The sequence below is a fragment of the Excalfactoria chinensis genome, chromosome 2 (assembly GCF_039878825.1).
Source record: "Excalfactoria chinensis isolate bCotChi1 chromosome 2, bCotChi1.hap2, whole genome shotgun sequence".
Classification (NCBI taxonomy): Eukaryota; Metazoa; Chordata; class Aves; order Galliformes; family Phasianidae; genus Excalfactoria; species Excalfactoria chinensis.
In genome coordinates, this window is record NC_092826.1 from 104,635,383 (window position 1) to 104,779,561 (window position 144,179).

The window sequence follows — 144,179 nt, forward strand, 5'->3', positions numbered from 1 at the left end:
CTCCGGATGTATCTACCTATAATTCCCATCAAATCACTTAAAGTCATTGTTTCTCATTCACAGGGTGGATAATACTGACATCTTTCACTGCTGTTTGGTTGTTATAAAAAAAAAAAACATTTCAATAAAACATCAAATTTATGTGCATACGTTAGGAAATCTTTTGTCTATTGGATGTATATACTAAGAATCATAGCATGACACAGTGAGCATTATGTTTTGTTCCTTGTATAAGCAGAACCTTGTCAATAATTTTTGGCAGGCTGTTGAATAAATACAGTGTGAGGATCTGAACAGGAGGATTTCAAAGAGATGTGGCCATGCACACTCTTCCAGAAGCAACATAAAACATGAAAGCATCTTTTGAGTGTAGTGTCAATAGGCATACTTTTTTATCATTTCTAATTCTGTGTGTCTCATATCTCAGAGCACAAACAGCAAAATGTAGAACAAAAGGAGTAGGAAAGACAAAAAAAAATAGTCATAAGTTCAAGAATTTCTGAACAACAAAGAACCAGTTTAGGCTATTTTGGTTTTAAAGCTTAATCCTGATTCAAATATCCATCTCCATCCTGGCTTTCCATGTTCTGCTTTATGTTCATTTTACTCCCTCCCCTTACAGAGGTGACACCTCCCGTGTTCTTATAGAATCATAGAATCATAGAATCATAGAATTACCCAGGTTGGAAAAGACCTTGAAGATCATCAAGTCCAATTGCAGCCTAACCAGTACCCCATCTCTAAAAAAACCTCTGCTAAATCATATCCCTGAGTACCACATCCAAACGGCTCTTGAACACATGCAGGGATGGCGATTCAACCACCTCCCTGGGGAGCCTATTCCAGTACCTAACTACCCAACATATATATATATCTTCTCTATAGAGAAGTGGACAGACCAGTTGATAATGCTGCACTGAAAAATAAACCAAGAGAACTAGTGGCTTCCACCCACACATGGGAATAAGCTTAGTGACAGCATAATTTTGGCCCCGTTGTAAAAATGAAAACACATAAGTCATCAGTAAACTCATAACTCTGCATTTTTGAACTGTGCTCATAGCGTAGTTGTAGTGTTTCTTGGGAGACAAGTTAATAACTCAGAGCAAATGATCTACTTATTCTCTTCTGCCCCGTTGAGTAGTCCATGTGTCTTTGCTTTACATAGCATACACATACATTTCAGCTTATTGCCTAGATCACATCTTGGGAGATCATGACATCCTATGGCATTTATTATTATGACAGGTTGTGCCTAAGTAACAGACATGTCACTGGTATTTGAACTGCTTACAGTGCTGGCTCTTTTTCACTTGTGTTTTATACACGTACTTTTCTGTTTAGTGTGGTTGAATTTTAGTTTAATTTTTTTGTGCAATTCATGCTTGCTTGAGAGGTAACTACTTCAAACTAATATTTTGAGTTCTGTTTTCTTCCAGGTCCGTGTCAAAACTTTGCTCCGTGACATTAGCTTCCATCTTCTGCTAAAGCATATTTTACCCTTAAAATTTTGCTTGAAATTCATCCAGACTCGAGAGCTACTGAAACAGCTGTGGGATTCACTATACTTCACTAGCATTTAGGGGATATTTATAGCAGAGTGAATTGCCTGCAGAAGAGTAGACATTTAGAAGATTGATAGAATTAAAACTGAGAAAGAATTATAGTGATTATTGTTTCTGACCTCCTATATTAAATAGAGTATACAATTTCACCTAGTAATTTCTCCATTAATCTTAACACTTCCATTTGATCTATAGCCAGTCTCTTATGCAACCACGAAGTCTTGAATTAAAGACCACAAGAGATGGAAAACACTGCCACAAAAAAGTCTAATCAGAAACATTTTTCATCAAACATAATTAAGGCTTACTAAATTACTTTGCAACCTTTATTTCCCCTTATCTTCCAGTGTTCATTAGCATGTCATGTTACACGAGTACTGTTTGGGAAAGTAACATATTAACTATGCTCTAAAGGAATAAATTACTTGTTTTGGCTGTAAGTTAATCATGGCAAGTATCTCTATTTGAGATAATGATAAGGTCTGGCCAAATCCTAAGGTACCTGTGTGCTCCAGCCAATTATATGCTACCAGTCTGTCTTTAATTTTGGTCCTCAACTTATACTGACTCTTTAAATACTGTTGAACTAATGAATTATGCTTAGACTGACTCCAGAAGTTCTTGCCTAAACAAAGTGGCATCGGAGCCTTAGCAATATGTGAATCCTGTTATCTCTTTCATACTTTATCCTGGTTTCAGTAATGGTTGGTATAAGACCTCAGAATCACAGAATGAAAGAATGATTGAGGTGGGCAGGGCTCTCTGAGTCCACATGGCCCAACCCCAGTGCTAGCAGGGACACACAGAGCAGGGTGCCCAGGAAACTTTTGAGGACCTCCACGGAGGGAGATTCCATAACTCAAATACTCCAGCAAGGGTAGAAACTGTGTTTAAAAGACAACATCACTGCATGACAGCAGGGAAAATTGCTCTGCATGCCCAGAGAGCAGTTGATTTTTGTTCTAAATAATTGAAGTTTGTCTTCTGAAAGAACTTTTATCCTGGCTATTGTAAAGGCACATGAAGCTCATATAAATATCTAATCTATTTTTAAATCTTAAGTTCTTAACTTCAGCCAACGAATTCCACAAGTTAATTATATATTATTTGAAACAAATCTTAGTTTTATTACAGCATGAAGAAAAAAACAAACAAACAAACAAAAACAATAAAACCAATAATTTCAGCTCTTCTGAATCCTGGAATCAGACAAGGGAAGATTTACAGTTACGTATAAAAAGTCTTTCAGAAGTAGGGATATATTGTGTGAGGCACTGCCTGAGCTTACATCTTCCTGTACCAAAGTGATAACAATCTAAGGATAAGCAGGATATGAGAGGGGAAGAGATAGGTATGTATACAGACACATATTTGAATTAATCACAAAAATCAGTAACCTTTTCTTTCTTTTTATTTTCTTCGACTGTTGTTGCTGTTTGTTTTCTAAATGCTCCCCATCTGCCCCCATTCTTTCTCAGCTCGGCCATTAAGTATTTCTTGATTTACTTTGGTTGTCATGGTAGCAGTGAGTCTTAAGCAGGGGTTTGGTGAGAGTAGAGGTACCCTGAAAAATATCTCACAGAGAGCATCCTGGCTGTAACGTGCACACCACATTTTGAGACTAAGAATAAGAACAGACAAAATCCTACCAGAGAGGCTGAAACCCTTTGATAATTCTGGAAAAACACACCCTCCCCACTCCTGTTCCCAACCCCTCCCACTTCCCCCTCTGCCACGCACACACAGCTTGCCTTTGGGATTTTTCCATTCATTGGCCACCGCTCAATGCACCAGATTTAGCAGCTTAGCTATGGACAGGAGAAATGATTTGTAGTCATCCATCACCTAGTCACATACTTATGCACTGTAACTAGGATACTTTTGAGTCTGATCTATAAAGGCTATGCTGTGCTAAAAATGAACGTTAATTTTCTGTTTAATAATCCTAGTTCTGCTTCTAAACCACAACTTAACTTTTACTTTCAACCTCTAACACTTAATTTCCTCAATAGATTCTCACAAGGGAATTTGATCTTTGAGAAATAAAACAAAATATTTCCTGCTATTTTACCACAATACCTTACCTTTTTCTTTCTACCAGTTCCTTGTAAAACATTACATAGGAAACCTCTGGGAAATACAAGTGAGCTAATGGTGCTTATCTGGAAATTTTCTCTGAAAACTTTCCAAAATTTTGTCCAGTCTTCTGTGTTATTATAGAATATTTGATCTCCCCCTCTGGTAACCCAATATCTTAAAGCCTGAGGACAGAGAAAGGATGAAATCACAGTGGAAAAAAGATGAGGGAGAAACTTCCAGCACTGCTTGAGATTGCTGCATCATGAATTAGGACCTTGGAGGTCACTGGGGAAGTAAGAGAAAAAGACGGGGGGGAGATGGGGAAAGCAAGGAGCCTGCAAAGCATCTGAAGATCCACCTCACTTGATTAAAAAGGAAACAACCAACAGAAGGAAGAGTTAAGATAATTTTAAAGCAGGTGAGGATTAGGGCAAAATGGGAGTAATAGTCCTCAATGGGAAAAAATAAATAAATAAATAAATAAATAATAAATCTTGAGGAAAAAGAAAAATAATATATACAAAAAAGCTGAGTTGTAACACGGTCACTTGACTGGCAACTAAATAGTTGTCAGCAGCAACTGGAGATTGCATACCTATTTCAAGTACCAGAGAGAAAGAGCACAAGGAAAAAGGTGGAGGTAAAAGAAAGAAAAATGTATGGAGTGTCAGCGTAATGTGAATAGTTTCAATGCGTAATATTTTTAAAAAATCTGATAAAAATCTGGTTGCTGAAATTCACACTGTCTGTTGCATCCTTGTAGAAATGAAAATACTATTCATTTGCATCACAAACTGGCCCTTGAAATGTGCAAGGGCTTCTCTGAAAGTAATGTCTCCTGTTTTATAATGTTGGCTTGTGACATTAGAGGCATCAAGCTGACACAGAGATTGAACCTTCCCACCAATATTCCGCTATATGTTGTTGCTGTGTGACGGATGGCAGCAGAGGGGAAGTCTGATAAAATGGCATCTGACATGGAAGTGTGTATGAAACAAACAAAGGTGAGTAACCGAATTCCTCCATGTGGAAAAAATGGCACCCACTGTCATTCATTGGCTCTTGCAGAACATTTTTGGAGACCAAACCGTGGATTTCAGAACAGTGAGGTGGTGGGAGGTGCATTTCAGCAGAGGTGATAGTGACGTGAAAGATAAGCCATGTTTCAGATGTCCATGAACATTTTTACAAGTACAGCATTTAGGGTCCTGTTCATCACTAGTAAAAAATGCACAGGTAATGGTGGTGACTATGCTGAAAAATGGTGTTTTGTAGTTGAGAACTTGCCCTATCAAGTAGTGCTCTTTGTATCTGTTGTAGTTTCCATGGAAATAAATAGCAGGCATTACAATCAGAGCAACCCATATATACTTTCAGTGTTCAGCTGCCTTAGCACCAATGGATTTCCACCTACACTGATCAAGAGGAAATCTGTCCCTCACCCATCCTCTGTAAAGCTGGAAAAACATATAGTTAAAATAATAATTTGATTGGGTTGGGTTACAGACCGCTGTGGATAAAAAACTAAATAAAACTCTATGTTTTTAATTTTCCGTTAATCAGAGAAGGAAAACAGGAAAATGGCACAAAGATCAGTATCACAGGGGCCGGTCTTCTGTCCTTCAGGTAAAAGTCCAGTTGAAATGAAGTTAATGAAATAACTTACCCCCCTTACTGACCTTATGTCCCATTCCATCCAGAAATGAAGTTGCAATGCCTGTAAATCTACGATGTGGTATCAGGAAAATATTCATGACAGCATTTAGAAGAACCCCGGGTAAATTTTATACTTTGACAACAGGCCACAAGGGAGCTATTCCATCTGCAGTCAGAAGGCCCTCAAATCACACCACGTGTATCCTTGTTAAAAGGAAGAAAATACTTCTATCTGAAATACCAGTTCCTTCACATAAAAAAGCAGAGTGGAAGTACCAAAACATCTTAGTGTGAGTGTTCTTTAAAATTCTGCATGTGACAACAACTGTTCAACTGAATATACTGCTTTTTTTTTCTTTCTTTTTTTTTTCTTTTTTAACAAATATCTCCAAAAAGAGATTATTAAAGGATTTCAATAAATAGTCCTAAGCTTTGAGCACTGACTACAGTGCTTTTATGCTTCTTAGTGTCTTTGTTGCAATTATTTCTTCTCTTTGCCTGTATTTAGCCAAATCTGCCTACTCTTTCTTAGAGGACAAGGGCATTGTCACTGGAGATCTCCTGAATGCTTATTTACAGATCAGCTCCCTGAACTACAGATGTCCTAGAAAACAAGTGTCTCTGTAGAGCTGAAAGTGCTGTTTTTGACCCAGCAAACCCTAAACAGACTGAGACCTTCCCACCTGAGGTATTGCTGTCTCTGTCTCACACAGTGTAAGGTGAGATCATAATTGCGCGCTGACCGCTTTGACTGAGAATCCATCTGTACAGCAATAATTTTTTCCCCCAGAATGGTGTGAAGTATCTTGGGTTTATTGTATTATTACACTCACTTGCTTCAGTTGGCTTCTGGCAAGCACTGAAGAGCACAAGATCAGTATCTGGGATTTCTCGGGTACTACATAATGAATTTTTAACACACAAATATTATTATTTTATTGGTCATATAAGAAAGGAAATGTAATTGTGGTTTTACAAGTAATTGTGTATACAAAAGCAGAAGGGAGGGAATATTTCTTGCACATACAGACCAGAAAAAAATTCATCTTACAGTTAAACCCAGGCATGCAAACAGCAATTAAAAACAAAAGTCAGACACTACACACAAATGAAATTAGGATGGGATGTATGGAAAAGCAAAGGTGTTATCTCACCTCTCAGTATATAGTGCTGCCCAAAGTGTCACTGTCAAGGAGGCTAATTTAGAAAGGCAATGCTTTGAATGTTGCTAGATCATCTTATGCAAGTTTACTGAAGCCACTGAAGATGCAAACCCAACCAAGATTTGTAAGCCCACATGAACCATCCACGTGAAATCAATGATAAGTTCAGGATGCACTATAAATATTAAAGCACCGGTAAAGCATCAGGAAGTTCAGTAGTGTGGACAGGCAAATAAGGTAAATACTAACAAAAAGTAGACTAAAAAATATAGTACTGGGGGCTAGGTATCTTATTTTGAAAGATAACATTACCAGTTTTAACACAGAGAACTAAGTCTAGAAAAGAGAAAAACTGCAGTTTTTTTACTTCTTATATGGACATGAATCTCAGCTTTGCCAAAGTAATAAGACGTGCATTCTCTTAAGAAATGTAATTGTGCATCGTACAGGGCAGTTGGAAATGCATATAGAATTCTGCTGAATATAATAAAAGCCTAGATACATTGCTTGTGGTCCGCATTGATGGAAAAGAGGCCTTTGGTAGTCTGTTTCTTGGGAAAAGCAACTGAATTTGAATTCCTCCAACATTTTAACCTGATGACTTATGAAAGATTTGGAAAAATACACTGATTTCTTTATACAAAACAGATGCAGCTTAGACTTAAATAGTGTGTAAAACAAAACAAATCCAAACTATAGCAAATGCAATTGTATCTACCAGACAAGCATGCTATCATTTAGGTATATAGCAAAAAAAACCCACACCCCAGAATTTGCACATTAAGTGGTATCAAGTAAAACTTCAAAACCAGCCCTGCCCTCCAGAAAGATTTCAAATTGATAACTTAAAAACAAACAAACAAACAAAAACAATAATTGAAAGTGAGGTCTCAGACGAATGTGAAAAGACAGAAAAGTTAGATGAAAGTGCAGTCAATTTAAGTATACCAAAATGCTTCCTATGGGAATTTCAGCAGTGTTGAAGATGTCATAATGTGAGAAATCGTGTGATCAACTAATGAACAAGTAATGCATTTTTCATTTATATAGATTTATGTTGGTATTATACGTTGTAAAACACCACTGCTCTTCCCTTTGCAGTCTTGGTTTGGATTCTCCCCCATGAAATGGCACATCAGAGATGGTTGGAAGTATTCAGCCAAAAAAGGAACATGGTTTTTGTGAGCAATGCTTTGGGTTTTCTGACCTACTACAATGAATATTCATGGTAGATGAAACATTTCCAAAATCATTTCCTGAAAAGAGAGGCTATTGGCCAATGTTGTGATGGACTTCTTTATATATATATACATATATTTGGAGCTGGTCAGCTGAATTTTAACAGTATCCAAGGGTGGAGGTTCTTTGACCTCAAAACTTCAAGCATTCATGGCTCTGTAGATAGCCCAGCAGACTGACACCTGCACCCAGTTCCAGTGCCCTTCATAAGCTCCTTGTTCCAAGTCTCTCACGTGACACCAGATGATTCCATTTCTCCATTTGTAAAACTTGAATTACTATCCAAATCTATTGCATAATGCACTCTGAGATGTAGCTTGTATTGTTGCATTACAAACACTATTTGAACAGCAGTGTATTTAAAGACAACACTGTTCCAGAATACACATTTTTTACGTCTCCGGCTTCCCCCATGGGAGGAATGAAGGCAAAGAGGGAAAGCTACATTTTACACAAACCTGTAGAATATTTAGAGCAGTTTCAGTGGCGTTTGCTAGTGTAGGCCTCAGCTAATGGCTCTTTCAATAGCTGGCTCCTTCTTCACAGCTGGTACTGCTGATTTAGAGTATTCAGGCTGAATAGTTCTCACTTCATACTGACTTGCTTTTTTTGTTAAGTTCTTGGTGCTTCATTTACAGTATGCATTAATTCTGCTCATATTATTCTCATATTTTATATTAAGATCATCCTTTGTTTATTTGTTTGCTTGCATTTTCCCCTGTGGTACACTGTAGGTATTGTTTGTCTGCCCAGAATGACAAAAAGGATTATTCTCATGAGGAGCAGAAAGGACTCAATCTCCTACCAGTCTGAATGACTTACGCCTAGAAGTTCACAAGATAATTCCTGCTGTTGATGATAGAGCCACTTGCTAGTAATTTTAATTCTGGTCTGACAAATATATACAGAATATAATGGAGAATTAGGTGTATTCTTCCTCCTAACAACACTATTTAGCCTCTGCAAGCAAAAATCCCTAAGTTTTCTTTCTGCAACTTTTGCTTCTGCTTGGATTTTTAAGACACTTCCTTGAATTTCTGTCTCGTATTGGTTCCTTTCCAGACGCATTTGAATCAACGTGAATTTTCAACATGATGAGATGGGATTTAGACAGCATAGCGCTGAATATAAGTAAATTGAGTTTAGTTTGCCTGTCACAAATGTACCTCATTTTAAAGAACAGCACCTCATGGGACAAGTTGCTCATCACCAAATAGTATCTAATTGTGATCTGGGAAATCACAGAGCCATTAGATCAGAATCACATTTGAAGTCATGTGACCATCCCTGTGTGTGGTTTTTATTTTCTCAGATACCATAAACCCAGTGGGGTCAGGGCAACTTGAATAATGACATTCCAAATTAACATCTAAAATTAAGGATTTCTCCCCAAAATGAGGCAGAAGAATGAAACAGCATTCAAAAACGCCAGGAGTGGGACACAAGACTGCTCTGTAGCCATCTCTTCCCCAGAGATCTCGGAGAAACCCAGTGCACCTTCACTTTCTGACCTTTGACGTGCCAGTGATAAACCGCCTTTATCTCAGTGCCGTGAGGCTTAGCACTGGGCCTCAAAACACTGTGATGGCCTTTTATTTGTAAGGACTGTGAGACTGCATGGCTGCACGTGAATGATTTATTAACGTTGTTATTACCCTGAATGCCGCCCCCGGATATTACTTTGGCATTGCGCAGGCTCTGACATCTCATCAGAAACACCATAAATGAAGTGAGGCCACAGTGATGGCTATGGCTGGCTCTGCACTCACGGCTCGTAAAGCAGCCACAGCCCCAAGGGGTGACAGAGGAGGCACTGCCACCTGCCTGCATACCGCCCATAGCCCAGGGAGCGGAGTCCCGACAGGAACGCGCTGTTACTGCTGATGGGCCGTGTGGTGCTCGGGCCAAGCGGGCCGCTCGCACCTAGGCTCGGCGGGGCTTTCCTGACCCGCACACGGCGAGGTACTTTCCGAGCCGCTTAACCTTTGCGTTACTCCCACTTCGTCCCATGGGGCGGAAACTCCGAACAGAACTAGGGGAGGACGAGAGGAGCGACTAAGGGGAGGCCGAGGGGCCGTTCCCGAGCCGGGGGGTGAGGGCTACCCGCCGCAAGCGCCCCCTCTCCCGGCCTGCGCCCGCCTCCCCGCGGCGGAGGCTCGACTACGACCGACGGAGCCGCGGCCGAACAAAGCGGCGCGGCCACAGTGACTTCAGCGCTCCGCCTCCGCCCGCCCCCACTCCGAACCTGCCCCGCTGCCGTCTCCTAGCAACGGGGGGACCCGCGCGCCCGACGCGCACCGACGGCGCCCCGAGCTGCGGCAGGGCGGCACCGCGCCCGCTGCTCCCCCGCCCCGCGGCGGGTGCTGACGGCGGCTCCGGACGGGGCTGGGGACGGCGGCGGGCGGCGGCCACCTGGCGGGGGGTGCGCGGCGGGGGCGGGCGGGGGGCGGGCGTTTCCTTGAGGGAGGTGCGGGGCGGGCGGTCGCGCTCCCGCCGCTCGGCCCCGCGCGGTGCCCGGTGCCTCCTCCTCGCGGCCGGACGGAGCGGGCGACCGGGAGCCCCTTGCGCGCCGGGCTGGAGGCAGATGGAAGCGGCCGCTCTCCGCGTACGCCCGGGGCCCTTCCGCCGCCGCAGCCGCTGGGAGGGAGCCGCCCTCGGCGGGGTGCGGGGGCGCGGCGGGCGCTGCCCCTGAGATGCGGCGCTCCGCGCCCGCCCCGCCGCCTCCCCGCGCCCTACCTGTGCCGGGCCCGCCGCCGCCCCTCCCCCGGCCCCGCCGCTGCCGCCGCCGCCGCCCCCGCGGGGGCCGGGACTGAGCGCGCCGCGCCGCCGAGCCGCGGCCCCGAGGAGAGGGCGAGGGAGCGGCAGCGGGATCGGCGCCGCATGATGTGGGTGCCGCTGCTGGCGTGCCTCACCGCGGGGATCGTCTCCGTGCCCAAGTGCCAGCGCGGCCCCGGGGCCCTCCTCGGGGCGGTCCGGCTGCTAGCGGCCGTGCCCGGACTCTGCCAGCGCCGTAAGTTGCCGAGCTGTTCGCCGTGCCCTGCCCGAGCGGGACGGCCGCTGTGGGGCAAAGGGGATGGCCGGGAGGCTACGGGCAGGTGGTGCGGTGGGTACCTAACGGTGGGGTGTGGGAGGGCCGGATCGGAGCGGTCGCTGCTCGCGTCCGGTTCTACGGGAGCTACTGGCACGGCCCGGCTGCGGGGAGCCGGGAGGCGGAGGGGCTGCCCCGGGGCGGGTAGGTGGTACGGTAAGCGCTCGGTTTGACAGCGCGGACTGAAACATGGGCATGAAGTTCAGGGATACTATTTTCCTCTACCTGCTCCAATCGGGGCGCGCTGACAGTTCGCTGGCACCAGCGGTGCTGCGGGCCGTGGAGCTCAGGTAAGAGTGGGGGACGCTTCGAGTTGCGGGCGAGCTTCTCAAAGCTCTGCCGTCAGATTAGGCCGAGGATTCTGTGCAGACGCACCTCCTGTGTCAGACAGCTCTCAGGTTAGTCCCGTGTTTCTCCAAGGATCCGGCTCCACCAGCAGGGACCAAGAGGCAGATCAAGTTGACAGCCACCTTCCCTTTCTTTTCTTTCCCTTTGTGGAGTAAATGCATATTCCGTGCTTAAGCCTGGAATTAATTTGAAATATTAACTTGTAACCTTTAAAAATAAGATTTGTAATGGGAACAATGCATTAGTCTTAAGTTCCTCCCTACATATGTGACAAATTCATGCCTAATTCAGTGGGATTTGCCCAGTGCTTTTAAAAACAATGGAATAATTTGTTAAGTTTTACAGAATAATTTATTTTGCTCTTTTGGCTTCATAGTTTGAGCTCAAAACCAAAATAAATGTCAATAGGAAAAATAAAATGTAATATTATTAAATGTCTTATGAAACATGACAGCTTTATCCAGCATTCCAGATTCTTTTCTGTGCAGTGTAATTGAGTTTGAAGACTAATTGAAACTTTATGGAGAGCTCTGTGCCTTAGTGCAGTGGTCTGCTTGCTTCTGGGTGCACAGTAATGCAAATAAGGTTGAGAACAGCACCGCATAGATGAGGACTGTGTGGGGGGCTTTTGCTCCACAAGATGCTTGCTTCCTATGTTGTGTTTGACAGTGAAAATGCACATGGGTGGTAAGTTGTGGGATACTTGTTTATTGTGACAACAGCTACCATGTCCGGCAGTCTGCAGCTCTGATAGATCTTGCTCTCTTCCCCTGTATTTGAAACTTCTGCTAATCTGTGAAAGCTGAAAGTTGCACTGAATTCTTCCTTTCATGCTTAATCACTTTATGGTCTAACCAAGAAGAGCATTTTGTTTTTCCTCGAGTGAACACATAAATGGTAGAGGTTTGGAGGCTTGCTGCTATTTTTTAATTTACTGCCCTGTCCATTTTGCTTTTGGCTGCGTTAGCTCTCTGCACCAGCACAGCACCACCTGAATTCCTTGAACTTCTGCAGGCTGCTGTTAGTGAAGCGCTGGGCAGCAGCTCCATGTACAGCTATTTGGCAGCGCAGCTTTGTTGAAGCAGCCACTACTCCATGCTTCTGCCTTGACAGCACTGGGCATGGAGAAGAGCATCACACTGTTCCCATGCCATCAGAGAGTTCAGATTATTTATGTGCACATTTGGCAGAATTTCTTGCACCGAATCTCCAGTTCTAAAAGGAACTGGAATGAATATGAAACATTCATGGGACTGAAATGTATTCATTCTTGTTGAAGCGTTTCTTAGTCTTCTAATTGAAAAATGTACAGTTTTTTGCTACCTGAAGTGCTTGCTCTGCAAAGTACAGTTTGAGATGTGAGTTCCTGCTTGGGTGTAAGTAAAGACAGAGTGTGGCCCCCAGTTTGCTGCTAAGAGGAGTGCAGAAGGAAATCTCCCAACACTATAAATTGCAAGTCCCAAATTAAAGGTTCTGTAAGCTCAGATAAAAGGTTAGTGTTGTTCCCTTCCACAAAGAGTCCCTTGTTCACTAAGTCTTACCGAAGGGAATTTACAGTTCACTAAGCCAACTAAAACAAGTACCTGACATAAGAGTGGAACTAATTCAAAACTAAATTTGTGTTATAGTGATTTACGCAGATCTCGTATTTATGATGGAGCACTAAAAACTGACGAAATCCTGAAGAACTAAACCAGCAAAGTGAATAGAAGCTGAATTCTACAGTGAGAGCACGTGTGTGCATTGTGTTAATCGGTTGTATAACTACTCCACTTACGTGCAGACAGAGTCTGCTCACTTGGCTCTTTCGGAAGCTAACTTCATGCAAGTCTTGCATCTGCTGTATTACCATATGGAGTGCATAGGGCTAAAATGCTGTAGAATGACTGATTAGTCCAGGTTAACAGAGGACATTGGTTAAAATCCAAGCATAATCTTTTTTTAAAAAAAAAAAAAAAAAAAAAAAAAAAAAAAAAAGGCAGTTTTTACATACATTAAAACTTGAATACTAAGATGTTTGGTGCTTTCAAAACTATCTGGGTTAATTATTCCTCCATGGAACTCAAGTAAGCAGAGTTTACATGTGATGTGCACTCTGAGGTTGGATGGCATGGTGATCTTTATCCCCGATTAAAGAACTGAAGAACAGTCACATGACAATTCTTTTGCACAGTCATGGTTGACAAATCTCATGACATTTTGAAAGTTGGAATTTTCAGTCTTCTTTATAGTATCTTTTGGAAAGACCAGATGGGGTTTTGGGGGAAGCAGAAGATCTGTGATGATAGCAGGGACAACTGTTAATTGATTTATCCAAATAGGATGACATCTGTTGCCAAACATAATCCACTGCTGTTCTCTTATCTGCTTCTTTGGTAGTTTGCCAGCCTTGACACATCAGATTCTCATGTGTGCTCCTTTTAGATATAAAGTTTCATTAATCGTTACTGTGTCACTTCTCAATGGAGTAGAAAAAGCCATTCAAACCACACATGAAAGAACTGTTTCTGAGGAGGTGGTTAGGAAATGTCTCCCCCCAACCTCTCCCTCCCCAATCAAACAAACAAACAATCTGAAATAAATTATATGACTTGGTAGCTTTAACCATGTGTCTGTATGTTGATTTCTATTTAGGGGCCCAGTGAAAGCTTTATTATATGGGGTATTCAGCATTGTGACAGTTCTGCTTTTTCTAAGTCTTAAAGCAATCCAAGGAGAAGAGAAAACCCATTTTAAATTTCCTGAGCCTATGTGGGTGATCTGCTCCCTAAGGTTATAAGATCATTTTTGTCAGTAGATTGCACTTCTGATAAACAGTAAGGAGGAGGTTTACTTACCTGCATGTTGCCTAAGGAATATATTATGCCAACAGTATGCATAAATTTACTTTGTAGTTTGCACAGTTCTCACCACTTGTTGCAAATTCATACATTTCTTTGTTTTTTGTTTTGTTTTGTTTTTTAATGAAGTAGTTATTTTATGGTTTTTTGCCAGTTGAATGAAATGGTGGTTGCACATGTACCATTTACAGTGTTTCTGTGCTACAGATGCTTGAGATGGTGTGCTTATGGGAAAAGAAAGGAGATGGACAATTTACTAACTTTACTAGAGGAGCAATAAGTATACTTTTGGTGTACCAGGCAGGTAGGGTTATTATGTAATTCTGGACACATTATTGCTGAAGAAAGTAGGGAAGGCAGCTTGAAGACTGCATGCAGCAGGAATACTGCTCATAGCAATTTGAAGAGGTGGTAGCTTCTTTTGTCCTTGAGCTTTCAAGGGCTGGAGCTGCAATAATGCCAGAGCAGATAGGAATTATGCTTCATTAATGAAGAGGCTTGGATGAGTAAATTTGATTTGCCATTAAAGTACAATTGAAGTTTGATTTAACTCTGCAGAACATCAGTAGGATGTTAGAATGTGAGCTTTATGTAAACCTAAGGAAATCTTCATCCAATACATCCTCTTCTATTTATATGTTCAACGTACATAAACAGGACATAAAAACATAATGCTTCACCATATGCTTCACTCACTGCAAGTAGGTATTCTTCAAGTTCCTGGAAAAAACTTAGTCATAAAATAAGAACATCAAGGAACTTTTCATGTGAATGACTCCTGAAGACAAAGCCACATAAATTCTAGGTGTTAGTGTAGACCAACAGAGAGTTACCAAGCGAAGATAGCTTCAAATCTGGGAAAGAAAACAAACAAACAAACAAACAAACAAACAAAATAAAAAAAATAATAAAAAAAAAAAACAACAATGAGATGTACATGTTAACTGGGTCTTGAATCATAGAATCATGGAATCACAGTGTTGGAAAGGACCTACAAGATCATCTAGTCCAACCGTCTTTCCTCTACTGTGCCTACAGAAAGCCACTAAACCATATCTACTAGCTCCTTATCCAGACACTTCTTGAATGCTCCCAGGGATGGTGACTCCACCACCTCCCTGGGCAGGCCATTCCGGTGCCTGACCACTCTTTAAGAGAAAGTTCCTTCTTATGTCCAGTCTAAACCTTATCTGATACAACTTGAAGTCGTTTCCTTGTGTCCTGTTTGTTGCCTGGGAGAAGAGGCCAAGTTCCTTCTCATCACAACCTCCCTTCAGAAAGTTGTAGAGTGCAATGAGGTCTCCTCTGAGCCTCCTCCAGGCTAAAAAATCCCAGCTCCCTGAGCCATTTCTTGTAAGACTTGTGCTCCAGACCCCTCACAAGTTTCGTTGCCCTTCTCTGGACACGTTCCAGTGCTTCAGTGTCTTTCTTGGAGTTGGGATGATTTAGTATTGCTAATCTACGGTAGTAGTTGTAAGATACTATATTTTAAAATAGCATAAATTACACTGAGTTCTTAGTAGAAGCTAAAGATTTTGTGTCTTTGCAACAGATCCACAGTAAGAAACGCTTTGTTGAACAAATAAAATATTTGTTGTATGCATGAGCTGTTTTTTTTTAATGACCAATATGCATCTAAAAAAACCTATAGCAAAAACAAGGGTTTTTTCATTGTTGGGGTAGGTGTATCTCATTGATTTAATGAGCTCTGTCAGGAAAGACAAACAGGGTGTCTTTGTTTTCAGTGTGCTCAGTGCTCTTAAAATACATTAATAACACTGAAATTGTTATATTTTCAAGAATTATATATGTGAACTCTACTTCCTATGTAGTTGGTAGTACAGACATTTTGGTATAGTTTCTCAAGTTGAATGTACTGAAAACAAAATTTTAGAGAACATCAATTCCTTTCTGTTAATACCCTTTTAAGTCAAATTCTTAAGGCCTCCGTGTTTATAATTATGTCCATCTTTCCAAGGAAATCTGGTTTAAAACTCCATAACTAATTACTGTTATCTAACCTGTGGAAAAGATGTAATACTTCTTTTTGATCTACTTAAATAGGCATAATTTTTGATGGACAAAATAGGAGATGGTTTGTTATTCTTCTCTAGGTACTCAAACTTCATTAAGGAATTTTATATATATATGTGTGTGTGTGTGTGACTTACATAAATGGACTTAGGCTATTTAGTTTTTGAGAAGGAAATAGGGCTATAATGAATTCTGTTCACTGTAATGGAATCTTTCTTCAAGATGAAGAGTCAACCTTTTGCCAAGCCATTCAGGATTCCCTCTTGTTCTGGTGGCAAAACAAAAATAACCCTTTTGTAAAATGGGTTTCAAGTTTATATGAATTTACAGCACTAGAAATCTGCTAAAAAGGCAATTTCTCACTGACTCTATTTTCCTAAGCTCAGAAGTTTGCAAAGTTCATAACTGACTCTTTTTCCTCATATGTTCCAATGCTCCCATGACTTCAGTGTCATATGCCTGCAGTAATTTCAGCCTGCTATTAACTTTGATGACAGTAATGAGTTTGAAGTATTTGTAATTACCAAAAGAAGTGAAGAGATGCATTTGAATTGTAATTATTGGAAGAGGAAAATTCTGTAGCTTCAGGCAGGTGGAATAATGCTCCGGGGTTCTGGACTTTTATTTTTCCTAAGGGCTCTTCTCTGCCCAGTGACTTGGATGTGTTACTGAGTTCCAGTCTTAAGATCTTTAGTATTTTTGGTATTTTGCTGCTGTTGTAGCTGTGTTATGAATAGAGCTGCATGATGTATGGTGGCATCTCAGAAGTCATCCAAATCTGATTAAACCAGCGACTCCTCTCTCCAAAACAAATTCTCTTCCTTCTCAGTGTTCAAGTGAGCGGGGCATAGTGAATTCCTCTTGCTGTACTGTAATTAAGAATATGATTTATGTCCACTTCATCTCCGCAGGGTGACAGGTTAGTTCTGTGCTGAAGACAACTTGTTTGAGATGGGAGGCTTCTTGCTGGACATCTGGAAGTTAAATGCAGCAAGATTCCCGTATCCTTGTACAAACAGGACTCCCAGGAAATAAACTTGAGACAACTTTCATTCTGGCATGAATGGTGTAAAATGATCTAAATAAAACTAATGACATAAGCAAGCAAGCTCTTCCAATCTAAGCAAAACTTTGAATTTTGCATTTTGCTGTCAAAGCTGTTGTGGTGTGAGTTCAGAGCATGAAATAAATAACTACCTGTTTGAAATCTCAAGGCTGCATGGTTGAAGGCTGTCCCTTACAGAGCATTTAAACTGCACCTGCAAGGTATTCGCATATGTGAGTACTTACATGCAGAACCACAAGCAGAAGCTTGCAATCAAAGACTGTATTTGCACCAGTAGTTAACAGTTAGTATGCAAGTCTGCACATTTTACAGCCTGCAGTCGTGTTTTATGTAGTCTTTACCCACAAATTATAAAAACCTAACAGGCTTATTATGTAAACCTAAAATGGAGGTTGGGCACTGCTTGTTCCTAGACAGATATGATTGCTATTTTTTTTTTCCTCTCTTTTTTTTTTTTTCTTTTTTTCTTAATGTTTGTGAACATGTGTGTCTTCTGTTACAGAATGTTAGTTTCTTATTATTCATTTAAAAGGTTTTTGTGTCCTCCAGTTTTTATGTTTATATGTGGAAAAACACTGCAGTTTAACTTGTCTTTGAAGGACTCATGCTTCAGCTGTTTCTCATCAAACTGTATCTTGAGTGTCTTGTGCTGTGTTATCACAGTTATTTGAAATAAGACAACGGTTTTTGCATTCAAAGAGAATAAAAGTAACAAAAATAATTTAAAAGAAAATCCCAGAAAGTTTTTACCACGTTCCATTGTTCTCATATCCAATGACTACATATGAAGATTCAAAACTATTGAAAAGCAAATTACTGAAACAACAAAAAGAGCTAACACATTATATTCCAGAAAGCAATAACATTTTTAACTACCCCTGCTGAATATATCTTCCTCCAGAAGTTGGGATCCTCGAGAAGATGGACATCCTACACTATGAGTCCATAAGATAGGTGGTTACCCTCTTTAATCCCAGTCTTTAATTTCATATTATTGAAGTTTTCTAATTGTGAGTGTAATCTGTCTAATTCATGCTCGGTGTTTTCTTTTAACCTTGGCTTGTCTTCTGTTTATACTAATACACGCAGTTATTTGGTTTTATATGTAAGCGCATAGTGAATTGAGGCTTTTGTTTTGTTTTAGGACAAACTTCTATAAAGCATAATTTGGCTATCATTTTGTTCTCAGCATTGAGGGTCCCGTTCCTGTAGATATTCAGCTTTGAGGGTTACAGCCTAGTATGAAATAAACTTGTCCCATTCCATAATGTATACACATAACAAGTCAGTAGAGTGAGTTATTTGCATTGCTGTGGACTAAGAACAGTGGATCAGATGGTCCATGGTGACACTCCTTGTGAAGAAATTGCTCTGAGCTATTCTGTGTTGCTGATGTGCTGCTTGCCAGTCATGCTTGCTAATACAGAAGCAATTCCAAGCTTTGTAAGAGCAGCATGGCTGTGTCCAAGCTGGCCAACTCCTAGGGAGATCCTAGCATCTGGAAATGACGAGAGTATAATGATTCCCATGTCCACGTTCTGTCCTTGAAAACAGGGGAATTAAAGCAGCTCCACACATCCTGAAGTTCCCTTTTAAGCAAAGGATTTAATTAAAAAAAAAAAAAAAAAAAAAAAAAAAAAAAAAAAAAAAAGAATTAAACCTTTTGCTTCCATATGCTTTATATTTTTACTGGTGCAATACTGTGCAAACAGGGCTATCAAACCTGTGCCATAAAAGCTAATGGCTGTTGGAAACAAGTCCCTTCTAATGGTATAATCAGAGTAAATTGTACTGTGTGTTTTTACTTGCCAGAGACAGAAGAGATTGGCTTAAGAAGCTAAACAGTCTTTGACTCATTGTTTGCAGACCTGGGTTGCATCAACAACATTTAACCATCTCCTATAAAAGCAGGAAGTTTCATGGAAAGGAGAGGCTGAAAGTAGACTTGGACAAGAAACACAAATTGTGTGTTATGAAAAATTTCAAGGTTACAGTCCTTGTTTTCATTCTGTATTGTGGCTTGGGAACAAAGTACTCAATAGAAGTCTCCCACATTCAAGGTCATGTTTGAGGCTGCAATTTGATGCTGTGTTTGTGTACCCCAACTGCTAGACCAGCAGCTATTTTTGTAGTACCTTTTCTGAAATACTATGTGCAGCTTTCAGACAAAAAGAAGAAATTCTTGATGAGAACTATGCATTTCTCTCAAAAACTAGAGTCTATATGAATCTGTATGAAGTTTCTGTTTTCAAAGTTTCTTTTTGAATGTTGTGCAATATTCACATCATCAAATCTCCCAGAGAGATGAGGCTAAGGAAGCTGTATATAGATGTAGGGAGGTGTCAGAAGTATCTCCTTGAAACCTTGCCTCATTCCCTAATTATGGAAGTGTGCACACCCCATACATACATGCTGGAAAACTCCATCACATGTGCCATCATGCAACATTCAGCACCAGCACATCCAGCTTCAAGATTACACATCCTAGCCTTTGCCACAATGTCCTTTTCTGTCAGAGTTTTCCTAACACTGTGTAGTTTAGGGTCTTCCTTTTCCTCATCTCCCTTTGCCTTATTTATCTGATACCCAGCATCAATTCTCCCAAGTTCAGAGCTTACACAGTGTGAATAAATGGAAGGTCTTGGCTTTATCTCTGCACAGTTTACACAGGTATGAACTGTAGTGTACTAAGGCAGACTGCTGCATTACTTGACATTCTGATGGCCCTTTAAGTCATAGTTGTGACTATGGTTTTGTTTTTGTTTTTGATTTTGCTTTTGTTTTTGTTTTTGCTTAATGACTAGTAGAAAAACAATGTCAAAGATGGCATGTTTTTTGTTTTTTTGTTTGATTGATTGATTGATTGATTGATTGTTTAATGGGAAGGTGTTTTTATTCACTTGCCATGGTAACAGAAGTATATTTCCTGGTCTTGGGACTTAACAGATGGGGGCTGACTTGTTCTCTTAAGGTAACCAGCAAAAGGCCAAGAGGGAATGACCTCAAGTTGCACCAAGGGAGGTTCATATTGGATATGAGGAAAAATTTCTCCTCCAAGAGTGGTGGTGCACTGGAACAGGCTGCCCAGGGAGGTGGTGGAATCACCATCCCTGGAGGTGTTCGTGAAACATGTACATGTACTAAGAAACATGGTTTAGTGATGGTAGGTTGGACTAAGTGATCCTGGAGGTCTTTTCCAACCTAATGATTCTGTGATTCTATGGTTCCATGAACAGTACCAGTCATGTTTTCAACCTTTCTTTTTCTCACCTCATCTTTCTTAGAAAATGCACATCTCACATACCCAGGTTTTGTATCTGGGCTCCTTTTGCTGCTTCTCTTGCTGGTGAAATGTTTTCAAATCTCTACAGCTTAGTCCTTTTTTAAACAAAACAGGAGAGTAGAAAGCAGAAAAGTTGTCTGGTAATTTCATTCAAGTAATCTTAGGAATTTATTCTGAATCATAATAGATTACAATTTTCAAAGTGAAATATTTTTTGGATGAGGGAGAGGACCTCCTGTTCAGAGGAATACCTTGTTACCCTCTTGGGAAAACATGGTGAAAAAGCATGCCTTTGAAGCATGGCATTATACACCAGGGGCAAAGAGACTGCTTATTGCTTGCTTGGAAAAAGGGAGAATGAAGCCCTAATTCCAGGATTAGGTTTTAGGATTGGTGGTTAAAGCATAGCCTCTCATTTTTTCCTTGTAATCTGAGTAAGAAAGTGTCAGACACAATAATCCTGGAAAAAATTCCCACTAACATTCTAACATTTTTACAATGCTTTTCATTGTATCTGTGCGTTCAGCCAAAGTGCATGGAGAAGCTGCACGTTAGCTGGGGCAGCTCTGGGCCTTGCAGCTCCCAAGGAAGGGCAGAAAGGTGGAGGTGGTTACAGTGTGCTGTGTGAGCTGCAGCATCCCTTAGAAACAAGGCTCCATGCTTGTTGCTGAAGTCATGTTATCAGAAGAGATGGGCAGGCAGGCCCATCTGCTGACATAGAACAAGTCTGGATGCATATTTTAAGGGGAAAAAATGTACAGATGAGATAATATTGTATCTTACCTTAAGTGGTGCTCAGCAGTCTGAGAACAATGATGAGGGAGTATAAACTGCTAATTATGTTTTGGCTTTCTGTTTTAAGAAAGCAAAGAGCGTGCATTCCATAAACATCATAAACGTGCAACTACAGCAAAGTCAGTACAAATCTCAATTCCTGGATGTACATGAACAACATGCTGACTGTTGGAAAACCTGTTTAGCATTCACTCCAACCCTAGAACACATTATTATTATTATTATTCCTACTCTCATACAAACATTCTGATCATGATAAAGTTATTTTCATAATACGAAGGCAGAATGTGATTATAACGTATACGATCCTTGTCTAATCTTGATCCCTCTTGTTGCTGAAGTTTAGGCTTGTCCTACCTTTTCTAAGTAGCTGGAGCACAGTTGAATGATGTAAGGGAGGCTAGAAAAGAGCAGGTTAACCTCCAGCACTCATTTTTTATTATATGCATATGCCTGTGCAGTTCCTAGCACAAAGGTTGGCCCTTGTTGAAAATAGCTTTTGGCATACATCAGTTCTAGTGAAGCCAGTAGAAACTTGCCCTTAGCTTTGGCTGAACAGTAACTCAGTCTTGTCTGGACTCTGTTTTTGGTGAAGTGGCAGGAAAAATCTCAGTTCTTTGTTGAGCCAACTCATATAAAAATGTTTCTTGCTCTAGCATGTGATTTTTAAAATAAACTGAGAAGTTTATACTGAATCAGTGAAGGTTTTAGAGTACATTTATAACCCAATAATAAATATTTGGTGAATGAAAGCATTTCTGTAGATGTTACTGCTATAAAGGATGCATACTTGGGAACTACAGTAGTGATGTAGCCAGAATGTGTCTGAGGCACTAATAAACCTTTTTCAAGTTTCTCTTTATTCCAAAAAAATCATTTTTTGGAGCCAATGGCACCAAGCCTGTCAGTTGCCAGTGCATGACTTCATGTTGCAAAAATGGAGCTCTGAGTCTGGAGAGTTATCTGCAGAGAAATTTGCATCCAACAGTACTGTGTACCTCATTTGGTAAAGCATTTCATCTTCCTTGATCAACCTGAAAACCCCCACTGGATTTTGAGATCTTTTCTTCTCTCTTAGCAGTTTAGAATGACAGAAAGGAATCCATATCTTTTAACAGATAGGATGTATTTATAAACTGAATCAGACTTTGGTAGATTCAGTGTCTAGCTCATACAGATAAAGGTTCAGCACCAAACCACACTGAAAAAAAAAATCTGTGACAATTCTATTTCAGTCTGTTTTTTTAATGGAAATACTATAGCTGTTCCAGTCATAGACACTTCTTAGTGTGTGCGCATTACAGTAAGACATGAATGTCTTGCTACATCATCATTTTCAGAAGTGTGAAAATTTGTGAGAGTACACTGTCTGTGTTATGCAAATGGAATTATATGTTTTCAGATCAGAAATTGTTATAGGGGTTGAATTAAGTCAAACTCACTGTTTGGTTTACTTCGGTTTACTGGTTGTGATAACCAGAGGCTGATTTCTCTTATCTTTTTAGCTAGATACAGAGATTTCTCACTTTGTTTTTGTCAACAGTTTATTAGAATAGTTCTTTCTCCTAGGGTGGCTGTTGCTAGGTTGGTATCCTCAAAGTTCATGGCATCATCTCCCCATTCTGCCCCATCCTGCTCTTTAGCCACCACTGTGCTGAAAATCAGCAGTTCCTGTCTTTTCTTGTGACTTCTACTGAAGCCATCTTTCTCTTTCACTTGGCATTCAGCTGAAGATGGAAGTGATGCTTCTGACCCAAGAACAATTACATTCCTTTTAGTTGTACTCCTTTAGCAACTCTTCACCTGGCCTTTGTCCTTAGTTGTGGCTAGGAGCAGGTCAGTGTTAAGCTCCACAGCTCTGTGAATGTCTGCACTGACCCCCATGTTACCATCTTCTTACACATGCAAAGAAGTTTTCTTGCATCAGTGTTGAAAGAGCTTTCTTGCTTACCCCATCCAAATCAAACTTGCTGAGTTTGTTTTTACAACAAAGCTTTTGGATTTTGTCTTGCCTTTTTCTCTCTCCTTAGCATCCCCTCCTGCATTTATCCCTGCCAACCTCTTTTTAAATATTATTTTTGTTTTCCAGTGCCTTCCCAGGCTCCTTTTCAGTTTTGGTTGTTTGTTTTTTGTTTTTTTTTTGTTTGTTTGTTTATTTGTTTTGGTTTGTTGTTGTTGTTTTTTTAATCACATCTGTAATTATTTTTCTTCCTTTCATATGCATTTCTTGCACTGAATACATGGCATAAATTGTAAACAGCCGTTTATATGAAATATCAGTCTGACCTTTGAAATCAATGGAATTGTTCCAAGCCTGTTATCAGTGTAATGCTGCAATTGTGCTTTATTAAGTTTTTCTGTCTTGATAATACTTACAGTGGTGCATATGTTGCTGATGGCAGTAATGTGCAAGCTATGATTAGTTCCTTGAATCATGTGTTATTCAGAGGGCCAGCTCAGTAGGAAATCTCATCTTTGGATCCATAGCTGAAATTGGTTAAAGAAAGATCTAAAAAAGAAGGAATTTTAGTAAATGTGTTCCTAATGCTGCCTTTCATTGTGAAAAGTTTCTCTCACTGGTCTAAAAAGAGAGATGATTTGCATTGTGGCAGGTTGGAAAGAAGTAACCTGAGAGACAGCACTTGGTCACAACTTTGGATGACAAGTTTTTTTCCAACTGCTTTGATGTGGTGATATGCCTTTTATCATTGTGGATCACTCAAAAGATGTAGACTTTCCAGTATGTACTAGTTCATTTTGTTTCCAGTGTGTTGTATACCCATATGGTAATCCACGCTGAATGTGCCCCTGAGCAGTGGAGTGGCACCATACTGCTGTGCTCTGACAGGTCATATCCTGTACTTCCTTGTGACTGCTGTCAGGCCAATTCTGTCCCACACAAGAGAAAAGAACATCTCTTCTCTGTTATGGCTGCTAGAGTTTCATAGCAGAGACACAGAAATACTAGTAGTATAAGCAGTGACCTGTAAAGCACAGGTCATAAAGAGGGTATGAAGGACTTCGCCCATAGACCTGCTGTAGGCACAGCTATTTGCTGTTGTCAGTGCGGAATTATGTCTTCAGTCTGTGACATGCTGCATTGGATAAGTTTGTGTCGGCTTCTGCAAAGAAAAAAAGAAGAAATCTACCTCTTCTGGGAAGCTATTCATTCCAGAAAATGTAGGGGGGGAAATATAATGGAAGGTGAGAAAATATTTTGTGTTCTGTGAAGAGTGAATAATGAATAACTCAGACAAGTGCAAATAACTTAAAATGAAAATGTCGACAAAGAGATAAGCTACCTGGTTAACACATTTCATTGGGCAGTAAATCAGCAAAGTATGTGCTAGAGATAGATTTTCACTTCAAAATTATTTTATGTCAGGATTTTAAAAATTTGGCCTCGAGAATAAATTTTATACTATGCGTACATACAGTTCTAAACTGTAGATACCAAAAATGCTGTAAGTATTCCCTCAGCGGGCTGCTTTTGTTCTGTTTTACTTCTGTTTGGATACAGTGTCATCATCCTTAATCTGGTGAAGTGATTTTTGAAATCTTAGTTTGAAATTAGGTATTTTACAATTCGCCCATACCTTCATAAATCATTAAATGTTTGGTTTTATATTTCATTGCAGCGGAAAACAGATGTGCCACTTCAAATGCAGTAACATGTACAAAGTGTCTTGCTCTGGGTCCAGAGTGTGGATGGTGTGCTCAGGAGGTATGGCATTTTGATTACTTATTTTTTACTTTAAATTCTAGCTGCTCATGATCTTTATAAAGATAAAAGACTTCTAAACTGTGAAAATTATAGTGAGAAATAGCAGGAAAATCTTTAAATGTCCTCTGGACACAGCACCTGAGAAATATACATGAAATATATTTAATTTCCAGAGGAGAAAATATAATCTTTTATTTAGAAAATTGCAGTAATTTTAAATAAAGTGAGAACTTTTTAACATGTTTCATCTGCTTTGTAGACAGATTTGAGAGTTCAGCAGTTTTTTACATCAAAATTAAAATTACTCATCAATAATTTATATTAAGTTGTTATATATCAGAGCAAGTCTATACATATTTATCTATTGCATTTAGCAAGAGGTTTTACTAACAGTAAAGTTAGCATCAGCTTCACCACATTTTATGTCCCCTGTCGCAAATGGAAAAAATGATGCTTTTCTATTTTGACATCTGAAACTGTTGGTTCTGCTACTCGTCATAGGAGGTGAATCTCAAATAAGAAGAATTAAGCTGAAATTGGTATTGCTTTGACAACTATGAGAATGTGTTTTGTTGGTTTTTTTTTTCTGTTTTTGTTTGAGGAAAAAAGAAATATTTATGTGATTTCAAGTGACAGTGGACTATTTAAGCAGTTCAGAGGAGCGAGGTTTTTAAGAATGTTGCTGAGTACTGCAGGGTAATATGCTCTTCAAGGTCATATGCAAATCATTTCTTGTAGCTTTCAGGTTAGCAGAGAAGGTAATTAAAATCCTAAGGAGTGCATGGAAGAGATAAAGAGTGTAAAGCACTAGAATACCTTTATTCTTACTGTCTTAGATTGGTTAACTTACTATGAAAGAAGGGTAAATAATGCAGGGATGAATAGAGGCAGGGAGAACTTGTTGTCCGTGAGTTCTAGGGCATATGTACATGGCACAATGGCTTACAGTGTGGAGTGGTCCCTTATTTTCACATGATGTCATTACTTACAAGAAGGCACAATTTTATCCTGCAAGGTCTGTATTTATCATGGAGTAGTGTCTTAGCCTTCTAGTGCTATGGAGCTGTAGAAGCTTTCTTTAAAACAGATGCTGAGAACTGACTGGGTTTGACTTCTGCTCTGCTTCTTGTGCCTCACTTCTCACATCAATCCTAAGAGCTTTCATGGTAGGCAGGGGTTTCTCAAACCTCTTTACATTGTGCTTTGACAGTCATAGAGTCATAGAATCATAGAATTACTCAGGTTGGAAAAGACTTCAAAGATCATCAAGTCCAACCACAGCATAGCCATAGTACCCTACCTCTAATAACCCTCTTCTAAATCATATCTCTGAGTACCACATCTAAATGGCTCTTAAACATCCAAGGATGGTGACTCAGCCACCTCCCTGGGGAGACTATCACAGTGTTTGACTACCCTTTCTGTAAAGAAGTGTTTCCTAACGTCCAACCTAAACTTACCTTGGTGCAACTGGAAGCCATTTGCCCTTGTCCTGTCACCTGTCATCAGTGAGAAGAGACCTGCCCTGCTCTCACTGTAAACATATTTCAGATACTGGAAGAGAGCAATAAGGTCTTCCCTCAGCATCCTTTTCCCCAAACTAAACAGCCCCAGCTCCTTCAGCCTCTACTCATAGGGTTGATTTTCCAAGCCCTTCACCAAGCCTCATTGCCCTGCTCCAGTACCTCCACGTCCTTTTTGTACTGAGGTGCCCAAAAATGAGCACAGTACTCAAGGTGAGGCCTCACCAATGCTGAGTACAGGGGCAGGATGACTTCCCTAGTCCTGCTCACCACACCATTCCTGATACAAGCCAAGATGCCACTGGCCTTCTTGGCCACCTGGGCACCCTGCTGCCTCATATTCAGCCAACTGTCTATCAGCACACCAAGGTCCCTTTCCATCAGGCAGCTTTCCAGACACATCTTCCCAAGCCTGTAGGGCTGCCTGGGGTTGTTGTGACCTAACTGCAGGACCCAACAGTTGGCCCTATTGAAACTCATGCCGTCAGTTCACCTATGCATTGTCCATGTTTCTGGAATGGCAAAACCCATATTAATTCAGATGGAAATTTTTCAAAGTAATGTTACAGGAGCAGATTTCAATGCAGCTGTTTCATCTGCCTGTACTATAATAATAAAAGCAGCCATAAAGAACACTTGAGATGCTTTGATTTTATGTCCTCACACAGTGAACTTCAGAAAATGCTATATATCTGTTCATTTTCATTGGTAACAATGAGAGTGAATAAGTTCTTTGGGTATTTAAAAATCTACCTTTTGAAATTTGTGTAAATTTCAGACCTAAGAGGGTAGCCTCTGTTGTCTATGATAAAGAAGGTTGTGAAAAAAACAGTATCAGAGGTACGCGACAAAAAACAGTAGGAACTTAGAAAATGAGATACATGACTTACAAGTCTCATTCTTCAGAGGCTTTCTCCGGTCTTTTCAGTGACAATTTATTCTCTATTACAGAGTGGGATGTATGCATTTTTTGATTGTTTATTTTTCCCATCTGCCTCTGAAGTATCAGAGATTGTCCATTGTTTGGTCTCCAGCTGTGGCTGCAATGGATTAATGGCTTCAAATAACACAAAGGATCTTGTCAAGCCTTTTTTATTCCTTGCATGATCAGGATCATGCTAATCACCAGATTTGTGGTCAGGAAGGAATTTTGCACTGGTTCATGTTGGCACAATCTTGGCAGCTTTGTCCTTTTACTGCTTCTGAGATCATCCTACTACTAACCATTTTTCTGTTGTTACAGAGACTTTTTTCTTATTTGTGGCATCTTAAACTCTCCAGTCCCATTGTACATAAATTCCTCTTTCTAGGGATTGAAATGATATAGTCCAGCTGGTCTTCGACTTTTGTGTAGGCTATAGGGTAAAGCCTAAAATTCTGCAATTGTCAAATTCAGGTTAGAGACATGTAAAGCTTTTACTTTTAAATACTAGCCTAGGATTACTCTGACAGTAAATATGTTTAGAAATCATGCAAATGACATTTTCTTGGTGAAACTAATTCATAGCATAGCACAGAACTTTTTTACTGACACTGACAGTACATAGTTTCCTTTTCCTCCAAAGTCATCATGTTCTGTTTGTGCAAGATCCTCTTTCTCACACAAAAGTTTTGTTCTTTATAGAAACATAGTCATTGCAGCAATTAGGTTAACATCTAATTTAAATATTTTGGCATTACACTTATTAAAAACATATGGCTTCCATGAACTACTTTTATTCATGCAATTATAGTAGCATGTTTTATTGTTTCAAAGGCTATTAGTTTGTTTTTCTCTTTCGTTTGAAGACACTACAGTTGGGGTTTTTTCAGCTCAAATTGTTTTGTACTTTTTATTTCTCATAAAATAGGATTTCATGGCTGACTCAACACAGAAGGGACGCTGTGACACTGTTTTCAACTTATTGAAAAGAGGCTGCCAGTCGGATTTTGTAGAAAGTCCCACAGTTCATGTTACAATACCCAGAGACCAAGAAACAAATACACAAGTGATTCCAGGAAGAGTTTCGGTCCAACTGCGTCCAGGTTGTTTGTTTGTTGTTTTTTTTTAGCATTCTGTCTTTGTAATGATAAAACTGGAAAAGCAATGTCACCACTTCTTCCGCTTTCACCAGTCTCCATTCAAAGAAATGACTGATGGTCTGCTTTGCACTTAGTCATGGTATTGGGATCTGAGCTAGCCCTAGAAATGTCTGCAATCACATTTATTTCTGAAGGCTTTGACACAACTGGATTAAAAATAAAACCCTGGTCTAGTGGTTGGTGACCCTGCCCATGGCAGGGGGGTTGAAACTGGATGATCATTTTGGTCCTTTTCATCCCAGGCCATTCTATGATTCAATGATTCTGTGATGATTAGTGAACCATTTAGCCAGTAGTGAAACAAAACCTAGGGTTCCATATGCTATGCTGAAGCTTCTGCTTGAAGGAGACTGAAGAATGAAATTCATAGAACTACAGAAGAACTTTTGATATGTAGACATTCTGCCTGCATTTAATTCCCAGGGAAATTCAATGATATACAGTGACAGTGGGACAGACATAAATATTTTACAGTAATCAAACCAAAGATGGTTTTGTTTTGATTCTATTTTTTCATCAGTATTTACAAGAATCCCAACTATATGAATATGATGTTTCCTGGATACATTAGCATACTTCGGAGAGTCAGCCCTGAAGTGACTAGCCACAATTTATATGCAAATCTGTGTCCTTTTTCAGTTGTAACTGCTATTTGCTATAATGGGAGAAGTCAGATGTTCAGGGAATGTTCTTGAGAGAGGAAGAAAAGCAAGATGTTTTCTAAGAAGAGTTCACTTACGGCTTAGTTTTGAACTATGCTTCAAGGTTTCATTTACTCTTGGGAGGTTTTTTTGTTTGCTTGTTTTTATGTTTGCTGACACAAACAACTTTGTGCTGAGGTTGCTGCAAAGATAATACATTCTTAAGAGTGTATGTTGAAAAGTAGTGTGTTAATTTATTTATTTCCTTTGAATCAGGAAGTGAGGCAAGTTTTATCTTAAAAGTTCGTCCTCTGGAGAAGTACCCTGTGGATCTTTACTATTTAGTTGATGTGTCAGCTTCTATGCACAACAACATAGAGAAACTAAATTCCGTTGGATTTGCTTTATCTAAGAAGATGGAGAATATTTCTCTTGATTTTCGACTTGGGTTTGGATCCTATGTGGATAAAACTGTGTCACCCTATATTAGCATTCATCCAGGTAGAATCCATAACCAGTGCAGGTATGTAATCTTTTGATATTTACTATAGAACTGAGAACTGATTTAATGACACAAATATTCATTATGTGTATGCATTTTAAAAGCTCTCCAGAATCTGGTTCATTATAATATGAGTCTCCAGCAAAGTTCCTAATAATGTACTGAAAATTATTATTCAATGTTAACTTCTGAAATATCTGGTGTATCATTTTTAAAACATTTGTTGCTGTACAAGAAAAATGTGCAATGTTTTCCTTATAAAAACAAGCTTTCTTAGTCTGTCTGAATATGTTTTTCATTTAATTTTATAGCATATATTCTCAGTGAGTTTGGATATATGTTGCATAGATTCATTACAAAGAATTATACCTTCTGACCCAAGACTTCTCTTCTGATGTATGATCTTGCATTCATGAGCTTTTTCTTTCAAAAGTCTACATTTGTTGATGTGATTCACTTCCTTTCATTTATTGAACAAAAGGAATCATTTTATTCAATTCCACCATTGTTTTATGAAGTAGCTCCCATTTTAAATGACAAAGGTGTTCTGGCTTGAATTTCATTTTTCATGTGTTTTATTCCTTGCATTCAACACATAGGTAAAGTGAAGAGTCACTTTGGAAATGGTCCAAGAGGACAAGATTATTCACATTAGATTAAAAACTCTGTTATGCATAATATTTGGTAAAGTACATATTAACATATTTGTTTTTATTTCATACAGTGATTATAATTTAGATTGTATGCCACCTCATGGTTATATTCACGTGCTATCCCTGACTGACAACATAGCGGAATTCAGAAATGCAGTGAATAAACAAAAAATTTCTGGGAATATTGATACACCTGAAGGGGGTTTTGATGCAATGCTCCAAGCAGCTGTGTGCCAGGTAAGGAATGCATCAACAAAAGACCAAATGGTACTTCAGACATGAATATACATGTTACAACTGTGCTCAGTGTTACTGAATTCAAATTGTCAATTATAGGCCAGAAACTAGAAGGAATTCTTTCTCCTGTTTCATTATTTCCTTTTAAGCTATGCATTTTGGCTTCAGATGAAACTGAGAAAGGAATTAGGAAACAGAATGGATAATGAAATCAACTGCTTCTTGCTTGAACAGACATGTGAATTACTTTCAGTCAATTACAAAATCAGTGTCAAAAATCACTGACGGCCTCCTAGCGCTCCCTATGAAAGACATACCATTTGGCATTTCTGCTACTTAAGAGTGTACTTGAAAACTGAAGAATCACTTCCATATAGAAAGAGACGGAAAAAAATTGCATCAGTAGTTTCCAAGCTGTAAGACTATTAAATAACAGTGATTTGTTTGTTCTTAAAGGCTTTTTTTGCATGCTATTTTCCTTGAAGTAGTGCAGTGAAGATTTTGAAAGTTTACCGATTCTTGGGTTTACTAATGCTCTGTAGGATACGTGATAGTTCTGCTCCCAGCCAAACCACAGGCTTCTAGTGCAATTCTTGTTTCTTGGGATGATGTCAATGTAACTCTTTTATCTTGACCATTTTCACATTCTCTTTTGGAGGATTAGAAGGAGTCAAGATCAAAAAGGAACCCAAGCTATGATAAAAGTGAATTCTGTGGTTCCATTTTTATTTTCAGTTTTTGATGAGCTGTATCACAGGTATTCTCAAACTCTGTGATCACAGCTGTTAGAAAAAAATATTCAGAAGCTTTGAAAAAGTTCCTTAAATTGCAGTGATTCTCACTGGGTACATTCCACACTTATGACTTGTGAGTTTTAGAATCAGCTGTACTTCCTAAAGCAATAGAATGAAATAGAATGACAGCATGGACTAAGGAGCACCTCTCTTATGAAGAAAGGTTGAGGGAACTGGACTTGTTCAGCTTGGAGAAGAAAAGGCTTTGAGAAGACCTCATTGCCTTCCAGTACTTGAAGGGAGCATGGAGAGGGAATGGCTGTTTGCATGGGTTGATAGTGATAAGACAAGGGGGAATGGTTTTAAACTAAAACAGGAGAGATTTAGGTTAGATATTAGAAGGAAGTTCTTCACTGAGAGGGCGGTGACGCACTGGCACAGGTTGCCCAGGAAGGTTATGGATGCCCCATCTCTGGATGCGTTCAAGGCAAGCCTGGATGTGACTCTGGGCAGCCTGATTCAGTGTTTGGTGACCCTGTGCATGTCAGGGGGATTGAAATTAGATGATTTTTGAGGTCCTTTTCAACCCTGGCTATTCTGTGATTCCGTGATTCTGTAGAGTTTGCAGATGTCACCAAGTTGGTAGGGAGTGTCAGTTTGTCTTTAGAGGGATCTGAACAGGCTCGATCACTGGGCTGAGGCCAATAGGAGGAAATTCACACAAGACCAAGTACCAGGCCCTGCACTTTGACCACAATAACCCCAGGCAACACTACAGGCTTGGGGCAGAGTGGCTGGGAGACCATGCAGAGGAAAAGGACTCAAAAGTGTTAGTCAATGCTAGACTGAACATGAGCCAGCAGTGTGCCCAGGTGGCCAAGAACGCCAATGGTATTCTGGCTTGTATAAGAAACAGTGTTGCCAGCAGCACCAGGGAGGTGATTGTCCTACTGCATTCAGCTCTGGTGAGGCTGCACGCACTTAGCACAAAGAAGGCACTGAGGTCCAGGAGTGTGTCCTAAGAAGGGCAAGGAGGCTGTAAAGGGTCTGGAGCTCAAGTCTCATGGAGTGGCTGAGGGAACTATTATTGTTTAGTCTGAAGGAGAAGAGACCTCTTTCTTATGCTCAATTTTGTTTCCTTTTCAGAGCCACATTGGATGGCGCAAAGAAGCCAAGCGACTGCTTCTTGTAATGACAGACCAAACTTCCCATCTAGCCCTAGATAGTAAATTAGCAGGGATCGTGATTCCCCATGATGGAAACTGCCATTTGAAAGATAATGTGTACGTCAAAGCTACGAGTATGGTAAGGTATATGTCATACATTCTGCCTTCAGGGAAGTGGTGTAAATGAGGTTTTTAGGTCGATGTCAGAGCACTGCTTTTAATTCAATCGTTAAAATAATATTTTCCCAGGTAGGCACGTTGTGTAATAAAGAATCAGTTGCATGGAAATATTGACAGCCTTTTCATCTGAGATAAAGTGTTTTGTAGTCGAAATCAACAGTACCGAACACAGGAGAATATATTAGTGTTTTTTAATGTGTTTTTTACTGTCATCTCACAAGAATGGAAATATTCTGTATAAAACATAAGTAGGAGGCTGTGATATTTTGCAGAAGATCATAACGTGTCAGAATCATAATGTGCTCATGAGACAAAGGTATTGATCATGCTTTATGGTGAGAAGATACATAGTTGCATTGTTTGAAGAGACTTTATAACTGAAGATGTGTAACAGTGATGAGCTATTCCAACCTTGATGGTCTAGGAAATACTTAGGTACCACAAAGCTTTGCTGTGTTAATGCAGCAGTAAATATATTTGAATCTCACAGCATAAAACAAATGTGTTGAAATACATTACCTGTGTTAAAAGTTGCTTCAAATCAACTGTAACAAAATAATAAGCCTTTAGTAGGTACTTTTAACTTTAAAAAGGATTTCTTCAAGTATGTACCAAAAAGTTGTGAGTGATTAAGAAAGAATTGTTTTCATGAGATTTACACTATTGAACTTGATATTTCCTTGAATGAACATAATTCATTCATTTTAAGAAATGTGAATCATTACCAAATTACTGTGTAATCACCAGAAAATAGAAATATGGACTGTGGTGTCATTACAGCACACAGTGTTTTCATAGCTTTTTCCATGGCACTCAGTTGAAGTATCTAGCCCTTGTTCAGGCCAGGCTGTTCAGGAAATCACTAAGAGCTGCGTGCAGGCTGGCCCTGAACTGGATCTCAGCACAGATGCTTACTGGGACGGAGAAGCAAAAAAAGATTACAGTGAAACACAGGAGATTTCCAGTAATAGGGGAGTGTTCAGAACCTTACCAAGTGGAGGAGGCAGCTGAGGATATGATGATGGGAAGGTCATCTGGATTTCTGATTATACGATGCTCTTACAGTAACTCACTCCTTCTGTCACCTTTTGGATAATCCCTCACTGATGTCAGGATTATTTATTTCCCTCTAACTAGTCTGTTCATTTTCAGTATTTCTAGTGTCCCTAGGAAAAAAAACAATGCCTTCCTTTGTTCTGCAAAAGCAAAGAATCCAGAAACTCCTTTCCCAAAGCAGAGCATACTTATGGGTTATGATGTCCCTATCTCTACTTTTTTTCCACTGCTTTACTGAACAATTGGTGTAGATACAAATCTGTCTCTATCTATTGACAGTTTCAGAAAACAACAACAACAACAAAAAAGCTGTCCAACTTGAAAAATTAACTTCTATCTGAAAAACCTCACCAATATAAAATGCAGGCAAAAATCTCTTTACAGACTAAATTAATCTCCAGAGGCTGATTGATGGCTGACTAAAGATTTTAATTTTTTTAAAATTCTGGGATGAAGAATCATTTTATTATCCCATTTACAGTAAGAAATCTCCATTATTTTTGCTTTTGAGGCTTTTGTGAGATTATGTAGTCTTTCAGGCTGTCCAAATGAGACGACCTTGAAGGATACTGAGATCAGCACATTTTGGCCCATGTGTTGTCTTTATTCAGCCACTGGCTAAGTTTTGCATGCCTGCATCTAAAATTTAGTAATGGAACAGGTGCCGAGTGGAAATCTTTCTCAGTATCAGACATTTTCTGGAGCAGATTTGACAAAATAGCACAGTAATGTTTAGAAGAGTAAGTGTACTGGGTTCCTATTTTTTTTTCTTCTCAGTAGCATATAGTCTGTGATTATTTCAGATATATTCTCATTAGGAAAAAAGAAAATCTATGCAACTAATATTTAAATGAGATGTGAAAATCTACCACTTCTTTTTTTAAAAGGCTGCAAAGAAGAAACATAGTTTTCTTTTTTTTTTTTTTTCTTTTCCTTCTCAGTTCAATTTTGACGTGCTATGTTAAATTAAACAGCCATCTGTGATAATATTGTGCTCCTACTTTCATTCCTAGCGCCAGATAGTCTAGGGAAGATTGAATTCTGGCATAGTTTGATTTTTCACTTGTTCCAGTTAAGAGGACCTTTCCTTATTTATTTGTATAGGACTAATCTTTAAATCAGAAATGTTTCCAGTTATTCACTTTTCTTCTCGCTTCTTTCTGACTTTTGTTAAGTAGTCATGCACAGATCAGCAAAAAGCATTAGGCAAGAAAGATATCCTGGTCCTTTTTATTAGATCCGTGCTCAGTTCACTCCCTTTCTGAAATACTTAATGTCTGTTTTAGTTATCTTCTAAGTTTAACACAGTAGGTTAAAATAATGAAATGAATGATGTAATTGGAACAAGAAAGAAGATCTAAAATGGGAATATACTCTCCTAAACAGTAGTGGGAGTAGATAAGATAAAAATACTTACAGTACACAGAGGTTTTTACCACAAGCAGAATGAGACTCCTCAAGTGACCAGCAGTCCCTTAAGTCATCTCTTTATGTACTTAAAATAAATAATAAAAAAAAGATACTGTGATTCTTTTGGGGCTTTAAAATATTGTACCCATTCTAATACAATGGAGTTTTGTCTTTCTAATCTGTAGTGAGACTTGAATGCCTTATTAACCAAAATAGGCATCATAATAAGTTAGAACTGGCAAGAAGATGCAGGTTCAGTTTTTCTTGTAAGCAGACTATGTAATTTGGGATCTGGTCCCTACAACTCTTGCATGTCTATGTATGTCATCTTTACTTTGGTAAGCTCCATCTGAATAAAACTTTTCTTTCATTGAAACCCACTTCAGCTACTACCAATCCTGAACTTTTGCCATTAGTTGCAGAGATGTTGAAGGTTCGATTATTCCAAACTATTATTCCTAACTATTCCAAATACTGGAATTTGGACGTGCCTGGTGTCATGGTGAGCAGGAAGAGACTGACTTGTTTGTGCACCCTCTGATGATGCCTCACCACTGTCCTGCATTTGGAGTGCAGGGGGTATTTATACAACACCTAGTTTCACTGGCCCGTGTCCTGGGAGCACTTGCCTCATGTGTGATCTGCTATTTGCATGTGGCAAATAGCTTGTGCAGGCTGAAGAGGCCCTATCACTGTGGTCTGTGGTCATGGAGAAGGGAGGAGGCCTTAATACAGTGTTGTGAAAGAGGTAACAAGACCTCTGCTGCTGCACCTCAGTCTTAAGTAAGGAAGGTATACTCTCTGGACCCTTGTGTATGGCATACTTGGAAGCTGGAGCTGTAAGAAGGTCGATTTATTGCTGTGTTACCCAACCTTACTTAATCACTTACCTTAAATAATATAATCTCTTATCAAAGGATAAATGAATGGAGATTCTGTCTAAGATCAAACTGCAGCAAGGAACTCCTTTGTTCTTTCTGTCCAAGGCTATTTATAATAGTGCAATGTGGTGGAAAATGGATTTTACCCCCTTACATAACTTTGTTTCTGCTGTCCCGGCTTTCAAATTACTGTTAGGATAGCATTTGACTTGCAGGCTGCTTTGAATAACAAGTGGCACTCCAAGGAGTAATGAATTGTGCAAGAAAACTGTGAGAGCATGTTTGTGTAGGAGAAAGGAAGAAAGAAAATGTGGGACAGATGATGAAAAATGGCAGGAAGAGAAAGACCGCAGAACTATGTGGGATAAAGCAGTTGTCTTGATATGTGTATAGGTGTCCTGATGAAATCTCTGGAAAGACACGAGCCCCAGTCACTTCACTATGTTTTGTCATTAATTTTAGATGTCGAATTTACTTCCTAGGAAGTATTCCCAGACTTACAGTAAATCAGCAGTGACTTTCAGATTCCGTTTGTTTTGGAGTACTGGAATTGAAAGGAATCCCATACAGCCCAGATTTACAAGCCTACTGAGATCACAAAAACTTTATTCTTCTCAATATCTTGGATAAAGAGATAGCAAACATACCTCTTGTTCCCAAGTCTGTTTCAGATCTTGCAGCAAGAAGCACAGGAGGGCAGGTCACAGCACAGGACTTGTCCTCATAGGTACTTCACCAAGAAGAGTAATGTCCCCAGTGTGGAGAGAAATGAAACTCATGCTATCTTCCTCAAGAAGAAGCAGGGTTCAGAAACTGTAGCAGGCCACTGCAGTGACAACTGGAGACATTGCTCCTTAGCCAGGTCTTGGAGAAAGCTGTCAGCTGAAAGATATGTATAAGGTATTGACACTGCTAGAACTCAAACTCAAAGGCCAAAATACCTTTCTGAGAAACAGATTTAGAATGATAGAGTTGCTTAGTTTAGAAAAGACCTTAAAGATCATGAAGTCCAATGACAGCCTAACCATACTACCCTAACTCTAACAACCCTCTACTAAATCATGTCCCTGAGCACCACATTCAAATGGTTTTTAAAGAAATCCAGGGATGGTGACTCAACCACCTCCCTGGGGAACCTATTTAATAACTCTCCTTGCCACTCTTAAACCCACACCTCATCTTAGCGCCCTTATGTTGTTCCTTCCCCTTGACTTTTGAGCAAGAACCCACTTATTGTTCTCAGGAATCCTTTTATTATTCTAGGCAGACCATGGAAAATACCAAATCCAGCAGCTGTTTCATAAGCATCAGACTCCAACAAAAAGGTACTGTGTGGAGAGTTTGCTTAGTCCTACCATTTTGCAGTACAGCTGCAGAGCTCACAATGGAAGTGTATTGCAGCTCACCTGATGCACTGATTTAAATTGTCTTGTTGTTTTCTTTTGTTTTTAATATTTAGTCAGTCCTACCTTCCTTTGGATGTAGGCCTAGTATTTCTCTGGACATTTAGAAATAAGGATTTAAGTGGCTTTCGAGCCCTGTGTTATGTCAAACATAAAACCTAAGGTTTTCCCTTACTAAACTGCAGTCCTCTTTGTGTTATTTTGCAGGAGCATCCATCTCTTGGGCAGCTCTCTGAAAAACTGATTGACAATAACATCAATGTCATTTTTGCAGTTCAAGGAAGCCAGTTCCATTGGTATAAAGTAGGTTAGAAACCTGATTCTTATTCTAAATTTGAAAACACAATATTTTATTAAATATTTTGAATGTGCATAAATTACTGTATTTTTTGTAGGATCTGTTACCTCTGTTGCCTGGTACTGTTGCAAGACAGATAGAATCACAAGCAGCAAATCTCAATGATTTGGTGGTAGAAGCTTATCAGGTATGATTGGAATGACTCTGCTGGATGCTGTCTATGTACAGGTGTTTTTTATTTTTTTATTTTTCACAGTTTAGAGCCTGAAGTTGGAATTTCCAGGCCCAAAGTCCACATTTCTTATTTTTCTGAATGTATGAATTGGTGGGTGACAGTTTCCCTAAACAACTATCAAACTCCCAGGCTGCTGGCATCTCAAAATCAAAAGCTTATTTTATACTAAGGATGCTCCCTAATACAGTATTTGATTTTTTGCACTTTTTGCCATGTTACTTCAAAAGAAATTTCTGTTTCATTTGTATTTGGGGATCTCAGATCTCTGGTTACATACCAGACACTACTGCCTAGGCACCATAAAAATTCAGAGCAAAAGAATACTGCAATATTTAGAGGGTTTTACCTAATAATTCTTAAAAAAAAAAAAAAAAAAAAAAAAAAAAAAAAAGGCAGGGGGTGGAAGTAGAAATTTACAAGGACATAGTTTGACAACAGTGAGTATTGTGGAAAGCAGCATTAACATTTCATGGGGCTGCATAATGTCTCTGGGTTTTAATACATTGAAGTGAAGAAAAGTTTTGATGGGGATTTGAGAGAGAACAAAGGAAATGGCTCCGCTCTTCCCTGTAGAGTTCTCAACTGGAAGTAGTAGTTTGGGAAAAAGCGTTTTCACAAATGATTGCTGAGGAATGTCAGCTTTTAAGGGGGGACTGTCATCTTGATAGTGGAAGGGGGGATAAACAGCTTTAAAACAAAGCTATGAAGTATACATTTGACCCACTAGAGCAATGGGAGCGCATAGAGCAGGAGTAAAATAAAAATAGGCTAGATAGGTGAACGTTGTCCAGGTGTGCAAGTTACATAAAAATGCAAGGCTAAAAAGTTAGGAAATTAGTTATAAGCCTAGATGCAAGGTATCAGTGTGCATCACATTAATTTTGATTATTTGGAGATGAAAGAATGAAATTGTCCATTATGCTAGGTTAACCATCTAAATGAGGCTCTTTGGTTGCTTTCAGCAAATTAGCTCTAATGAGGATCCAGATCCCAAGTCTATTACTAGCAGCAGAGTGGGCTTGTGTGCGTTTTCACATTGTCATGTTAGAAACATTGTGCAGATGCCAAAGACATTCAGAAGCAGAGGAAGTATAATCAAATTGCAGATAAATTCTCCCTGATATTAGATTTTCTCTTCTAAAATCAAGAAGTCTCATTTTGAAAACAGATATTTGCAGGAAATAGTGAAATACTGCTTGGAAAAAAAAAAATAAATAATAATAATAATTTGCAGATCATGGTTCTGAATGCTAATTTTGCACTGTCCACCATTAATTGCATCCAGGTTTTTACAGGGTAATCCAGGGTAAGCATTCAAGGAGAGGAAATAAAAGTTTACAAAATAATCCTTTCCACTAAATGGAAGGTTCTGTGGGACTTTCCTTCTCCAGCCACCCCCAGTTCATTCTTGCTTTATTTTCTTTTTTCTTTTTTTTTCCCCTTTTTTTGACAGTATCATCCTTCCTATCATAAACTGCACTGGATTTGGTACTTCTGAGTACTTTTGTCATGGTTTTAGTTTCTTGTAATATACAAACAACACAGTGAACAGGGTTTGAATGTTTTGCCTTCATGATAGCATAAGTATTTACATAAGAAAATTTAGTGTTGATGGTTGATGGCAGTGGGCCTCTTGTGCTCTTGTTCTAAGCAGGGAAGCCTTAGGCTTAGTTGTGGAAAAACTTGTCTGAAAATCCCTAAAAAACCAAAGATGAGTCACTAAGTTTGAAAAAGTTACTTAGCTAACCACTTATTGAGATTCATGTAATTAAATATTCATTTGTCCCACAAAATTAATTTTAAAAATAGTAAGATGCAAGGAATTTTACTGTTTGCAAGGAAATTTAGTAATTCCTCAGTGCAATAAATTTTTACAGTTTTAATATGTTTGCAAAAGGCAAACAGGTAATATTTCTTTTGTAATTACTAAATAGGATTTTTGAGGTCATAGAAAATACTGGTTACAAAGCAGGCCTTGTACTTTGTGTTGTAAAAAGCCCTACTGGGAATTAACAGATTGTTGAATTATATTGTCCTATCTGACCCAAATAAATCAGGAAGGGTAATCCCAGTAGCCTTTATATCACCCTAAGATTTGCTCAGGGGAAACTTTTCCAAGACAGCTACAAAATATCACAAGTTTAAAGCATCAATTAGATTAGTTACCTTTTCTGCTGAAAAACAGTAGTTGCATGTGTTTTTTCTGTTTTTATTTAAGTGTGCAGCTAAAAGACAACATAGTCTCTCAGACAATAAGCAGTTTTTGTTACACATAGTTGTTCGAATAGATTTTCAAATTGCCAAAAATACAGCCTCAAAACCATCTTAGAAAAGCTGAAAACATTTTTATCTGGAAAATGTAATCCACTTTATCAGAGCTACCAGTTCATTGATTGTGTATATTTGGAAAGTAATTGGGTCTTTATATGGGAAACAGTGCTTTAATTCATTCCTTTATTCACACAGACAAGCTTTCTTCATTTTTAGTCAGTAATAGTAGCAGTAGTTGCTATTAGTGATTAATGTACATTATATGTTGGAATGCAATGCAACTAAAAGTTGTTTTCGGGTTACAGAAACTAATCTCTGAAGTGAAAATTCAAGTGGATAACCAGATTCAGGATCTTAATTTCAATATCACTGCAATCTGTCCTGATGGAAGCAAAAAAACTGGCATGGAAGGATGTAAAAACGTTGGATATAATGAAGAAGTATGTTGATAGTTTTCTTTCTTCAAGGAACTGGAATACTTATTTTTCTGTTTGGTTGGGTTTCAATGGTGTGAAATCTTCTAGGGATTTACTCAAACTGAAACTGGACGTTAGTGATTAATGATCACAGACTCTCTATTATTCTCTGGTTTTATTTTTCCCAAATCTCATTTTAATTCTCACTAATCTTGTGGGACTCAGGCTCAAAGCTTTTCCTGAAAGCTAACGTCCATTAAAACTGTCCTCCTTTGTCCTTCACTGGACACAATGGCTGTGTTCATTGTGATGAAATTTGTACTTAAAGAGACTGAAAGATAATCACCCAGTGGAAAAGAATCATTGGAATTTGTGCTGCTTGGATCTGTACAAGACACCACCTTTCCCTCTCCTTGCTCTAGTAGCCTTTGTGCACATTCAGAGTCATGGGTAATTAGTTTATTTTATAAATCAAATTAATAAAATGATTTATTCCCATTTGGATCAGTACCACCTACTGAATGAAATGGATTATAAACCTGGAGCATCATGCACCCTGAAAATGTGGGGAAAGATATCTGGCTAATATAAGGAACATGGTTTTCTTCCCAGAACAACTTCTCCGTGTGTTGATATATTTATTTGATTGCTTGGACCAGTAGAGTAATTCATATAGCTTGCCAGGAAGCGGTCTGTGTTTCTGGAGAGCAGGGTCAAGGAGTTCTTTCCTTGTGGTGTACACACAGCTCAGTTGATGGGATTTGATTGTGTTTGTGCATAGAAGTGGCAAAACAAAACAATAGATTAAATGTGTGAATTTTAAACATGTCCATTTAAATGTATTTTATACGCTTCTCCATTTTGTCTGCACAATTTGCAGCTGATTAACTGCTATACTTTAAGGTAGATGTGATATGTTTTTGTTCTTAACTCTTCTGAAATGTCATTGCCTGTGTATGTCATAAGAAATAGGAATGGAATTCGTTCTGTTTAATGAAAAGAAAAATATTTATATCTGGTTCTTTTTAATAAAAAGACAAGCCAGTTGATTGTAAAAGACCACATGTGGTCTTACAGCTTACTGCAGTTGAAAATGAGCCATCTTCAAGAGATTAATTTATTTTTAACCGCAAAGCCTCCCTTCAGTATTTGTTTACAGGCAGAATGCTTGTTCTTAATTCTCACATTCCTTTCATTGTCCAATCCTTCTTCCTTCCTTTCCTTAGCAAAACATAAAAGTGCATTATATTCTGGAAAAATCCTATGTCCTCTTCGTGGGTTCATGGTGTCATGATTATTTAGCGGTGATAACTTTAATCTTTCTGCTGCTACCCATCATGTTTCATGACTTTTAGATAAGGTATTCTTTGCCCTTACCTCCCATGTTGTATGGGAAGATTGCATTTTCTAGCGGGGCCCTGTGCTGAACACAAAGCTCATTCTCTAGCTGTAGCCTTTCCTCCCCTCGTGACATGCACCTGCTGTATGAATTATTAGTGTATGTCCACACTACCTCATGGAAGAAGTCTCAAGCACAGAGCCTGCTGGCAGCTGGGAGTTATACATGCAATGGAGCACTTGAAAAACAAGAAGAAAAGCAAAGAGAGGGACAAAGCCTTTGTGCTCCCTCGATGGGATGGTTAAGGAGTGCACACTCTGCACTGCATTCTTCTCCTGCTGGTGTAGGCAGCCGCAGCCCGGCTGGTCACAAAGCTGCCTTTGTGGAGACGGGAGGGGGAGACTGCCATGGGGAATGAATGCTGCAGTCTTTGTGGGGAGTTTCAGCCTCCCACAATACAGCTTTCAATGTTTTCAATTCTTTTGATTTGGATAAAGTTGGTGATAAAATGTAAAGGCACTTGCATCCCTTGGGTTCCTTTCTCACCTTTTCAGTGATACTTTCCCTGCAAGAAGGCTTAAAAGAGTGGTTCTCAATCACCTGATAGCATGACATTAGTGGGAAAAAAAAAAAAAAAAAAAAAAAAAAAAAAAAAAGTGGAATACAAAAGATTGTGATGATGAATACACAGATTGCTGTGATTAAACTACCACAGATAGCAAAACTCAAAGAGCTTTGGCAGTCACCTAACCCCTAAAAGAGCCCAGGCTGTGAAAGGAGTCAGGGGCCAGGGGCCACTGCAGCTGTGAGCACAGCCATGGGCTGTGACCCAGGGCATGGTGCTGGTGGCCTGACCATGGCCAGGAGTGAGTGCAGGGCTCTCTCCAGAGCAGCATCACAGCCAGAGAAGCAGCACTCTCCTGTTCCATGTGCGTCACAGGAAAGGCAAAAATAAGGTGCTGCTAAGCTGTGAGCCATTTATTGGTTTTAACAAGTGTAGGTAGGACCTTCCAGAAAAGCCCATGTATTTTATGTTTCCACAAACTCCTGCCAACCTCATGTTGTTAGGGTTTAATCATGTTTGCAATGCTTATGTTTGCTAGTATATTTCACAAATGGCCACTAAGTACTATTACCAGATACTGCACGTTCATACGTAATGTGAGATTCTTCTTTGTTTGTGCATTAAAAATTGTAAGTAATTTATAGGGAAAAAAAGAATAAATGTAAAATATGTTTTTATTTTTCCTAGGTACTTTTCAATGTGTCAGTCACAATGAAAGGATGTGATACAACAGGGGGAAGAAAATATGCAATACTTAAGCCTATTGGTTTCAATGAAACCACCATTATTAATGTACAGAAAAGCTGTGCCTGTCAGAATGGAGACAACACAAAACCCAAGAGAGTATGGGCTGATGAAACCTTTCCTGATGGCAAACAGCCCCATTGCAGTGACAGCAGTTGCAGCTACAGCAGAGAGACGTTTCCTTCTGAGGAGTGCAGGCAGCACCAGGACCAGCCCATCTGCAGTGGCCAAGGAGATTGCATAGAGGGAAAATGTTTCTGCTACAAGAACAAACTAGGCAGGGTATATGGCAAATACTGTCAAATGGATGATTTTTCTTGCCCATATCACCAGGGAAACTTATGCTCTGGTAAGCTGCAGAATTTAGGACTGTGCTTTGCTTTTCTTGTGTTTTCTTTTCTGAAACATACATACATTATGCATCTGAAAGCAAAGATGTAAGGCTGTCAAGTACAAGAATTGTGTTTGCAGAATTAGGAGATATATATGAGATACTGAGTGGATAGAAGGAGCCGTAATATCTACATGTAGTTCTGATTTTCTAACAACCTGAATCAATCTTGTCATAGATACCGTGATATTTGGTTTCTAATACTGATACATATGCAAACACTTTTCAGAACACCTGCTCCAAGTAGGTAAGAGTGAACAAAACACAATCAAGGAGAGCTGATAGAAATCTTTTATGTGTATGTCTTTGTGTGTGTTTGTGTATGAACTACTTTATGGTTTTGAAGAAATCATGCAAATGAAAATTGTATATGAACTAAGTAAAAAAAAAAAAAAAGTATCTTTAAATTAATGATATTAAGGAAAATAGATTTTAATCAGAATCATTATCTCTACTGGAATATATTTTTTACCCTCAGAAGTTATATTTCAAGTATTTTAAAACCTGTACTGCTGTTCCTCATCCTTTCATTTCACTCTGTACTGAGTGAGGCATTGGCTGATGTGTTGCCAAGCTACTCTCAATGATGTTTGAAAAGTCACGGCAGTCAGGTGAAGTCCCCGGTGCCTGGAAAAAGGCAACGTCACACCCATTTTCAAGAAGGTTAGAAAGAATAATGCAGGGAATTACCAACTTGTCAGCCTCACCTCTGTGCTGGGGAGGACCATGGAGCAGATCCACCTGGAAGCTATGCTGCAACATATGGAGAGCAGGGAGGTGATACAGAACAAGTAGCATGGCTTCACCAAGTCCTGCTTGACCAACATATTGGCCTTCTATGGTGGTGTAACAGCATCAGTGAACAGGGGAAAGGTCACTGAATTCATCTATCTGAACTTCAGTAAGGCTTTTGACACAGTCCCCTATAACATCCTTCTCTCCAAATTGAAAATATATGGATCTGACAGGTGGCTGTTCAATGGAAAAAGAATTCCCAGTTACTCCCCAGAGAATGGTGGTCAATGGCTCAGTGTCTAAATGGAAACTGGGGATGAGTTATGTACCTCAGGTGTCGGTGCTGGTACAGATGCTCTTTAATATCTTCATCACTACTGACAGTGTGATCAAGTGCATCCTCAACAAGTTTGCAGATGACATCAAGCTGTGTGGTATAGTCAACGTGCCCAAGAAATATGATACCATCCAGAGAGACCTAGACATGCTTGAGCAGTGGGTCCAGGTGAACCTCTTGAAGTTTGACAAAGCCAAGTCTTGTACCTGGATCTCATCAACCCCCAGTATCGATGCAAGCTGGATGGAAGGATAGAACAAAGCCCTGTTGAAAAGGATTTAGGGACACTGGTGGATGGAAGCTGGATACAAGCCAGCAATTTGTCCTCACAGCCCAGAAAGGCAACTGTATCCTGGGCTGCAACAAGGGAAACATGGTCACCAGGTCAAGGGAGGTGATCCTGCTTCTCTGCTCCGAGCTAGTGAGAGCTCACCTGGAGTACTGCATCCAGATATGGAGTTCTCAGTTCAGGAGAGACATGAACCTGCTGGAGTATGTCCAGAGGAAGGCCACAAAAATGATCCAAGGCATGGAATGCTTCTCCTTTGAGGACATATGAGAGAGCTGGGACTGTTCAACATGGGGAAGAGAAGGCTCTGAGGTGACCTGATAGAGGCCTTTCTGTATCTAAGGGGGGATATAAGAAAGAAGGGAACAGACGCTTGGGGATCTCTTGTGACAAGATAAGGAGAAATGGTTTCAACTGAAAGAGAGGAGATTTAAACTGGATATATGAAAAAAAAAAAAAAAAAAAAAAAAAAAAAAAAAAAAATTACGATAGGAGTGGTGAGGCATCAGAACAGGTTTCCCAGAGAGATGGTGGAAGACCTGTCCCTGGACACATTCAAGGTCAGACTGGAGGGATCTCTGGGTAACCTGGTCAAGCTCTAGATGTTCTTGTTCATTGCAGAAGATGGGACTAGATGACCTTCAAGAGTCACTTGCAGCTCAAACAATCCTATGATTTTATGATTCATTCCAACACAAAAAATTGTTGTTCATGTTCTCAGTCTTCTCTGACCACAGCAAAGTCTGGGTATTTAGTTTTTCTTATCCTAAGCAGAACTTTCAAATTTGCAAGGTCCCAAAGCCTGTGATGCAGTGGAAGAGGAAACAGGGATATCTTTGTCTATGACATGTTGGAGATTCTCACTTTGATGGAGTCTCCTGCCCAAGCAACATGGGACCATGTCTCTGTATCTGCCCCTTAGTGGGATATTTTACAGCACAGAGCCCAGGCAGAACAAGAGGCAGCCTATACTTTAGTCACACTGCCCCCCTCCCTCAACCCTTAGGGGATTCCATGTAGTTAGATGGGACTGTCTTTCTGCATCTGTTCTGCAGGTCCCTGAAGCACAAGAAGGGCCACTGCAGTTTATGTGAAGTCTATGTACTGTTGAGGGCATGGCTGAGAAAGTCTCGTAAGATTTGCTGTAGCTGCAAGCAATAGCTGCATTGTTCTCTCTGTTTTTGTATTTCCTTAAGGTGTTTTCTTATGCTGTAAAACTGTGGCTAAACATTACCGGCACATCAATTGTACACCTGTCTTAATGTACTGCAATGTGAAAAATGTCTGGATTTTGCCCTGAAGCACCCACTGATTTGCCACCAGAGGTTCTCCGTAGCCTTTAAGCCTTTGAGGCTGTGCACTTTAATTTTCATACTACATGACTCACTGTTCATAAATATAGCATATCCACCTTGCCTGTTCAGTCATCGGTCCCTTTAAAAGGCTTAAAAATGTAATGCATGCTTCTGAAAAGAAAATGAAAAGAACTGGCTTGAACATATGAACTTGATACTCCTTCCTCTCAGAATTTTGCAATTTATCTGAGCTAAATGCTTAATTGCTACAGAGAAGTTTGTTTAGTTTGTTTGAAGGCTGTATTCCTGAAAGTTGTGTAATTTTTAAACTCTGCTGCTTTGATCCAAGACAACAAGGAAAACTGTGGTAAAACATTTTAGGACACGATCAAGTAAGGAGCTTTTGCTCAAATTAACAACAAACAGCAGCCATAAATGTGTATCATGGTGATAATTTCAGCCTAATTGTTAACTTTAAAAGCTTATCAGCAGGCCAAGTACTACATTAGCTGTTTGATATATGGCACCTGCAATGCAAACATATGTATATAAAAATTGGCTTTCTGTGTTTTCATAAAAGCATTTGACTCAAGGTTATCTGATGTTTTAGGTAATGGTGAATGTGAAGCCGGTAAATGTAAATGCTTTGCTGATTGGGAAGGTGACCGTTGCGAGTGTTCATTACAATCAGCAAAGCAGTGCCTGAATTCCAAGGGCCAGATATGCAGTGGAAGAGGAAACTGTGTATGTGGAAAATGTGAGTGCACTGACCCAAGAAGCTTTGGCCGTTTGTGTGAATTCTGCCCTGCTTGTAACAAAGCCTGTGAAGAAAACTGGTAGGTTTCTTGTGCTACACTTCATGTTTAACTCTGTAGTGTTAAGGCAAGGAAGCATTTCTTCTTGGCTGTATGTACTATGTGCTGTTTTCCTTAGATGTTTAGATTATAGGAAACTTGAAATATTTCCTACTCAAGGCTTTTTTCTATGTAGTTGGGTTTTCCTGCTCACAAAACAGCTGATTGTCCACATCTGTGTTCACCAGTATTTCTGCTTTGGGAAATCATAGATGATATGTGGTATGAGTATAGTTTTTTCATATATACTAAAGGACAGTTCTTCATATAAAATGTTCTGAGTGGAGAACAAGGTCTGTAATTTGGGGATTTTAAAAAGGAACAGTGGATCCTACTCTTGAATGCCACTAAGTCCAGTAATATTTCCTGAATTTCTCTCCACACTCTCTGTGTGCCTCCAGTGTGAAAGGAGGAGGAGCGAACAAGAGCAGTACCCATGCAGTGTCACTGTGGTTTTTAAGGTAGAGTAAATGAAACCCTGTCATTGGGCATGGTTTTTCTGGCCCTCCTGGAAAATGACACAGATATCGTCTCACATTCCAATTTCTACGGCATGGCGGCAGAACAGCCTTTAGTTGGGGAGGGAAATGCAGTAGAAACAGAAATGTTGATTATTTGCACTCATTTGAAATATAGCTCATGTGGTAAATGCACAGGGGAGACAAGTTGGGCTGCTAAGAGATTCGCCAGATAAAATGAAGTTAGCCTTGCTGGCTTAGACTAATTCAATATCACTGTGAAATGTGTGCCTTTAATACATTCAGAAGATGGCATACATTCATTTGGAAAAAGAGTCAAGGCTTTTCTGGTATCACCTGTGATGTCCATCCTCTTGCAAAGCTATAAAGTGAAAATAATGAGGCTGCCATGCTGTCTCCCACCTTGCTGATGATCTGTATAAGTTGCCCAGCACTGAGAACTTATGTGTTTTTTCCTAACAAAGTATCAAAAAAGTTTTTGACAATCACAGCATGTTTCCCAATGAGAATGATACACAAGGAAGACTAAGAATGAACATGAGGCTGACAGTGGAAGAGATGGTGCAAGACCCCTGATGAACACATCTGAGAATGCAGAGCAGGGGCCGGATGAAGGAGGCTTGAAACCAAACAGATGTTCTACTTACTAATTCTGAGTGGTCAGCCTTGAGAAGTGTCACAGGGATAAAATGCTGAGGAAGGCATCTCATTTCAGAAAAAATAAATAAATGTCGCAATGTTTTTACTAACAACAGGAAAACATAATACGTCAGCTTGTTGATAGAATCTCTGTAAGGAGAGTGCAGAGAAAAACAGAATGATTTAATTACATTTCTCTTACAGGAATTGTGTTCAGTGCCATCATTCTAACAATGCATCTCAAGCTAAACTTGACCAGTGTAAAACCTCATGTGCTTACCTATTGCATTATATTGACCAAACTTCAGGTATGTAGTATTTTCTGGATAATTTTGGTGAGAGTTGAAAATCTGTCCAGATTAATGTTAGAAATCATCACTGTTACCATGTCTTTCAGAAGTATGTCAGTATTATTACAATAAGAAAGAAGGAAAGCAGGAAAAAAGAAATTACTCCTAGCTTCAGGGAAAGTAAAAGATAAATAGTGACAGGAAATGTAATTGGCAAGCATTGCTACATAGATTTCCCATTTCCTTGAGAAATCACATCTAATAATAATGAATCCTGCCTGAGCCATGCTTGAAGAAATATTTATAAAAGTCCATTATGACGTTTGCATGTTTTGTTAAATTGTATATGTTTACATTATTTGACATTACCAGAAGTGAAGAAGGATGAGATAGAATGCTTACTTCACCATCAGTAATGTTTAAATACTCCCTGCAAGTAAAAAAAGTGTTGTAGTTTTGAAGGTCTTGGAAGAATAAAATACTTTTTAATAAAATATTACTAAGCTTAATTAGTCCACACTGCATCAAAAATGGACTTAGATTGTTACCTTATGTCATGTCACATTTCTGTATATCTTTTTCTCTTGAAGATTTTTCTGAATGGGAAAAGTAGTTAAGAATACTTTTCTCGTGACCTTTTTAATTAGAAGAAAGCTACAGTGTGAGATCATTGGTCAGTGAGGGCAATACTACACAAGCAAGCAAGAAACTATGTTTTCTTTCATATTTTGCCAGTGATCTGTGCTGTAATCTCATGAAAATAAAACTGTGTTGTACCTGAACGTCTCTAACAAGTCATCTTCTCAATTTCAGCTATAAACTCACTGGTTTGCAGAGAATTCATGGTCACTAGCACAGCAAAGCCTTAGTTCTACTCCTGTAGATTAAAGGGATAATATTTGAGCATTTTTCTATGCTTGCTCTTAATCAGAGTTCATGACGTTCTTTGCTTTAGAAGACTGTTTATGGCAACAAAAGCTAATTTCCTTTAATTTTTATCAGGCTTGTGTTACCTTTATTGTCCATTAAGATGCAGTGGTAAATGTAAATGTAAATGTAAATGTGCTTTAGGAATGTGCTTATTCTATATGTTAAGCTTTACACTTTTGTTTTCCTTTCCTTGCAGAATGTTTCTCTGGACGAAGCTACTTTAGAGTGTTTTCCATAATCTTTATAGTTACGTTTCTGATTGGGTTGCTTGTTGTACTTATCATCAGGCAGATAATTCTGCAGGGAAATAGCAATAAAGTTAAATCTTCGGCTGATTACAGAGTCTCTGCAACAAAGAAGGTAATTGATTTCAGAGCCATCGTATTCGGTTATTTATTTCTTGCACATAAAAGTTAGCTAATTGTTGATAAAAATTGTATCTTCTCCTTCAAGGAAAAGATGTTTTTGCCTACTGTTTGTACAAGAACAGTATCATACAGACGTGACAAACCAGAGGAAATAAATATCGACATCAGCAAGTTGCGATTAAATGAAACTTTCAAGTGTGAATTCTGAAGACAGTGTCTTTTCTGCAAATGTCTGTTTCCACCATTCTTTTTAGAAGTTACCACTCTGTCAGAATCTCGACTGTTGCTGTTTGTGTCATGCATTTTGTTGGATACTGTAACAACGTGACATGTAAGCATATTCACATAAGGTGACTATGTCTGAAACTATAGCTGCTGTATTTTTAATTTTATTTTTTTTTAATTTTTTTGGAAAGAAAATGTGCGTTACTACTGTTCAGAAACATTAGTGTTGATGTAGCACTTTAATGTATTCTAATTTATTTAGTTCTAGCATAGAATGTAGATACGAACAGATCTGACAAAGCACTGATCTCGCTCTACTTGTAGCTAGTACTGACGTGCTCTGTGGGAATGGACAAAAACTGTGACTGAAATATTAACATTGCTGTATATTATAGCAATAGGTGAAACTATTTGAACGCTCTTAAAATAGAGTAAATGGTACTTTTATAGTTCTCTCAGTTGACTAAATTCCACTGATTTGTCTGCTTTAGTCTCTTAGCTTTTCCTCATTGCTTAATAAAAATGACTGGATTAAACAAGTGCTTTGTTACCTGTGTGTGTGCATAGGTATGCACACATGCAGATGCACACAGACAAATATATATGTAGGTTTTTTTTGTGTGTGTGTCATGTCACCTAAAGATAATTTATATTTGACAAGGAGTACTTCTTAGCTTTGTTTGCTTTTTTCATCATAAAACTTTTATGTGAATATTAAGATATTCGAAAAACTGCATGGCTACAGAAAATGAGTTCCTCTGTCCACCTGCACCACCTGCACTGTAACCACTGCATGTTGACTGCACCTTTGGAGTCAGCAGAATCAGCTCCAATTCGATAAACTACACCAGAGATGTCTTTGGTCTGCAAGCTACATGTACTTTTGCCAAGTAAGGGCTTGTTACTTTTGTATGTCAGACATAAGTCTGATGTTACACACTTGATCTTTTTTCTTTGTAAATTAGTCGTCAGGATTCGTTTTTCTCATTTTGTACTTTACCACTTTAATTTTTGTTTCTGTGCATTGAGAAATGTGTCCGGTTTGATGAGACAAAGAATCTGCAGTTTGAAAGAAGCAGAGGAATATATTAACTGACTTCATAAATGTAGGACCAAATTCTTCCTTCAGTAATGGGCAAAACTCTTGTAAACACAGTGGGACCAATATGAGCTCACGTAAAAGCAGAATTTGAGCTAGAATTTCAAGCAGAAACATTTTTTCACCCTTTTAACTGCTTGTGATGGTAGAGAACAGATTATCGCTGTGCACTATTGGGCAGAGTTGACCTGAACCATTGTTTTCAGGGGGATTATGATTAAAAATCTGTTAAGGTTTACTTATCATTGTTCTTGTCACACGGTTTTTGAGTAGGCAAAAAAGTATCTGACCATCTTTTTCACTTAGAAAAACAAAACAAAGAAATAAAACCTCACAGGAGAATACCTGCCTGTATAACAAAAGCTATGATGGGCTGCCTGATCTAGTGGTTGGTGACCCTGCACATAGCAGGGAGGTTGAAAATGAACGATCATTGTGGTCCCTTTCAACCCAGGCCATTCTACAATTCTATGATTCTATTATATAATTGTTTTTGAACAGAAAAGATTCACCAAAATATGTTTCTCCTAACAGCCCATAAGCCACTTTCTAAATTGACAGCTATTGTTTTTTGTGTCTAGAATTTATTTTTTCACTGCTAGAGGAAGCTAAATTTAGATGGAGGGCAATGGAGCTGGTGTATTTGTGGAAGAAAGATATGATCTGTACCACCCATCATCCAGACACATCCTATTGCTGCCACTTTTCTCCTGTAGCACTTTCTTGCCATTGCAGTGCTGCCTGTGCAGGAGTGCAGACAGTATGTCTTCATCAGACACCTGTCTGAATGTGTGATATGCTCTGTTCAAGCACAGCAGGCATGCAGGACAAAGTCTTAAGTTAAAAAAATAATTAAATAAAAAAGGAAAGGAAGCAAGAAAAAGAATCATTTTATAAAAAGGCTTTTCTTGCATCTTGCTCATTGCTTTGCTGTATTGTAGAGGGATCTGGTGAAAAAAGAATAAGCTGTTGCTAATGTGACAGGTCAAGGCTTTTAGAAGGCCCATGGGGAGCCTACATAGAGCAGGATCCTTGGGAGGAGGCTTTGTTTCTGAGGATGGAATCTATCCATGAGAAACTCTGGCTTTACTCAGTGCTTGTTTCCTTCTGCCTTTGACCATGTTTTTCAGAAGAGCTGCTGCAGGAGATGAATAGACCAACAAAAGCCTCACTATTTAGGGAGCTGTGTTCCCTCAGCACATGACCTTAAATGAGAAAGCAGCCTGTAATTCACAAGGAATTTCCTCAGCAGTCACAGAAGGACTGTGCTTCCTATAGCGCTTATTATGGGAGATATCACAGAGAAATTAGTTCAGATTAATTTTCAAAGTACTGTGCATCAAAGATGCTTGTAAAAATACAGGGAAAATATCTAGCCTCAGTGTAGCACATTTCAAACTTCTGAAATAAAGTGGAATATTTTGAAATGTACTAGGCTGCTTGAAAAAAATGGAAAGAAGCTCAGATGATTTGACTATGTGCCTATACTTAATAGTATGCTTACAGATATTATGGCACCTCGTTGCTGATTTGCAGCATTTATTCTAGATTTTCTCCTAGAAACAGAGGATCTTCCATACCCTTCACTGCAGATTTGTACATGTTAAGAAATGTCATTTCTAATCCCACATTATTTTTACCTTCGGTTTATTAACTCCGTAACATTGCAGAAATAGCACGTTCATACAACTAAAACATGTACATCTACAGATTTGTTTTTGGAGGCTCTGGGAGAGATGAAAAAATGCTATGCACTGATTATTTCCAAGCATCATGAGCAAGTTAATAACACCACTACAGATGTGTGTGGGAAAATAGCTGTTTCATCCAGAAAACGTGCACATGGTATGTGAGAAATTTTCATTGTGACTAGCTGAAATTCCCTAATGTTCACAAACAATGTTGCGAGTGGACCTTAAAAAGGAAGGACATCTGTGTAGGCATAGTTTACATTTTAGCTACTATAACTAACTGGATTTATTTTTTCCTTTCTATGATGTCATGAAAACCTGCTATGTAAAGTATTCTTCAGACCGCAGTGGAAAAAAAATATTTTCCCAGTCTGATCATACATTTGTTTTCTGCTTAGTGTGCATACTTAAATGCACGTGCAGCATAAACTGTGGGAGTGAACATGTGAAGCAGTTTCAAGCAACCCTTACTCCTGGTGGTGGCCATAAGGGACAGCAATGCCCAGGACAGAAGGATGTAGGGGAACTACTGCCTTTGCAGTAGGCATCCCAAACAGACCCAATGCAACCCACTGTTTCTCATGGCAGCTCAACAGAGATTGTGCTCTGGGACCATATTTCTCCAGCTGCAAGGGCAGGAAGCCTTGTCAGAGGAGACTGTCCTAATGGCCACACTTTGAAGATGCATGATGCGCAGTCCGCAGTCATCAACACTGCAGCCTGTTTGCATCTTTACGCATCAAACACTGCTTGCATACAACCTAATGAGGTACTGTAAACCTGGGTGCTGCAGCCCTCCTTGAGAGAAAGCAAGCCTTCCTTCTGCAAAGTCCTTGGACATCTGTCCATCAGCTTCTCCCCAGCCCCAGGATCTGCACTGCCAGACTTCAGTGATGTTTTCGGTATCCAGAAAGAGTGCTTCCCATAAGGGTGCTGTATGGCATTTACTCTGCTCTGTGGATGAACTGTAATGCCAGTGTTCTTGCTCTCCCTTTGAAATAGAGGTGCAAGATCTATTTGGTAAACAGGAGTGGAGCAGTGTTAAGAACGACACTACTTTACTATGGTAATCTTGACACTTCTCGATGCACAGAAGTCTCATGGGTATTACAGAGAACAGAAATTCATGGAGAGAACAAAAAAAGGTTAGAGATAGCAAATGTGAGTGTTTTTGTATAGTGAGCCAAATCAGTGGGATTTCACTGAGTGCAAGCCAGCTCAGAATGATTGGTCATTCTGGGAAAAAAATAAAATAAAATAAAATAAAATAAAACAAAACAAAACAAAACAAAACAAAATAAAATAAAATAAAATAAAATAAAATAAAATAAAATAAATAATACCCCACAAAATTAATAGATCCTTAAGTGTTAGAAATGCTGCTCTTGGTTGAATTTTCTGCTTATTAAAAAAATAGTTTTAAATCTGACTTCTGTTTGAACAACAGCTCAAATCCTAACTTTTCATCATGATACGTGCGTTGTGTTTGTGTTGTTTGTATTTTGAAAGGCGAGGCTGAAAGATGAAAGATTCGTTTAGGAAGACATTTGTTTTAGAAGAATTCACTGTGCTAACATCTTCACTTTTACCTACTACTGCTTCAAAGTGTCTTATTTAGCAATGATGTGACAACGATTAATAATACTACAGTTTTATACTTTCTATTTAACATATACTACCTTTTGTAAAAAAAATTATATACAGATGAATAATATTTCCCTAGATTTTATGCATAGAGAATGTTAGGGAAGATGGTTTAATTATATCTGTAACTTCTTACTGTCCCTCTTCCATTTTAAATGATACTTTTAAATCACTACTTTTGTTTGTCTGAAAATATACTGAATATTTTATTATTTAAAATAGTATCCTTTTATAGCTGTTGATTAAATTCAGTTGACTACTAACTTCCATTTTGATATTTATTAATGAGTTGACACTGTAGTATATTGAGATGTTTATTTTTCTATCAGAGCTGTAACAAATATGACATAGCATTATTTTAATGCAACATCATTGTACTTGCTCTCTAAAAAAATAAAATCAATATTTAATCTGTATGGAATTTTCATATTTTTAATGCCTAGGATATATCTGGTAAGTTAAGAAAGAGACACTCGACACGCTCTTCTTTTTTAAGAAGTAACGTGTTTTCATCAAGGTGTGCAAATTTGTCTATAAAGAGGATATGACTATATTGTTTTTCAAATGATACAACACCACGTCAGGAGAATTCAAGCTAAATAAAAAGAATACCCGGTTTTTCAGATGTAGCCAAACAGATAAACACACGTTCAGGATGGGGACAAGAAAATACTTCCTACAAAAATATAATCTATCTATTAATAGGTGGTTACAGTATCCTGCTTTGCTCTGCTTTGGTAGCAGAGGAACTCCTGTCCTGCATATGGGCCATTTTCTTGCAGATGTATTGTCTACGCCCCTCACTGTAGACCCATGTTGCTTTATGCGGTCTGGTGAAAACACACTTCAGTAGATTGGGACACCTCTGTTCTCCTGCAGAGTTGGTAATAGAGTAAGCTCTGCGTAACACCATCACATTTCTCATGGAAATCACTGGTAAACTGATGGGCTTCTCTCACATGAAGGAAGATTCATGTTCCTAGGAAGATCCAAGTTTTTCTCTGGGGGTAAGAAAGAGGTAGAATCAAATGATGGCTGATGTAGAACCAGTCACTAATCCACGCAGTGTCTAGGCCTTAACAATACACTAGAAAAAAATACAATAGAAAAATAACAACAACAAAAACTGGGAAAAGATGTACAGCAAACCTAGAAAGGAAAACATTAATCACAAAGGCAATGTGGGCATCTTTGTTGCTTTTTCTGACAAGGCAAGGAAGGCAAACCCAATTTAAGACTGATGAGGCAGAGGCAGAGGAATTTCCTTTTGCAGAGGCAGAAGAAACGTAAGCATTCACTAACATACAGAGCAGGCACATGCAAACACTCCCACAGATAAAAACACATTTTCCACAACAGCTCTTTATGAAGAGAATGTTAATGTTGTCAGCACCTCTGAGTAAACATCCTGGATCAGACACACAGTTTATGCAGCTTGAGCTACAGACACAGGGCTGCTTTTTGCTGCTTGATGTAAAATCTCAAAGTCAGTGGTAACACTAATCCTAAGCCTCTGACAGACTGGCACCAAGTCTATGCCTACCATCTATGTAGTCAAATGATGGTAAGTGATCTGTATGAAGCCGTCCATTCTTCCCATATCCTGTAATCCTAAAAACATGCCTATATACCTTAAAATTTCCAGGAGGTGGTAGGGTTTTGACACTGGCAGCATCATATTTAGCCAGTTTCCTTTTGTGCCCATGAAGTTGTCAGTGAGGGCACAAGGATGTTCTAATTTGACTGACTGTAATGTAATGCAACTGCTATTTTGTTGCAGATACCATTGACCAGAAAAAGGCTTGCTGCTCAAGCTCTCCAAAGAGGAATGAAACCTAAGTTACAGCCTCTAAAGCCGGAGGAGGAAAAAGATCCTTCTTTCAGCCACTTTTTTGACACCAGTCATGTATGTGCACGTTATTACAGAATTTCTCTCCCTGCATGATTCCTATTGTGGCGAGTGCAGAATTTGACCTGATATACAGAGAAAATGGAGGGGACTATTAGGGGCTGCTGCATGTAAGTTATCTGCTCAGCACAGTGGTTTGAGCAAGGATCTGAATACGTGTGATGACAGCCAGAAGTCAATTGTTAGAATAACAAATAAAAGCTTTGTTAACAGGCTGATTTTAACTAGTGAGAAGTTAATCTGAAAAATGGTTGGTTTGTTTTCCTTCCAGGTCTACAACAAAGAGAAGAACTTTGGAAACACACTCCTGCTACCCTGGGCTTGAAACCAAGTAGTTTAAATGCATTATATGAATTAAACAGAAAATCTAGTTTTGCAGAAACCTGAATGGTCTGGAGCTGTGTTTGAGGCACAGGTATTCGCAGTGCAGCTCATGGGCTTGATGCTTATCTTCTGCTTGGGAGTCCTGTGTTCATCCAAATTCTGCCTGTTCTGAATTTACATTACCTAGGCATAGGCTGCAAGTCTGATTTATTAGTTCTAGTGGCCCAGCATTATCATCTCCTGGCCCTTTATTCAAGGAAATAGTGGTGGGTGGCAGAAAGCAACGTTCCTTCTTACAAATCATTCATCATCTGCTGAGCCCAAGAATAATATGGCCTCTAGCTGTTTTCTTGGCCTTGAACTCAATGATTAATGAAGGACAGTTACTGTTTAATAAGATGATGTGTGTGCAAGCTGATAAAACTAAATGATTAACCAAGAAACATAACATTGTCAAGTGACATCACATTATGCTTATTGAAATCAGGGCATATGATGTACTTCTTCCAGCTTCACAGCTTGCCAAGTTCCCTTTTTGAGCCCCTAACCAACATTTCATCCTAAGCCTCTGTTTATGCCTCAGCAATCTGGAGAGCCCAGGACCTGTTCCTGACTGGGATTCCCGTGCTTCCCAAACTGCTCATAGTTCCTGTTCTCCCTCACATCCTCTTCTTATTTACTAGTCTTTCACCAGATCCTTAAAGTATGTAATTTAACTGCAATGAAAATTAGACAAATCAATGGACAGTTTTATGTGGGATTTGTAAGACAACACTTGCTTTACTCTGCTTTAGACAAAACAGAACTTTTAAGGACTTCTACAGGTTAATCCTGGTGCTCTCTACAGCTTTTGGTTGTCTTCTTTCCTTCAGTCATTCTGCATTTGCCTGGGTTCCTGTGCAGAGAAAAAGAAAAAAAGAAAAAAAAAATAGCCAGCAAAAATAAGTCCTTCCCAGATTTCCCTCAAAACTGTGACATCTGAAATTATGCTTTCCTTGAAAATCAGAGGCATTGAATCAGAAGGCTTCATCAGTGAACAGCTCATTTATCTTCAGAAGAACTTTTTTTTTTTTTGTCTTTGAGCAGACAGGAGTGAGTCCAAGTCTGTAAAGCAAAGCTAAACAGAGCACCTCCCAGCCTGGTCAGATGTAGTCATATTCCTCTTCTTTCCAGTGTTAACAAGTCAGATCTGTTCCTTGGTGAGCTATCCAGTTCTAGAATACCTGCAAGACTCTCTCTGTAGCTACAACCTTTAAATCTGACACCATCACATCTTCTGCAAGGTATATGCAACACACAAAACCCAAAGACCACTCATCTTAAGTGCTGTCATTCTTGTATTACTTGTATTTTTTTTTCATGTATTTCTTTATGTCTGCATATTCCATCCAAAGTAACTTTTCTTCAGTATCAAGAAATCCATCTCTGCATAACCTGTTAGACCAGACAGTATAGATGTATATACCAATATGTACTCCATATCCAGATACAGTCTCACAAACATGTTTTTCAAATGGGATTCCTCCCATACTTTCTCATGCATAGGAGGATCTTCCCTTAAGATTTCCTATACTTATCCAAGTTTTTCTTGGTGGCTATGCTGCTATCACATTGAAATCACGACTTGAAGTGTTCCCCAATATTCATCTTCTTGAGCCTTTGCATTTTCCTGTTTACATTTTTTAGTTGCTGTCCCACACATTGCACCTAAATTGTGGAAGACAAACTCAGCACCCTGCACAGTGGATTCTTGGGTCATAGTCATGATTTTATAAATAAGAAAAAATAGATTTCTTTACCTGGTTTAGTCTTTGTTACTGTGAGTCTGGTGTCTTGGTTTTAAACAAGAAAAGAATCAAAAAAAGAGAAAGGAAAGATAACGTCTGACAAATTTTCAAACAAACAAACAAAAAAGAGACAGTCTCAAAAGGAAAATTATCAGATGAGAAACTGAGAATGTTTCATGCTGCCTAAAGTGAAGTTTCCAAACAACCTTTCCTGCTCCAGCCTCACCCCCCAGAAAAATAAAACATTGTTTCAAGACTTTTATCTGAAGTTTGATGCCATGAAATTGCTGGATTCTTCTGCTTCAGTTGTAGAATGTGTTAGAAGTGAACATGCAGAGCATCACTGAGTATCAACTCCTTAAGCTCCTGTTTGATATCAGGTATAATATATTACAAACATTAGCTTTCTTAATGCTTTGTCTCTCTTCATTAAAAAATAAATATATAAATAAATAAAAATCTGAATACCTGGTATCTTCCAGGACCTGTTTGGTAAGAGCAAAACATAAGAAGCTTATTTTAGCTGATGTTCCTTCCTGGATCACAAAGAGTTTATCCAAGCAACTCTCATAGAGTATTTTTACATTTTGTTTATACTCTTTTCACTCACTGAAAAATTATGTGGTATTTGAACTACCTGAAAACAATGCCATGTAAAAGTCATTGTACTGTCCAGGAATTTTGCTCACCGAGTTAACTGGCATTTCTTCCAGTGCGTTCATGAAAAATGTACTCAAACACTGTTATTTTATGAAAGAAAAAGAAAGTTTATCAAATGACTGTCAACGTAACACAGTATCTTGAAGGAGAGTGTGTTTCTGAATGTAATTGCTATCATTTACACTATTTGATACATTTGGTGACCTAGTTCAGATGGAATTCATGTACTTTTATCTTGACAGATTTTACTCCTTCCTCGGTTATGACCCAGTTACTACTGCTTCTTTAGGCCAACGAAGGTGCTTGCCAACAAAGTGAAGTCTGCACTATCCTGAACTACTGAGATAAGGGAGCTGTTTTTCTTGAGCAAGCTTTGGCAAAGATATTAGAATTTGGGTATGCTTGCAACACCTGTATTATTGCAGTTTTACCGGATTTAAAATTTATAGAGAAACTGCAGTAGTGTAGCTACTCCTGAAGTTCAGCAAACCTGAAATTAGTTCACTTTCCTCTAGGTCAGCTATCCCACCATGACAGCCATATGCACAGATGATAGCTTCTCCACGGCGGAAACACTGATAATTCTTTCTCTCTCATGAGAAAAAAAAAAAAAAAGAAAAAAAAAAAAAAAAAAAAAAAGAAAAAAAGAAAACTTATAGTGTTTTTTCTTCCTTTAATCCTTCTGAAACACCACAAGAGCAACTTCTAAAGCAGGCCCTTCTGCCATTTTTCTTCCATTAGCATCTCTAAATGCATGCACAGAATAAAAGGCATAAAAACACAGTTAACACTTTTTCCCACTCCTGTTTCTCTACTGGAACAAAGAAACAAATAATCTTGTCAAGCTGCTTACTTCCAGATTCGTGTTTACTTCATGCTAGAACCAGCCCTACAGGAACAAGGCATCTTGCCCCAGGCCTCTGGCTTTATACCTGTGGCTGGGTGGCCTCCTCCCACACATACCACCTCAAATTCTTCCCAGATGGGTTATTGTCCTTGAATGCTCCTGCTTGTATACTTGATTAGCTTATTAATGTCTTGGCTCTATACAGAGGGTTCTAGAAAAGGGAAGATTTTGTAAAGGGGATATTGAATTAGTCCTGTAATCTACAGAGTTATGTGAAGGATGTGGAAACAAATATTTATTTAATGAGACAATAAAATTTATAATTGAACAAACCATGAGACATATTATTTCTTTAGCATATCTATATCTTCTGCGGCTACTACTTCATTTTAGATTTTCTGCCTTCTGTCTAGTCTACAGCTCCCATAGCAAGGAAGGTACCCACAGCATTCCAACAGTTACTCAGGAAATCTGCTACCTACCTGTTGCTTCACAACACACGTTCCTTCAGTGTCTGAGCCTGGTTTCCTGTGAATGATTTCATCCTACTTTGGTCTCTGTACCTTCCTAACTTTGAAGTTCTGAAAAAGTATTTTTTTAGGAGGAAAAAAATACAACTTTTTTGATGATAGGGTAACTTAGAGCCTAGAAATCTGAGGAGGTTTCAAAGATTGTGCATCAGAGTTATGACAGTATGTTGAAGTCACACAGACGATGTAGCTTTTATATGTAGTTGCTGGACTGTCCTGCTGTCAGTTATGTTCTCTGCTATAGTGACTATTACCTTTAAGATGACCCTCTGGGGTGGGAAATCATTATTTTGTCCATAGGCTTTGTTCAAAATCTAAAGTTCTGAACTTAAAAATTTTGGCAGAGATTCCTTCTGGCACAGAAGAGATATAAATGTACTCCTACATTTGCTGAATCCCACAAAGTGGAAAATTTAAACATATAACAAGACTATTGGGATAGCTCTGAAAGTAAGACAGAAATCTATTAAGATATTTTCCACAGGATGAAATATTTGGATTAAGGTGGACATCTTGACAGGATGGAGGAATGGGCCAACAGGAATTTCAGCAAGGATGTATGCCAAGTCCTGCACCTGGGGCCAGCTGACCCTTTGCTGTGATCCAGGCTGGGGTCTGCCTGGTGGGTGAGCAGAGAATCACAGAATCACAGAATGACCCGGGTTGGAAGGGACCTCAAGGATCATGTAGTGATCATGTAGTGATCAGATCTGCTGGAAAGGAACTGGGATTCCTGGTGGATACAAGATGAAAGTTAGACAGTTGTGAGTCAGTGCATCCTAGGCTGTACTAACATGAGTGTAGTTAGTAAAAAGATGGAGGCTATTGTCTGCACTGACACTTGTCAGATGAAATCTAGATAGTGCATCCAATTTGGGGGCCTAGAGTCAATAAAGACTGATAACATGGAGCAAGTTCAGTGGAGGGCCACCAAGATGGTTGGGACTTATCACTTGCTTATCAAGGAGAGGCTGAAGGAGCTGGACTCCCCCAGAGAAGGAGAGGCTTCAGGGGGCTGAAAAGTAGTCTACCAGAGCCTATGGGGTGGTTATCAAGAAGGGATCCAGGCAGTCTCAGTGGTAAGACAATGGACATAAATTGAAATTGAAATGGAAAAATGTTCCCTCTGAGGGTGAATAAGCACTGGAAAAAAGGTTGCTCAGAAAGGCTTCAGTTTCCATCTCCTTCAGTGTGTTCAGAATCCAGATGGACAATGTTCTGAGCAATCCAAAGCAATACAGTGTTGATCCTCCTTTGAGTAAGTGTTTGGATTTGATACCTTGCAGCATCACTTCTAACCTGAATTGGTCTGTGAGTCTGTGGTAAGTGTGGAGCCTGGCCATTTCTCAAAAATACATTGTCTTTATTTCCCTACTACCTGCATTTACCTCAAGAGGCCTTCTTTGTGCAAGTGAAAAATGACACTGGTAGCAAGAATTTACTAACAATCTGCTGGGAATGAAAAACTGCCATTTCCAAACTCCTTACAAAGCAAACAGATCTTCTTCATTGAAAAAGCAACTATATAAGGAAATTCAATACAGTGAAATTTATAGCATACATTGATTTATGAATGTGTATTTCCCATCTGTCCATGGAAGTGTTTTGCCATCTAAAGCAAATGACCACATACCCTCTCTGAGGCATCTACAAATCCCCTTAGCTTCAATGGGAGCAGCATATACAAAGATAAAGGCATGTTTTGGCTCATTGTCGGTGTGATCCTAAAAGCTTTCTTCTTGCATTTTTTTTCCTTGAAGTATTTATATTTCTCCCCTCCCAAGGTTCTGATGTAATTCCTGTTGTTGAAGTTTTAGAGTTCATCTACATTAGTGGGAAGATCTCTGAAGTCTAATTAAATTTCTTGAGAAAGACCATGGGTAAGCTGAAATACAAAATCACGAGATCACTTCAGGCCAAAAGTGCCGTGCAGTAATATTAGACCAAATATTATGCAATTTTTCTGAATTTCATGCTCTCTTCCCACTCATGAATTGGATTCAAAAAGCTTATGGAACTTATATGGCATATCAGAGAAGTTCCAAATGTTCCTCATATAATTTATATTTGTATTTCCTATGGAAAATGCCCCTTCTCACAGTCTTCCCCTATTAAGATAAAGTTTGTCCATCACATCAGGGTAATCACTTATGTCCACAAAACTGTAGAACAGAACTTGATTCACTGTTGTTCAGAATTACTGCTCGGGCAATTTTTATTTCATAAGGAATTTAAAGGGGATTTGCTGAGTATGCATGAGAAACATTGCAACAGGCTGATGTCCACCATATGTCAGTACCAGACAGGAAAATATTCTATGTCATGTCATTACTGGCCAGAAGCAAGGGCTACCACAAGACATAATAACAGCAGAAGACAGAATATACTTAGGCCTTGCGTAGCTGGAGCCAGCTTCACAGACAAGATCAGTCCTGTGACTTTCCCAGAGGCAGCCTTGAACATACCCAAGATCTGTTCTGATTCTGGTGCTCAAGTCCATGTGTAGGAACTTGCTGTTAAGCCATCAGCGCAAGGACAGCAAGGCCCAGTCAGGCGTGTCCCAAAGTGATACTTTCCCTGCTTGCTGAGCACTACCACATTCATCCTGAATCACCTCAGCTGCCCACTGTGGCCTTTGACACCCTGCTGCACTTCAGGAGAAGATTCTGTGAACAAGGGCTTCTCTGGGTGAATGATAGCAAGGATTTAACTGGAAAGAATATGACAATGTAGGCTGAAATAATGGGGACACACCAACATAACAGCTGAGCAGAGGGCAAGGCATCAGTAAGTCCTTGGTCCTTGTCCCCTCTGCATTGCTTCTGACAGGAGTGGGATGAGTCTGCCAGCAACCCCAGGGTTACCTCCTCCCAAATTGTCACTTTCTGTGGAAGTTTCACATTGAGACACTGAGCAGGCATGACACCATTAAGACATCATGAGAAAACAGCCCAGGGTTATAGGGTCACAAGTAGTTACTAACATGTACCAACAGCCTAGGAAAAAACAGTTCAATTTTTTGTACAAAATCCTTGAACCAACACAATAGAAACCATAAACTGGGTATGTGTGCTGCTCAAGGTTACACAGAAATCTCTTGATTTTTTTTTTGCCTGGTTTGGTTTTCTTCTTCTTAGCTTCTATTCTACAGCATCACCCAAACTATTGTTATGTGGCAGTAACATTTTTCTTATTAAACTGGAGTCCTAAGGGTAAAATCCTTCTCATAAATTTTTGAGGTGAAAACAACTTCATGGATAGATATAACCAAAGGAGAAAGAATTGAGCCTTTAACTTCTGACTGGTAGTTTACAAAAACAAAAACAAAAAACAGAATTTGGCAAGGAAAAGTATGAGAAAGCTAAATCCACTGTCAAATATTTTATTACATTTCAGAATCAAATTGCAGGATCCAAGCTATTTAAAATATTAAATAAATAAATAAGGCAATGTAACAACGTGATTCTATAAGCAAGGTTAAACGTAATATTATTCACAGTAACTTAAGGATGTTAACTGATGCTACAGCAGTGAAGCTGGACTGATTTCATACTGATTTCATAAGAAAAAGAAAGAACAGAAATAAAAACATATACACAGAAATAAATTCCAGGGGGAAAAAAAACAACAACTTAGATATGTATGTATTCTATAAATGTTTTTCCTAACCAAAAAATTGGTTGATTGACAGTCTGAAATGAGACTGCACTAATTTTGATGAAGATTAAAAAAAAAAAAAAAGATGAACAAAGATTTCTCAATCTGATGACAATTTCTCATTTTACGTAGGAAAAATATAAAGAATGAGTCCAAAGATAAGTTTGCTTTTTCATCTGAGCCTTCTCTGGTAGTTAGAGATTGTTTTTTAACTTGTTTAATAAGCCAGGAAAAAGGTTGAAATCCAAGATTAAGGCACAAGCTGAATATGTTCCAAAAATAGTTTGATTAATAATGGTTGTATTTCTATGGCTCTGGCAAAACATTATTTAAAGAAATAATAATTCTAAAACAAAGCAGAATCAATTATTCTTCCTTGAAATTCAAGGTATATTACACCACATACCTGCAGGAATTAGTTCTAGCAAAACAAAAGAGTTCCAATTAACTTTGAAATGTTTAAACAGAATTGCTTTCAGTTACTTTGTGGGTTATAAGTATACAGAAGCATATTATTAACTTACCATCTTACATTTTCCCACATTTTCAATCACGAATGCAATGGTTACATATGAAAGAATTCAGTCTCTTTGCAAAGAGAGCACATTTACTTTTGCTCCTGGCTAATGGGTCAATGTGAATTTCCTGGGGAAAGTCCCCAAGTAAGAGGATTAGAGAGGTTACCAATGACCTACATCTTCATCATGATGTTGGCAAACCATGTGCTTGCACTTCATGTTTGTTTGCTGTAATTAATATGGAAATAGAAAGAAATCTAAGGTTACAGATGGTACTTGGAGATGGGATGTTATTTCTTAAATAAAAAATAATACTTTTTACTCTTATTTTCTTACCAGTTAATCCTGCAGTAATTTATGTACTAATCTGGGAACAATGAATGCAAACCACTCCCAAATTCTTTGCATTTGCAAGGTTGAGATTCTTTTATTTGCACTGTATACTTTGCATCAGAGTAAGAAAAGAAGACAGGCAATATCTGCAGGAACTTCAGTCAATAGCAGATTGCTTATGTCAATACCACTGTACTTTAGTCAATGTTACAAGAAACTTGATCAGTGTTGTGACTGAGAAAGGCAGTTACCTTAAGCACAGGTCATACTGGTATCCTCTGCACTGCTTTGTTGTCCATGTCTGAAGAGCCTTTTGTTCTTCAGTCAAAGACATGTTTTCACAAAGCATGGGTATTACAGTCCTACTATTTTGATGCTGCAGGAAGTTCAATAACAGTGTACCCCAAAAAAAGTCTCTGTCTTTCCTCCTGGGATACCACTTGACTTGATTGAAGTGGGCACATGTCTCTTGGGTGCCCATAGAACAATATGGCTTCAGGGCAAAACATTCAATACACCAGCTTGCCAGTGGAGACACACATATCAGTTTCCTATGTATGCCATATTAACATCCCACAAAGCTATTACATCACTGAATTTTATGTGACAGATCAGCACACAAAGAAAAAATTTAACTCCCTCCACACGTATTGTTCAACACATCTATTTCATAATGTCCTCCAGTTCTTAGCCCATAGTCCCAGTCCCTTCCTTAGACAGCTGTAGAAGACCTGCAGTGCATTTGTTCTAGTGGACTCATGGCAGTGAAAGCTACATTCAGCTGTTACTTGTCCAACAGGTAATAAGGCTGATCGTTAAAGAAAAACTAACTATTAAAATGTTAAAAGCCAGATTAATCCAAGCATCCTTCTAATGTTACTCTAATGTAAATGCCATTTATAACATTGGCATTACGCCACAATGAATCAGGCCTCAAAACTATGTGTTGTGAACAGATGGTTGAAACTTAATATAAGGTTTAATTCACACAAAGGGTCTGTTGCTGTTTGTGGTTTTGTGGCATCGGTAAAGCTCTGAGAATAAATTAAAGCCTACAATATATTTGTTCTATGTGTTCTCTTGACAATTGCTTTGCATTCGCTATGAGAAATAAGCAGTAAATGTGCAGAATGGAGGGCTTTTATCCTCATAGCTTTAATTTCAGAACATCCCGAAAACTTCTGATTTTATCTGTGGATTCAATAGATTCTAGTAATGCCACATGTATCTGTAACTAAGTTCAAAATGAGGTTATTTGTTAACCTTCAGGAGCAGCCCACAGTTGCTCACCATTGTGCTACAGGCAAAGGAAGCCCCACACAAAACACCAGTGCCTCTCCAATATGTCATCACCCTGGTGATCTTCTGAGATACTGTGTATGAGAGGAGTTGTCAATTTGGGGGCATCTGGGGACACTCCAGTGTGATGGTATAGGGCAGACAGGGGCAGAAAGGCAGAGTATAAATAACAGCCATCCAGCTAAACACCAAGTCTATGATGCTTTCCTCCTCACCTTCTGTAAAATGGCTGTTTTGTAAGCTGGCAGGTCTGGGGATCTGACCTTATGCAGGGCAATCAGTCCCAGGGCCATGACCAGTAGGGCCAGCTAAGAAGAACCCCAGACACAGCTCAAGATCTGGGCACTGCGCCCTATGCTCCAGCATCATAGCCTCTCTGCTCATGGCAGTCAGGCCATGCGGCTCAGATGCTGTTCTCTCTGTTCTTCTTCATCTCTATTTCAGCGCTTAAGAGGAGAAAAAACTAGAACCCCTGACTTACTTTCCACAGGAGGTCCAATTTGCACACTGCAGTTACCAGCAGTGCACCAGGTCTCCTCATCTCTGTACAGAAAAACAAGTTCTTCCTTTGTGCTCATGCCTTGGGTGTGTGTAGGAGTCTTTGGTATTATTCAGTACGTGCATTTTTTTCAGTTTTATCCAGTGGTTTTAGGTCTCAAGGGTACTACTACTTTTCCTCATCAAGGGGATCCCTCCTCCATGCATGAGCTGGTCAGCTATTTGTACAGAAACTGTTTATTCCTCTGGTTTTGAATTATGCCTATTAAAGAATTTGCTTTGCTCCTAGAGCGGCGTCTCTGGGATTCAGTGCTGGCCCTGTGCCACTGTTTCCACATGCAAATGCTTGGAATCACTCTCAGCATTTCCATCGTGGCTTTGGGCTTCTACAGCCTTCATGGGTATCATTATTTATTTATGAGGGCTGCTCCAAAAGTAGTGCCTCCTGCTTTATTACTTTGGCCCATGACAGTAGAGGCGGCAGATGGTGGTGGTATGGCAGTAGAGATTGAACCTTTTTGTCACTATTCTGTTATGTCTTGTTGCTCTGTGACAGATGGCAACAAAAGAGCAGTCTGACAGAATGGTGTCTGACATGGAATTGTGTATGAAGCAAAGATGTGGAACGGAAATGCTCCAGGCAGAAAAAGAAATGGCACCCATGGTACATCCCCAAATGGCATTCATTGACACTTGCTGAATATTTCTAGAGACCAAATAGTGGGTGTTACTACAGTGGTGAGTTATGTATTTCAGCAGTGACGATAATGTGAAAGATAAGCCATACTTCAAACAGCCATGCACAGCTGTCACACAATGAAATGAAGAGTGTCACGTTCAATTCATCCTTGCAAACCATCTAATGGTAGTGACTATGTTGTAAAACAGTGTTTTTTTATCTAAGGATTTGCTCTATCAAAGAGTGTTATTGTGCTCTTTGTTGTAGTTTCCAAGGAAGTAAAAAGAAGGCATTACTTTCAGAGCCTCCTCTACTCTGCATTGGTGAGATCTCATCTGGACTGTGTCCAGATGTGGAGTCCTCAGTACAGAAGGGATATCGACCTGTTGGATTGCATCCCCAGGAGTGCCACAAAAATGATCCAAGGGATGGAACACCTCTCCGATGAGAATAGGCTGAAAGAGATGAGGCTGTTCAGCCTGGGGAAGGCCTCAAGGACACTAGAGTGCAGCCTTTCAGTATCTAAAAGGGGGTTGTAAGAAAGAAGGGGACTGACTCTGTAGCAGCTTCTGTTGTGACAGGACAAGGGGAAATTGTTTCAACTAGAAGAGGGGAGCTGGTTGACAGATTGGCTGTTTGATGCAATGCATGCAGAGATCAGCAGGCTAGTGCCCCAACCAGCATCAGCCAGCTTTAGAAGGGGCAAGGGGACACCTCTGTTTCTGGGTCTTGTCTACCAACGTACCGTCTTGTTTCATACAAAACTCTGAGAAAAGTCTACGTTTACAAACTGCAGGCTGTTGCGGTTATTCAGAAGTTACCAAAGGCAAGTGAACAGCTGAAAAGCAATGTGATTGTGCAAATCTTTCCCCCTCTTTTTCGGGGGGATGGGGTTTTTTTGTTTGTTTTTGGGGGGGTTTTGGTTCTTGGTTCTTTTTTTTGTTTGTTCGTTTGTTTGTTTTTTGTTTCTTTTTTTTAAACCAAAATAAAAGTAAAGTCAGTAATTTGTAAGCTTTCTTCTTTGGTTGCTTTGGTAAAACAGTGGTGGCCACCCACATTGCAGCTGTCACTAGGTACATATCTGCCCACGAAAAACAAGTCAAAATCACAGCCAAACACAGAGCAAAGGTCACTTATAAGCAACACTCTGCCAGTAAGGCCTACCAAAAGGATGCTGCTGCTGTTGCTGCGTATTGTTATGGTATTATTGAGGTTGTATATCAGCCTTTTATGACCGCTGTTTCCTTGAAACACCGCTTTCATATCTTGTATCTCATTGAAGTAAACATCATGTGTCAGAGCCTTCCGGGCTATGACTTATAAATCTTTCTCAATTGACCTCAAGGAGAGAGAAAAAGGGAGGATCCAAAGGACACCAGAAAACATAAATAAATAAAGTCATTAAAGTATACTTGAAATCATGTACTATGAACAAGAGGCCATAAAGAAAATTAGGCAATCATGTTCTGAAATACTTGACTAGGAGATCACGGAGACTTCTGAAATTCCAGTGTTTGGACTACTACTAATCTTAAAAATTGCAAACATTTGAACAAGAAGCTCAATTTCATTTTGCTAGACCTTTATATTTCTATTTTCTCAGCTGTTTTCCTTTTCTTTTTGTTTTGATGAATTTGAAGACAGTGGAGATATATAAACAGGAATGAAATCAAAGTTCAGTACTGTGGCAGTTGCTCAAATAGCTGTTTTGGCTGTTTGATTTATTCAAGTAGCAGTGTTTGAGTGATGTCGTAAATTTCACAATAACAAATTGTGCTTCCTATTTGCTGCAAAACTTGACATATTTGTGCTTATTGTATTGTATATAAGATAAATACTTTGCATCCAGATTGATTGATTTAGTCGTTTGCACCTAAAAAAAATAAATAAATAAAATAAAAAATAAAAACAATCCAGTTTTGCAATAGTTAAATAGAGCAATTCTGCCATCCAGTGGCTAGCTAAGCTAACTCATCTTTTCACCTACAAGATGTGTTTTTTTCTCATTGTAGAGTATGAAATTACTGTAATGTAAAGTGTTTATTCCATAATTGAATTCCATTGATATATGTAAAAAAAAAACTTTAACATTGCTCACAATGTTTTCCTAACATTGTTTTGAAACTGGAGGCTCACAAGAAAAGAAGGATGTTCCATAGATCTTTATGGATCAACTACAGATAGGTTGCAGGTTACTATACATCTTATCAGAAAATGTCATGCCTTCAAGCTGTCCACAAGATTCAAGCAATGATCACAGGCATTTTTTACTACACATGCTGGACTTATTTCTGCTTTCTGTTTTAACTTTACCACTTTGCAGATTTCTGTTCCTGATTCCATGGGAGCATTGGCAAGAGCACCCAAGAAAAACAAAGCCCTGGAGCTCAGCTTGCCTACTTGAATCATTGGCAGAGCATTTGATGTAGTATCCCCAGTATAACACTGTGTAATAATAGGTAGAATTAATGTTACTGATCTGTGAAACATCTCTGTGATTGTTAGGAAAAAAAAAGAATGTCAGAAGAGGTGAACTGAACTGGTGGGAGAATGATTAAATATATGTGCTCACTTTCATATGTAATCTCTCACACTCATGCCACTAACACAATTCCTAAAGTAATGCTCTGTACCACAAGGTGAGACCTGGTCTTCATCACCTGAGCCTATATGGAGCAGAATGGGAAATAAGGACTTGAAAACATATCCTCACCTCCAAATCTAAATGTACAGTGATCACTTCCAAGAAAGAAGCACTTACCAGATTGCAGGATTTTATTGGTGAATTACAAACACGTTTTGGGAAAGCTTCATTGCACAGATTACAGTTCTGTGAAGCTCTGCACTCTCATGACCCTGGCAGTAAGTGAGAGAGGAATGCCCAACCACTTCACTCTTAACAGAAGCTCTGTCTGTTTATTTTCACTTGGACTTAATTACATCTTCTCGTCTTCTTGGGATCTGCCCACAGCCCAGCCACAGCAATCCTTCCCGGAGCAGTGCAGCCATGCATGATGACCCCACACAGAGCACCCAATAGCAGGGAGGGCTGCCAAAACCGCTCGATTCTGAGCTGTCCTCCCCATCTCCCACCTTCCCTGCATTCCCAGCATAGGTGTGACTGATTTTTATTCCATGAGGATTAAGTATTTCCCAAGCAATTGAATACAAATTTTCTTGAACACAAGCAGCAACTTCTCCTGTGCCAAACAGGACTTCCACAAAAACCTCTGTGTAATTCTGTGGGAACTATGGGAAGGCTCCCCCATAAGGAAATTGTTCGATCTAAAGTAAATTGTATCTTGGGCTGAAGTTTAGAAGATGTTTAGAGATTAAGAAAGTGTCTCAGTTTATAGGGAGAAATCCAAGAGGGACTTAAAGCAACTTTTCACCTCACAAAAATTCATCATTTTCTGGGCTTCTTAACAACAAGGCAGCAAATCACTCTATTCTCAGAATAGAGATGAATTATGGCTAAATGCAGAAAGTCTCTGCTAGCAGATTTCTTTCTAAGTTGCGTTATTAAAAAATGAATGCATTCTAAAAGGAGCAAGCATACAAAACCTAGTGTCAAGAGATCAAGAGGGATGGAGAAGCAAGAACTTCCCAGCCACATTTATGTCACCTCTTCAGTGGCAAAACTTCATTCTGAGCAGCTCAAATGACAATTTGGAATATACGTAACAAAACATTTCTCCCTAAGAGTAGGACCAAGACTCCCAAAGCAGGTGAAGAATTCCTTTCCTTGAGGTCCTCTGAAAAAGGAAAGAGCTGAACATCATCACTGTATCTCTCCTGTTTAGCATACATCTGCTGGGCAGATCTCTACCACTGCTCCTGACTAGGCTGCATTGATCAAATCCAGCTGAAGGGGGGGGCAGCCAGATTTGTGGCTGAGATCAGCACTAAGATGGCCATGGTTCTGACTGAAGGAAAAAAGTGATAGGTTGGAAAAACATCATCAAGTTTTTACTGAAGAACTTTTACTGAATGGATGACTTAGTGTGGTCTAGGAAAGTTTAACTCTTGCAGTCCTAGTAAATATTTTCTGGGTATACAATAAACCGCAGTCCTCATATTTAGCACTAAAAGAAGAAAGCAGTTTTATCCTAGCCATGCAGTTACCAATGAGCCAAACGACGAGAAGTGCTGGTAGGGATTTTCCATTCTTACTGTATTGCTTTTTTGAGTAAAATTTGAGCAGGAAGGATATTAAGCCATGATTATTTGATATGGCAATTCTCCCTACCATAGGGTTGTTACAGTAGGTGTCCAATTTGCATGAACTCCTGAGAAGTACATTTTGGGGGGAAGATTTTGTCAAAGGCACATGAAGAGTTCTGGAGTTTTGGAAACTTCCCCAGAAGAAACTCAAATTTAGTCTCTCAGTGATAGCTGGTGGTTTTCAAAACCTTATTCCTCCAGAGCAGCGCATTCATCTAAATTCCTTGACGCTGGTAAAGTTCTGGTGATTTCAAAGCAGCTGCGGCAAGTCTTTTGCTTCATTTCACAAGAACAAGATACCCATACCCACAGAAACCCAGTGCTTTCCACAGCAAGACCCTCTGTAGTCCCCAGGGTGCTCTGAGCTACACAGGCATGAACTTCTGTTGAAAATTAAGCTGAACTGTTACAGTTTTATGTGTCCTGGCCATCTTTCAGGATCTGCTCTATTTAAATCAGAAACACAATGATGTCATACTCAGTGCTTTGTAAGACCATATATTTTCCCAGGAGTGTCTTATCTGCAGCAAGATAACAGCTAAGCTTGACCTTTCCTGAGGACACTTTAATTTGTGCAGTGTGAACTGATCTTTTTCATTTATTCTAAGTAATCTCCACAAAACCATGTTTGTAAGGAAAACTCTGTGAAAAGAAGTTGTCAGATGTGATTCTCTGTACTCTTGAGTACAAATTCTTCCATAGCAGTAACATTTGTGAGCTACCTTTGCACAAAGAAATTTCTCTTGCAGACCAAATAGTTACCACCCAGGAGAGGGTGCCCAATCTCCTTTTCTGCTCTCTCAATAGTTACAAGCAGCGGCCATGTGTACAAATTGCAACTCCAGTTTTTAAAACTTCAGACACAGCAGCAGCATCAAGGATAAACTACCAGAACTCAGCAACAAGTTCACTTCTGGCTGCACTGTTTCTACAGCCACTTGGCAATCATCATTAACTCACCTTTTTTCACCACTTCAGGTAATGGTAAACAGATTTTTTCCTCCTTTGTAGTACTGTGATCCATATTTCACTGATATGTTGCACCAAAAGCTCATGAGTCAGTCAGCATTTACAGCATGCCAGTGCTGGTCTGGACTTCCATGGATACAGCTCCCCACATTCTTTCTGACATTTCTCAGTGTGGTTGCTAATTTATCATGCAATGTCGCTGTGAAGAGAAACCGACTATCAGCAGGACAGCCCTAATTTCTAAGACTCTAACCGATTGTAATCTTTCATGAAGCTGCTTCTGTAGATTAACATGCACTTGCTCGTTGTCTTTGGCCACATTTGCAATATCACCAATCTTCCAGGGAGGAAGCAGAGTGATTAAGCAGACAATCTGTAGGTTATTAGAATATTAATAGTGTTGAAAGGTAGTCTTTGGCCTATTACACCCGACGTTGGCTGTTTTCAGGTATGAAAACAAAATGCCATAAATGTCCTTCTTTTTCTTTTTCCAAAAACGCCATTAATTAGCTTTCCTTAAACTTGTTTCTCTGTCCCTGATAACATACACTGTGTAAGTGTTGACTCAGGGTGTGTCTTTTATACATATACACATTGTTTGGCTACAGGTGGAGCTACTAATGAGGTAACTGATTATGAATGGGCACAAGAGGTGTAAAGTCTAACTGGAAATGATCATCCTCAGTCAATTCTAATAGCAATCACATGTCCTGTCATGTACAGATCAAAGTATATTCCTCACTGCTGTTGCTTTCATGTCTTCCAAAAGAATTTATCTAGTTGAAAGCTTCCATGTTTCATTTCAGACTGATTTTGATTGATTTAATGAACTGACTTGTGTGGATTTTGCTTGCCTTTTGTTCTTAGAGTTCCTACAATTTCATATGACCCTTGTGGATGGGCTTTGTGGAAATTTTTAAGCCATTTGAGGTTGACCCTCCAAAAGGTCCCTGTGCTCATAAAGGCTTCTGTGGTCACCCAAGAGCAGAACCACTTGTTCAGTGAACTGAGTGGCTGGGTAGTGAGTACCAAATGTGTCAGCAGCAAAGAAACTGCTCAAAACTGATGTTGAGGTGGGGACATTTTCCCCTGGTTGGTGTCAGCTGATGGAGAGGAGTTGGTGTCAGTTTCCTCCTGTGAAGTAATAATTCTCAGATGACACATAGGACTTCACCCCATTAAAACAGATGTGACAACAGGCAATGAGTATGTATATTGCAACCCTAACCCTTGAGGCACTAGGAAATAAAGAATAAGCAAAGGGCAAGGAGCATGGCAATGGAAGTTTGGCAAAGGAAAAGTGAGAAAGCACCGAGGACTGTGCAAAACACAGGAAATTGGCATGGTCAGTGCCGGAGTAGATCCCAGCTGTGGGACAGATGTATCCTGGTGCCACTCCTAGAGCCCAGTGGTGACTGCGCCAGCTGTCTGCAGTTCCCTTCCAAATCACTGGGAGAGATTTTACCCTTACCCTGTAAATTAACATCAGCCACACCCAGAGGGCTAGCTCTGATCATCTGGCCAGCATTGGAATGGAAAAGCAAAGCTTTGGAGCAAAGTAATGGTAAGGTCTCAGTTTCCATGTCATCTCCTGGAGCTGCTAGCATGAGCAAAATGTGTGTGCATGAGTAGACTGCACAAAATTTAACAGTTTGGAAAGTGACTTGCAACCTGAATCAGCTCACAGGTTGGGGAGCAGCCTGGACAGCCCTGCTAGTAAGAGAAGCATGTAAACTACAACTTGCTGGTATCTCCAGTAATATCACCAGGAAATGTAGGAAGACAGAGTCATGGATGCTGTCCTCCACTTTCAGCTCTTCACAAGTACTTTCAGCTCAGTTGGAAAGACTGGAGCAGTGACAGGGCTCTAGGGCTTCAGTGCCTCCTGGCACCCAATCCTAACCTTAGAGAAGCATTTTCCTCTCACTACTCAGCTACGTCATTTGTTTTTGAGACAAATTAATCAGAGAACAAGCCCTGACAAGGACTGGGAGAAATTGAAGTCTCTGGGAAAACTCCAGGCTTCATGCCATGAATATTCATTCAATATATAAGTACAAATTATCACATGGTGTAGAATGCTGAATCTAATGATACCAAGTTGAGAAGGAGTGTCAATATGCCAGAGGGTAGGAAGGCTCTTCAGAGGGATCTGGACAGACTAGATCACTGGTCTTAGGCCAATGGGATGAAGTTCAACAAGAACAAGTGCCAGCTTCTGTACTTTGGCCATGATAACACCAGGCAATGATACAGGGCTGGGACAGAATGTCTGGAAGACTGTGGAAATAAATACACCTGGGAGTGTTAGTCAGTGATCAGCTAAACATGAGCCAGCAGTGTGCCCAGGTAGCCAAGGCCAGTGGCATCCTGGTTGTATCAGAAATAGTGTTGCCAGTAGGAGTGGGGAAATGATAATCCCTCTGTACTCAGCCCTAGTGAGGTCAATCTCAATTTTCAGATCTGGCCCCCTCACTGCAAGAAAGACATCAAGGTTCTGGATCACATCCAGAGCAGGGTAACAAAGCTCATGAGGGGTCTGGAGTTGAAGTCTTGTGAGGACTAGCTGAGGGAACTGGGGTTGTTTAGTCTGGAGAAGAGGAAGCTCATGGAAGACCATATAGCTCTCCACAACTGCCTGGAAGGAGGTTACAGTGACGTGGGAGTCAGCTTCTTCTCCTGGGTAACTAGCGATAGGACTAGACAGAACAGCCTCAAGTTGCACTAGGGGAGGTACAGGTTGGAAATTAGGAAAAAATTATTCTCCAAAAGTGTGGTGTTGCACTGGAATGGGCTGCCCAGGAAGGTGGTGGAGTCATGGTCTCTGGAGGTGTTCAAGTAACATATAGATGTTGTACTAAGGGACATGATTTAGTGAGGAAGTACTGGTGGTACATGGATGGTTGAACTAGATGATCTTGGAGATCTATGATTCTAGGACTCTGTGATTCTATAATTCTGAGTTGATTCTTTCCAAATGTAGTCCATTCCACATTTCCAAGTCACAGCGTCTAATTACTGCAGTGAGTTTATCCATAAAGCTCTGTAAATCCTGACTGAAAATATGGTTATTTTCTGAGCATCCTGCAGTGCATGTGCTGGACATCTTCTAAAATCTTCCACTTTTCTTCCATTTTCATCACCTACCACATGAATTAGGAAGTCTGGCCATTTCTGTAGATACTCTGTGCTTTTTCAAAGATTCACATACATTTTCACAGTTCAAGGTCCAGCCAGGGTGACAAACTGGTTAATTCTAGGTTTTTTTTTTACATAGTAAATATGTTTTACTTCTTGAATTCTTAACAAGAAAAGATCATACTTCCTTTATGGCAAATACATCTTTTCTCCTCCTTATTTCTGGGTATCCCTTAGAAGCATTCCAGTAGGTACTAGACAAACTGATTTCATCAAAGGATAGCTTCTTTCTCTATATTTGTCCATACTTTAATGATTAAGTAAAAGCAGCCTGTATGTTTGTTTCCTTATTAAATTCTGTATCAGATCAGATAGCATGGACTAATTATTATCAAAAGCTGAGTACAGTATGGAAGACATCAAATCACAGTGTTTTTCATTTATATTTTCAGTCGACCTAATGAGGTTTAAAAATGTAGTGAAAAATTTATGAAGTGTGTATTTGAAAAGGCTTAAGCTACACAAACTAGGTAAAGAACCCCGAGCATCCTCCATCTGCAAAGCAAAATGCCTTAACTCACAAGACTATTCATGTCAAAAGGCTGCCCAAGCACAGATGCTACACTGAGCTTCTACCATGATCCTTGGCAGTGCTCCCCTCCTCTCTTCAGTTGCAATTACTACTAGTTAGTCATAGAACTAACTCCTTACATGCTAATGTATTATGCCACTTCCTGTAACTAACAAACATACAAGCAAAAATTTACAGAAGCATCAGCCCAGATATGACGAAGTACATAAAAAGTTTTCATAAAACCTCATCATGTAACAAAATATTTCTCACAGTATTAATAACCTCAGTATCTTCCAATGATCATATGGAGCACAATATCTTTTAATACCTCTACTGTTGTCAGCCAGACTACTGTGCAAGTATATATTCAAAATGTTTCAGCAGTAACAAAGGAGACATCAGTATCTGACTGAAAAATACTATGCTACTGAATTTTTAAAATTTAAGTAATTAGAAAAAAAAAAAAATATATATATATATATATAATATAATATATAATATATAATATATAATATAATATATATATATATATATATATAGTGATTTGGATATATTTGACCCTTCAAATGCAATTTCTGTGGATGGATTTCTAGACAGCTACTGAGGCCCTTTTAACAACATACATTCCAGAACCTTGAATGGCCTGGATCATTTAAATAAGGAAGAAGATCCTTTTTGAATTTGTTTGTTTGTTTATTTGCTTGTTTTGAGAATGTTATATATTTTTGTTCTGTTTCCCTCCAATTGTTTTCAGTATTAAAAAAAAATCTTCCTAAATAATGTAGCTGTGAAATCATATTAAGAACTGTGGTGCAAGCTGGAAAGAGCTTCTGACTGTTTATCTTCAGGTTACAAATGGGGTCTATACTTTTCCAAAGCAATCTTCTTTAAAAGATTTAACTGCATGCCTTGCTTTTTAAATACTATGAGCATAACTTTTTTTTTTCTTGACAGCATAACTAACTTTTTTTTTTTTTTTTTAACAGTATTTTGGCTTTTCTACTTACAGTTCTATCTGCATCCTCCAATTCTGAGATAAGCAAATAAGAAAAATAAACTTTGCTAAGAGAGCCGGTTTGAGCAAACCTCCAAAAGCGCTGAATGCTGAGTTTGGGACAAACCCAAATACATTTGGGTGTGGAACTAGCTGGCATTTGAAAAGTACTTTAGAAAGACAATGAACATTTCAGTGAGTGGCAGTGAATAGTTAACTTTAAGGAAAAACACTATCTACTTCAGAATTTCTGGACCATTAGTTTTGACTTGAATTTTTCTTCCTGAAATTATGTATGTTTTTATTAGTGTGCAGTGTGTTTACAAGTTCTCTGAACTGGCCTACTCCCCTTCATGTGACTTACACAGCAGAGCATGTTTTCTATGGTTTTAATCTTATATATGTATGTATTAAATATATAATAAATACAAAGTCAAAAAGTTCTACGATTTTTCCAGTTCCAGTGAGGTCTCATGTGACCAACCTGCTAGGTAGTGCATGAAGCACTAAGAAATAAATGTTCCACGAGACAGGAACTGTACGTGGTAAATGGAGCAAAGCATGTTTTAATGCTTTCTATGAAAAGTTCTGCGTTGTTTTCCCAAGGGTAAATGAATATATATATATATATTTATATTTTTTTTTTGGTTGATACACTGAAGAGCACAAGTACACTAGTACCAGTGGTGAACATAATGGCATATGAAGCTAATGGACAAAAATTAGGCAAACTACACATGGGCAGAGAAAAGGGCATGTAGCCTTCTTCTGCTTAAAGTCGAACACCTGAGTTTCCAGCTTATTTTGAAACATGTGTGTCCAACACATTAGTTTTAAGTTTTTGTGGCACACTTTTTATGTTTTAATAAGTATGTAAATAAACAAAATAAGTTTTATTACTTGCATACATTTGTTATATTATGTATTTTATACGCAGCCCAAGATAATTCCTCTTCACTCAGTGCAGCCCAGGTAAGCCAAAAGTTTGGGACATTCATGTTTTAAAAGGTTGGTCATTCTGTTTCATTTACACATCAAGGCTACCTCCATTATTCCAGCAATATTTTCCTCACAGCAAAACCTCCTATTGATCCCCATTGCTTTCACAGGTATTGCTTCACTACATCTACGCAAAACTATACCTGCTTAAGTTTGACTTGTATTTCTCCACATAGTTCCTTAGCTAAAGCAGATAAATGAGAGATACTCTGGAGCAAACACGCTTTCTTCACATTAGAAATCAGCAGTCTAATCAAGAAAAAGTATGAACTTCAGAAAGATCTCATTGTGGTTTATGAGGTGAAAATAATAAGCATACTTCTTTTGATATCTGATTTTTTAAGAAGCAACATGCATTTCAGAAACTCTTTGTCTATCAACCGTGTCATTTTAGAGTTGTTTTGACAGTAAGGTCAACATCACTGTCATACAGGTAAGAACCTGCCAACACAGACACTGGGAATTACAAGATCAGCCACTGGGATAATTTGAGAAAGGAATGTTAATGTCTTTTGGAAAACTCCAACAGAAATGCCACACTGATAGGAAAAATGATTCAAGTGTTGTAAAGCAGATGTCAAAATTGGCAGGAATCTGCTTCAGTGAAGATAGGTCAGAACAACTGGGAACTGATACATTTTAAGGAGTAGAAAACACAATTTCGTGGATATTTCTAGGCTAATGTGGAACAATTCCAGCTTTCTTGGCCTTGGTTTCCCAGGTGCTGGAGGAATTAGTAGAAAACACTGTATTACATTTGAGACTCCTCTTTCTTGAACACAGACACACAGGAATATATAGATTTGTCGATGAAGAAGTAAATAATAGTCTATAATATTATAGATACTAAATTATCTGACAGAATAAATATTTGTGACAAGCTATTAATCAGAGTATAATTTTCACTACCCCAGAAATTTCTACCCCAGAAATGACCCACACATTGTCACTAAGGCTGAAGATGATCCTTATTCTATGGGGAAAAAAAAACAAACAAACACATTTTGTTAAGAAATATATGGCAACTTACTAATTTCATGTATGGCCTCCCTGAAAGCGCTGTAGTTTTGATAAGAAGAAAATAATCCGTTTTGAGTTACCCTTGGAGAGGCAATTTATTTTGTCTTTTGCTTGTTTGTTTAAATGTTTGAGAAATTCGACGACTTGGAATTTTAAACTGGAATTTCCCTACCTCCCAAAGCACCTCTCTGTGCTTCTTCCCAGATAAGAGCATGCCCACAGTTAAAACAGTGGTGTAGGATGAGCACAAATTTAGAAAGGTGCTTTTAGAAAGAAAGTAACTGGGACAGACAGACACAAACATCTCCCTTTGTCACAGCAAATTCTTTTAATATATCTTCACACTATTTTATATACACTGTTCTTTTTACATGTATGCAAGCATAATTCACCATGGCATACACAGCTGACTTACAATACAGAAAAATTCAATGCAATGTGAAAATTGTTCCTTGAGGTTTCTGCCTGTTTGCACACATCAACCTTGTTCAAGATAAGAGCTGATGATTTTTAACCAGTAATTGACAGCTTCTAGGTTGGTTTTGTACACTGTCATGACTCTTTCACCTTCTGCACAGAAGCTTGCCTAGTTTCTATGCCAGTTATGTCTGTTTAGATTAATGAGCTAACGTGAAAGGGAAGAGTCTTACTCATTACAGTAGCTTGATAAGACTGTTCATTGTCTACATCCACAGCAAAAGGTATTCTATAAGGGAAATAAGCTGAAATTAATTCCTCCACTCCTTCCTGTTTCTGTCACCTTGTATGAGTATCAGGGCAAGTTCCTGGTTCACAAACTTTTTATCTCTTGAAAATACTAAACAAAAAACACCATCTGATATGCAGAGACAGCGCATTTTACATGGGAGTTTTAGAACTGATAAGATATCTAAGAAACCTAATTTAAACTGTTCTCTCTGACATGTGGTAAGTTCTTGCTCTTTGTGTACAAATCCAGACTTCAATAGAGATAATAAAAAGAGCTGAATGTAGGGGTAAAGTACTATACACCTTGTGCCATAATTGTGAATTCTAGGTGATAACAAGGAATGGGAACTGCACCTTGTTTGAGCCTCTTTTTACTGGTTCAATCCAGCTGCCTGTCAGGTGGTTTACAAGCTTTCAGTCTCTTTGCTAGTAGTTTGTTATCAGAAGTTTTAAGTAACTTAAATAATATGATTTTTAGAGTATCTAACACATTGAATACACATGTGATTTAGTAGCAAAGTTCAGATAGAACCTTGGCCAGAGAGCTCATCAAATGTGTCCTACCTGCATTTCCCACATTAGCCCATGAGCTTCAAGAGCCTTATGGTGACCCCTATATCTCAAAATCTTGTCTATCTTGAATGTTAATTTTAGCATAACTTTCCAGATTTTCATGCCTGGTTTTATAGTTGGAGTTACCTGAGGCTGAGAAGAATGGAAGGGAGAGAGAACAGCCTCAGGAATTAGAGTTATGAGGTATCCTGGTTGCCCTGGTGCATTTCAATAGTTTTGTTTATTGCTATGTAACACCCACCAGACAGGCAGGACTTCTACAGTGGGATGTAAACAGGAAAGACCTTGAAACACTGCTTAAAGTTGCTTTTCTTTTTTTTTTTTTTTTAATTAGATTACCTTTGACATTGGTATCATGTTTCAGCTACAGCCCAGGCTGTAAATTCTGGCTGCTTCAAAGCCAGAATGAGGGAGCTCTTATTTGCATGAGTCCTTGCATACCAGTACATACTGATAATTAACCAACTTAATAATCTTTTTCTGACCCTGTTTTCATGGGTGCATCCTTACTGATTCACCGCTGTGGCATTGTTATTACTAAGGTAGAAATGCATTTGGTTTCAGATAGTTTATTTAAAATAACTAATTCAACATACATGAGAGCATATGAAGGATGGAAAAAAAAAAAAATGGAATAGACACCCTTCCACAGTCTACAATATACAAAAGGAGTTACAAAATGACTGAGAATTTGTCTGAAAATATGTCCTGTTGCAGCCTTCTAGATTTCCTGCAGTTTTCTTAGCTTACTCCTTTATGGCTTCATGCTATCTTGGGAAAGATCAGCAGCTTATTTTGTACACTGTAACATCAACAAGCTCTGAACAAATGCAACTCATGCTAATAAGTTCTGCTCAGTGGGACAGGTCTTTTGCTTCATCATGTCTAACATTGCAGAAATGCTGGATTATCTCTTGTGGTCAGCTGAAATTCCCAATTAAAAAAGAATTTCTTTCAAACGTTTCACCCTAACATTTGTACCCTGAGAAGAGAACGTTACTGGATGTTTTACTAGTTTTTTGTTTGTTTGTTTGTCTGTTTGTTTTGCTGTTGTTTTTTCTTCCTTGAATATGGCTCTGTAGTCTTTAAAGCTATTGTACTTAGAACCCTGATGATTTCTTTAGTATCAGGTACATATCCAACTTTCTTCTATAACGAACACAAGCATTTCACAGTTTCTCTGTATTCTCACAGCATTTCTGTAGATCAGAAAAGGTATATTTCATAATTATTTTTACAGAAATAGATAACGATTTAATAATTCAAATAAAAAAATACATTATTTTTCCTTCTTAAATAAATGTGAGAAAAAATGATCAATCATTCACATCAGTGATAAGAGTTGAAAAAGCAAATAAAGTCTAACATTGTAGATCATCTCATCTCTAACATTTGCTTTCTGAGAGACGGAATATAAATTTAAAGATACTTAGCAAAGTTTTTACTGTTATAGGCCCATGGGAATGACATAACTTCAGTGACGTAATAATAGATACAATGTAGGGAAGGTTTTGTGTTGAAATGTCAGTTTAATTCCCCACATTCACTTTTGTGAATGAAGTTTGAAACAACCATCCACTTTGGTGACACATTTGCTTCTTACAAGACTTCAGTATTCTGCTGGAAGAACTTCAGTGTGGTTTCGTACAGGGTATGCCTGTATATTCATGTTATGACTGTATTTAAAACTTAAAATGTTATGTTAAGGAAGATGCTTTGAGTCTTCATTTTGTAGTATTTTAAGGAAAGCTCTTGGAGTGTAATAGTTTGAAGAGTATAAAAACAATCTAGATCTTTTGAGAATAGTTTTTAATAAAACTATATATAAAAGTAATTTTCAGTTTGTATCTATTTAAAAATTAATTTGATCACAAAACAATTTTAGATATGTTTTGAAAACTCCTCTGACTTCAACCTTCAATGTTAAGTGTTCTTCCTACTGAAATCCATGGGAACAGTTTTCTTCTTCACAGAAGTAACAACCACCAGTAAATAACTTCAGCTTTATTCAACACTACAGAAATGATGAAGCTTGCGTAAAACCATTATTTCAGAAATACTTCATATCTCCCTCCTGTTATCCATTTGTACGGAATTCTAAACGTATAACATATCCTTTCCACAACTGTGATACATACATGTAATAAAGCAGATGAAAGCAGTTGTCTATCCCTGACCTTCTACTCAGGGGAGACCTTACAGCTCTCCGTAACACCCAGCCTGAGGCTGTGGAGAAGTGGGGGATCAACCTCTTCTCCTGGGTAACTAGCAATAGTAGGAGAGGGAATGGCCTCAAGTTGCACCAGGGAAGATTCATGTTGGATATTAGGAAAAAATTATTCTCCAACAGAGTGGTGATGCAGTGGAATAGTCTGCCCAGGGAGGTAATGGAGTCACCATCCCTGGAGGTGTTAAAGAAACATTTAGGTGTTGTACTAAGGGACATGGTGTTGTGGGGAGATACTGGTGGTAGGTGGATAATTGGCCTAGATGATCTTGGAGTTTTTTTCCAACCTCAGTGATTCTGATTCTATGATTCTGTTAAAGTCAACTTGTACCTCCTTCTTGCTAGATAATGTGGTAGTATAATGCTACATTGCAGTAATAATTACATTATTATTTTTATTTTCTTGTATTAAATGGGTCTTAATGAGTATATTGAGTCTTCCCCATGATACTATGTCTTTCTTTTTCAATTAAGACATTTTAATGAGGACTTCAGATGGAGCAGAATGTTATTTACTGCATTAACCTTCCTGGCTTTAAATATAAAGTAGAGCAGCAAAGCACAAGAAAATAACATAGAGTTTAAGAACTGTGTGTTTCAGTTAAACCATTCCCACATGTGTGATCATTGACATAACAAAGGACATTTTTTCGGCTTGTAAATACTCAATTTGCTAAATGCAAGCACACATAATTTGCCACAGACATCATTCTTCTTCAGCATTATAGTTTACTGCAAACTCTTTGCATACTTTCAAAATACTTATTGGAAAGTGAAATGAAAATCATCAGAAGAAAAAAACAGGTTTATAAAATGCAAGGTTTTACCATGTCAGATACTTCTTTTTTAAAAATCTTAAGCCTTGTGCATCGAACTTCAGACAACAAGAAGCACAGTTAGTTATCCTGAAGTTAACCTAACTTTTTTTCCACAAGTCATTTAAGATTAAGACTTCTCCACTGCATCATTTCAAGAGAATGCCAGAGCTGAATGGATGCTGAATTTGGTTTATTTGAACAAATAACAGGCTTACTGAAAGTTTTGATTGTCCTGAACTACATTCAGAGACTTTCACTTGGGAAAAAAATGGATTGACATATGCAAAAATGCTATCACATACCCTTTACATTCAAGGGAGGACACAGTTCCCACATTCAAATGCATTTCAGATAGCTGCAAATAAAGAAAATGTCTAGTTCATACTGCTGACAATGAGGACTGCTATGTGGTATATGAGATATTTAGATTGTAGAAATCTAGTAGATCATCTAAAGCAGATATCTACAATATTGGCTGGATTTCTGTTGTCTGTAAAAGGAATTTCAACACTTGGTTTTTATGCAAGTATTGACACACAGTCACATATGAGTTGGTACTTAGACTGTCAGCTGACTCTCATTCCCAGTGGAGGTTGTAAAAGAGCCAGATGAAGTCCAATAATTTTCCAAAGAGAATTTTAATCCTTCTGCACTAACATGAATTTGATAACCACTAGTTGTCTAATCTAGCCTGTAAAATCACCTCATGCTGTGTACAGAACTCATCATTAATTGAATCAAAAGCAGGACGCAAAGGACCCTGCCAAATAATGGGCATTCCACCATCAAGACTTAATCTCCTCTCTCCTGCTGCAAGGGACCACAGATCCAGATCTACCTCCGGCAGAGTATGAATTTAAATGTTGTGCATCCCATGGTGCTTAGACTTCAGAGCTAACAGCAGAGAAGGTCTTCTCTCTTTCCCTCTCTATCTTTTAGAGCACTTGAGTGACTCTTGGCTTTGTCATACTCCATGGCAGGACTCATACTTTTGGGGAGGGAAGAATTTTTCCCTCTTGGATTCTGGTGAAAGCTATCATTAGTCCATACTGGTATCTCGGTCTGGACAAGAGACATTAAAAGATTTTTTGGTGAAAAAGTAAATAAATTTCCTAACTCTCAAGGGATATAACTGGATTCTCAGTTCAGATTCATTTTTACTGATTTCATAGGTAGGGAAACAGTGCCAAATATGGCGGTTCTACGGAATTACAATATGAAAGGGTCTGAGGAGTAAAATGAATGATAAATGTTCAGATTATATCTCCCTGTTGAATATGGGGTAGCATCCAACATAAACAAAGTATTTTGAAAATCCCAGTACAGTGGTACTATTTGAAAGTTCCTCTTATGATTGTTTTTGGGTGCATATGGTAAGAATTTACTTGTAATTCATTAGAAGCTTTTTTGAATGAAATCAAAAAGGGAAACACAGTGTACATTGACTTCAAGGATAGCTAGTAATGAGTAGTGCAGCTGGGATCTTCTAATTATTTCCATAAGTATCAGTTCATCAGAAGAATACAACTAGGTCCTAGTGAATGACATAAGCTGTTATAAGGACAATAAGGAAGAAAAATGCATTTTTTACTTTCCTTTTTCAGAGACCTAAATAAATTTGTATCAATTAATATATTGAGTAAAAACACTATTAAAATTGAATTTCTTTTCTTTGAACTTATTTTTGATGCAACTGATGCCAAGGTTATTTTCTATTTTAACAGCACTGCGTAATGCAGCTCAAGATCCATGAAAATAATTAGGAGATTATTTAGGATCTTCAAACAGAATTTAGTCTAATGTAGTCTGGATAACATAGCATCCTTCTATAATGATAAAAGAAGAATTAAAAAAAATACATGTCACCAATTATACCTATTTTTCGGTGTTCTCTCATAATCACAGGCATGTAAGAGAAGATCAGTGTAATTTGAAGGCTAGTACCTTATAGTCTAATCATTTTTAGTAGGCTGTTGTTCAGAAGAAAAATCCAGTTTTTCTCCAGATCCTTAACAGTTATTCAGGTGTATTCTCATGCATACCTTGAAAATACTAAGTCCTCTTTAAAATGAAATATCCATTGCACCTTCTTGATGCTCGTGTTAATTTAGGCCCAACCAGAAGTTCATTAGAGTTCTTGTCTACTGTTTTGGAAATAGTAGAACAGAAGGAAACTTTTTTGAAAGGCTAAGCATGACTGTGCAGTGATGCATACAAAAATGCAAAGTTACATAACTTGTTTAATACTGCAAACACAGAGCTGAAAGTTCAGCACTGCTTGAAAACTGTACAGGCAGTCCTGATCCAGAGTTTACATTAACAGAACAAAAACAGGATCTGTATCTCACCAGCATCCTGAGTTGCCTGAGCAATCCCCAGTCCATGTGAAGGGCTTCTTTCCCTCCTGTGATGGTAAATTATTACTAATCCATGTAAGACTACACTGGAAAAAAATTTCTTCCTGGACTCTGCCTGCCTCTCAGCTAAAGGTCTGGATTATTAATTTATGGGATAAGGATGTAGCATTGGACCCAGCCTGCACAGTATACAGAAAACGTCAGCAATGGAGGTCAGCAAATACTGTTATCCTTCAAGTGAAAGGAGGAAGAAATAGAAAAAGGAGACTGTTGTGATAACTGAGAGCCTAACACACGGTATTCAAAGGAAATGGCTATTTAGGACATACCTGTATCGTCCTTTAGAACACTGGGGCTTGGATGGATCTTCTTTGGGATGTTACTTTCTTGGACCTTTCTTTTTCTGCAAGCTGTATGTATGTCAGGCAAACATCTTTGAACCACCTCTCCGCCCTGCCAATCAGTTTTGTTCCTTGGAATCCAATATCAACTACCACAAACACAGAAATCTGAAATGCACAAACAGCAGATTGGCAGAAATCCTACTGCTGTTGTTTGATCTGCCAAAATATTTTTCCTCATAAGAGAAAAAGGCCAACTACATGTAAATGGGCTGCCATGGAAAAATCCAGCAACCTCAAGGGAAAACTATATTGTGATCACATAATGCAATTTTCTTAGCAGAAGCAACAACTTCTCTAACCCAGGTGATTTAAACCAGGTTTACAACTAGGGTCATTACTTCTGCTCACCCATAGTACAAGGCATTACCCTTAGAAATTTGATCTATCTCTTTGATTTAGAGATAATTCCTAATTAATTGCAGGTTACCTTTACTTGTTCATGACTTCAATGACCATATAACTTGGAGATGACCATGAGGGATGTTGTCAGAGGATAGCTAGGATGTCAGAGGTGAAAAATAAGGATTGGGAATTTCTAAACAAAATAAAAATATGGTTTTAGAGTGAGGAAAGTGGTGTCATCAGCTGCACAGGCAGCTGCTGCAGCTCTCAGGAGAGGGAACAGCCATGGTGTAGAGCATGGTGTAAGGGGTACTGTAGCAGGTGATTTAAGGAGTAGCTTTGCTCCTGGACCACAAGGTATCTATATATATTATTTAAATAGGGAGCTCATTTTTATTTGTCATCTTAAGAGTTTTATTTGAAATTGGATTTCTATTTCTCCCAAAGTCTGTCATAGCAAAGGAAACAGTGACATGCTTATGAGAGTCATGTGGAGCATAGTAATAACCTTGGTGTACACAAATTTCTACACTGGATTAGATGTAGAATACCCTTGAAACCACATAAACTTGTAACATCATCCAGTATTCTTACAAGTAAACATGCTTTACTTGTAAGAATAACATGTGCCTGATTCAATCATGTTATTTACATAAATGTGTGTAACACACATGTATGTACTTACATACATGTATATACACACTATCAACAGAATTATAGATTATTAGAAGTGGAGAGTTTAGAGCAAAAGAGTGATGTCCTTGCTCTTAACACTTAACAATATTTGCCTTGAGAAATGAGAGTAAAAAAAAAAGTCAAGTGTGACTTTCTAATTCCCTCTGAGGGCCTGGGACTAAACAATACATGAACTGAAATTATTTTTGTTGCCCGCACCTTGGCCAAGGCTACACAGCACATTCAAAATGTTCAGGTCAAAGTAAGAGTCTTGATTAGGGCAAAACTTGCAGTAAATGTATCTGGGTTTCACATTTTCATACATGAACTCAACATCATCTATCTTTTTTGCATAACACAGAACCAACTCTTGAAGAAGACATTTCAGAAAAAAAGATATGTGGTTTCTACCAAAGCACTTACGTTTGTGTTCACAAAATACTATGAAATCCTGCCAGTGAACAAGCCATTTGAAGCCACACACTGATAAAAGTATCCAGCTACTGAAGAGGTCTATGGCTGTCAAATCTCACTTTACAGCAGTTTTTATCTACTTCATTCAGAAATCAGTCCTCTGGAATGGACTGGCCACATTTCTGTGGTCTACCACTTAGTCTGATTTTATTTTGTGCCTCATGTGATGTGACTGAGACATATTAATTACTTTTTGTGCTTTGCTGTGCTGTGTCACAGTGATATTACGCAGAAAGTAAATTCACATTGTTCTATTTTTAGAGTGCAAAATGAAGGTTGTATATTACATGCTCCGCAATATGGCATGACAGTGTGCAGAAATGAAGGCATAAAGACCATGTCTGAGGATGGCAGAAGATGGAACAAGCCAAAATTGTCCTATATAAATCAGTTTCTGGGACTAGGCTCAGGAAACAATGCTCAAAAACAAACTTCATCTGAAAACTAATTGAATCACACCAAAAAGAAGCCTGGAAGTAAATCAGTATGTCACGTCAATGACCCACCCCAGGTTATAGATTAGGAAGTCCATAACAGCGGTTCAGATGGCACATGCAGGATGCAGCCTAGAAGAAACCGCAGAAGAAAAATGTTATAAATTTGTTCTTGAAATGCACCAGTTGCACATCTTCTGAGGGTAGGAGTTCACTTCTTCATCACTTTTCTTAAGTGCTCTGACATCTGTCCAGTTGCCCAATTTCCTATCTCTCACCAGAAGAAACCTTTACCAAGACTGTTGTCAGTTGTTTCACAGGCTTGATTTATATCTGACGTCGTGTCCTTTACCAAAATACAAGATGTACCAGCTTTGTTCCATTTTGCCCTTCATTATTCTTATCAGCGCATCAGAGAAAATAGGGTTGATAGGGATCTCAGAAGACAATCTAATCTTTCCCTCAGCCTTAAGGAAAATCTTTTATACCAAGTATTTCCTTGTAGATAATTTCTTGACATAACCAGAAAAAAAAAAAAAAATAGCTATATTCTAGATTCTGCTACCTCCCTCAGTACTCTGTCCAGTGCTTAACTATCCAGAGAGTTAATTATGCTTTCATAGTATCTAACTTTTGCCTTTCTTACTGTAATTCAGTACCATGGTAGATATGGAAGATACCATATTACTTTGTTTTTGCAACTCTCATACTTTTTTAAGTAATTGCATGCTTTGCATTACATCAAACTCAGTTTCATCTGTTTTTTTCTCACAGTTCATATCTTCTACAGCCCTTTAATTTTGCTTTCTTCCATAACTCCTTTCACCCACATTTTCTTGAAATAATCAGACATCTGAGGATTTAACAATGCTAACCATAGCAAACACCACTGCATATGTTTCACATATGACCCTTCAGTGTTTGTTTCTTTTTTCTCCTTTTTTTTTTTTTTTTTTTTTTTTTCCTTTTTCACAGGAGTTTGATACTGCTGGCTTTTGTTTTGTTTTGTTTTCCATCACAATATTTATTAACTGTTATTCCACTGAAAGACTGCCCACATTCTTAATCTATACTTACTCACCCATAATCCTAATCCATATTTACCAGCAGATTAGTCTTAAGCAAATACAGCATTCTTTGCTTCTGCACAGAAGAATGGCCTCTTATTTGTATTTCAAGTCCAGAGCAATTTTGTATTTACTGCCCACTTAATTTCACCATCCCTTTCTTTTAAATTTTCTTTGTTGATCACACTCTGCTTCTAAGGGTGAAATGCAGACAAGCCCAGCTTCTGTTAATTTTCTGATCTCTTGAAAATTCTTTTTTCCCTCATATCCCAAGAATTTAAGAAGCTTTTTATTTTGTTTTTTTTTCCTTTTGTACATGCTGCCCAACAGATGACTCGGCATTTAGTGAACTCTTAATTCCTTTCATTTAGCTAGACATCTTCCTCCTAATTCTTCTGATCTGATGGACCAAAATTACAGTTTTGTTTTTTTCCTCTTGTAGGGAATGCCTTAGAGGTATATTCCCTTTCTTTGCTCCGTTTTTTCTGAAAAGAAGGTACAGATCTTAACATTAAGTTCTGTGAACTATCACTATAGGTCTTTATCAGCCTTTTGATCAAGTATGAAGTTTTCCTGTTCAAGGTATATGAAGAGCTCAGGAGAATGCAGAATTGCTACCTTCTGTGCTTCCTGTGATCTTAGTGTATATCACTCAATTGCTTGAAAGAAAAATAAATGTATTTTCGTTACACTTTTAGGAAAAAAAAAAAAAAAAGAATATCTTTTATATAACTCTATTTATCTAAAATAATCACGGAGGCTCCCACTTTCTATTTTCAGAAATACCACAAATAATCTGCTTCCTTTATCAGAGTTATGACTTTTGAACCAAAGCTCAGCCTTTCTCTGAAAGTTCAAATGTTGTGTTCTATTTCTTACCTTCACTCTACGTTGTTTTTTCTTTCTTCAGCACGCACCCCTATTCAGACTTTGCGTTCTTCCATTAACTGCATCAAAATCCTTGATAGCTTTGCAGACTTGAATACTGTAAGAGTATTCATATGTCTTGGCTAAGGTTGTAGAATTGCAGCATTTTAATCAGATGCTCTCTACTAAAAATAAATAAATAAATAAACTAAAAAACTTCTTAACTTACAGTTTTCAAATGTGATGAATATCCCCAGACTTTCTGACTTAATACTTAGGAGCAGATTCATATCATTGCAGCTGCAACACTACCTCATACATTTAAGCATTACAAAACTCATGGCAATACAAAGAGTCTGAATTAATCAGAGTGCTTGACAACAAGTAAAGCTCTCCTTTCTTCCAGTTAACCAGAGTTAACTAGCTTAACTAATGGTATGACTAATCTTAGTCAACAAAGCTTACCCCACTCTTCACTGCCAAAACTGATCTTCTTGACCTGTGATGTTTCTGCTTTGTGACAAAGAATAGAGGAAAAAGGGTGTTCTCTAAAAGACACAGAAGCCCACAGCTGCTCCAGGACAGACTACTTTTCATTCTCATGGGTACTTGCAGGGAGCACAGTCTGGATCTATCAGAGTGACAGGAAAAAAATTACCTTCTCCCTGCAGACATTAATTAAGATTAGGCAGAACCTTTACATTTATTTTCACATACATATTGACAAAAGTTAACCATGTAGAATATACTCATAGGTTCCATATTTATGACCCAAACAGCCACATAACCTATTACCCAGTGAATTCAAAGAACTTAGGATGATGAGCCATTTCTTAGATGCACTCTAAAAGAATACCTGAATTCAGAGTGAGGCTGAAAGTAAAGTGACTTGACTATAGCTACTACCCCTAGTTATTAATATTATTACTGTTGAGCTTGAGTACAATTAATGTGCCCTAGTACTGCTGCAGAGATGTGGGAGTTGACTGTGACTAGTGTGACTAACTCACTGAGCCAAAGATACCTACAGTAATAAACTTCCATTTTGGTTAGATTTCTGAAAAATAAACAAAAACATTTTCTGTGTGTTTTTGTGAATCACATATATAACAAAGATGCAAAAGTCACAAAACATCTAACATCAAAGCATAATGGGAAAAAAATCATGTCTTTTAAAGTTCCATCCTGATAAATACATCCCAGCCATAAAGGAAAGGTAAGAGATCACCTACAGTTAAGGTAACAGTCCATTACCACCAATGACTACACATGTGCAGGCTGGTTATCACGCTGGTGTCTGAGCTGCTGCAGAGTTGACAGTAAGTGCCTGCTACAATGAGGATCAGGGCCTGAACACATGACTAGGTCTTGGGAAAGGGCTTGTGTAGCTTGGGAGCCCAGACAGACTGCTTCAGTCTGCCTGTACCCAGACAAAACTTGTTTATGAAAAACTGCTCCACAACTGTAATCATGTATACTTGTTTTATTTGAATGACCTTGCTTATATTGACACTCAACACTTTGTTGTCTCCTACTATTATATATATGTCATGGCACTAACAGGGTAGCACAGACACTCCACCAGACATCCACCTTTGGTAATGTGAGTACCTCTCCATTAAACTAATGAATATTAACATGCCTCCATGTACTTTCTTCAGGATCACTAAATCCTACATAGAAATGCTGACACTTCTGTATAACAATTGTTATAGTCAGCAGGATCCCAGATAAAGAAAGTGCATTTTGCAAGAGGGAGGGATTGGATTTGCTGGGGGAAATCCCAGGGTGGAAAAAGAGCATCCTGTGGTATGTGGTTGCCCAAGTAATAGAGAAATGAGGACCGCTGTGAGAGTATGAGAATGCCCTGAAATTGCCGAAGTAATTGGCTGCAATTTTAGAAAGAGAGGGATTATAAACTGAATTGAGAATGGGGGACATGGAATAGGACCACATTCAAATTCACTGGCAGGTGATCACAGTTACCTGACTTCAGTATGACCTAGACTGCTCTCCTTGTTAGATTTGTTAAGATATGTATAGTATGCCTGACTCAGAAAGGGCAGATTCATGCTGAGGAAAACTGGCAATCTCCCACAGTTACTGCGGCTTGGATAAAGGGCTTGGCAAAAGAACATAGATCTTGATGTGATAAAGGCAAGGCCATTGTTTGCAGGGTGTCAGGCCAAAAACGAAAATAACAGTGAAGGAAAAGGGAGTATACCTACTCCTCCACAGTCAGATCCAGCAAGCAAAGGAAACCCCTCCCACCCTCCTCTATTCCTCCCCCCCAGGGAGAAGCTGCAAGGCCTGGAGAACAAAGTGAAGTGCCCAGAAAGCACTGGACCTGCCTAACTGAGAAAAATTTATCATGAATGATATCAGCCCATATACACATATTTTGAAGATAAAAATATTTAATGGCATTTCCACTTACTATACAATCCTACCAGAGCAGATCTTAGAGAAAATTATAATGGCATTTTGAAAACAACCATTCGGGCTGACACCCAATCTTTGAAGGGGTGGACAACATGGCTGCATGAGGTATCAAGTGATTTAACTGAAAAACCTCAAAATGGTTGACCCAGGGCTTTACACGTGCTACAAACTACTTCAGCTTCTCCAATTAGGATATAGATAATGGGAATTGAAAAACATAAAGCCACAACTTGGCATCATGAACAACCTACTACTCCCTGCCTATTGACCTTGACCTTGTTAACCACATGGTAGAATGGTCATAGGAGGTTCAAGGAAAGTCAAAATCATGCAGCCTCCTTGCTCCTACTTTACTGGAAAAGGAAAGTTACGTAACCCCTCAGGTGCTCTGTACCTGGTGCACCTAAACTCTTGTCAACATACAAATTCTTGTTGCACAAGGAACATTGATTATATCATTATGATAGATTCAGGTACCTCATATGTCACCATTTACATCTCGGCAGCCTCCAGTATCAGAGCAAAGAATCTGGTATAACCAATCTGGTCATAAACCTATTCAAGCAGAAGTATTGACACAAGATTGCAGTGTTGACTGTATATTAGCTTGGAATTTGGATTTTCCGCTACTAATTCTAACTAAACACTTATCTCATTCTTTTTAAGGTCCATGGTTAAAGTATTTACTGACTGGGCAACTCATGTAACCCATGTTGTTCACCAGACTGATTATTGGGTGTGTACCATTTTACCTGTGGATGCAAGCTAAGGGTTATCTTGGTACATTAGTCTGAAAAAGACAGAGTGGAGCCAATTTCTTCAATGGAACAGAACTGTAAGCAGAAATGGATGGGTGTCCTTTAGTGAAACAGCTTCCAAAGTCATGGATGAAGTCTGAATGCATAATCGCATGCAACCTTATTGCCTCATGGATCACCACAGTGTACAGGATGGTGTAGGTTGGCTCTCATCTTTAATGCTGAGGGTATGACTCCAGGTGCTATGTTGGGTTGAATGAAACTCTTCTAATCAAACTGATGTGTGGATGGGGACTTTACCAAAAAGCTGTTGTAAGAATATTACTTTACCTAAACCTCTGAATAAGAGTCCTCATAATTCTTTTAAGCATACGATACTGTGAGGTTCTTTGTGGGTTTGTGGTCAATATGGCTGGATAAACCTATCATCTAACTAGACTGGACAATGTACATGGGGATGTCTTCATGTACCTAGTGCAATACATTCTGAGTAACCATAAACACAAACTAATTGCCCAACCTTTCTCACCAGACATCAGTATAAATGGACTGCTTGGTGTTTCTATGCCATGACCATCCCCTCATCAAAAGCTGAAATTATCTCTACTGAATGGCAAATACCTGCATTAGCTAATCATACTGCAGCAGCACTAAATGTAACCCAACAAGCTATTGGACTGACCAACCAAGAATTAGAACAAACACATCAGATTAGACATATTGACTGCTGTCCAAAGGGGTACCTGTACAACTATTAACACTGATTGTAGTATATGTATTCCTGACATTTCCAAAAATGTAACTTGCATAATGACCCGGATAAAGATCCAAAGAAACTGAATAACTAAAAAATGATCCTACCTCTACCTGGCTAGCCTCCTTTAGTTCAAGGTGGAGGTGTGGTTGTACTGTATTATTGGATTTTGTCTTATTTGCCTTATTAATTGCTGCACAATCTATTGCTTATGTGGGATTTGGATGCAGTACACATCAGCTATCTTCAAAAAAGCTACATTTCAGTACAATCCATAAAGGGGTAGACTGTGTGGAAAAATACAGATCATGGCTTGAACTAGCATTTGGGAAAGAGCTTGTGTAACTTGGGAACAAACACAGAGTGCCTCGGTCTGAACTTCTGCACGTACCCAGAAGAAACATGTTTATGAAAAACTACTACGAAGCTGTAAAAAATATCTTTGGTTTATTTGAATGACCTTGCTCATTTTGGCACACAATGCTTTATTGTCTCCTGTTGTTATATATATGTCATGGCACTAAGGGGTAGCGCAGACACTTTGCTGGCCAGCCAGATCCAGTAGTATGAGTACCTCTCTATTAAACTGATGAATATTTACTCACTGAAATGCATTTTCTTAAGGATCAATAAACCACACACAGAAGTGCTGGTGTTTCTGCATATCAGTAAGTAGCAACAAAGCTTGTATGATATAATAATCCCTCTTTGCATTTGATTACTATTTTGATGAGATATTCCACTAAAGCCAGATGTCTACTACTTTAACATACCATGCGTTGTGTTCTCTGCATTCTACTGCTTTACTAGAGAAATTAATTCTTATTTCTAGTTCCTGCTTTTGAGGACTCTTTGATGAGAATTTGTTGGTTTTTAATTATTCTGTACTTACGAGTAACAGTTCTTCAGTATAGGTATCTCTTCTAGTTCAGCCAGTTATGGGTGGTGTTAATTAACATTACATGATTGCATTTAATTTCTTCTTTCCTATTGCCAACTGCTCCTGGACAAATAAAAAGAAATGCAGGGAGTCATAGTTTCTGCGTTGATTACAAGGACACTTTTCAGCTGCATTATTTTCTAAAGTTAAAAAACATTTTGGATAAAACACAAAATAACATTTCCCTTCCAAATCATATTTTATTATACTGCACCCCAAGATGTTACCAGGTCATTATTTCTAACTACAATTTATTCACTACTTCTGTTCCTTTCTCTGTGGATGGGAGTCTCTTCTCCTTCACATATACATGTTTTAGTCCAAAACTTCTGCTTTTGCAAAAACACCAGATTATGTTATCTTATTTTTCACTGAAGAATGGAGCAGTTAATTGCAGTTACAGTTACAATCACAGAATCGTTAGAGTTGGAAGGGATCTCTGAAGGCCATATGGTCCAACTCCCCTGCACTGAGCAGGGACACCACAGCTAGATTAGGTTGCCCAGGGCTCTGCCAGCCCCATGCCTATCATATAATCCGTATCAGGCATTTGCTTTCTATCTGGAATGTCCTTAAAACTCATCAGTTATTTTAAGTCTGGTGGGAGGCCTCTTCTGAAATTAGCAGCTAATCACCTATTTTAACAAAAGCCCAGATACGATAACTTGCTCTTGCTCCCTCCCGGAATAACAAGGAAACAAACCTGTTGCCTCTAAAGAAAATACTGCATGCAGCAGGGAACCTTGGTGCTGGGGCAGCACAATATTTCAGTTTGCCTCCCTTTCCCTTCAGCTGAATTCTGCAAATGCAGATTCTTCATGGCTGCAGAAGCTTTTCATAAGCAGCTGCTGATAGGTGCTATTCAGACTTAACTCTTGAGTCTGCAACACAAGCTCTGGGTATTGTAGATGAAATAAGAAAGTACTAAAAAGCAGCAACCCTGACTCACAGAAATTTGGAATCCAAGCAAATACAGAGGGTCCCAGTGGGTAGGAGGCAATGAAGCCTAAAAAATGCCTTCTCTTCTGTAGTTCTTTCAGGACACCATAACCAATATGTAAAATGTAACCTGAATCCCACGGGGAAGGCTAAAGCGGGAAGCAAAATTAGGTTTAGCCCCGATCACATCACTCAAGAACTACTTCAGTTATCTGACTGACTACTTTAGCTGAGATTTGGCTTTGGGACAGTGGTATTTGAGTGGATGGGGAAACAAGCAGAGTCTAGACCTCATTTAAGGGCTGACCACCACTAAGGCAGCAGCTCTTGGAGATTGCTCCTTGGTGAAGTTTGCCTCAGCATTTCCCAGTGAAGGCATCCACATTGGTGTGTTTTTCCTCATGAATAATCTTTTGAATATCTGTCACCACCTATGTTACGATCTTTGTGTCATTCTACCATACGCCAAGGCAAAAAACAATGTTAGTTTTGCTAAAATCACAGAATCACAGAATTGTAGGGGTTGGAAGGGACCTCTTGAGATCATCAAGCCCAACCCCCCTGCCAAAGCAGGCTCCCTACAATGAAGCCCAACACAAATTCTCAGAAGTGAATTACATGAGCAAAACACAGTGCTTTTGTGTATTAGTTCCTCTGAGCACAGTAACAAGTTTAGCTAGCTTTGATCTTGATGTAGCTTAGAAGTGGGAAGTGAAAATGCTTTCAGTGGTCTAGTTAAAGGTCATTAATATCTTTATTCCTGGTCGAAATTCACTGAATGCAGTGAATCAGTTCCCCAAATCTGAAGCACTCTCACAAACCTGATTTTACTTTCCACCTCCCTGGACGAGTGACTTTTCTTCTACACCCAATTACCTCCATGTGCCTGAAAAATCTGCGAGGAGAGAGCTCCCCTGCAGAAGTGGTCCCTTGTGATAACTTTTCCAAGCTAAAATTCAGTGTTAGTAACGGTGAGAACCAAACAGAAAGCACTGTTCGGATAGCTGTGATAAGCGGCTCCCTGCGGGGTGCCTCTGCCAGCCTAAACCCCAGCCAGAATTCTCCAGGCTCTGGACCCACCTCCACCTGCCAGCCGAGCGGCGGGCGCACGCAAGGGCGGTTCCGCTTGCGGCGGGGTGCGGGAGGTCCCGCCCGGGAAGCAGCAACAGGGCACGGCCGGGCTGGCAGTCACGGTAGCGTGGCGTTCGGGCAGCGGCATATAAGGTTGCTATTGGGACTGGTTCTCGTAGTGACCCAAAAGAAAGGATACAGCACGAGGTGTAAAGGTAAGCTACAATAATACGAGGAAAGGCACAGCCAGGAGCCTTAACTGAGGATGCTGAAGCTAGATGTTTTTTTAATGTTGGGTTGATTATGTGTTTTGTTACTGTTTTAACCTACGTCAAATTCAGGTCTGTTTCTGCTTGTATGTGTTAAGCTGCATCAAGTAAAGCCAGGGCACAGCTGGCAGCTCAGTTCTTTACTGCCTCTAAACGTTTCTTAGCAGCCGCATGGAAAAATACGTGAGCATATCTTTGGTCTTTAGCATGATAATCATGATTGTATTACAACTGTCTAGTAAGTTTAGTTTAGCTAATGAAGGAAGCCCTCTATCCTGTAGTGGATCATTCGCACTAACCCGAATGTGAATAATCTAGAGACTGTTAAAACAGGCTGCTGAGAATAGAGCAACAGGTTCTATTTGCACTGTCAGTAAGATTTCCTCAGTCTTTAATCACACTATTTCATGTTTATTTATCATTATACTTCAGTTGTACCTAGATAAAGTGACATGTGGAGAAATGCAGATATAATGTGAACGCTCTAAATATCTACTATTTCTAGAGGATTCAGTGTGGATTTTTTGGTGGTTGGCTTTGTGGGGAGTGGGGTAGGGGAGTTTTTTGGTTTGTGAGGTTTTTTTCTTCTTTGGAGGGGGTGATATTTTATTATTTTTTTTCTCTTCTGTGTATATTTTGTTTCATGTGACTTTTATCTTTATCTCAGAATCATAGAAGAAAGAATGACAGTGAATCAGAGTTTAAATTTGACAGAAAAGGACCTTTCTGAAACTGGTGAGTTGCAGGCATGAAAACTGCATGTGGTTTTCAGAGTATGTTATGTAACTCTTTATCTGAAGGTGCATCATAAATCTTCCCTCACTGACATAAAGACAGAATATGAGCAGTATCTGAGTCTATACGTTTGCAGGCAGTTTGCTGGACATACCTGACTTTTTTTCTCCTTAGTGATTTCAGCTCACTTGGTTTCTGTTGAGCTTTCAGTAGCTTAAATCCACTACCTAGAAGACACTTATGTATGAGTCATTCTACCAACTTTAAAAGAATTCGTTTACCTGCGTAAGACTTTTTAGGTGCGTCCTAGTGTGGGCTGGAAAATGTTCTTTAGACAGGCTTGTTAAGGTAGAAGGCTTTATATGGTTGTCTACGTCAGTCTTTTTCAACTGACTGATGAGAGTATATGAAAAACGGTATACAGAAAATCCTAGTCACTCAGCAGTCAAGGTTAGTCTACATGGGAAACTGTTAGTGTATTGAACCCTTTTCTCATTGGTTTCTTAATCTGTTTATTATACCTCATCTTGTGCTTTTACAGTTTTAAGCTTTCTGGGGTAGGATTCCTCTCATGTAGATTATTCTTAAATCCTTAGCACAAAGGAGGTGAGCAAGTGGCAACTACTGCAGTGTGAATAATAGTGATGATTATTACAGGCAAATACATGATTCCTGAATGAAATCACCTATATTCAATGTTATCTACACCAATTACAACCTTGACGATAAGCAATTCCACTTATTTATTTAGGGCTTATCCTTTTTGCAGACAGTTTTCTAAGTGTTGAATTGTTGCTCAGTTTATTTAGTCTTTGATAGCTTGTCTGTGTAAATATATTTTTAATTGTTTTCATCTCAGAAATCTTACTGGAAGCTTCTTGAGGAGAGAAGCAGGTAAACTGAAGAGAAAGGAAGTTTCAAAAAGAAAAGACTGGTCTGTTCAAGAATATGAGAAAATGTTAGTCTTTAAGCTTGAAATGCAAAAGAATTGTCAGGGGAAACTGCAAGAGACTTGCAGAAAGGGTGGAATGTTATGTTAAGAAAATCTGCTTTTTCATTCTGCAGAACATGCAAGCATGGAATATGATAACCCTTCTTTCCAACGTGAGGAAAATCTTGAAGAAAGTGACCAGTTGAAGGCCAAGAAAACAAAGTAGGACTTGAATTCAACAGACTGGCTATGGCTGTCTTGGATTTGGGAGTGTATTTTTAATATGATTTTGCTTAAAAAAAATTTTAAAAAAAAGCTTATGTTAATTGTATTCTTTGTATTCTGTGTCTTCTAGGAAAAAAGATAAGTCAGAGAAAAAGGTGGTTGGCATCTTTGAACTGGTTGGTATTGAGATTGGTATCTTACTTCTTTTATTTGTCATTGTGGGTTGACTATTAATTGTGATTCATAAATTAAAAAAAAAGAAAAATAAAAACACCCCAAAACCCAGAGACCTATGAAATATTATCATTGATGCTCTTACATTAAGTTCTTACCTTGGTGTATCGGTAGTGCTTACAGCACTAACAAGGAGTTGGTTTGGAGAATGAGGCTTACCTGTACCAAGGCTTATCTAGGCTATACGTAGTGTGCAGGCTCTTGCCTGGGTTCTGTTTTAAAAGGATTTGTCCTGTGTTTGATGTCTGAAGAACTTGCTGTTTGAGAGGGCCAGGGTTATGTTTTTGTGCCCATTTTTTCTACCAAAAATCTATTCCCAAGTAACTCTACTTGCAGGCTTGCTTTTTCTAATATAAGAGATCGCCTATTGTTCTGTGGTTTACTCCATGTCTGTTTACACTTTGGAAGTGTGTTTAGCACAGTCAAGAATAAAATGTTCTCGTTTCAGATGAATCACATCCAGGAACAGCTGTTGAAATTCATATTCACTTTTTTTGTTGTTGGTTGTTTTTTTTGTTTGTTTGTTTTTGTTTTTTCTGAAGTGAGGAAACATTTAAGGATAGGCAAGCCTTAAGGTGTAATTGCAGATAGAGACCTTGTCTACTGGTAGATCCAATCCAGGTGCTAATCAATAACTCACCCTTGTTTAAATTTCAGAGATGCTAATCTTGGTAAATATGTAGCTTGCATGAGAGCAAAATTCAATAATTGTGCTAAGAAGATAAAAACTTAGATAGGGGATACATTTCTTTTTCTCCTGCTGTGTTGGAATAACCATGTTTCCTGCTAACATTCCTTCAAGAACCTTACTATATATACACAGGACCTACTACAAAGTTCTTGTGTTCTGATTTTGCTTTTTGTTGTAGTCTTGCTGCTTTTTAGAATACATAAATAGAAATGCGTTCAGTATGTCTGCTGTGCTGTATCAAGTATGTAAATTGCCAGGCGTAACTTTACTCTTTGTCTTTAATGTTCACGTAGTTCCGCTATGCTGATTGGGTGGATATACTTTTGATGGTAGTTGGCTTGATCGCAGCTGCTGCTAATGGTACTGGATTGCCACTCATGATCATTATCTTTGGAGACATGACAAATGCCTTTGTTCTAAGTGGTGTGAATTCAAGTATGTCAGAAGGTAAATTTAGAATTAAACTTCCCCTCATACCATTATGTTTTGCTACTGGAGCTAAGACTGTTACATGTCAGAATGAGTGCATGATGAGCAAAATTCAACTTTTTGGAAATTACATGGTCTTATTAAATTGTCATGCTTGAACCAAATAATAAGCAGTGTGTTGGGTATGCTTCTTATAAATGAATTTCATCTCAGGTGGGATAGTAAGGAGGATGAGCCACCTTTTGTACCATCATTTGTCAGCTACTTGCTATTATTAGAAGTTTGGTGAAAAATAAATGTGTGTCTGCCATGTCTTACCCTGATTGAAAAATACAAAACACTTTGACTGTGGTAACCCTACATTGTCATAATTTATCTTTTATGTATGATACATTCAGAAGTACCTTTTTCCCCACAGGTACTTCAGTAAATAATTCCAGTTGTCAGCCAGCTCCAGGTGTGGATATAGAAGCTGAAATGACAAAGTAAGAGTCATAGTAATTAATCTGTTAACAGAAGATTTGGGGAATTTGTGTGCGTGTGATCCCTTTGAGTGAAATCCAAGTTTCTACCTACTCAGAAAGGCTTCACTGTAATGCACTGCAGATTTCCTTATTTACTTTGGTGGGGTACATAATTTTTTTTTTTTTTTTTTTTTCTGTGTGTGTGTGTGTAACCTACTCCACAAGAAGCTGTGAGAATATGTGGTCTTTTGTTCCCTTATCACAGGTTTGCTTACTACTATGTGGGAATTGGCTTTGCTGTGTTGATCCTGAGCACCATCCAAGTATGGACATTTTTGATCGCTGCTACAAGGCAAACATCAAGGATTCGGCGGAAGTTCTTTTTTGCAGTGCTCCATCAGGAGATGGCTTGGTTTGATAGTACCCAGATAGGAACACTGAACACTAGACTTACAGAGTGAGGACTCTGTTTTTGTTGTTTTTGTTTGTTTGCTTGCAATCTCCTGAGCGTGAAGATAAGTGGCAGTTTTTGTTTAAACACGAGATAGTCTACAGAGATTTTATTTAATCAGATGAGCAAAACTGCTAAAGCCTCTTCAGTCACAGTGAAATTAAGACATTTCTGAGGGAGAAATTCATTGTTATTTGCCCACTTCATTTGTTTTGTTTCTGTGATATATGCATTTGAAGGGGTTATGATGTGAAATGAAGTATTCTACTTGTCTGATGTGGGCTTTGTAGCATTTATGATGTGGCAGACAGTACTAAACAAACAACTCTGCTGTTTCCAACTATTTACAAATACTGAAAAGCTCTGACACTTTATTGAATGGAAATGAACTCACACATTTATCAAGCCAGACCTCAGGCTGGAATCAGTCCAGTGTCTCTTAGTCTTTGGTACTTTTCCATATCCCTCAGTGGATTTAGATATTAGGACTATGATCCAGGATACAACAGGACTGTATGTACATTTTCAGACTTTCCTGGGTCTTAAGGCAGCTTTGGACAGATCTATGTCCTGAAAGGTGCAAGAGAACCCAAAATGAAATTCTTCTCTGTTCTAGTGTCTGTACTTGCTGAAGAGAAAATGGGAAAGGAAGTATACATGGAAAAACATAGGTTATTCCAAATAATGGTTTTCAGATAGAGTGGAGATAATGCTTTCTCTGAGGCTGTAACCAAATTAGGAACATAAAGTGTATTGGAGAGCACAGAGGAAAGAGTGATTTGGAGAGGGTCACAGGAGGTGAGGAAGCAGTTTGGCTGCTTACTTGTGTTACTCGATTTGGATGCTGGGTAGAGAAACTAGGTCACAAGTGACCTAGTAACTGGGCACGGAAACAGCAGCAAATGGTGGAAAGTACAGAAAACTAGTCCTGAAAAATAGGTGCCTGCTGTGCTTTGGCCACAAAAAGAATAATACTGCTCAGTAGCTGTGGTTAGAGGTTTTGGTATGCCAGTTAGGAAGTGGCAATACTTCTGATGTTAGGCCACACAGGATGAAGTAGAGGAAAACTAGGATGAAAATTATTGAAAGCTAACAATTTTTCTATTTTTTATTTTTTTACTATATTTGCAGTGATATCAACACCATCCATGAAGGCATTGGAGATAAGATCTGTATATTTGTACAGTTTTTTTCCACATTTCTGACTGGGATTATTATAGGATTTGTCCATGGGTGGAAACTAACACTGGTGATTTTGTCAGTCAGTCCACTGCTTGCTGCATCAGCTGCAGTCTGGTCAACTGTAAGTGTTTTGGGGTTAACAAAACCAGAAAAAGCATTACAGTTCTTTTCATATACAGGGAGGAGGGACATGATGGGATAAACAGAGTTGTTTCTATGCTGGGAGCTTTGTTCCACACTTTGTAATTTCTGCTTCTGTAACTGTTCTGTGGGTTCCCAAGCACGCACTTGCATGCCATTCCTCCCATCCATCTAGTCTGTCTCCATGTCATATGGCATGAGGAGGATCTGCATCAGCATCTTCCTTGCATAGTATTTTCCTTGTGCAGAGCACTGCCTGAAGACACCATGTTTCTTGCTGATGATTTACCAGGCTTTATGCTGCTAAGATTTGCGACTATGGAATACGTATAGTTTTTCCTTTCAGACAAGGAAAGTGTTTTCCCTTGTCATGTACTGTAGCCACATTTATGGCTACTGCTTGCACTTCCAAGTGGTTACTTACATAGTTTTTTTCACCCCTTCTTCAAGGTAGGAAGAATACTGGGAGCTGTGGTGTGATTAGCATACATAATTTAATGTTCACTGCTGGTTTAGATTCCAAACACCTCAGTTCATGATTTTTTTTTTAATATGCTCTGAGCACCAGTTTTGTTACAGTGCTGTTTATCCCCCTTGTCTATTGCTACAGTCCATTAAATTCTTCCTTATGAAATAGAGTTCCTAGACTCCTTCATTGGGGTCCAACCAGCTACAACTCACCTGGCTGATCTCATACACATAACAGTGTCATTTGTAGACTGACTTTAGCCCAGGAGGAATATGTTAAGTCATCAGCTGATGTGACGTGGTCTTTAACTTCAGTGGGGACACATTGAGAAAAGCTGGAGTTGAGAGTAATTCAGGGCCCAGAGGAGATGACCCTTGCATTCCAAATGTTCTGTCCTTTCCCTTGGCTGTTGATTGCTCTTATTCACCAATACAGTTTGCATATCACTTCAGTATGCTGCAGTAACATTCAGTTTTCAACTTCCAGCTTCTGGCATCCCTTACAGCTAAAGAGCTATCTGCTTATGCCAAAGCAGGAGCTGTGGCTGAAGAGGTCTTGACTGCAATCAGGACTGTTGTGGCTTTCAATGGACAGCAGAAGGCATTAGCAAAGTAAGCTTTTTGAACTAATAATTGTATTTAAAATATGAAAGATGTGTGAGACTGTGCATTTCATTTTATTTTGATTGAGGATTTTTTTGCCTGTTTTTGGAGAAGCAAGGCAGTGAGATTCTCATTGGTGACCATTTATGCTTCTGTTAAGTGTATAGCTCACCTGAAGATAAACATAATGAGTCACAGTCAGTAGAGGCTGTTCAGTGTTATCACTGTAGCTTAGACCCAGATTTCTCTTCTGGATGAAACCTGCAGTCTAATTTAAAAATGAATATGATGGGAAGCTTGTGTTTATCTAGTAGTCAAATACAGCCAAGCATGTGGTTAATAGATGACTTTCTAGAACATGCACTACTGTTCTGATCTTTGATTTATGGCTTACATTTAAGCCTCACTGGTCACTGATCTTAAGTAGAATCGCATCATTGCTTTTTATTACTGTAATGATTTGCAAATAACACCTGTTGGCTTAATGCAGTGTTGGTCCTAGTCATGTGAATCTAGTGACTTACCTTTTACAAGCCAAATGTGGCTAATCACAAATGTAATACTATTAGGTACATCTGCAAAATAAATGATAACATTCACTATATAGATACAGGATGTCACCAGTACCATCCAGCTGGGAAAGGCAAAGCAGAAGAACTGGGCTGTTTCTTCTTTTTTGGCTGCAATTTTTTCTGTTCTTGTGTAAATTTTCTTAGATAGTAGTCCTGGAAGTAAAGCCTGTTATTCATTCCATGGAAGCCACAACAGATACAAAAGTGCACAATAACACTATTTGGTAGAGCAAATTCTCAGCTGCAAAACACTGTTTTTTAGCCTAGTCGCTACCATTAGCTGATGCGTGTGGATGAGCTGATTGAAATGCTTTACATTTGGTGGTGTGACAGCTATATGTGGCTGTCCAGAATGTGGCTTGTCTTTCATGTTGCTGTTGACACTGCTGAAACATACCATGTGCTGCTTCACTGTGCTCACATCCGCTAGTCGGGCATTTGTTCAGCAAAAGCTGGTCAATGCCAGTCAGTGCTGTTTTTTCTTCATGGAGGAATTCAGTTCCATGCTTTCCTTCATGCGCATTTCCATGTCAGACACCAGTCCAGCAGACTGCCCCTCTGCTGCCAGAAGCAACAGGTAATGGGATGCTGGTGGGAAAGTTAAACCTCTACTGTTATACCACCATCTGCCTCTGATGTCCTGGGCCAACAGGATGGAATAGGAGGCATTGCTTTTGGAGTAACCCTCTTGCATTTGCAAGGAGCTTTCAGTCATCTTCTACTCAGGAATCAGAGGAAGAACTGACTAATATTCATTTACCTGCCTTCATCCATAGTACTTGTTTTTGTGTTTATTTATTTGTAAATGTGGATTTACCTTTAATAGATAATGCTGATAAATGCTTTTCAAGACCTCCTTTTAAGGTTAATGCAAAGAAATTGCTGTAGTGATGTGTTATTTCTTGTCATGATTATGAAGTCATGCAACTCAAATGTTTTCAAAGTACGCCTTCTGCAGTGCTGTCATCTAAAAATGTGAATGACAAGGTATTAGGTGATGTCAGCATGAGTCAGAACACAATTGTTCAAAGGAATTCTATATCTGCTACTCCTTTGTCAAAAGTACTCTGTACACTGTGTGAGTAATTGCTTTTATGATGGAGAAACCATTTAACCAGAAAAGAGCATAGGAAACACCAATCTGAATGGCCTGTTGAATTAATGCTTTCCTTTTATTTTCAGATATGATACTAATCTAGAGGCTGCTAGACGTGTTGGAGTGAAAAAATCCATTACCACCAACACATCTCTGGGTGTTTCACAGTTTCTTATTTTTGGATCATATGCACTTGCATTTTGGTATGGAACAAAGCTCACTGATGAGGAGCAAGAAAATTATAACATTGGTCGTGTGTTAATTGTAAGTATGACAATGCAACTTTAAAAAAATAAAATTCTTCAGATTCAAGAAAGTTCTGTTGTGTAAGAAATGTTTATGATCCCTGTTTTATCCGGTGTCTGTAAAATAAACACCACCTATCGAGTTCAAGTAGGAAATTCTTGACTAAAGTTTGAAATGTTGAGGATTGCTTAATTTAGATCAGATCTGGAGAGTAAAAGAGAAAGATGAGCTCTGTCTGTAGATGATGTGTTTTTGTTGTTTTTTTTAAAAAAGAAAAAAAAAAAAAAAAGAACAGTAGAAGCCAGAAAAAGAAAATACTTCAATACTTCGTGACAAAAAAAAGCACATGGGAAAAGAGTTACCAATCATTGCAGGAAGCAAATGGGAGTGGACAGGAGAGACTGAAATACACCTTTCACTTGGGCTTTTAATTTCCCTAGAAAGGGTGCGCACAGCAGTCCTGGGTATGTAGCAGCTTGGTGAGTCTGTAATCATTATTAACATCAAGGCTTTTCTCTCTCTTTCACAGGTGTTCTTCTCTGTGCTTGTTGGAGCCTTTTCCCTAGGACAAGCAGCTCCCAACTTGGAGAGTGTGGCAAATGCGCGTGGGGCTGCCTATGAAGTGTATCAGATTATTAATAAGGTAAGAATCTAAAGAGAAAAGCGTTTCAATGAGTCTTAAATATTTCACTTTTTTTTCCCTGATGTGTAAAAAGAAAAAAGCTCCCCCTCCAAAAAATAAACAACCCAAATCATGAGTTCTACATATGTCCAGCACTTAAATTAATATTGCTGTTTGTATGAAGAAAAGTACCTCTTTATTTGTTACAATGGGCGTTGGATAATCTGGTATGTGCATCATTATTTATGGATGAAGTCTTCTCTAATATTAGGTTTGTAGCTCCAGAGGGAAAGTAGTTATGGCACTGCATGTTTTTGTTTCTTATCTTAAATTAATATATGCACAGTTTTGGCTGAGGTAGTGGTGGTACTTTTGATGTTTTGTTTGTGGGTTTGTTTGGGATTAAATAGTGCTAATGAATCTGTATTAATCTCAGTCCTTTTGTTGTGCGGCAGTTGGATATAAAATATTTAAAACAAGTAGAACTCTGAAATCTGTACAGAAATAGCTACATCTTTCCTCTCCATACGCGTATAAAATTCCTACCAAGCACTGTGTTTTGGCTGCAAGTTACTCAGTTACAATTCCTGTTTGGTTGGTTTTGCATTTGAAAATGCACCATAACTGTAGAACTAAAATTTGTTTCTCCTGCATTCAGCATCCTGCAAATAACCTGTAGCAGCTTTGCAGTGGTGTGATGCAGTGTAAACCATCAGCTAAGTACTGAGCAATGTAGCCAGCAGAAATAGTTCCAAAGTTAAGTAATGAACAATCTATTTTCAAAACTTTTTTTACAGAAACGGCTTATAGATAGCAGTTCTAAGGAAGGCTACAAACCAGAGAAGCTCAAAGGAGAAATTGAATTCAGAAACATCCATTTCAGTTACCCATCCAGGCCTGATATTACAGTAAGTTTTAATTTCAGATGTACCCGCTGTATTGAAATCTTGCAGCCCACATCCAAGATTCTTTCTCTAATCCTTTTGTTGTTTTTCTCATATACTAAATGCGTTCCTGTCTTGGGAGGTTGTGAGCTAATGGGAATAAAAAAAACAATGTCAAAAGATAAAGCTCTTTATCTGCCACCACCGGCTACCTGTGCACTATTCTCTGCAGGACAAAGCTAAGAAAAGGTTTTGTGTCGCTCCTACTCTGAATTTCTGTGAACAAGATTGATGATAAAAGAAATAAGGATTTTGTTTTGTGTTTTCCCCAATGCTTGTCACTGAAACTGCCACATCTTGCAGTTAAGCCTTGGAGTTGCTCTTTGCAGTCTCCTGGTTGTTCTGAATTGCTGTGATTTGCTTCATGAGGAAGTGACCTGTGAGATAGTTAGGCTTTACAACAATATGCCTTCAAATGAATCCAATCTTGCCATTTCAAACATACGTTAGGAAATCAAATGTTATTCTGGACAAGTGTTAAAATTGCTTCTCAATAAGTAAATGTTCATATCCTCTGCCAGCTGAACTTCCTCAGTAACTGTATTGTGCAGTGTTATTACGTTGTCATGGTGATCTAATCCTGTGGCCGATACAGTTGTGTATTGTTGGTTTATCTCTCCCATACTCAACAGTTTGTAATCCTTTGAAGTCATTTATAATGGTGAAAGAATGATTTGCACAAGTTCTTTGATGATTAAAAAACGAGTAGGAAAAAAAAAAAAATTGAGTGTCAAGAATAGAGGGCTGAGTGTGCCAACTCACAGATGAGAATGTGGAAGTTCGTATCACTGTGGCTGTTTCTTCAGATGTGTCTTTTCACTTCAGTTATCTGGAGTCTGTCCCATCACACATCAAATCCTTTTCCAGAACAAAGCACAGTGAAGGATGGACCCAGAGCTGGGCTCTCTGCCTAACTGAAGGCATTTTATTCTACTCTTGGCTCAGAAACCAGAGGTGACAGGGCAGATTTCATCGGACCATTAATTGTTCTTCCTCGAAATACTCTCCAGGCATATGAGCTGTATATTGAGACTGCAAGCCAAAGGGGAGGAAAATAAGGAAAGTTTTGTCATCCTTCCCAAGTCTACTGAGTCAACAACTTTTCCTGCTAATAGCATTAGTTATTTAATAGAGTCAAAAAGAAACAGCAAAAATGTCTAGAAGTTATTCACTGTCTCCCAGGCTATTGATGTAAGACAATGTAACATCCTCTTTGAAGACTAAACTAGATCAGAGTCTTAAGGAATCCAGCAATTGCCAGTTAATTTTGGCAACACCTTACTTGATAATTAGAAATAGATTATTGGGTGGTTGTAACTAATTGCACCTAGTATCCAGAATATAGCTCTAGCTTGATAATGTAGGTATCGTGATTCCAACATCTGGAAGACACAGACCTCACTGGTTGTGACACAGGGAAAGGAGAGCAATGTTGCAACCATTTTGATCTCTCATTATAAAACATGTGTGGGCAAAATTATAAATCAGCATGGTATAAACAAGAAGAGTTTCCATGGCAGCCAAATATTTTGGCAACAACACCGCATTACTCATATATAAAATTGACATCTTTTGAGGTTAAATATTCCTAAATGTGGAAATGGCAACAAAGGTGCCATTAATTTGTATTTTGTCCCTCGTTTTCCGGGGCTGTTAGCAAGGAAGACTGAGATTCAAGAACTTTCCAACTATTACCTTGTCAAAACAATCATTTACATTCAAAAATAGAGGAAAGCAAACTTGTTTCTCAGCAATAATAATTCTAAGATGCTAAGCATTTTATTTCAAGATTCATAACTATATGTTATATCATTGTCTAAGCATTGGAAAATTGGAAATCAGGAGAACAGAAGTCCCTGAATCTGCTCCCAGATCTCACCAATCACAGAAACGGGGCTTTCAAGTTTAGAATACAAGGGCTGTCTATATTAGTTGGTATGAGTGTTCTCAGGAATTTTCCCAGGCACTGAAATGCAATTGTCTGTTTAGGAGGGAGCTCTTAAAATGTTTCTTGGCATGAACTTGGTCTGTTCCAGTTATCAGTTTTCTTAAATAACTCCCAGGCTTGATTTGGGAGCTAGGAGAGTCCAGAAGGCATTCCCAAAAGACAGGTTGTATGTAGCCATCATATGTCAAAAACTAAAATACTTCATAAGCTCAAATGCAGACTCTTCCATGTCAGTGTCTCCAGAATATTCCCAGATATGCTTAATTTACTGATAATGCTCAGCACTTAAACTGTGCCCCTTTACCCCACTGCTTTGATTAGTGCTACAATTACCTTGATAGAATGTTTTCTAATCAAATTTGTCAAACTGGCATATATAGATAGATATTATTATTATTTTTCTTTTTTTTTTTTTTCTAGATCCTCAAAGGTCTAAACTTGAAAGTTCAAACTGGGAAAACCATTGCTTTAGTTGGTGCTAGTGGCTGTGGGAAAAGCACTACTGTTCAGCTGCTGCAAAGATTCTATGATCCTGACCAAGGAGAAGTGAGTGCTCTTATGTGCACTGAAATTTAAAGAATTTGGAGGGGGAAGGGGGCTGGGGAGCAACACAACACACTAGTAAGATAAGCATGAGTTTTCCATGTTGACTGAATCTTTGATTGTTGATCAAATCTGAGCATTTCTCTTCATATGTATGTATTTCCATGATTTAAACTTCAAATTAACTATCTTTTTCTGGTGGCCTTTGTTATTCTCCCCCTTCTTTGTGATACCAAAAGTAGTAAATACCTCAAGTGTATAAACTTGTTTTCTATTCAAATTTATTATCATTAATGTGTTTTTAAGATATAGTAATTTTCTTTAATGCAAAGTATTATCCAACAGAACTTTATTGTGTTTTGCTTCATTTTTTCATTGGTCATAAATTGGAAAGAGTTTTTCTAATTAAGTAGTCTTTTTCCTGTCTTATTTTTCCTCTATCTACTATAACACAGCAAATCTTTCCACCATTACGCATCATTCCATTATTGTTTCATACAATCAGGGAATGGTAAATGCTTCTCAGAAACTTCCAAGGGGGAGACAAAATGGAGAAAAATAATAGCAATAGCTGAGTTCTATTAAATCCTGTTATCACTGCATTCAAGATAGTTTTCAATTATCAGCATAGTTGCTTTTTAAACTTGGTATTTCTGAGGTTAGTCATTCCTACTTGTGATTCAATTTACTGTTCCTCTCCTGTGCTGATAAAAATATTTGTAGGATCACATTGCAAATGATCTGGGAAAAGAAAAATGACCTCCCATTTATTTAAAGTTGACTTGGATTATTTCTCTGTGGGGTAGAGTAAAGCCACAAAAGCAATTGCATAGCCATAACTGGGAAGATCATAAGACAATAAACTGTGGCATGGAGGCAAATAATCAGGGTAAAAAGCCTGTAGGAAAGCTGGGAAACTCTTAAGCCAGCTTTGTTTTCAGACAGTATAGTTATTGAATATAAATCTAATGTCTTCTCTGGTTATGCTGCTCCCCACCAATTTATATGCTGTGCAGCAGATGGAAAAACTTCTGTTGCTGCTCCACCACTTTTGTCCTTGTAGCTGATACTTAAGTAATAACAATTAATTGACTTTTTATAAACAGAATGCATTTCCTCAGCTTCTGACATGCCTTTTTAATCTCAGGTCACCTTAGATGGCCGGGATATTCGGACACTTAATGTAAAGTGGCTAAGAGAAAACATTGGCATTGTGAGCCAGGAGCCTGTTTTATTTGCAACAACAATAGCTGAAAACATTCGCTATGGCAGAGAAGACATTTCTGATGCTGAAATTGAGCAAGCAGCCAAGGAAGCCAATGCTTTTGACTTTATATCTCGACTACCTGATGTAAGTCCATGAACTTTTTTTGGAGTAGAAGAATGAAAGGTCCATTTAGGCCAGTGTCTTGTTTCTGACAGAGAGAGCATGGGAATTTAAGTTGTGGTATAACTGCCCAAAATACTCTTACAAGCCTTCAGCAACTTTCATCTCAGGGACACTCTGCCTTTCTTTGGTTCCCCTCAAAGGATTTGTGCCTAGGTCTGGAAAAAATGTCAATGCATTAACTGAGGAGAAAGGAAGCATGTTACCACACAAACTGATCTCACGTAGCCTGGGAGGAGTTGGGCTTTGAAAGAGAAGATGTAGAAATCCAGTACTTTGTCAGGAGCAGCCTGTGCCTTCAGTAGAAAACAGGAGAGGGAAGTGAACAAGTATGCCCTGAACCAAGGCTGGATTTAGCAGTTGAGTGCTTTGGCTTTCCCTAAGTTGATATTCATAGCTTTGAGCTCTCTTAGATGCTTTACACCTATTATATGTGTGCAAATATAAATATCTGTGTGTATGTATATGTGTGAGTATGTGTGTGTGTATATGTATTTATTTATATATTGTCCTTGGCAAATGCAGAGATGCCTTTCAGGGGCTTGTCATGGGAAAAATCCAGGATTTAAACAATTCCTAGGCAAACAGTGAAAATTGGGACTTAAAAGAAACGTAAGTTGAAATGTTGATATGTCAAGTGTGTAATGGGGGTAGAAGGGGTTGGTTAAGGCCTAGGCATATGGATATAGTTGTGTGTTTGCTCAGATTTTCTTTAAGTCAGCCATATAAACATATCTCTTGTTTAGAAAATGGGTGCTAATAGAAGCGGGGATTCTTTTGAGAGGTGTCCCAATTTTTGTTTTTAACCTTCTTCTCAGAAATTTAACACCATGGTAGGGGAGAGAGGGGCTCAGCTGAGTGGAGGACAGAAGCAGCGAATAGCTATTGCTCGTGCCCTGGCAAGAAATCCGAAGATTCTTCTTCTGGATGAAGCTACATCTGCTCTAGATACTCAAAGTGAATCTGTAGTTCAAGCAGCTCTTGATAAGGTAAGGGTCTTGTTACTGAAGCTGTCAGTGACCATGAAAATGTGCAGTAGCAACTAAAAACTAACATAGAGTTTCCAGAGCTAGTTTTCATTGGAATCATGAATGCTGGAAAACAAAATTTAGATGGATGCTACAGTCTTGGGGTTAAAATAGAATCTTAAACAGTTCTAATTAGGAATCATTTCAATTGTCTTTAGTAATTAGCAATAACATTAAAAAGACATTTATACTCATGCAACTAGAACCTTTGCTTCCTTTTCGAGTCACGTGTTCATTTGCTGGTGAAACATGGCTAGAACGTTTTGAAGGCAGGACGTGAGGATTGAATGGTCTTTTTCAGATGGAATACTAGGAACATATAGTATTATGTTCTTTATACTTGTCCTTTGTTGTTCAGTTGCTTCATATTTTTCAGAAAGTTCTTGGAATTGAGCCATTTTCTTTATTATAAAAATTGAATACACATCAAACCCCGCACAGAGCAAAAAGCAGAGACACTTACTATATCTCTGTCCCTCCTTTTCTTTTTTTTTTTTTTTTTTTCTTAATCAGTCTGCTGCTCTAGGGCAGACAGTACTGCAGAGCAGAGCTGCTAGGTCATACCTGTACCTCTAGATCCTCCAGCTCACAGTCCTTTCCTCACAGCACTGTTACATCAACAGTTTTGATCAGGATACAGTGGAACACAGGCACTTTTAAAAAATTAATAAAAAACAGGCCTGCGTGGTTGGACTGGAGTGCTGTTTCATGTATCAAATAATTAATGTTTTAGAAACCTAAGTGGAAAATCCTGCCTTTCATTTCAGTAGTTCTGAACAGAGATATGAGCTACAAGTATGGCTCAGGGGAAATACAGAACTTATCCACCTTCATCACCATTCAGTTTAAATCTGAGGTAATATATAGCTGTTATGTTCACATCACTATATTGATGTTATTAAATCTGAGATAGTATGAAGATGCCAAAGTAACATTCATCTAATCTAACTAGTGTAGATGATACTGTTGCTGCGAAGAGAAGCAGTATAAGGTCCCTGCTTCAACTATAATCTAGTTTTCTTTTGCATGTTCTTTAATTCTATGAGTACATACTAACTTCTTCCGGAAGTTTATTGTTTGATTTAGTGGATAACAGAGATTGCCAAATTAAGGTAATTGTTCTATATGCTGTCTTCCGAGAACACACCAAAATGAACGCTGAATCATAGGCTACTCATCTTTATACAGCTGTTTGATGTCCATTTATGTAGTCTCTGAAGGGGATTTATGAATTTCTTCTCACATTCCCTTAATGGACAGAGTGGTGCTAACATTAGTCATTATTTCCACAACTGAGAAGCTATTAACCACAAACACGCACCACTTCTGAGCAGTTGTATGCAGATGCATATGGTGTGAAGCTTTTTGGATAACCTTTCATCTTTTTGAGGTATTTTGCTTGTTCTAATCACAAGTCTCAGCTGGAGTGATTGAAGACTGCGCTTCTACATATTAGGGAGTAGTGTGGAAACCACCCAGAACTGACCTGTAAAGGCTTGTAGTGACTGACTCACATCACAACAGTGAGCCCCTGTACAACAGGAATCCAAATCTCCTTGGAGTAGTTCATCTATTGAAGCTGTCATCTTCACCAGACCTTTCTTCCTGTCCTGGTGCAATGTACTTGAGTAGCAAGTAACTTCCAGCAGTTTCCATGGCCACACAGCGTACTTGTTGTGCAAATACTTTTTGATTTCTCCTTCCTCCAAATCTCTGCCTGCTCCAGGCATCAGCAAGGAGGGAAGTCATTTCTCTGGCAGCAGCAGTCTGGCATATGCACAGTCACTGTGTGAGAGCTGTGCCTACAGCTTGGCTGCATGTGGGAGCTGCAGGGGGTTGGCACACGTAACCTGCAGACTGATGCTTTGAACACTCTGGCTGCAAAACTGAGAATGTTTTAGCTGAGCATTTGAGAAGTAATTTATTTCAAAGGAGGGGAAGAGAGTTTTGGGGAGTGACTAAAACACCTTTCTGACTCCAAATGTGTTTCTCCACTCTGCAGTTTACTGCAGAGTCTTTTCAGAAGTCATGCAAATGTTACAACTCCTAAAAATATACTTGTACCTTTTGTTGTTGTTGTTTGAATTTTTTTTGTATTATAAATGCCTAAAATAACTGATATATTTCAGTTGAAGTTGTGCACATTTTAATGTAAACTGCTGTTGTTTTATCTGCAAGGCTCGGACTGGACGTACCACTATTGTGATTGCACACAGATTGTCTACCATCAGGACTGCTGACACTATTGCTGCATTTGAGAAAGGCATTGTGGTTGAACAAGGAACACACAGTGAACTCATGTTGCAGAAGGGAGTCTACTATTCTCTTGTAATGCAGCAAGTAAGGGCAAATCATTTACCATTTTTATCCATTTCATCAAGCTGTGTCATGTCTTTTGGATGCTAGCCTATTGCTGTGTCATTACACACCAAAACATTTGGCCCATGAATATCAGTGGCCATTTGTTTGAAGCAGCTGCAGTCATGAGAAACAATTTTCACTCTTCTTTCTTCCTGCTCAAAATGTTTTGTGACCATGTATCCTGAATTCTCACCAGAGCAGTAGCAATAATGTTCAAGATGACGGTACTTCAGAAGAAGATGAAGAAACTGAAGTTGAGGAATATGAGGAAAATGACAGAAGTAGTTCTGTGGAGAAACTGAACCTTAAAGATCACTTTGAAGAAACAGTGATAACTGGGAGAGGCAGCATTCGTAGAAGATCCAGCAGATACAAGAGCAAGAGGTCCTCTTCTAAGAAAAAGTCCTCTAAAAAGAAAAAAAAGGAGCTGGAGGTTGGTATTAAAACTTTTACTTCAATTTTAGTGATTGTATGTAAGCATAATCATAAAGCATGTAGTTTTAATTAGTTTTGTATAGCTGACAGTCACACAACCCTGTCTCTGATCCTACCACAGGCTGTGCTCACCAGGTTGAGCATTTGCCCCAGGAATATGAAGCAATCACGTATGTATTAGCAAAACTTCACTTCAGTGCTACTGATGCAGTGAAATAAAAATGAAGTTGGGGAAAGTTTTGTTGTTGATTTGTCAAGTTTCTTAAAACTAGGAACGATATTTCAGTGTCAGTGAAATTTTAATTCTATCCAATTAAAATGTATTGTGATATTTCAGTAGCAGGATTCTTCTTTACCATGTAGTACTCACCCTTGCAAATACTGGTGGATAATATAAACCACAGGTTGTGCATATTCAGCTTTAACTCACTTTTGAATATCATAGTGCATGTGTATCAAAAAGAAAAATACATATATTAATACCCTAAAGCTTTGAATTGTTAATGAAAGAATAATCTCTCTTTCTCCCCCAGCTCTACTTTCGTGCAGCCTTTCAATCTCTGGCTCAGTACACGATCTCAAAATTCAGTTCTGGAGATTTTCATTCAAATAGTACATTTTAATTGACCAATATCAAACAAGAATAAAAGTCATGAAATTTGAAAAGCAAACTTTAATTTGTCAAAATTGAGTAAAGCTTGCTGACTGCACATCATAGGAGAAGAGTTACAGTGATCTCTTCCAAAACTCCTCCTGCAGAGTCACAGGCGCTTGAATAAATCAATAAAGTAGAGCGGGGCATTTTTTGTACTTTCAAAGGAGATACAGGCTAACTCACTATTATACATGCCTCTTTCTTGCTCTTGGTGATGATGCATAGATTACATCTATACTCAATTGTATTACTGCCAGCCCACTAGTATTCAGCTGACCTGGAGGGATTTTTTTCTTTGCTCTGAACAGCAAGGATTTTAGTTCTTTGTAATGATGCAAGTGTTAAAGTTGCCATTCATGCTGACCAATCCTGTCTGACTTTCAGTGAGCTGTACTGGCTGTCATTCTACCCTCATAACTTAGCTGTTTGTTACATTTTTGCCTTCAACCTTTTACAGTGCTGTTGAAATTCTGAAATATGGAGAAGCAAAGCTACAGATCTCCAGCATGCTCATTCACTTGGAGTGCACAGAGAGGGCTTTCAGTAGTTTATGAAGACAGTTCACTGCTCAAAACCTAATGAACTCCTGCTGCCTGGGGATTTTCATGTTCTGCAAATTTCAGTCTTCAGTCAAATCTTCAGTCTGAAGATTTGACTGAAATCTTCAGTCAAAAACTTGCAGTCTTCTCTTTCTTGTAGGAAGAAAATCTCCCTGCTGTGCCTTACTCAAGAATCCTGGCTCTGAATAAACCTGAGTGGGTATATGTACTACTGGGAGTAATTGCTGCTGCTGTCTCAGGTGGGGTCCATCCTGCATTTGCTGTTATATTTGGAAAAATCATTGGGGTAAGTTTTTTGCAAATGAGCTGCAATCTTGACTTCATTCATACTCAGCCAGTTCTCTGTACACAAGTTTGGATGGGACTTGCTTGTGTAAATGTAGGTCTCTTGTTTCTCCCAAAGTTGTCTCAGATATCCAATAGCATGTAGGAAGGTGTTGGATGTTTGTTTAGACATTGGAATTACAAATACTGCTCCAAAAGTAATATGTCCTACTTTTTATTTTTGCCATGATGTCAGAGGTGGATGCTGGTAGTATGGCAGTAGACACTGAACCCTCCTGGCAATATTCCATGCTGTCTTGTTGGTGTGTGACAGATGGCAGCAGAGGGGCAGTGTGACAAACTAGCGTCTGACATCAAAGTGAGTATGATGCAAAGATATAGATTTGAATTCCCCTATGCAGGAAAAAAATGGCACCCATTGATGTTCACTGATGCTTCCTCAACATTTATGAAGTTCGAATAGTGGATGTTAGAATAGTGAGGTGATAATGGGTTATGCATTTCAGGAGTGTTAACAGCAACACAAAAAACAAGTCGCATTCTGGATTGCTATACACGGCTGACATACTGCAAAATGAAGAGCATTTTGATCAGTTCATTATGAATTATCACCAGGGAACTGTGTATAGAGCTCTTGCCAGGCCCTGTGACAGTTTGAAGACTATGGAGCACATTGCTGATCTTGCCTAGGCTATCCTGTCACACCCATTGTATAGTCCAGATGTGGTGCCTTCTGACTTCCATCTTTTGAAGCTGGTGAAAGATAGATTGTGTTGGTAACATTTCCCTAGCAACAAAGTTGTCGTAACAGCTGTGGAACAATGAGTCACCTCCACTGGTGCAGATTTTTGCAAGTGTGGCATGCAGGCTAATCAGGTCCCCCCATAAGGGGAGGGAAGGAGTGACTAGATTCACAAATACGACTGCTCAGATTAAGGTAAAGCAATATGGAATGATCCACACGTAGTTACCAGTTTTAATGAGTCTCCATATGGTACAGCTATAACAAAATATTGGTACTCTAGCACTTTGAAACTATCTTAAGCTGCATGGCAAAACTATATGACTTTTAAGGAACCAAAATAAGTCTCACTGTTATTTAACAGCTTGACATCTTAACATCTTTACAAGAGATAACAGTTTTTAAGAAACTGAAATCAGTGTTGCAGTTACTTAATTTTAGGAGAGGGGAAAAAAAAAAAAGAGAGAAAACTGAGGAAAACAGACAGAACAAGAGTCAGAAAAACAGACAAGAAGAGGATTGAAAAAGCAGTCTGTTTTTAAGGTCTGTTTTGAGGATTTCCAGCATCAGCCTGAGTGCTGGAGAAGGGATAGGAAGTCTGAGCATGCTCATCTGGAGGTTGTAGTCTTGAAATGGCAAACAGCCATAATGACCATGAAGAAGGCACTGATGACATGGAGTGCCTCTCCTGCATCCTTTTATGCTTGCTTGGGACAGGTGCACTGTCCCAAGGTTGTAAACAAGCAAGTTTGCAATACCAAGTTTGTCAAAGATAAGTCTGAACTAAAAGCTTCCTTGCAGTTTTTCTTGCAAGACTGTTGTGTGAGAGAACACAATCTCATACTCACAGATATTAGCCTTCAGTGGGTTATCATAGTGATGGGATTGAACTACAAGTGTTTGATACACATCATGCACACTCCAGAAAGTCAGTGTTTTTTGTTGGTCCTTTGCAAGGCACTTGTTCATTGCTGGTAAAAATGCATAGCTAGTTATGATGACTGTTGACAAATAGTGTTTTGTAGCTGAGAATTTGCTCTATCAGATGCATCTGCTGTAGTTTCCATGGAAATAAATAGGAAGCATTACTTCCAGTATAACCTACATGCATTCATTACTGTTTTGGGAAATTGTGTACTGGTATTTTCCTGATAGGTTTCGTTTGTCTTCTCCAGTTCTTGTATGTTTGGATCAGAACTTCTCTCTAATTGAAATGTTTTGTCTATTTTCCAGTCCCTTTAGGCTTTGTATTAAAGCACATCTGTCTTCTAGGCCTCAAGCTGGTCTTGCAAATTTCTTAGGTTTGCTTCAGTGGTGTACAGACCCTTTGCTAAAGCTTGCCCCTAGAGCTTTTGATATTCTTTCTGTTTTTAACTTAAATTCTTAGAAGGTAGCTCAAATAATCCTGAAAGACACTGATAGTGGACTTTGAAAACAAATTGCTGTTTCACATTATGAGGGGAGGGGAGTCTCCTGTGCATTTCCTACCTCAAACTTTGAAATTTACCGGCACAGGTATGGTGACCATCTTGGAGAAGACTGGAAAGAGAACCTGAAGGAAAATTATAGGATTTCTAGGCAACTTGATGGCTGATGGATTCTGTTGGAACAACAGAAAAATCAACCATTATTTTTTGTAAGAAGCGAATCCCTAGAGGTGGGGTGCAATGTGACTGCACTTGGCTGACAGAGGAAAGGAAGAATATCTGGAGCTGGTGGAATGGCATAGTGAGATGTAAGCTAAACAGAAAGCTGAAATGTTTTCTGGCCTTCAACAGAAAATTGAGTGCAGTCTGATTTCAGGATCCAGAATACATGCTATGAGAAATTAAAGCAGACCTGTTTCTTGAGATGAAGGTGGGTTTATGTAGCTGGCAGTCACTGCATATATACTCATTTGGGGTTGGTTTGTTTGTTTGTTTTTCCTGCACAGGCTTTTCAAGAAACAGATCCAGAGAGGAGGAATAAAAACACTTTGGTGCTTTCTCTAATGTTTCTTTTACTTGGAGTGATTACTTTAGCAACATACATAATCCAAGTAAGTGTCACTATGCTGAAATGTTAGAAGTTCCTAACTCTCCAGTAGACTGCAGGTATAACTCGTTTCAGTGTACTTTGAGAAGCAAAACATCAAGCAGAGCTTATGAAAACATGCACAAGTGCCAGGGCTTTTCCTGAGATGCATGATTTGTATTGATGTACTTACTTAAATATGAGTATGTTTTTTGTTGGTTTAAATAAACATAGCTCCACTGAAAGCAATGTGGATTCAGAATGACTGAAAACATTGAGAGCCAGGCCACAAATGTCAAAGTCTGACATTTCTCGTTGACAATTTGTAGACTCTTGTGAAGTAAATATAAAATAGACTCTTATCCTTGCAGAAAGTATTTTTCATACCATCAAAGAAATACATAATTTGCTGTCCTCTTACTACTCTTCCATAGCTTGCAGGAAATACTGCATATTGATATTCATACCATAAAGTGCATTGGTACGACTGCTGCAAGTGGTTGCCTGTGGCAGTGATTGGAACAGAGGCCAATAACTAGATAAGCTGATTTATCCTGTAATGCTGCTGAGGCATGTGAATAAGGCATTACAACAAAGATCCTGCCTTCTTTGTCATCTTGCTCCCTTTCTTAGGGAAAACAGAGTTTCAGGTTCCAGGAATGTGAATTGCACTCTTCCCAAGACTTACACAGGCACAGATGGTTGTAGGAGACTTTTTGGTGTAATTGCTTTTATTGTGTGGCTTTATAAACAGAGATGAAGCATCAGATGAGAAAGTGTGACTGTTTTTTCCTACAGGGATTCATGTTTGGAAAGTCTGGAGAAATACTAACAATGAGACTGCGTTCTTTGTCCTTCAAAGCATTACTTCAGCAGGTATGAATTATGCAGCAAGGGTGTCATGAGAGCCAGATGGCTTTTGCAGGGCTTGCAAAGTACTTGTTTGCTTCCAGTTGTGCAGTCTGGAGAGAAAAAGAAAAAAAAAATATTAAAATAGCCTCTTCTGACACTAGCTTAGAAAAAATGCAACTTTTCTGAGTCTTTTATTCCACATGCAGCACAGTTCTGCTGCTACAAATAGTCCGGTTTTGAAGTACTGTCATTGTAAACTTGTGCATTTCTCACATGCTAATGTACACGTGTTTTTCAGCTGTTTGTGTTTAGCCAGATTCCTGCAAGGATGACCGAAAATTTAATCTCCACTTGCTTGAATGATTATGATGCAAGTATATAACATGTGGACGTAACCATAGGTTTAAATGTAAATATTGCAATCTGCTTAATTTTTAATGCAAAAATTCAGTTTTCCCTATTGCATCAAGAATTAATTGAGAAGAGTGAAGTTACTTTTATTAAGCCCTTCCTGTTAATCAGTTCATGCAGCTATGTTGCTTGCATAGTAGTTTTCAGAATGCACAACTTAATGCACTGTGCACACACTGGGAGCATCTGGCAAGTGCCTGGTTGTTTGCAGAGTCATCTGAAAGGGAGTAGGTGAGGGAAAATTCAAGTGATTAAAAATAACACCCATAGCCATTGGGAAAAACAAGAGGAAATAAAAATCAAATCTACAAATATGCAGATTTGCAACCTGTAAAAAAAGATTAATGTCTTCAGTCAAAGGATAAAATGGTATATTATAATAAATAATAATGTATATTATAATAAAACTTGCCTGACATTTGGAAGAACTTTACGTTGCTTTTACTTTAATAACACTTTTATTGTTATTCTGCTGGGAATATCTAATTTTTCACACTCTAAGTTTTTTCCTTTACTTGGAAGGTTATTAGTAGTAGTTAGCCATCTCTGGTTTGTACTTCCATTTCCCTTTATGCTACTTGATCTGGAAACGTTTAGTCATTTTACCAGTAATCCTGACTATCTGAAACATTATAAGAACACACGGCTTTGTAAAACAAAAAAATCATAACTGTTTTGTAGGAAATTGGATGGTATGATGATCAGAAAAATGCTGTTGGAGTTCTGTTAACTCGACTTGCTACAGATGCTTCCCAAGTCAAAGGGGTACGTTGATTTTTCATGTTAGTTTTTTTTAGTGTTTTTTTCTTTACCAATATTAGTTGCCATTGGCAAGGGATGCTGAGATTATTTCAGAACACAGGGTAGTAAATCTACCCCCATAAGCTGATGGATACATTTAAATATCATGTTGCTGACACCATAGGAATGAATTCTGAATGGTAATTTGAAATCTATTAAAAATGCAGCAGATATTTGTGACTTTTCATTTCCCCCTTTTCATATCTTTAAACTAAGCATAGAACTGTAGACCATTTCACCATGCAAGGTGAAATATCTTTGTATGCTGAGGACGGGAATTGGTGGACTCCAGGTTTTAGCATCGGATATTGTATATCAGTGGGGTGTCTTGAAGGCTACAGCTGCAGATGCTGCAGACCCCTACTGACCTTAATGAAGAAAAATTTTCCTGTCCCTTACCAAACATGCTTTACACACAAGGAGGCCAAATGGGAAGAAATGACATAGTATTAATAAAGAACACTAGAGAAGGAAATACCCAAGAGAGGAGATGACTCATGGTACTAATTTTGAACAGGAGGACCCTGGACATGGGCAGGAGATTGTGGCAAATCCTGCACAGTTCCAGCACCTACTGCTCATTTCATCTGCACTCCTTGTCTTGCAGGACTTGCAAGAGAGATGTTTGCTATTTTTAAGATGATTTTCTTTCTTTCAAACCTGTAAATCAAAAACTTTTTAGTTCTTGTCAGTAGATTTTTGATTGTTTTCTGTCCTCCTTCCTTGTGAGCTAATGTTGTTAACAGCCTTTGACAAAACTTAGTCATTTGAGTCATTAAAAGTTCCAGTTCACTTCAGTGGCTTTGAACTACATCACCATGCAGGGCAGAAGTAGAAAAAAATAGGTACGCAGGGTCATCTGATTATTATTAAAGCCAACCAAGGGCATGAATTTTTCTTCAAGGCTAGTGTGTTCTCTGGAGCACTCAGTGTGTCAGTAAGTGCGTGCTTCATGCTGTGCTGGCTGAAGTTTCCAAATCCATCTTTATGTGCAGTCCTTGGAACATATGGCAGCAATTCACCTTGGCATTGGTTTAATTATTACTATTTTAAATTGTATTGAACAAGAAAAGTCTTTTTAGGGCAGAAAAATCTTTGGCAAAGGAAAAGAATGCTGTCTACTGCCCAGGGATTTTTGTTTTTTCCATCAAGCCAAATTGTGGAAGATGAGCTGTTTCCACAGGGCTATTTTCAAGCCTTTTTTCTTCTGCATATCAGAACCCATCCTGATGCTGGATGCAAATCATGTCTCTTTTCAAAGTCTCTAGGTGAGAAGGTTATGCAGGCTGAGAGAAGATAGGCGTTCTTCAGTATGAATTAGTATTTTTTCCACTCATTTACTGCTGAGATAAAGCATTTCTGCAGTGTGGCCAAATTGGGTTTTGGGTCCCCAGAAGAAGAGTAGATGCAGCAGCACGAGGACCTGAGGATGAATGGTTTCCACTGCTGCTGATGGAATGGCTTAATGGATGGCTATCAATGGAACAAAACTCTGCTAACCTAAAGCTGGGCCTCCAGCCTGTTTCCCTGCAACAGAACTGCAATCTCCTGAACCTTGGTTAGTGAAAGAGGTCTTGGCATGTGTGTGTCTGTGACAGTATGTGTATTTCTTTAGACAGTTGGCATGAGCAACTCTTCAGATATCCTTAACCTCACTTGAAGGCTGAATGCTGGCAGATAAGAGGAATGTCAAAGAACTCTTACATAAGTAGATGTTCATTGTCAGTGCATGTTACCACTCGTGATCTAGTTTTCCAGCTGAACTGCTGGTCTTGCATAAACAGTAATTTCAAGTGGTGATATAACTAACAATCTAATGATGGGTATTTTGGGGTTTCTGGGGTTTTCTTAGGCAACTGGAAGCCGACTTGGACTGATGACTATGACTGTCTTTACCCTTCTGACCGCCATCATTATTGCTTTTGTGTACGGCTGGCAGCTGACTTTGCTTATCCTGGCCTGCATTCCTTTCGTTATTGCTGCAAATGCTGCAAATGTTAGCTCTGTGTCTGGTCATGCAGCAAAAGATCAAAAAGCTTTGGAGGAGGCTGGAAGAGTAAGTTCTCCAATTTTAACTACAGGGTTATGGTGTGAGATCACTTTTAAGGACAACATTGTTGCTATATTACAGCTGACTCAATTATCTAAGATAAATGAAGTGGAGAGGGGAGGGGGCAGTATGGGGGATGAAGGAAATGTTTATATATCCCTGAAGAAAGCAAAACATAGATAACATAAAACATCTGTAAATAAAAATGCATTTGAATGCCTCCATAGCAGATTTCTGGGCAGGGGCAGCTGTAGCAGCAGCAGCCACAGTACTGATATGTTTTGGGCCGGTACTGTAGCTGGAAGTGTCACAGGGCTTAACTGCCAAGCACCAACCCTACTTCTTTTTTTTAATTCCTTCATAAAATGTGAACTATTTATGTACATATAAGGTCTAGGATACTACATTCATTTACCTGATAATGCTTTTCCAGGAGGCAGAATTGCTCCATGAAAAAAATGCACGTTGTCTAGAAGATTGGGGTTTTATTCTTATTTTATTACATAGGGTTTATCTGCTGGGATTGCGACTTATGGGATAGGGGAATGGCTGATGGCACTTTCTGTGTCCTGAAAGGTTCAAAACTGAAGTGCTTTGTTATCTTCAGCCTCCCATTATCTTGTACTCACCTGGGTAACTTGTACTCACAGTAACTTCATTGCTGTAGGCTTCAGTTCATAACGGACCTCAAGCTCTTTTCCTGAAGTAAATACTTTCTGATCAAAACCAATGGATGTTGGAGAAGATGAAATATTTGAGAGATATGTCATAGACTGAGGTTGTAAGAAATTACTTTTTTATTTTATATATTTATTTCTTTTTTTAATCTCCCAATTTAGGTTTCAACAGAATCAGTTGAAAATATAAGAACAGTCGCTTCGCTGACCAGGGAAGAAGCATTCTATGAGAAGTACATAAACAGTTTGAATGGCCCATATAGGTGGGATCTTTTTCTTTAATTCTGCTCATTAAACATTTTAAACCTTTCACTTTATTTTAAATATATTTCTTGCAAGCTATCCAAAACCCACAAGATTGGGAAGGTTATTCTTTTCTGTATGCGTGAAATTTTTTCACTAGTTACAATTTGATATGCTTTCTTAGATGCAGTATGGAGAAAAATATTTGCAAGATTTGTCCTTCCATTATTTGAATGCTTTATAAAATGCACTTTTTTTTATACCATTTGCTTGCGTGCACATACAACATAAGACATCTATTCACTCAATTTCAGTACATTGGATTAATTAGTATTAACTAAGAAATGGGCAATCAGTTCACATACCATGCTCATTACAACACAAACCAGTTTTATTCTATTTGTGTGACTTTGAAACCTCAAATGAACTTCATATATTTCCTTTATTTGAGCCCCTGTGTGCCACTGACAACTCTTTGCTGAAAGGCATTCAAATCACCAGGGATGTCAGATTTTTCTTACTCCATTTTATTTAAACAAAATAAGATCTGGTTTGGTTTTCTCTCTTTTGAGGTAAAAATATAAAAGATGGAATGAAAATTATGCACTGCATGAACTGTCATAATCCAAAATTGTGTTAAAATTCAATATCTGGCTAACTAGTATTGCCTGGGATGTAAGCAATTAGCATGCCTGGACTGTTAGATGTCTCTGATTTACTGCTCAGACTGGGAAGAAGATCTCTGTTTCCTTAATGATCATTCTAAAACATGAGGGCAGAGTCCTCCTGACTGATCCAGTGTGCACTGAATTAGCTACATCAAATGAAACCTCTCTAGAAAGACAAATTGAGAGAGGCTTAGTCTGAATCCTTGCAGGAAAACTCAGCAATATGTCCCTGTTCCAAACTGGGATAAGAGGTCTCTGCATGGATGGGAATGCCTGGCTGCAGTCTGCTGGGCTGAAGCCCGTTATAACTATTATGTATGACCCAGCTTAATAAAATGTGGTTTTGAGTCTGCTCCTGCTATAGGAAAGTGAAAGGATCGATTCAAGATAAGATAACTGAGGTTCTCAGTATTCCAATTTTATGTTCTAAGGACAACTCCATGTCACAGCATAGGATGCTTTTAGGGTCAAAGTGTGCTACTTAAAAACTTTAACGCAGAAATCTGATCATCTCCCAGCCACTGTCTGTTGTTTTTATTTTACAAATTATTTATGGAAATGTCTTCCTTTCACAGAGATTCTCTAAAAAAAGCCCCTTTGTATGGATTTACCTATGGAATAGCTCAGTCTGCAAACTACTTTGTTAACGCAGCAGTCTTCAGATTTGGGGCATGGCTCATTGCTCGTTGTTTGACTAACTTCGAAAATGTGTTTATGTAAGTATCGTTTGTGAAGGTAAAGATGGGTATATGGGATAATGATTTCAGTGTGTGCTTATTTAATCTGTTTACAGAGGTAATGGAATGTGGAGGCTCCTGAATTTACAGTCCAATTAGCAACAGTTTGGGCAGAAGGGTTGTTTTAAAGAAAGGCTCCACTGCCCAAATGCACACTTGTGACTACATGCAGTGCATCATCTCTGGTGGAGTCTTTACTGTTTTGTGCTTCTTCCAGGCAGGGGGTTTTGCATAGAGAATGATGTGACTCTACTACTGATCTATAAAATAGTAATTAATGACATGTCTAAAGAGGCTAAGAACTTTATTTTTGAGGGTTTATTTTGTGTGTGAAGAAAGCAGCATGTTCCACCAGAAACAACTGATTCTTTATCTTTTGTTTTTAGAGTCTTCTCTTCTGTCATATTTGCAGCTATGAACGTTGGTCAGTCTGCTTCCCTGGCACCAGATTATGGCAAAGCTAAAGTTTCAGCTCAAAGAATCTTTCATCTTTTGGATAGAAAACCTCAAATTGACAGTTACAGTGAAGAAGGTGAAAAATTGGTGAGGTTTTTTCAGAAAAATCTTGCACGACATTATTAGTAATGCTTTATTGTCTACAACTGTATTCACACTGCCTCATGTTTTGTAGAGTATTACTAAAGACAGACGCTGTATAACATAGCGTTACTGCCTTGCTAGTTTTTTTTCTTAATGGCCTTTCTGTGCGTGTAGCCTTAAACGTGGTTTTGCTCTCAATGAGTCTAAAAATGATTTTTCATTCAACTGTCCTACATTATAAATGGTTTCAGGAAAATGCTGACAATGTCAGTTCACAATTCATTGCCTTTGTGTAAAGGTTTACAGGAGAAATAAAATACAAGTGCGGTTTACTACTGTTTTTGTAGATAAGCAAGAGAGTAGTTTTGTCTGAGAAAGAACAGTTTTGCCAAAATCCATCTTCTTACAACTATGGAAGCTCTTATAAGAGAAAATGTGTTCTTGGGGAGTCAAAACTGACCTAACAAATAGTATGTTTTACTCTAGAGGTTTAAAATGCCTCACCTTTAAACCAACATTGTCATTAAGGAAGCTGATCTTGGCAGATAAATTTGAAGCATTTTGTGCAGAAACTTGACATGATGTGGAAGGATTACATTTACACATACAAATCAGAATTATCTCACTTGTAGGTGAAGATTACTATTTGTAGTGTGAGATCAGCAAAGCACTGTGATAGATTGTACCAGGGAAAGTGTCTCAATTAGGTCTGTAGCAAATAAAAAATACAAACATTATTTGTGTAAAGATACTCCTTTTGAAAGATGAAGTAAAAATAAATAGAGGTGAGAAGTGTGTAGAATTGTCACTCCAAAAGGATCTTGTCATTTGCAACTAGAGATCATCCCATAAATAACAATAGTAAACTTGATCCAATATTTAATTGCAAAGAACAAGAAAATCTATTTCAAAATCGCTATTCCAAACTTCTGTGCCAGTTTTCTCATTCAACACTTGTAAGACTTGGCTATTTATTTTGGTTAAAGCTAATAAATGCTAATATAATCATACAAACTTTCTGTTACTTTTCAGAGTAATTTTGAAGGCAACATTGAATTCAGAAACATCCATTTTGTATATCCAACAAGACCAGAAGTTCAAGTTTTGCAAGGACTTAATGTGAAGGTTAACAAAGGACAAACTCTGGCCTTAGTAGGAAGCAGTGGCTGTGGCAAAAGCACGTCCATTCAGCTCTTGGAAAGATTTTATGATCCTGTGGAAGGACAAGTGGTAAAATTAGGCTTGTGTTGCTATTCATAATTGTCGAATCTACAGAACTCTTCATCTTATAAGGCTTCAGGGTTCTTAAATGATTCTGGCTATGTCTCTGGACAGATGCGTCATAAATGAGTTGTAGGTTACTGAGACTGCAGCTGTAGACAACAACTAGACCACTGTTGCTGCCTGCCCCAGAACTATCATGTGTGTGGCTAATGTGTGGGATTGACACAGTACACTGGCTCAGGGCGCTGGTACACCACCAAGAATGATAGTTTCAGGCTACATTGCCTCCTCAAACTTCTCAGTGCCTGATCACACTGGGGCAGGGCACTCACATCACCTGCATGACTGTGCACAGGTCATCTGAGAATATGAATCCACACATTAGAGACAAAGATGCATTCTTCACACAATACAGACCTAATTCCACAGCATGACAACATGTCACTGCAGGAAGGATGTAGCAGAATTTTTGATGCATTCACTATTAATGTGTTATGGAAGATGTGATGAAACCTTCCTGGTGGTTTTAAGATTGAGTTAAAGGCCCACACTTGAGAATGCATATTGTGTTATGGAAGATGTGATGAAACCTTCCTGGTGGTTTTAAGATTGAGTTAAAGGCCCACACTTGAGAATGCATATTGTTAATTCAGCTTCTTAAGGATGAGCTTTCCCACAAGGTTCCCAGTTCTGCTTGGTTTTAGCAGGGCTAGAAGGATTGCTGGAGCAGCCAGTGAGTGATGCATGCTCCATGCTTCTATCTGCTGGAAAACAAAAGGGAAACGTGTAATTAAAAAATAATGAAAATAAATATTTATCCATAGCATTGGTTTTGCTCCACTTCACATGCAAAAATAACTTGATTTCAGCTGGGAATTTAACATTTAACAGGATTCCTGATACATTTTGTTTCCTATTTACATTATGTATCTGTGGATGAGCTCTGTACTCAATTTCACGTCATTTTTTCTGTTTATCTTTCTAGTTAGCAGATGGATTTGATACCAAGTCTTTGCATTTACAATGGCTGAGGTCCAGGCTGGGTCTAGTGTCACAGGAGCCCATTTTGTTTGACTGCAGCATCGCTGAAAATATTCAATATGGAGACAATGATAGGCTTGTTAGTCAGGAGGAAATTGAAGAAGCAGCTAAAGCAGCAAATATTCATGCCTTCATTGACAAATTGCCAGAGGTGAGAAACAGCTGTCTACTCTTCACAGTGCAGTTTAGATGTTTGGAGTGACATGGACAGATCTAGGCAATACAAAAATCAAAATGAAACCACATAGTTACAATTTCCTTTATATGAGGAATATGTTTTAAGGAATACGTTTTAGAATACTGTTTTCCTTCAAACATATTTTAAAATCTCAAAACGTGTTGTTTAAAATCCCTGCTGGATTTCTCAAATAAATCAGTGCTCCAATGAATATAGTGGTAGACAAAGCAGAATGACTGGGGAAAAAAATTAGGATGCTGTACAAATATTTCCTCATATCCTCATTTTTTTTAATATTATTTTTCCTTCTGTAGCTGAAACTTCTCAAATTACTTTTAAGATGATTTTTTTTCTAGAATACTTCAACAAAGCTAAATGTTTTATTTCTAATTGGATGGGCATGAGCAGGGAGTGTTTCTTAAAATACCGTGTTAATAAATCAAAAGTGAATGGTGAGACATTTAACCTCCCTGCCTGCAAAGAATTTAGTTCTAACAAGGAAAAATGCTTTGATGGTTCATTTTCACTGTAGTTCTACATAACTGAAAATGATGTCACAGTGCTGAAAAATACTATAGTTTTGTCACTACTGATAACATTTGAGATTCTTCAGTTATTCACAAGTAACACAGGATCAAGTCCTTGATGTATGTGTCAGGAAACACTAAATATATGGTTACTCTTACAGTCATACAGTGATGGCCAAATGTCTGGGCACTTTAACACTGTATCACTGGCAGTACCATTCAAGAGCTGCTCTAGTCTTTGAGGAAGTAAATTTTCAGGTCAGGTATAAATATGCGGCTTATTATACAACCATTCGTGAGGTGTTTACAACACTTCAGCTGTATTAAAACCATTTGTACTATGCTTTCCTGAATCTATCCTAATCGTTTTTATAGCTACATGTGAAACTTTACTTTTCTCTATGAGTATTTTCAAACCTTTATTTCTTTTTTTTTTTCCTTTTTTTTTTTTTTTTTTTTTATTTTTTTCCCTCCTCCCCTTTAAACATGCAGAAATATAATACACGGGTGGGTGAGAAAGGAACACAACTTTCTGGAGGTCAAAAACAAAGGATTGCAATTGCCCGAGCTCTGGTTCGTAATCCTGCTGTTCTGCTTCTAGACGAAGCTACTTCTGCACTTGACACAGAGAGTGAAAAGGTGAGTGGTGTTATATTTGGCTATTGTACATGGCTAGTTGCTTTTTTCTACAATAAAATTTTAAGATATTTGGCACAATGGGATGCAATTGCTCAGCTGTGGGAGAAAATAAGAAAGAAAAAAAAAAAGCAAGTGTATCACAGCAGCATTTCCATTTTAGGCTGTAAGTTTAAAAATGTTAGGAAGCAGTGCATAAGTTAAGCAGTATCTTCTTTTCAATTAGAAAAAAAAAGAGCTTTTGGAACAGTATAAATGTCAAAAAAAAAAGAAAAAAGAAAAAAGAAAAAAAAAACACACATAAGGCTGTATTCTGTGGCTTTTCTGTTAGTTGTGTTTTGATAGTAAATACTGAATTTGTTTTGACACAACCTTGGGTGTCTAACAATCCAACTATCAATGACTTCTCTCACTGAGAGAAACCCCGTTAAGTAAAGATGTCTCATATATGCACTTTCTTTATAGGAGGTATACTCAGGTGATAATAAGAGTAAGAAATCAAATGCATTTCCTACATCTGAGGCTGTACAAGTGCTAACACCATTTTCATATCTGTGTGCAGATTGTTCAGAAAGCTCTGGATAATGCCCGACAAGGTCGAACCTGCATTGTAATTGCACACCGCCTGACAACCATACAGAATGCAGACATCATTGCGGTGATCCAGAACGGCAGGGTGGTGGAGCAGGGCACCCACAGCCAGCTGCTGGCAAAGGAAGGACACTACTATGCCCTTGTAAATGCACACGTCTCTAATTAGTGCTGTTAGTAGATTTTGTTGTTGTTGTTGTTTGTTTTTCCTGGGAAGATGTGAAAAGCTGACAGAAATAATGTTGGCTGTATCTCTGCTGATGGAACAGTGGCTATGTGGTGTGTAGCCTGGTTGCTCTACCTGGTGTAGTCCTTGGCCTGTGTACCTAGAGAGGAATATAAACTGTGTATGCCTCTGGGTGTTAGGTACATGTGGCATTCCAGGAGCTGGGCATTTGTAGGGATAGTGCGATCTGGAGGGACACAGACCTGGAGCAGTTTCATCCAGTCCACCAGTTCAGGTAAGGGAACCCAGATTTTTGTCCCCTGAAACTCTGGCCCATATGAGTTGGCACAGATCAAGGGTGGTCCACAACCATGGCAATGGCTAACTGTCATGGATAAGCAGAGGGCTGTTTGTGCTTGCTACCTTGTGCTTTTTGTTTTTATTTCCACCAAGGTGCAGCCGTGAAGTTTTCTTTATGCTCTAGGAACTGTTGATTCTCACAGATGACATTTGAAATAAAAGCGTTTCTGTCTCATTTAGAGAGAAGTGGTTGTTTTTTCCACTTCTTACCATACTTCTAACGTTACTCTGCTTCACATATTTTTTGAGGATTCAGTGTTGTATTTCAGATGATAATTGTAATAGTGGAAAGCTTTCCACAGAGTAGTATATTTTACATAGTTAATCAGTTTCTGTTGTGCTTTTCAACTGCAGTCATTGGGGTCTCTTCAGAAGTCTTCTAGGAGAGAGCTAAGATGGCTGCTTTGGAGTGGACTCACTGTTACATTCCATTTTTCTTTATTTCTGCACTGGAGTTAAGCAGTGGATAACTCAACATTCTAGGGGAAGAAAAGAGTGGTTGTTGCTTTGGGTTGGATGTGTATGTGTTTTTTCATTACAATTGTAATAAATTGCAACACTACAGAAACTTACTCATTTTACTTCTACAATAACAAGTAAAAAGTAAAAACAGGAAATTATTTTCTTTATATAAATACAAATAGCAACCATTAAGCTGAATCATCTAACATCTGCGACTGGTTAATGGAACATCTTTGTGGAAAATACTGCATTTGCATCCACACAGATAACAGAAAAATCCAAAATGTGCTTCCTACCTCCAGCTTGGAATTATTTAATAAAATGGGGGCAAATGGAAGGAAATATTCAGTATTGGACCTGGAAGGTGCTAAAACAGTTTCACCAGGGTCAGCCTAGAAAAATAAGTTCAGTCACTACTCCAGGGCTTGTGCTTCCCCTTGTCCTCTCAAGGGTAAATATTATTTACAACTGAAATAAAAGTGATTTCCCTTGCATCACTTTCAGCATGTTCCTCACTGCTTTTCATGTAGAGCGTTCTCATGCTCCAGTAGCTGGACAGTCTCAATACCATCTATGTATTTTAGGGATAAACAAAGAAAGGTCTTGAAGTGAGATACTTGGCAGCACCATGTAGAGAAAGATGAGCTTGCCTTTTGGCTAGGGCCTAAAGAACTAGGTGCTGCAGCCATGGAAGAGGGAGCTGCTCTGGGCTGTGGGATCTGAGTGGTGAAAGAGCTGTGCCTAACAGAGTATTTTACAGACTTAATACAAGGATACTAAAAATTACTAACATGTAGCCCTATTTAAAACATCATCTGCAGATTTGAGAACACCAGTGGGCAAAACCAAGCCCTATCTATCAGAAAGGAGATGGTGGTGGGTAAGAAGCAGAGCAGAATTCCAGCTGTCTCTAAGAATGACAGAATAGCACACTACTGAATGCCTGCAAAAATACGGAGTGAGCTGGGTGACTTTACTGATTCAAGGGATCTATAAATAGATTAGCATGTTCAGCCTGTAGGCATTACTAACAAACTTTGTACTCAGATGGTTTATTTCAGATGGTTCATGTCACCTTTCCCAGCTAGTTACGAACATGCAGCTGGCAGACTGGCTGTGTGCTAGTTAAAAGCAGATATAAATTCAGAGACAAATACATGTTAAAAGCACCTTTTAACACTGGCAAGCTGGTATAAAGATCGGAAGAATGACCTCCGATGGGGAAAAAAAAGGCCTATGAGCATATGTTTTGAAATCCCCCTCACTTTCTCCTGCGTTGCCATCTACCCCAGCTGCTAGAGTTATAATTCCCTTACCCCTGTACAAGTAGAGACTACATGCCCATAATAAGGTGCTGGTGATGCCACCAGGGGAATCACCCCTAAGAGTGTCATGAGTGTAATGATGAAGGAAGAACATAACAAACACCAAGGGCCTTGTTTATGAATAGATGAAAAACATTCAGCCTACATACTTGCTTTATGCCAGCTCTGCTAAGCCTGCTAGAGAACTGATGTCTTACCATACTCCAAAGATGAGAGCTGAGACTTCAGAGAAGGCATTCACAAGGAATTTTGGAGACTGAATTGATGCTGTCTTAAATTGGCTGTATAGTTAAAAAAATACTTACTAACAAACAAACTGAAGCCCCTGAGATGGGGCACACAGAAAGGTGTGAACTAAAAGGTACAGAAACTGATTACCCTTTTGGCTTCAAAGAATCATTTGTTCTCATACAGGCGTTGGACCTCGCTGGTCCCGGTGGGTGTGGACATTCCCCAGTTCTGGACGCTCTATTTCAGTTTGAAATACATGTCAGCAAATAGTGCTGTTTGCAAAATAGTAAATGAATATAACATTTACCAGCTCATGGCTGGGCTTTTTTTTTCCCAAAATGTTTACTTTCTTCTGCAGCCTTTAAGATTTCAATTTAAAAGCATCTAAAACCTGTAAAGAAGTGCACAGCCTCAAAACACCATCATTTGATAATCTCGATTGCATAACAAAAAGAACATTTTTCATGAAAATTGCAATTCTCAACTCTTTTCTTTTGGGATCAGTCAAAATACTAAACCAATGTGTTTCTAACTGGGATTAGTATTATGAGCTTAATAAAAACTCAGAGAGTTTGCAGAATTCCGTTAAACTGTGGCAGGTGACAACTAACCTGTCCTTCCTTTGCTATTATCAATAGACACTGTACCTCTGACTTTTTACTTACAAGTTTGCAAGTGTGGTGTTATCAGGCACAAGGAGAGCTCACGGGACCCTAGTTACAGTAAGCACTAGGGAAATTCTTGTCACACCTGGGAGCAGGGCTATTTCAAAGTTAATGGTAGGTGATTTCACTAATTAATAAGGGAAATGTTAAGAAACTATGCAGGATTGTTAAGGTCTGTTCGCTTGACATTGCTGGAGGGTTTTAAGTGAAACTGCTTTCCTGGACAGAGTCAGCTCTACGAAAATCGCTACCCTTGTAGCAAGGGTAATAAAAAATAAAAAGCCAGATCTTGAACTGCTAAACCCACCATATAGATATGTGTAGGACAGCTGATAACCTTGTTCTATTACCTTCATTGAACTTGTTTCCAGACATCCAACACAAAGAATTTGGCTGTTTGAAGATTAAACAGCTTTTCAGGATGGCTTTTGCAACCCTCCCTTCCACGAGGAAGCATTTCACAGCAGTGCTACAGTTCTGTCTCAGTGTAGGGCTCACCCACTCATTTTCATACAGAGATAGATACGGTCAAAAGCAGAAGAGTTCCCACAGGCCTTGGAGCCATGGTTGTGGCTTGCCAAAAAAAGAAAACAGTGTGACTATTCTTCCAAGCTTTTCTGTTTGATCAAAAAAGAAAAACATGGGTTTGTAATCACTAAAGCTGTAGCCACGTTGCACATGAACTGGTAAGTGAAAGCCAGTATGTTACTTGGCCTCTTTTTGTGCATCCATGCTTCTTCAAGACTAACTTCTGTAAAAACTTAGTTTATAAAAGACCTAAGATATTGAGGTGTACCTAAGTTCACAGAATCATAGGGATTGGAAGGGACCTTCAGAGATCATTGAGACCAACCCCCTTTTGCAAGTTCCTCCAAACTGTTAGGAGCAAAGATAAATAGCAAGGCAATAAGACCATCAGCAGCACAGTGGTTCTTCTTTTAAAACGTACTTGATGGACTTATTTGTTACATCTGGATCCCTAGGTACATGCAAAGGACTGGGTTTTCTATTCAAAGGTAGATGATTCCCCATGCACTGCTATTCTCAACCAAATTTCAGCTGCCCTACATGCCTTATTGCAAACTGCCCATCGCTTCAACATTTTCCATAGTTACAGCTCTGCCTGGCTCTTCTCTTCCAGCTACCTGAGCAACTTTTTATCCTCAAGCACCTGCCCTAGCACTCACAGCAGATGCTGTACTGTGATACGATGTGAAAAGACAGACAGAGATGAAGGGGAAGTGCCAAAAGCACTAGATATGCAAAAGGATTACTTTCTAAATTCAAGGCTATTTCTCAGCAGAAGACTGTCACAGCTCTCAGTAAGTGAATCATTTACAGTGGATTGTTTCCATCTGCCTCTGTGGTGTGCTCTGTCAAATGGCCTGCAAGCAACTTTTAGCTAACTGAGACCCTAGCAATCATCTTGAGTTTTTATTGCCTACCTGGTTCATCAGCAATTATATCAAGAAACTATTTCATGTAGCATGTCTTTCTGTCTGGAAATAAATAATAATATATTTTGCCCCTAGGGAAACTCCCATACCCTCTCTGGTTATCCCCAGGTTGTCCAACTGCATCAGCATCTCATTCTCCAAAGACACTCAGCAAGGCTTTTCACAAAATGCCAATCTTTTATTGATTGCTTTCACAGAAAGATATTTTGGAATGATGTGAGCTCAAAAAAGTAGGGCTTATGAATACATTTGTATTATTTGTTGTATTTTCAGTTGCTCTGCTGTTTCCATCAGAGTAACATGCCACCACCCCACTTCTTTTGAATTTCTCCAAGCATCATCTGTGATTATTGCCTTATCATGCATATTCCGAAGAAGATAATCTCTCATTAATCCCCAATAGAATAATTCCTTTTGTTTCAGTCTTTTGGATTCTAAAAGATAACCTGAATATGACTATTATCTTACAAATAACTGTTGGTTCCTGGCTCCTCTGTATTTGATCTAGAATGGGCACACCCTTAGAAAAGGCACATCATATTCTACAAGGACAGAAATGAGAGGAAAAGAGGCAGTGCAATGGGACACTCTGCTTCAGATATGTATGGCTGAAGAAATAGACTAGATTGCCTTCAAAGCATCCATAGGATTTGACTCATCTGTTTCCAGATGTCTTAGAATACAGTGAACTACATGACACATGCACCTACTTCTTACCATAAAGGTAAATGGGAATAAGGTTTCCATTTGGGTTATACGTTTACATTAGGTAAAAGGAGTACCACTCCAAATTATGGTCTTTGTTATAGATGATGTTAGGTTAGCTTATCAGTGCTGCAAATAACATTAGGAGGCCCTGACCACAAAGGCTGCTCTTGCAGATGTGAGCTTTGAGGGTGAGAAAGGAAGGGGAAGTTTCTTCACCTGGATATTAGCAGTGCAAAAATGTTGAAGTGAAGGACAAATGCTCAGAAAAATAGGAGTTAATTATGCTGAATATATAAGCAGAAAATAAATTCACAGATTTCAGAGGTCAAATGGCTTGAAATAACAAGTGAATTAGCAGAATTGGGATTTCTTTTCTCTCTTGAGCAGCATGTGGGAAATTTTAAACAGAGTTAACATTTTCAGGGTTCAAAGTGAATAGTCTCACTGACAATCCAATCCTCCATCCATATTTTTTTAAGAAACCATGCTAAAAATGATAAGTGGAGTTCTCATTTTCACATCTGCTATCCATATGAACATACACCTGGCAGTGATGTGTGTGTTTTGCTTCAGAGAAAACAACCAAACAGCTATCACTTTATACAGTACTAATAGCCTCAGTTATAAACTACTACATGTGTTTTCTTTACTGTAAATGAAGTGTATAGAAGTAATGCAGAATATGAAGATGAAATTTTAATGGGTCACTTTTATGATGCTAGAGAAATGTGAAGAGGCATCTATAACATAATTTACTTTTTAATACTCAATAAAGTAGTTTTTGTTGGGATAAACAGGGTTCCTAACAAGTACTCGCATGATTGTTTCTTCAGTTTCTTATTTCACACATACTTTGGGACTTGGAACAATTTTTCCATGAATATATGCCAATCTTTCTGGGACTTCTCCAAAGTTAGGTGGGTTTTTTTTTGTTTGTTTGTTTCTTCTCCTTTTTCTTTTAGATCTTAATACTTTGTCATAGTTCTTTTACAATCATATATTCACTTGCAGTGTGGTAACATACACTGATCCTGATAAATTTCTTTGCATCCACCACAATTATCTTTGTAAGTATCAGTTCTTATTGTTTCCTGCAGATAAATAGAGTTATGGATTTGCTTCTTTTGAGAGAAAATGCCACATTTACTTCCTTTGTGAAGTAAAGTATAACAGTTGGAATATATGAGCATACTTAGATGGGTATACAATTTTATATTTATAAAAATACACATTTGTAATTGTTTCAGTGCATTAGAGATTGCTTCATTGCAAGGAATATAGGTATAATCAAAATTATGTGGTCAAATGAATAATGAGAAAATTCCATTTGTTTCAGCATTTCACTTCAACCTTGCAGAATCAAAACTAGCTTTTTTGGGGGACAGCCATCAATGGATTATGCAATTTCTTTATTCCTCTTAGTCAGACATGTAAGTCATTTCTCAACTCACATACCGTTTTTGTGCACACTATGTTAGTTACGCATGCAGATTTATTCCATTTTTCAGTAGATAAACCTCTGTTAGCTTTTATGTCTGAGCCTTTTAGCGTACCTCCTGGGAAAGCAATTAAACTCCATGTGCTAGAAAAGCCCAGGCTGCTCACTTTATGAAAGCACTAGCAAATCTCTCAGGATCCCCAAAGCTGTCCCCTGGCTTTCAAGAGGGATGGCATTATAAAAAGCTACAGAACCCAGCTTGTCTGACAAAAAAAACTTCTTGCTTCAAAATTAAACCTCTTCTCATCTCACTGCTTTCCCAGAGGGTTGCTTGTTTCCCAGAATTTCCAGGCTTCATATTTTCATTTCTCAGAAAATGACAGGACCAGCAGTGAATGATACTGATCTGGACCAGCACCTTCAGTTGAGAAGCACAGAAACAGCATAGAAGAGCCATGCCGTGGGCCCAAATCCCCCATGCTGAGCGTCCTTGAAAAGTGTCTCAAGCAAACATGAGCATGGCTCATACCACCCTAGCCATAATTACATTATTATTGCCAAGAATCAGCAAAGAGCTATACTATATGGGTGATATTTAAAATGCATTTTGTTTGAGTTTAGCTTTTGCCATGACTTCTTCAGCTTGTTTTCAACTTCGTGGGCAGTACAGTACATCCAAAAGCATATTTTATCCTCTTTCCTCTAAGGACTCTCAATCATAATGCCACCAGGACTGCCACTTTCACGTAAGCATTCACATGTGTTTATAATAAGCTTGTATTAACACAAGTCATATCAAAGAGAGTTTCAGATTTAAACAAACAAATAAAACAGTGCAAGCAAAAAAAAAGGAAAAAAAAAAAAAGCATTGATAAATAATTTTTAACCTTGCATATAAAGGGTTGTGTTATTTGCTTACATGTGATTTGTAAATAACTGTTAAAAGTTACATTTCTACTAAATAATTTTTTTCACACCCCACATCTACAGTTCTACTTTTTCCCCCCAGCAAAATATACTGGAATTTCCTTTGCCCACTCACTTCCTCCCAGATTGCCCCACATATTACTCAATGTCTCAACTGCAACTACTGCCCTGGAAGAAGAGTCTAACGGACACTGGTAGCTCAGTCTTTCACTAAGACTAGCAAGGATCTACTTTGTGGGACCATACCATTCAGAATAATGCTTCCCTTCAAGCAGAGGTACACGATTATTTGAATATAGTCTTGCTGCATTTCATATACTTGAAGGAAAAAGAAAGATGGCCATATCCAATGGATGTCTGGAAAGTGGAAGTGCTGAGACAGATGCTCTGGATAGCCCCAGTTTGATGATATGTCAAAGTCAGAAGGGGCTTTGCTATAATTGTTACCATATTTATTATTTAGACTGTTGCTTCTAAAACATGCCAGCTATTTTTGAAGCTATTCTCAAATGAGAACAATTCAGAATAATAATAATAATAACACCAAACACCAACTTCTTTTAGTTCATAGTTAGATGAATACACACAAGCAGAACTATTTCCAAATCTTCCTTCAGGACTCCGTACTATTTTAACCTACCAAAAATCTTGGCAACTATTAAAGGCTGAATTAAATCACAGCCAGATGCATGTGCTTTCTGGAAGTAATTCATGATGCTCAAGGGGTAAATGATGTGGTGCAAGAACATTAACCATACATCTTTCAAGTGGCCTTCATTCTTTCAGCTCATAACATTCACTTGTCCTATCTTGCTTCAGATTAAATGGCAAACCTGTCAACAGAGGAGGAGGTATTTCCCCAGAGTTGTTTATAAAATGACCAGTATGGCTCTGCTTCAGTCCTGTCTGAATACTTTGGAACACAATAACAAAGTGTCTCAAACAAAGAGCTCCACAGAAAGAGTAAGCAAACTCCAGAAGCGATGAGTAATGATGCTACAGGAAACTAACAAAGAAAGAGGATTTCTGTTGTGTATTGTAGCTCGCTGGGTGATTAGCAGGAGGCATTTCAAAAGGTCATATTTTTTTTAAGAAGCCTTATTATGTTCAGATCAAAGGCAGTGCATTTGCTTTTCTCAGCCATTGTTGGATGGAGAAATCTGTTCACCAAAGTACAAGTTTCAAAGCACCTGACTGCTAATTCTGCCATGGCACTTTCTGCCCTAGCAAATTACAATTACAAAACTACTGCAAAGATGTTCTCCCCCAGATTGTTTTGGGGGGAGCCAGAATGAAAACCATCATTTTGTTTTAGAAATGCTAAGATGAAGAGCTTCAACTTTTTCAACAGTTTTCCATGGTCAGAACTATTTTCCACATTTATCTGCAAATAGTTTTAACTAAGCTGTGCTGGCCTTTTTTACTGTGCATCCAGAGCCAATCAGCTGGAGGTGCAACCACAGCAGGTAACTCCTGCAACAAGGAGAAACTGTTGGGGGAAGGGGAACTGAGGAGCAGCAGATGAATAGGGTGCCAGTAGGAAGAACTCTTGCACCTTGCAAAGTTCTTTTCATTCAAATGGGACACAGGCAACCTGCACCTATTCATTAGCTTGCTGACCAGAAAGAGTTACAGAAAATGAAGCCTGGGGTGGGACAGATGTGTGAAGAGAAAATGCAGGACAATGACGGGAAGCCACAGCTGCTACTCATCCCCATAAGGCATCTCTGAACATTCACGGCACAAACACTTGTTTTGTAGAATCACAGAATCACTGAAGTTGGAAAAGACTTCTAAGATTGTCTAGTCCAACCTCCCACCCACCACCAATAACTGCCAGCTAAACCATGTCCATAAGCACCACATCTACATGTCCAGCAGGGAAATCCCAGATGGGGCATCCTGCCACCCCTCTTCCCAAACAGGAGATGACTAGGGCATGGGGCTTCTAGCAGCCCAGTTTGGACCTAGCAAGCAGGCTTTGTCTTATTGAGTCTTGAGAAAGGAAAGATGCCAACCATGATTTCACTCACATTTGGTTTGTTTACCTGATTTAAATATTTTTACTAATTAAAAAACTTTGCTAGTATTAAATAAAAGGCTCCTCTTCCTTCTTCCTTAGTACAAGCTCATACAAACCTGTGTGTTTTTTACCACTTCAACAGACAGCTGAAAATATTTTTAAGGTGCCATAAATCAAGATGGTTTTAGCCAAAATAGTTCTTGAGTAATGTTTTTGTGTGAAATTCTCTGGATTCCCAATCCAGGAAATGTCTGAGATTCCTGAGGAAGAGCAGCATTAGCAGAGCAAGGTGACAGTGCTCACTTTGTACCACCAGGTTTTGTTGCTGGGATAACAAAGGTTTTGTGGAAGCTTAAGCTTGAGGTACTTTGGGTCTTGATATTACTGTATTAGTTCATAGTTCAAGAAATAAATTCTGACGATTAACTAGAAATGTATTTTTTTTTTTAAATTTAAAATAGAGAGATAATAGAAAAAAAAATACCCTTGACTTAACTCTTTTTTTCTTCTTCTTTTTTTTTTTTTGAGTTATGAAAGGACTCACAAGAAGCCAAAACCTTTTCGACCATCTGGACTCTTCTATGTAGTTGGCAAGGCAAGTCCCTCAGGTCATAGCCCAATCCATGGGGATTTTCCACTTCACCACGCTCAGGGAGCATGATGGCCATTGCACATCAGCATGCACTGACGCCCACAGATAAGTGTGATGCTCACAAACTGTTTCAGTCTCCATCAGGCTCCCACAAAGGTATTGGAGTACAGAGAAGCACTTGTGCTAGGCCGGGAAGGGAAGGACGTAGGCCAAAAGAAGCTGGCAACCACAGTTCTTTAATGAGCCATGTGCTGACAGGCCTGCTTGTGAGCTGTTACAGATGTGCACCAGGCAGCCTAATGAGATGCAGGAAACTCAGGAGGCCAAAAAGCCTCTTCAGATTTTCCGGTTATGTCGGTAGGATCAAAACTGCCTGCTCTACCTGGCATCGCTGAGCAAAGGGCCGTGGTAGTGAAAACATTGCCATTTGAGGCAAAAGCACAAATGCACGTGGATTGCCATAAGGGGGAAGAACAGAGGGGATGACTCAAGAGCCAGGAATGAGATCCTGAAGTGGCATGCTAATTATAGTAAAAATTTCTGTGATTCCCCTGTCATGCAGTCAGTGATGCAGGAGCATGAGAGGAGGCCAGGGCATAAAACAACACCAGGACAAAGGAGCCAAAGAGGAAGGGAAAGCAAACTCCTGGTGAGCGAAAACCTCCCTGAAAAGTGCCTCCTGGCAACATCTCAGCTGAGACATGAGTGAGACAAGGTGCACTGCCCAGCATAGCAGCAGGGCCTTCTAGTGGATCTCCTGGGTGTGAGTCAGCCTCAGGGGCTGCCTGGAGCACTGACAGCCCACCTGTATCACATGTGCCTGAAGAAGCAGAAGCACAGCATCCAAAGAGATGTTGTCCCAGGGCTAGAATGGCTGGGCACTGCTTTGTGCAACTCCATGCTTCCTCTGCTTCACCTCTCCTGTCTCTGGGATGTTTATTTATCAGCATATTGCAGATGGCATTGCTCATTGCCAGGCCTGCATATTGAAACAGATTGATGGTGAAGGTCTGCTTTTGTCATTAAACAACAAATTAAACATTTTTAGCAGTCTGATTGATGAAGCACTAGACAGCAGAAGCCCCACTTCACTTTCTTCCTGTCGTGTGGGCAGGCGTGTGTTACAAAGCACACAGGACAATATCCAGTCCTTTCCTTGCTCAGCTACACCCAGCAGCGCTTGCCAGAGGATGAAGCTACATATCATATGCAACAGTGACATCTGTCGGCACAGACCTTGCCCATCACTGTCTGTGTATTCTACCACAGTATATTTAGTGACAGGAGCACACGTCACATGCTGCTGTGATAGCAGTGCTGTGCTTAGGCACAGTAGCTGGCAGGGCTGCAAGGTAAATTCCTTCTTGAATATCTTGCCCTTGAGCAGAGATATTTAGTCTTGATTCTCAACACGCTATGCTCTTTACACAGCAAAAACTGCTGCTCGTGAAATCTTCACTCATAGTGAACTCACACAAACTTTCTTTTATTTTTTCCTCCCTAAAATGTGCCTTTGTCCAAGAATGTGCAGCTGTAGAACCTTGATGCTACTTTGAGAGGAGAACAGAATCCACTGCAAAAATTTCTTCCCTCATAACCAGTGATTCCCTCAGGGAAAGACCATAAGAATCAAGATAAGCTAGTAAAATTGTTTCTCCTTTTGGGCTGCAGAGTCCTTGGAGCTCTTTGTTAAGTGTAGCTCCAGGGAACTATAGGCACCTTCTGGGTCAGGTTTATTGACAGGAAGGCTGGCTTGTCACACAAGGTTAGGAGGAGGGAAGATAAGTAGTGAGGGCAGACAAAGCTAAGACAAAAAGTTATCTGAGAAGGAACTACCAGTAAATAGATGAGGCACATACATGGGGTTACAGATGCTGTAGACATCAGCAGTACATGGGGCTTCCTTGGATGCTCTTTGACTTTTTGTCAGGGGTGACAAATGGGAAATGTCAGAAAAAAAAATCATAGTCTTACCAACTTGAGAACCCTTGGAAAAAATAAATAAATAAATAAATAAAAGAGTCCATATTGCACTAAGTTTGCCAATAAGGTAACTGTACTGGACATAACCAAACATAAAAAAGCATCACAAGCAAACCCACAACAACCAGTATAGTACTCACCACTTCCTTCTATCTTCTCAGAGGTATGGCTGTAAGGGCAGATACATTCCTTCCAGATACTGTCCTATCCCACAGCACAGAGGCTATGGTCAGCACACTCCCTTAGAGGTCTAACAGAGTCTCTCACAGAGACCCAGTTGCTGTCAGACACTCCTGAACCACTTAAACCCTCCTCTCTTTCACCTGCAGGTCCTTACCTTACACCCGCAGGCTCTTTCCTTGGGCTGGAATCATTATGGGTCTGTCATAAATGTCAGTGCCTATGCCCAAAAGTAGCTGTATATTTTTTATTAGTCTCTGTTTTTTCATGCAGATAACCCCTAAAATAATGTCAGACAAAATGCAGAGTAACTGCATCAAATCTGCTTTTAGTTTTCTATTTAGACAATTTTTCTCCTTACAGGATATCAGTACTGCTGTGCAAGCCTCCCTCTCTGTTTTCCATCTCACAAAATGGCAGGATCAGCCTTTTAACACAGGTCACAGGCATCAAGATTGCCCATAATTTTATTTATTTATTTCTGCTAATGAGCAAGGTAATGCATAATATTACGTGGATGTCTCATGTATGAAAAAATCTTATCTCCGTGTCTCCTTTGTAGAACCACTCCCAAAACAGATGTTTTAGTAGTCAAAGACATTTTCTTTCATGACCTTTTCTTAGTAGAAAATGCAAAGAAAACTTAGACAAAAGTTCCAGATTTCCTAGCCCATTAAGCTGTTTCAGAGTAGTGAGTTTTGAGAGCTCTAAGTTAGGCCACTCCATGGTATCTTTAGACCACTCAATTTGCCAGACCCATCTCTTTCAATTTGACAAAGTTTAAACCACAGGACAAACTTTCCTGAGGCTGATAACTGATTTTCATCTAAGCCCTTGAGATAACAGTTCCACTGCTGCATTTCTTTTTCAGTAATCTCGTGCTTTGACAGAAGTGAGATGCTCTCAAGGAAACAGTTAACACCTGTGCTCTGAGG

General features: G+C 38.8%; 2 protein-coding genes across 5 annotated transcripts; both read left to right on the forward strand.

Moving 5' to 3' along the window:
- The first annotated feature begins 10,498 nt into the window (after positions 1 to 10,498).
- On the forward strand, positions 10,499 to 58,555 carry ITGB8 (integrin subunit beta 8). Of its 3 annotated transcripts, XM_072327716.1 has the most exons (15): positions 10,499 to 10,712; positions 24,795 to 24,880; positions 28,254 to 28,428; positions 29,403 to 29,649; positions 30,353 to 30,518; positions 32,399 to 32,557; positions 37,556 to 37,651; positions 37,744 to 37,833; positions 40,458 to 40,592; positions 43,160 to 43,565; positions 46,874 to 47,099; positions 48,440 to 48,543; positions 49,652 to 49,815; positions 56,263 to 56,388; positions 56,663 to 58,555. In XM_072327716.1, exons 1-15 carry the CDS (start codon positions 10,583 to 10,585, stop codon positions 56,714 to 56,716), a joined length of 2,364 nt encoding a protein of 787 aa, XP_072183817.1. In that variant the 5' UTR covers positions 10,499 to 10,582; the 3' UTR covers positions 56,717 to 58,555. The 3 variants fall into 3 exon arrangements, with proteins under 3 accessions (XP_072183817.1, XP_072183818.1, XP_072183819.1); XM_072327717.1 differs by lacking the exons at positions 56,263 to 56,388; positions 56,663 to 58,555 and adding an exon at positions 49,909 to 51,989; XM_072327718.1 differs by lacking the exon at positions 28,254 to 28,428 and having other exon boundaries at positions 10,577 to 10,712.
- Positions 58,556 to 94,873: 36,318 nt separating this feature from the next.
- Positions 94,874 to 133,021, forward strand: ABCB5 (ATP binding cassette subfamily B member 5). Of its 2 annotated transcripts, none has more exons than XM_072327846.1 (29): positions 94,874 to 95,009; positions 98,228 to 98,295; positions 99,361 to 99,448; positions 99,582 to 99,627; positions 100,670 to 100,823; positions 101,224 to 101,290; positions 101,535 to 101,726; positions 102,852 to 103,023; positions 103,999 to 104,123; positions 105,869 to 106,046; positions 106,558 to 106,671; positions 107,448 to 107,558; positions 109,963 to 110,088; positions 111,233 to 111,436; positions 112,291 to 112,461; positions 114,679 to 114,840; positions 115,058 to 115,294; positions 116,651 to 116,797; positions 119,472 to 119,576; positions 120,350 to 120,427; positions 121,496 to 121,579; positions 123,468 to 123,671; positions 124,505 to 124,605; positions 125,829 to 125,969; positions 126,377 to 126,533; positions 127,563 to 127,760; positions 128,740 to 128,946; positions 129,993 to 130,139; positions 130,699 to 133,021. In XM_072327846.1, exons 2-29 carry the CDS (start codon positions 98,244 to 98,246, stop codon positions 130,894 to 130,896), a joined length of 3,966 nt encoding a protein of 1,321 aa, XP_072183947.1. In that variant the 5' UTR covers positions 94,874 to 95,009; positions 98,228 to 98,243; the 3' UTR covers positions 130,897 to 133,021. The 2 variants fall into 2 exon arrangements, with proteins under 2 accessions (XP_072183947.1, XP_072183948.1); XM_072327847.1 differs by lacking the exon at positions 94,874 to 95,009 and adding an exon at positions 97,305 to 97,506.
- The last annotated feature ends 11,158 nt before the right edge of the window (positions 133,022 to 144,179 follow it).

What these genes read in the sequence shown, in the direction of transcription:
- ITGB8 (XM_072327716.1), top strand. Translation starts at nt 10,583, where the DNA reads ATGATGTGGGTGCCGCTGCTGGCGTGCCTCACCGCGGGGATCGTCTCC. An exon ending in TCCAAGCAGCTGTGTGCCAG is followed by an intron (nt 30,519 to 32,398) that starts GTAAGGAATGCA and finishes TTTCCTTTTCAG; the next exon opens with AGCCACATTGGATGGCGCAA. An exon ending in TTATATTGACCAAACTTCAG is followed by an intron (nt 48,544 to 49,651) that starts GTATGTAGTATT and finishes CTTTCCTTGCAG; the next exon opens with AATGTTTCTCTGGACGAAGC.
- ABCB5 (XM_072327846.1), top strand. Translation starts at nt 98,244, where the DNA reads ATGACAGTGAATCAGAGTTTAAATTTGACAGAAAAGGACCTTTCTGAA. An exon ending in CAGCAGAAGGCATTAGCAAA is followed by an intron (nt 104,124 to 105,868) that starts GTAAGCTTTTTG and finishes TTTTATTTTCAG; the next exon opens with ATATGATACTAATCTAGAGG. An exon ending in TATTTGGAAAAATCATTGGG is followed by an intron (nt 116,798 to 119,471) that starts GTAAGTTTTTTG and finishes TTTCCTGCACAG; the next exon opens with GCTTTTCAAGAAACAGATCC.